A 144,179-nucleotide genomic window follows, 5' to 3' on the forward strand; every position below is an offset into this window, starting at 1 on the left:
ACAAATGAGACCACCTTTAATAAGCTGTGTTCGGGAACTGGAAGTCGTTCGCGTATTTTATTTGCCAGCTGAAGAGAGCGCGAGAGCAAATTTTGACAGTTAGAAAATAGAGAACCTACAAATTACTACTGGGACTTTTTTTTGCCAGCAGAAATTTGCAACTTTGAACAGGTCAGCTGTTTTATGAAAAGCAGCCGTTACATGAAAATACAAAAGTTAACGCCAAAATGGATCAAAAAGACAGAGGTAAGTAAAAAATATAAATATTGTTTATCGGGTATTATTAACTTTATTTAATTTTTATTTCTTTTTAATGAAGATTCATGGCAGAACCTAGTGTTCAGTTACAGAAAACTCGACAAATGAAGTTGTAATTTTACCTCAAGCCGGTTGCTCTACATTAGAAGGTAAGTGCATAATTTGCGAAATTATTTGGGTAAATCTTGAAAAATTAAAAGATTGTATCCTTCCAGACACCAAGAGAAGAGCAATTATCGGCTTCCTAAGTGTTTTGATGGAATCATCCTCATCCTTTAAATTTGTTAAGGAGGGAAGACGTTGCCATGGGATTGAGTGGGTTTGGCTGGGCAGTTAAAAAAGTGACACACACTCTGACGGATTAGAAAAAATTAGTGCAAATTGGTCAGCCACTGATAACAAAGTGTCCATAGCCGCCACATGACCAAATAGAAAGCTTTTATTGCCTCTCATCAGTGATCGTAACAATTTATCTAGCCACAATATCCAAAAGCATTAGATGGTTAGTCCAAGGTATCTTTGTCAGCACAACAAGTTTACTTTTGTATACGGTGATGGCATGTAAAGCAGTTGTAGTCTATGCAGCCTTCGAAATGCATGCTGATGCTTGGCGAATGAAAATTGTCCAACGAGAGGAGCGGAAGGATTAGTCCCTCATGCGTCTTGGCTACTAATGAGAGAAGGGAGGTCGGTCTGTCCAACCCCCCTTACTCGTGTAACTCCATCAGGCCAATGTGGTACGTACAACTGGCTGCCATGGAATTGCACCGTAATTTGTGATGGCTGTCCAGCAACATGGAGATCACGGATATACGAATGGCTCCCCCTCTAGCCTTTTTACTCTCGGGTCAATAAATTTACGTTTATCTAAGGAAAATACCTCACTGTATCGCCAGCATTTTTTATTTAAAAAAATAAAGCAAGCAAATAAAAAAACAACCAAAACAAAAATCAATAGTTTTTCTGCAAATTTTCACTGGAAGTCGTTCGCCTACTTTACACTCACTTACTATTCACATATTAATGAGTGCAGTCCGATTCAAGTTTAAGCTCAATGATAAGGGGGCTCCTTTTTGTAGCCAATTCCGAACGGTGTGCCCCTGTGCGAGATCTCTTTGGAGATCTACCTCACAAATGTTTTCTGATGGTCTCGCCAGGATTCGAACCCAGGAGTTCAGCGTCATTGGCGGACATGCTAACCTCTGCGCTATGGTGGCCTCTGATATACCTGCCATTTAGATCGAACTCCCGATTGAGGGTCATGGTTCCATAAAAGCCGCATTTACTGCCAATTATCGGCGAACAGTGAGCTGTTATGGAATCCTCGTCAATCTTGGCAAACATGGTCTAGATCGGAAAAGTTCAAGGTCGTTTTCAAGGCCAAAAACGCTGTAACTTCTGCATTTTTTCGAATTTCGAAAAATTTCCAGCATTCCGCAATTCGAAATTCGAAGAGGATTCGTACAATAAGCAGACTTACTTAAAATTTCACATTTTAATTTTTTTGAATTTTTTTAGGATTTTTTTTAGCAAATTTTCGAGTTGTGTATACAGTATTGAGGATTATGGAAAAAAATTCGGATTAGTGCAACTCTTATGTTTTTTTATCAAAAAACAAGCTCAAAATCGCATAAAAATATCCGAAAAATGGTAAAAAAATCAAGGTGAGCTTGAAATTGCTGTAAGATCTTTTGTTTTGCGAATTCCAAAATTCTGAGGACACCGTTGGATTCGTTCAGAAAATCACTTTCCGTAATGGTGTTTGACAAAGTAATACCTTTTTCTGTTTCCCTGAAAACCTTAATGCATTGCTACAAAATTGCATAATTCATAAAAAAAATATTCAAAAAACCAACGTGAGTTTGCAATTGCTGTAACTGCCTTCGATTTGAAATCTTCAGAATTTTTCAAACACTGTGAAGTCATCTTTTTAAAAAATTTGCTAAAACCAATTTTTTGGGCCTATGAATTCATAGTCGTTTTCAAGGCCAAAAAAACGCTGTAACTCCTTAATTTTTTCGAATTTCGAAAAATGTCCAGCGTTCCGCAGTTCGAAATTCGAAGACCATTCGTAAAATAAACAGAATCACATAAAATTTCACATTTTATTTTTTTTGCATTTTTTGAGCAAAGGCTAACCCCTTATGAAAATTTGCAATTTTCGATAAGAAAAATTTTTTCGAGTTGAGTATGCAGTATTCAAGATTATGGCACAAAAATTCGGATTAGTGCAACTCCCATGTTTTTTCTTCAAAAAACAAGCTCAAAATCGCATAATAATATGCGAAAAATGGTAAAAAATTAAAATGAGTTTGAAATTGTTGTAACATCTTTTGTTTTGCGAATTTCAAAATCCTGAGGACAGCGTTGGATTCGTTCAGAAAATCACTTTCCGTAATGGTGTTTGACAAAGTAATACCTTTTTCTGTTTCCCTGAAAACCTTAATGCATTGCTACAAAATTGCATAATTCATAAAAAAAATATTCAAAAAAACCAACGTGGGTTTGCAATTGCTGTAACTGCCTTTGATTTGAAATCTTCAGAATTTTTCAAACACCGTTGGTTTCGTGAGGAAATCTACTTTTCGTAGAGGTGCTGGACGAAGCAATACTGTAAAGTCTTCTGAGTAAAAATTTGCTAAAACCAATTTTTTTGGGCCTATGAATTTATAGTCGTTTTCAAGGCCAAAAAACGCTGTAACTCCTTAATTTTTTCGAATTTCGAAAAATGTCCAGCGTTCCGCAGTTCGAAATTCGAAGACCATTCGTAAAATAAACAGAATTACTTAAAATTTCACATTTAATTTTTTTGGATTTTTTTTAGCAAAGGCTAACTAACCCCTTATGAAAATTTGCAATTTTTGATGCGAAAAATTTTTTCGAGTTGAGTATACAGTATTGAGGATTATGGCAAAAAAAATCGCATTAGTGCAACTTCTATATTTTTTCTTCAAAAAATAAGCTCAAAATCGCATAATTAATATACGAAAAATTGTAAAAAAATCAAGGTGAGTTTGAAATTGTTGTAACATCTTTTGTTTTGCGAATTTCAAAATTATGAGGACAGCGTTGGATTCGTGAGAAAATCCACTTTCGGTAGAGGTGCTGGACGAAAGTTTTCTGTGTAAAAAATTTGCTAAAACCAATTTTTTGCGCCTATAAATTCATAGTCGTTTTCAAGCCCAAAAACGCTGTAACTCCTTAATTTTTTCGAATTTCAAAAAATTTTCAGCATTCCGCAGTTCGAAACTCGAAGACCATTCGTAAAATAAACAGAATTACATAAAATTTCACATTTAATTTTTTTGCATTTTTTTTGCAAAGGCTAACTAACCCCTTATGAAAATTTGCAATTTTTGATGCGAAAATTTTTTTCGAGTTGAGTATACAGTATTGAGGATTATGGCAAAAAAATCGCATTAGTGCAACTTCTATATTTTTTCTTCAAAAAATAAGCTCAAAATCGCATAATTAATATACGAAAAATTGTAAAAAAATCAAGGTGAGTTTGAAATTGTTGTAACATCTTTTGTTTTGCGAATTTCAAAATTATGAGGACAGCGTTGGATTCGTGAAGAAAATCTCTTTCCACAATGGTGCTGGTCCCAGCAATACCCTTTCCTGTTTCCCTGAAAACGTTACAGTATTGCTACAAAATCGCATAATTCACATCCAAAAAAATTCAAAAAAAAAAAAAAAAAACAAACGTCAGTTTGCTTTAATTTCCTACGTTTTGAAAACTTCAGAATTTTTCAAACACCGTTGGATTCGTGACGCGACTCTTTTCCGCAAGCAATTCTGCAAAGCTTTCTTTGAAAATCAACGCTAAAACCAATTTTTTTTGGCATAAAAATTTAAATTCGTTTTCAAGGCCAAAAACGCTGTAACTTCTTCATTTTTTCGAATTTCGAAAATTTTCGAGCATTCCGCAATTCGAAATTCGAAGAGGATTCGTACAATAAACAGAATTACTGAATATTTCACATTTTATTTTTTTGCATTTTTTTAGCTAAGGCTAACCCCTTATAAAAATGAGCAATTTTTGATGCGAAAAAATTTTTCGAGTTGAGTATACAGTATTGAGGATTATGGCAAAAAATTCGGATTAGTGCAACTCCTATGTTTTTTTCTTCAAAAAAACAAGCTCAAAATCGCATAATAATAACCGAAAAGAGCTAAAAAAATCAAGGTGAGTTTGAAATTTATTTATTTATTGCTCATGTACGCACACGTATACACACACGCACACAAATTTCTTTGTGTGTGTTGGCAAAACGTCGATCAGTTTGATGGCAAGATGGCGGAATGGACCATATGATTTGTGGTTGTTGTACAAATGAGACCACCTTCAATAGTTTCGCCATGTCTTTGTTGTTTTCTCCTTTCCTTGCCTATGGGAGAATTCTCCCATATTTTCTGCAAACGTCCACACACTTCCTTCACTCGTACACACACGCACAAATTTCTTTATTGGTGTTGACAATAACATCGATTTGGTAAATCAACTTGATGCCAAAATGGCTAATTCAATGGATTTCTGCCTTATGATTCTTTATGTTGTTGTGCAAATTAGACAGCATTTAAATAATTGAGCCTTCCTTACCCAATTTTAATTAAAGTGCTATAAACCCCGTTTACACTGCTCATTAAATCTGTATTTAAGCTCTCGTTAGCTGATTTTATAAAGGGAAAACAGATGATCGAGCTATTAAATCCGGATTTAAAGAGCAGTGTAAATGGGGTTTTATATTTTGAAGTTCATAATTCACGGTATATACATTTAGTCACAATAGAGAACTGAAAAAACACTTCAATCACAATGAGTTGTAAAGCTTTGCTCGTGTTGTGTTGGCATTTCTATGGTGCCATCTTTTGTGTTTCCTATAACACTAACATTCGCTTAGCAAAGACACCAACATCAAGCAGCATGAAGGGGATTCTCATCAGGAGATACGTAGACTGCGCTACACTTTAAACGATAAATTTTCGGATTGCTTTATTGGGTATTTCAATCTGGTTGAAAAAATTGCGATTTGATTAAATATCACAAAAAAGAATAAAAGTACGTTTACATTGGCCACTAAATGCGGATTTATGGCCTTTTCGAGATTTAAATCCTGTGTTTTTTTGCAGGTTTTACCTTACAAAAATACACAGGATTTAAATTTAAGTCTCACTTTTGCTGGATTTATTTTTAAATCTCAAATAAAACCGATTTTTTGGCTTAATTATCGAAGTACCAAAGTATGCAACTGTTTTCAAGAATTGTGTATGGTTTCATATTCATGGATACGTATGTACGATCGTGTTGGTCACTTAAATCCCCAAAAACACAGTGTAAACGTACAGGATTTGTGTTTGGATTTAGTTAAATCCAGATCATAAACATTTCAATGTAAACGTGCTATAACTTAAGACTAGGTTTGACCCCAGTGGGTCAAAATTAAAAGAAGTTTATATTTGGATATAGCCATAAAACACATTACAGGCTCATTTATTGCATGATTTCGGTGTAATTTTATACACAGAGTTGTATGGAAAATCTTCATATCTATGCCGTGTTCGATCGAGATCGAAACATATTTTGATATATCTGTCATTTAGATCGAACTTTCGATTGAGGGTCATGGGTCCATAAAAGCCGCATTTACTGCCGAAGAGTGAGCTGTTTTGGAATCCTCGTCAACCTTGGCATATATGGTCTAGATCGGACCATTTTTGGATATAGTTGCCACATAGACCGCATTTTGGGCTCATAAAAAAGTCATTCTTCATTTGATTTGAAAGAAATTTGTCTGAAATATATATCAATGGATATATATTTTATGTTTTCTTTTTATCATTTTATATATATTTTTAATATTTTTTTTTACTTTTCCTGTTATTTTCCCCAAGTAATAGTAGCCTCGTTTTTTGTTATTTAATATTAAATATCTTTTAATTATTTATTAATTGTTTTTGTTTATAAATGTTATTTACAATTTTACATACATAATATAACATACATATGTATGCATACACGCACACATAGAAATCCACATATACATATATGTATATATATAAAATCAATACACTCCATATAGAAATATTACAATATTAAAATTATTTTTTATAATTATAATAACTAAATTAAAAATTAATTCATAAAATTCCTTATACAATTTCACTGGGAGTTTCTTCTTCTCGAGGGTTCCCAAAGAGAAAAATGTTGAATATAAAGAAGTTGTTGGTCATCGGTTTGGTAAGGTGAGTAATTAGTGTGGTAATTAATAGGATTATATAATACATTGTTGTTGCAGTTGCTATTGACTATTTGGGGGCATTTTTGGGATGGATGGTGAGGGAAGGTAGTCAGAGTTGATGTTGCACATCATTGTATTCGCTTTATTATTTTTTGTTTGAGTTAATGTAGTAGACATTTATTTATGGCATTCTTACGAAACGATTAAATTAATTAATCGTTTTCAAATAATAAAAAAAAACAAGTTTATAATCAATTTAAAATTAGTTAATAACTATTAAACTTTAAATGTTTGTTTTTAGGTATATATATATATAAGTATTATTTTTATTGTTTTATTTATTCTTGTTTTTGTTCCTCTTCTGTTGTTGTTCTGTTGGATAAACAAACATACGAACTAGCAAGTCACTTGCAGCAGGTACGTTACAATACGTTTCGTTTAGTGGTTGCGTTGCATTCGTTGAGTTATTCGAGTAATTGGTTTTTTTTTACTTCAGTGTTTGTGTGTGTGTGTGTTGGTCTGAGTGGTTATTTATTTAGTAACGATTGCTTTCTCTATCCGAATATTTGCCACTCATTTTGCCAACCGAATAACGATCGGAATAGGCATCGTATTTATCCGCTTTGTAATTGATCTCCTGCGGCGTATAGCCTATGTTCTTTTGCCAATGTCGCGTCCAATAAAGATCCTCATTGCGCACCTGTGACGGTGTCTTGGCATCCCTGCATACATACACGCAATAGACCATGCATCCAATGAGGGTTAAGAAACCAAAGATCAAAAAGATAATACCAAGAATCCTGCAAAGAAACAAAAAAGACAACAAAAATTAGGGAGCTACATCTAAATCTGAACCGATTTCGAGCAAATTTCACAGATATTGTGGTAGGCATCGAGATAAAGAGTTGAGCAAAATTTTGGCAAGATTGGTCAATAAATGCGCTTGCAGTGGCTCTAGAAGTGAAAATCGGGCGATTTAGATATATATGGCAGCTATATCTAAATCTGAACCGATTTCTATAAAATTCACCAGCAGTATTAAGAGTCATAAGAAAGCCCTTGCTGCTAAATTTCGAGAGAATCGGTTAACAAATGACCACTATATTGCAATATTTCTCAAAATCTGATGAACATATATATGGGAGCTACATCTAAATCTGAACCGATTTCGTGCAAACTTTATAGATATTGTGATAGTTGACGAAGAAAGCGTTGTACAAAATTTTGGGAATAAATGCGCTTGCAGTGGCTCTAGGAGTGAAAATCGGGCGATATATATATATATATATATATATATGATGCGATTTTGAAGCAATACTCTAACAATTTCATGGAAACAGAAAAGATCATTGTTTCGTCCAGCACTATTGCGGAAAGATATTTTCTTCCCGAATCCAAGGGTGTCCTCAGAATTTGAAATTCGCAAAACAAAAGATGTTGCAGCAATTTCAAGCTCACCTTGATTTTTTTTTGCATTTTTCGCATATTATTATGCGATTTTGAGCTTGTTTTTTGAAGAAAAAACATGGGAGTTGCACTAATCCGAATTTTTGTGCCATAATCTTGAATACTGCATACTCAACTCGAAAAATTTTTTCGCATCAAAAATTGCAAATTTTCACAAGGGGTTAGCCTTTGCTAAAAAAATGCAAAAAAAATAAAATGTGAAATTTTAAGAAATTCGGTTTATTTTACGAATGGTCTTCGAATTTCGAGCTACGGAATGCTGGAAATTTTTCGAAATTCGAAAAAATGAAGGAGTTACAGCGTTTTTGACCTTGAAAATGACTATGAATTCATAGGCCCAAAAAAAATTGGTTTTAGCGGTGTTTTTCACAGAAAACTTTACAGTATTGCTTCATCCAGCATATCTAGGGAAAGAGGTTTTCCTCACGAAACCAACGGTGTTTGAAAAATTCTGAAGATTTCAAATCAAAGGGAGTTACAGCAATTGCAAACTCACGTTGGTTTTTTTGAATATTTTTTATGAATTATGCAATTTACTAGCAATGCTTTAAGGTTTTCAGGGAAACAGAAAAGGATATTACTTTGTCAAGCACCATTACGGAAAGAGATTTTCTTAACGAATCCAACGCTGTCCTCAGAATTTTGAAATTCGCAAAACAAAAGATGTTACAGCAATTTCAAGCTCAGCTTGATGTTTTTTGCATTTTTCGGATATTTTATGCGATTTTAAGCTTGTTTTTTGAAGAGAAGTTGCACTAATCCCAATTTTTTTTCATAATCTTTAATACTGTATACTCAACTCGAAAATCTTTTTCGCATCAAAAATTGCAAATTTTCATAAGGGGTTAGCCTTTGCTAAAAAAATGCAAAAAAATAAAATGTGAAATATTCTGTTTATTGTACGAATCCTCTTCGAATTTCGAACTGCGGAATGCTGGAAATTTTTCGAAATTCGAAAAAATTAAGAAGTTACAGCGTTTTGGCCTTGAGAACGACTTTGAACTTTTACGCCCAAGAAAAATAGGTTTTAGCGAAGTTTTTCACAGAAAACTTTACAGTATTGCTTCATCCAGCATATCTAGGGAAAGAGGTTTTCCTCACGAAACCAACGGTGTTTGAAAAATTCTGAAGTTTTCAAATCAAAGGAAGTTATAGCAATTGCAAACTCACGTTGGTTTTTTTGAATATTTTTTATATGAATTATGCAATTTTGTAGCAATGCATTAAGGTTTTCAGGGAAACAGAAAAGGGTATTACTTTGTCAAGCACCTTTACGGAAAGTGATTTTCTTAACGAATCCAACGCTGTCCTCAGAATTTTGAAATTCGCAAAACAAAAGATGTTACAGCAATTTCAAACACAACTTGATTTTTTTGCCATTTTTCGAACATTATTATGCGATTTTTAGCTTGTTTTTTGAAGAAAAATCATAGGAGTTGCACTAATCCGAATTTTTTTCCATAATTCTTAATACCGTATACTCAACTCGAAAAATTTTTTCGCATCAAAAATTGCAAATTTTCATAAGGGGTTAGCCTTTGCCAAAAAAATGCAAAAAAAATTAAATGTGAAATTTTATGTAATTCTGTTTATTTTACGAATGGTCTTCGAATTTCGAACTGCGGAATGCTGGAAATTTTTAGAAATTCGAAAAAATGAAGGAGTTGTAGCGTTTTTGGCCTTGAGAACGACTTTGAGTTTTTATGCTCGAAAAAAATCGGTTTTAGTGATGTTTTTCACAGAAAACTTTACGGTATTGCTTCATCCAGCACCTCAACGGGAAGAGGTCTTCCTCACGAAACCAACGGTGTTTGAAAAATTCGGAAGTTTGCAAAACTATACTTGCCGCAAAGGAACAGCAGATGCCATAAATATTTTTCCGTCCCATATTCTTTCATTAGAAGATATCCGTTGATAATAATTGCTTTGCCCTGATGATCCATCGCAACTCCATTTTCTGATTAATGTACGTTTTTTTGGGAACAGTCGCCACCTCATTTTCAGGAAGACTCTGCAGCAGCCGTTTTGAAGTAGTATGATCCATAAGATTCTGCAGGCTGGTTTTCACAGAGAATCCCGTAAATTCTGTATTCAGTGGTCGTGAATCCAATTTGGTTTGCGTAGTATGCCTATAGGTGGGTGAAATGTCAACCCCGTTTTGGATTAACGATGTTCTTAGTATGTCAAATTTGTCTTTGGAAATTTCTAGGTTCATAAACAAGGCCAAAGCTTCTTCTAGACTATACTTTTTAATGGGTGTGTTTGTAGGCGTGGGGATGCCTTCTCTAACACTTTTTAAACGCTTAGGGCTTGCATCAGCAACAAATTTTGTAATCTGCGATCAAACTTTTTGTTTGTCCTTTGTATATTTGGTAGACTGCGCTTCCGATAATAGCGGCGTGGTCAATTGATTGATGTCATCTGTAAGTCTCCTCTCTCCTGTGTAAACTGAACAATTCTCCATACATATATATATATATATATATATATATATATATATATATATATATATATATATATATATATATATATATATATATATATATATATATATATATATATATATATATATATATATATATATATATATATATATATATACCATTTTATTGCATTATTACTGCAAATCGGACGAACATATATAAGGGAGCTATATGTAAATCTGACCCGGTTTCTATGAAATTCACATGTAATGTCGGGAGTCATAAGAAAATCCTTCCTGCCAAATTTCAAGAGAATTGGTTTACCATTTTATTGCATTATTACTGCAAATCGGACGAACATATATATGGGAGCTATATCTAAATCTGAACTGATTTCTATGAAATTCACCTGTAATGTCGAGAGTCATCGGAAAATTCTTTCTGTCAAATTTCGAGAAAATCGGTTAACAAATTATCATTTTATTGCAGTATTACTGCAAATCGGAAGAACATATATATGGGAGCTATATCTAACCGAACCGATTTCTATGAAATTCACCTGTAATGTCGGGAGTTACAAGAAAATGCTTCCTACCAAATTTCAAGAGAATCCGTTATCAAATGACCATTTTATTGCAGTATTACTGCAAATCGGACGAAGATATATATGGGAGCTATATCTAAATCTGAACCGATTTTTTCCAGTTTCAATTGGCTTCGTTTCTAGGCCGAAATACATGTCTGTACCAAATTTGAAGACGATCGGATGAAAATTGCGAGCTGTAGTTAACTTGGAGAGACCGAAGGATAGACAAACAGACGGGCATGGCTAAATCAAATCAGAAAGTGATTCTAAATCGATCGGTATACTTATCTATGGGTCTATCTCTCTTCCTTCTGGGTGTTACAAACAAATGTACTAAGTTATAATACTCAGTACCACAGTTGTTTTTATTGTTGTAACCACATTTTCATGTGAAGGTGGCGATCCTCGTCAAGCTCCTGTAGGTGAGCAGGCTCGTTTCGGTCCAAAGGACCGATCGCCGCGGGAACAGGGTGGCCATTGGTTTTTTAAAGGCGTCAATAACTCGCCTTGTCATATCGAGCATCATAGGCAATCAGTATTTGTGCAAGAGCCGGTGCCACCCGACCTCTCACAGAGACTCTCCGCTTGATACCGCTGATTGTCCGCGAGTGCAGTTACAGCTATTCCGGATGGAGCATTCCACTATCCGCAGCCCGCCCGCCACTATCCGGACGTGCCCGGTAGTTCGCAGCTAAGCTTCTCGTAACAGCAATGAACACCACACAGATCGTACCACAGTATTCGAGCTTGTGTGGTGCTCACAGTTATCCCGTGCCGAGCTGTACCACAGAAGTGGCGTAGGGTATAATTGAAAGAAAATGGATCAAATCTAATCGAACCAATGAAAGATTCAACGCAAACTATCAGAACTGGCTTAAGGAGGACACCATCTTGGATAGATTGGTAGAAGAGATACCCACTAAATCAACGGGAAAAGCAAAAGGAAGACCAAAAACGAGTATGGAGGATTGTTCAGTTTACACAGGAGAGAGGAGACTTACAGATGACATCAATCAATTGACCACGCCGCTATTATCGGAAGCGCAGTCTATCAAATATACAAAGGACAAACAAAAAGTTAGATCGCAGATTACAAAATTTGTTTAAAAAGGATTAGTAAGCGTTTGAAAAGGATTAGTGAAGGCATCCCCACGCCTCCAACAAACCCATTAAAAAGTATAGTCTAGAAGAAGCTTTGGCCTTGTTTATGAACCTAGAACTTTCCAAAGACAAATTTGGCATACTAAGAACATCGTTAATCCACAACGGGGTTGACATTTCACCCACATATAGGCATACTACGCAAACCAAATTGGATTCACGACCACTGAATACGGAATTTATGGGAGTCTCTGCGAAAACCAGCCTGCAGAACCTTGTGGACCATATTACTTCAAAACGGCTGCTGCAGAGTCTTTCTGAAAATGAGGTGGTGGCTGTTCCCAAAAAAACTTACATTGGTTAGAAAATGGGGTTGCGATGGATATCTTCTAATGAAAGATGGCATTTATAAGCAAAGGATATCTTCTAATGAAAGAATATGGAACGGAAAAATATTTATGGCATCTGTTGTTCCTTTGCGGCTAGTATAGTTTTGCAAACTTCCGAATTTTTCAAACACCGTTGGTTTCGTGAGGAAAACCTCTTCCCGTAGAGGTGCTGGATGAAGCAATACCGTAAAGTTTTCTGTGAAAAACATCGCTAAAACCGATTTTTTTCGAGCATAAAAACTCAAAGTCGTTCTCAAGGCCAAAAACGCTGTAACTTCTTCATTTTTTCGAATTTCGAAAATTTTCCAACATTCTGCAATTCGAAATTCGAAGACCATTCGTAAAATAAACAGAATTACATAAAATTTCACATTTTATTTTTTTTGCATTTTTTTGGCAAAGGCTAACCCCTTATGAAAATTTGCAATTTTTGATGCGAAAAAAATTTTCGAGTTGAGTATACAGTATTAAAGATTATGAAAAAAAATTCGGATTAGTGCAACTCCTAGGTTTTTTCTTCAAAAAACAAGCTCAAAATCGCATAAAAATATCCGAAAAATGCAAAAAACATCAAGGAGAGTTTGAAATTGCTGTAACATCTTTTGTTTTGCGAATTTCAAAATTCTGAGGACAGCGTTGGATTCGTTAAGAAAATCACTTTCCGTAAAGTTGCTTGACAAAGTAATACCCTTTTCTGTTTCCATGAAATTGTTAGAGTATTGCTAGAAAATTGCATAATTCATAAAAAATATTCAAAAAAAAAACCAACGTGAGTTTGCAATTGCTGTAACTTCCTTTGATTTGAAAACTTCAGAATTTTTCAAACACCGTTGGTTTCGTGAGGAAAACCTCTTTCCCTAGATATGCTGGATGAAGCAATACTGTAAAGTTTTCTGTGAAAAACTCCGCTAAAACCTATTTTTCTTGGACGTAAAAGTTCAAAGTCGTTCTCAAGGCCAAAAACGCTGTAACTTCTTCATTTTTTCGAATTTCTAAAAATTTCCAGCATTCCGCAGTTCGAAATTTGAAGACCATTCGTAAAATAAACAGAATTACATAAAATTTCACATTTAATTTTTTTTGCATTTTTTTGGCAAAGGCTAACCCCTTATGAAAATTTGCAATTTTTGATGCGAAAAAATTTTTCGAGTTGAGTGTACAGTATTAAAGATTATGGAAAAAAATTCGGATCAGTGCAAATCCTAGGTTTTTTCTTCAAAAAACAAGCTCAAAATCGCATAAAAATATCCGAAAAATGCAAAAAACATCAAGGAGAGTTTGAAATTGCTGTAACATCTTTTGTTTTGCGAATTTCAAAATTCTGAAGAGACCCTTGGATTCGTGAAGGAAATCTCTTTTCCCTTTTCTGTTTCCCTGAAAACCTTATTGCATTGCTACAAATAATTCATAAAAAATATTCAAAAAAACCAACGTGGGTTTGCAATTGCTGTAACTTCCTTTGATTTGAAAACTTCAGAATTTTTCAAACACCGTTGGTTTCGTGAGGAAATCCACTTTCCGTAGAGGTGCTGGACGAAACAATACTGTAAAGTTTTCTGTGTGAAAATTTGCTAAAACCTTTTTTTTTTGGGCCTACAAATTCATAGGCCAAAAAACGCTGTAACTCCTTCATTTTTTCGAATTTCGAAAAATGTTCAGCGTTCCGCAGTTCGAAATTCGAAGAAGATTCGTACAATAAACCAAATTTCTTAAAATTTCACATTTTATTTTTTTTTAATTTTTTTAGCAAAGGCTAACCCCTTATGAAAATTTGCAATTTTCGATGCGAAAAAATTTTTCGATTTGAGTATACAGTATTGAGGATTATGGAAAAAAATTCGGATTAGTGCAACTCCCATGTTTTTTCTTCAAAAAACAAGCTCAAAATCGCATAATAATATGCGAAAAATGCAAAAAAAATCAAGGTGAGCTTGAAATTGCTGCAACATCTTTTGTTTTGCGAATTTCAAAATTCTGAGGACAGCGTTGGATTCGTTAAGAAAATCAATTTCCGTAATGGTGCTGGACGAAGAAGCAATGCTCTTTTCTGTTTTCATGAAATTGTAAGAAAATAAATGCTCAAGCGTGGAAATATGTTCAAACTATAATAAATCCGGTTGACAAATGACAAGATTATCGCAAATTAGCCAAAATCTGACGAACATATTGGGTTGCCCAAAAAGTAATTGCGGATTTTTCATATAGTCGGCGTTGTCAAATTTTTTCACAGCTTGTGACTCTGTAATTGCATTCTTTCTTCTGTCAGTTATCAGCTGTTACTTTTAGCTTGCTTTAGAAAAAAAGTGTAAAAAAAGTATATTTGATTAAAGTTCATTCTACGTTTTATTAAAAATGCATTTACTTTCTTTTAAAAAATCCGCAATTACTTTTTGGGCAACCCAATGTATATGAGAGCTTCATCTAAATCTGAACCGATTTTCACCAAACTTTTTAGACATTGTGGTAAGCATCGAGGAAAGAGTTGTGTACAATTTTAGGCAATCTTGATCAATAATGCGCTTCAGTGACCCTAGAAGTGATAAAAGGGCGAAATACATATATGACAGCTATATATAAATCTGAACCGATATCTATGAAATTTACCAGTAATATTAAAAGACATAAGAAAGTCTTTCCTGCCAAATTTCGGTTAAAAAATGAGCACTTTATTGCAATATTAGTCCAAAATACATCAACTTAAGATATGGAAAATATCAGAAATAAGCAAATACAACATGATTTTTTCAAACAACTTGGACTTAAAGTAGACTATCCCCAGTACGGATGGGGAAACTCAAACGATGGAAACACTTCTACGAGATTTTTTGAAAATCACTGGAATTGACAATCAAATCGTAAAAAGATTAGAAACTATTTTAAATGTCTTAAACTGCAAGGAAGGCATCAATTCTACAAAATATGGAGAATATGCATCAAAACTGCAACACTTTTAGCGGCGAAGTATCCACAGAAGAAATTCACTTCAACAGCCCATAAAATATTGGCACATGGCGAAGATTCAATTGACTATCAGTCGCTAGCTACACCAAAAAATATTGATTACAGAATACCTTTAAAGCATCACGAGTGAGGCAGAAAGAGGATTGATACAACATTTTGGCAGCATCTTCGGATCAACTTATATCTTCAAGGCGTTAAGTTCGGCTGGGCCAAAACTTTGGATACGCACCACCTCGAGTACATATGTAAACCACCTTTCGTCAATGTCTGGTTAAAAATGCGTAATTTATGCCCCCATAGCAGCTACATCAAAATATGGTCCGATTTTGACAAAATTCGGCACGGACATTGAGTCCATGTCTGTCTAATAAGTACAAGTCATGGTTCAATTTTGTAGAACAAAATATTGGTCCTTTTGGCAGCTATATCCAAATAAAGACCCACCTGAATCACAAACGAGACGGATGTCGAAGGCCTTACATAAGTCACTGTGTCAAATGTCAGCGAAATCGGATTATAAATGCGCTTTTTATGGGGGCCAAGACTTTAAATCGAGAGATCCGTCTATATGATAGTTATATCCAAATCTGAACCGATGTGGGCCAAATTGAAGAAGGCTGTTGAAGGGCCCAACGCAACTCATTGTCCCAAATTTCGGCGAAATCGGACAATAAATGCGCCTTTTGTGCGACCAAAACTTTAAATCGAAAAATCGGTCTATATGGCAGCTATATCCAAATCCAGACCGATCGGAGCCAAATTGAAGAAAGATGTAGAGGGGCCTAACACAACTCACTTTCCCGAATTTCGGCGAAATCGAACAATAAATGCGCCTTTTGTGGGACCAAAACCTTAAATCGAATGATCGGTCTATGGATCTGACTCAAATTGAAGAAAAATGTCGAGGGGCCTAACACAACTCACTGTCCCGAATTTCGGCAAAATCGGAGAATAAATGCGTCGTTTATGAACCCAAAATTTTATATCGATAGATCGGTCTATATGGCAGATATATCCAAATCTGGTCCTATCTGGGCCAAATTGGAGATATACGTCGAGGGGCCTAACAAAAGTCACTTTCCCAAATTTCGGCGAAATCGAACAATGAGTCCGCCTTTTATCAGCCCAAAACCTTAAATCGAGAGATCGGTCTATATGGCAGCTATATCCAAATCCAGACCGATCTGACCCAAATTAAAGTAGGATGTCGAGGGCCCTAACACAACTCACTGTCCCAAATTTCGGAGAAATCGGACAATAAATGCGTCTGTTATGGGCTTTAAATCAAGAGATCGGTCTATATGGCAGCTATATCCCAATCTGGACCGATTTGTGCCAAATTAAAGAAGAATGTCGATGGGCCTAATACAATTTACTGACTCAAATTTCAGCGACATCAGACAATAAATGCGTCTTTTACTTGCCCAAGAGCTTAAATCGGGTGATTGGTCTATATGGCAGCTATATCCAAATCTGGACCGATCTGGGCCAAATTGAAGAAAGATGTCAAAGGACCTAACATAACTCACTATTCCAAATTTCATTAAAATAGAATAATAAATGTGGATTTTATGGGCCTAAGACCCTAAATCGGCGGATCGGTCTATAGGGGGCTGTATGAAGATATAGCCCATCTTCGAACCTAACCTACTTATGGACAAAAAAAGAATCTGTGCAAAGTTGCAGCTCAATATCTCTATGTTTTTTAAAGACTGTAGCGTGATTTCAACAGGCAGACGGACGGACAGACGGACATGGCTAGATCGTCTTAGATTTTTACCACGATCAAGAATATATATATACTTCATAGGATCAGAAATGGATATTTCGATGTGTTGCAAACGGAATATCAAAATGTATATACCCCCATGCTTCGATGGTGGGTATAAAAAATTCAAAACAAGTAAAAGCGTGCTAAGTTCGGCCGGGCCGAATCTCGGAAACCCACCACCATGGATTCTGCTAAAATATGGGAGTCATATCTGGTTATAGACCGATTTGGACCGTACTTAGCACAGTTGTTCAGAGTCATAACAGAATATTATGTGCAAAATTTCAGCCAAATCGGATGAAAATTGCGGCTTCTAGAGGCTCACGAAATCAAATCGGGAGAACGGTTTATATAGCGGCTATATCAGGTTCTTGACCGATTTGGACCGTACTTGGCACAGTTGTTGGAAGTCATAACAGAACAACACCTGCAAGATTTCAGCCAAATCGCCTAAAATGCGGCTTCCAGGGGCTCCAGAAGTTAAATCGGGAGATAGTTTTATATGGGAGCTATATCCAAATCTGAACCGATTTTGTAATCCCCAATGACCTACATCAATTTTAAGTATCTGTGCAAAGTTTCAAGTGGATAGCTTTACGCGTTCAACCGCTATCGTGATTTCGACAAACGGACGGCCAGACGGACATGGCTACATCGAATCAGAATGTCGAGACGATCCAGAATATATATGCTTTATGGGGTCTCAGATCAATATTTCGAGTTATCTTTCATATGCCTTTTAAATCATTCAGTTATCTTAATTGGTTCAAAAAGATGTGATTTTTGCCACGAAATAACTGAAATTGCGCCACTGTGCGACGTTACAGAAACGACTTTAACCTAGATGACATAAATCGAAGTATTACTGTAGTGCCATTGAAAACTAATCGAGTATTGCAAGGTTGACTCTCTTTTCCTCAGATATATTTAGTAGGAGAATGACACTTAGGGTCGCCCCGGTAGCCGAGTTGGTAGCGTGCTTGGATTACCAGTGCAGGGGTTGGGGGTTCGATTCCCGCCAGAAGCCTTGATCTATCGCTACTGTGATATCACAATGGACTTAAAATTGTCTAAGTGAGTCTATAAAAAGACTGCTACTCTCACCTAACCTAACCTAATGACACTTAATGGAGGCGTGACTACACGCTGGTTGTTGCTGTGCCGACGCGACTAAGTGAATGAATTTGAACCTGCCAAGAAGGTTTGTTCGTAGACTTAACCAAAAAAAGGTTTTTATTACCTTGCTTCATGGCTCAGTCTTTTCAAAATGATGGCTATTTCTTCTGGAGGCCCCTGTAGCGCAGAGGTTAGCATGCCCGCCTTGAAGCTGAACGCCTGGGTTCGAATCCTGGCGAGACCATCAGAAAAAAATTTCAGCGGTGGTTTTCCCCTCCTAATGCTGGCAACATTTGTGAGGTACTATGCCATGTAAAAACTTCTCTCCAAAGAGATGTTGTACTGCGGCATGACGTTCGGACTCGGCTATAAAAAGGAGGCCCCTTATCATTGATCTTAAACTTGAATCGGACTGCACTCATTGATGTGTGAGAAATTTGCTCCTGTTTCTTAGTAGAATGTTCTAGGCAAAAATTTGAAAAAAAAAAAAAAAATTATTTGGCTATTTTATACCCTCCACCTTCTGGGTATAACACAACTCGAAATATTGGTCTGAGACCCCATAAAGTATATATATTCTTGATCGTCGTGACATTTTATGTCGATCTAGCCATGTTCGTCCGTCTGTCTGTCGAAAGCACGCTAATTTTCGAAGGAGTAAAGTTAGCCGCTTGAAATTTTGCACAAATACTTCCTATTAGTGTATGTCGGTTGGGGTTGTAAATGGGACATCTCGGTAAATGTTTTGATATAGCTGCCATATAAATCGATCTTGGGTCTTGACTTCTTGAGCCTTCAAAGGGGGCAGTTCTTATCCGTTTGGAATGAAATTTTGCAAGACGTGTTTTGTTATGATATCCAACAACTCTGCCAAGTATGGTTCAACTCGGTCCATGTTTTGATATAGCTGCCATATAAACCGATCTTGGGTCTTGATTTCTTGGGCCTCTAGAGGGCGCAATTCTTATCCGATTGGAATGAAATTTTACAAGACGTGTTTCGATATGATTTCCAATAGCTGTGCTAAGTTAGGTTCAAATCGGTGCATAACCTGATATAGCTGCCATATAAACCGATCTTGGGTCTTGACGTCTTGAGCCTTCAAAGGGGGCAATACTTATCCGATTGGAATGAAATTTTGCACGACATGTTTTGTTATCATATCCAACAATCGTGCCAAGTATGGTTTAAATCGGTTCATAACCTGATATAGCTGTCATATAAACCGATCTGGGGACTTGATTTCTGGAGCTTCTAGAGGGCGCAATTCCTATCCGATTTGGCTGAAATTTTGCATGACGTATTTTATAATGACTTTCAACAACTGTGCCAAATATGTTTCAAATCGGTTTATAACCTGATATAGATGCCGTATAAACCGATCTGGGGACTTGACTTCTTGAGCTTCTAGAGGGCGCAATTCCTATCCGATTTGGCTGAAATTTTGCATGACGTATTTTATTATGACTTTCAACAACTGTGCCACATAAGGTTCAAATCGGTTTATAACCTGATATAGCTGCCATATAAACCGATTTGGGATCTTGACTTCTTGAGCCTCTAGAGGTCGCAATTATTATCCGATTTCGCTGAAATTTTGCATGACGTATTTTATAATGACTTTCAACAACTGTGCCAAATATGTTTCAAATCGGTTTATAACCTGATATAGATGCCGTATAAACTGATCTGGGATCTTGACTTCTTGAGCCTCTAGAGGTCGCAATTATTATCCGATTTGTCTGAAATTTTGCATGACGTCTTTTATAACGACTTTCAATAACTGTGCCAAATATGCTTCAAATCGGTTTATAACCTGATATAGCTGCCATATAAACCGATCTTGGGTCTTGACTTCTTGAGCCTCTAGAGGTTGCAATTATTATCCGATTTGTCTGAAATTTTGTACAGCGCATCCTCGCATGACCATTAACATACGTGTTTATTACGGTCTGAATCGGTCTATAGCCTGCTACAGCTCCCATATAAATCAATCTCTCTATTTTACTTTTGGAGCCCTCAAAGTTCACAATTCTTATACGAATTGGCTGACATTTTACACAGGTCTCCAACATATAATTTAATTGTGGCCCGAACCGGACCATATCTTGATATCGCTCTAATAGCAGAACAAATCTCTTCGTTTATCCTTTTATGCCCAAGAAGAGATGCCGGGAAAAGAACTCGACAAAATGCGATCCATGGTGGAGGGTATATAAGATTCGGCCCGGCCGAACTTAGCACCCTTTTACTTTTTTCGAACTAATACTTACCACACATAGACTGGTTCATGGAATTGCACCACAATAACAAAGCCCAGAGTAACCAAAATTAGACCCAGATTCAACAATAACATTAGACAACAAACACCCTTGACATTGGGACAGAAAGGATTTGGAGCTGACATGGTCTCAATTTTGGCTCCTCTCTTTGTTGTGCTTCTGGCACTGCGACCGGTTTTGGCTGTACTGGCAACGGAATATACACTTCGTGGCGCTCTAGAGGCAGGGCGATGACTGTAGCGACTAAAAGAAATCAATGAAATGAGAAAAAGAAGAGTAAGAATAACTACACATTTTTCCTCTAAAGTAGAAGTACCTTATTTCCGAAGGCGCCTTATAGGCAGCACTGGTCACATATATATCACTGCCTGTATCACCGCCTCCATGATCATAACTCAAAGCCGATGGCGCTCGTGGCGGCAAACGTGAAGGTGGGGGACCGCTTAGCGAACGTGGTCCTCCGCTATCAACCACCGACTGCGAATAGTGGCCATTTGAGTGACCGTTCGTATGGCCATTGTTAATGCGCGTTTTTCGCGATGAATGATAATGACCCTGAGGTGAGGTACGCTCGTGTGCTATCGTATATTCGGACATGGTGCGTTCCGAGGGTGCCCTATGAGATTCTTCGCCATCCGTGGAATAGCCACGATTCGAGTGGACATAGGGAGGATCGGGTGTGGAACGGCCATGGGTGGCAACATAGTGGCCACCTTTGATTCTGTGAAAAGGAAAATTGGGAAAATTACTTTTAATGAGCAGAAATTTATGTGTAACTCACTTTTTTACGCGTCTCTCATGCATGGTGATTTAAGTTCTTTTTTTTTGGCGTGAAGCGGTTGAGCAGGTTTTTGGAGAGTTTCTCAGGGATAAGTATTTCAATGAATGGTGTTGATTTGTATTTTCGTAACTCGAAAATGCTTTGGTTGGTTCCTTAATTTCTTAATTCATACGACCATGATATTGAAAATCTGAAAAGAGGAAAGAAAATCATTGTAGCAATGAGATTTGGCAGATTTCCAGTCAAGGATTGTAAATAAAACGTGTCAATGATTTTAAGATTTTAAAGTTATGCATCTTTAAAAATACTTAAAATCCATTTTTGAGCCTGAATTCTAAAGAGTGGACCCACTAAGCACACTTGCACAATTCTATTTGTAAGTAAAACAATAACTTTTCAGTCAAGTAAAGCTAGCTAAGTTCGGCCGGGTCGAATCTTATATACCCTCCCTCAGAGATCGCATTTGTCGAGTTCTTGTCCCGATATCTCTGTTTAGGCAAACAAAGGATAAAAGAAAAGAATTGCCATAATATTGGAGCTATATCAAGTCATGGTCCGATTCGGACCATAAATGAATTGAATGTTGGAGACCATAGTAAAAGTCTTTGGGTAAAATTTCAGAGAATACGAGTAAGAATTGCGCCCTTTAGGCGCTCAAGAAGTAAAATAGAGAGATCGGTTTATTTGGGAGCTATATCAAGCTATAGACCCATTCGGACCATATTTAACACGCATCTTGAAGGTCATGGTATTAGCCGTTGTACAAAATTTCAGCCAAATCGGATAATAATCGCTCCCTCTAGAGGCTCAAGAAGTCACGATCCCAGATCGGTTTATATGGCAGCTATATCAGGCTATGGATCGAATTGAACCATATTTGGCACAGTTGTTAGAAGTCACAACAAAACACGTCATGCCAAATTTCAACCAAATCGGATAAAAATTACTAAGCACAGTTGTTGAAAGTGACACCAAAACACCTCAAAAAACTTCTTTCAAATCAGAAGAGAATTGCGCCCTCTAGCGGCACAAGAAGTCAAGATTCAAGATCGGTTTATATGGCAGCTATATCAGGTTATGAACCGATTTAAAGCATACTTAGCACAGTTGTTGGAAGTCATAACCTAACACGTCGTGCAAAATTTCAGCCAAATCGGATAGGAATTGCGCCCTCCATAGGCTCAAGAAGTCAAGACCCCAGATAGGTTTATATGACAGCTATATCAGGTTATGGACCGATTTTAACCATACTCAACACAGTTATTGGAAGTCATAATAAAACTTCTCATGCAAAATGTCAGGCAAATCGGATTAGAATTGTGCCCTCTAGTGGCTTAAAAAAGTCAAGATAGAAGATCGGTTTATATGGCAGCTATATCAAAATATGGACCGATAAGACCTATTTACAATCCCAACCGACCTACACTAATAAGAAGAATTTGTGCAAAGTTTCAAGCGGCTAGCTTTACTCCTTCTAAAGTAAACGTGAGTTCGACAGAAAGACGGACGGACGGACGGACATGGCTAGATCGACTTAAAATGATTCTATTGTAAATGAGTTAAATCGGTCCATGTTTTGATACAGCTGCCTTACAAACCGATCTTGGATCTTGATTTCTTGAGCCTCTAGAGGGCACTATTCTTATCCGATTTGGCTGAAATTTTGCATGAGAAGTTTTAGTATGTCTTCCAAAAACTGTTCTGAGCATGGTTGAAATCGGTCCATAACCTGATATAGCTGTCATAAAAACCTGTCTGGGGTCTTGACTTTTTCAGAGTCTAGAAAGCGTAATTCCTATCCGATTTAGCTGAAATTTCGCACCAGGTGTTGAGTTATGACTTCCAACAACTGTGCTAAGTATGGTTTAAATTGGTCCATAACCTGATATGGCTGCCATACAAACCGATCTTGGGACTTGACTTCTTGAGACTCTAGAGGGCGCAATTCTCTTCTGATTTGAAAGAAGTTTTGCGCGAGGTGTTCTGGTGTCACTTCCAACAACTGTGATTAGTATGGTTCAAATCGGTTCATAACCTGATATGGCTGCCATACAAACCGATCTTGGGTCTTGACTTCTTCAGCTTTTAGAGGTCGCAATTCATTGGCGGTAATTTTGCACGTGATGTTTTGATGTCACTTCCAACCACTGTGCTTAGTGTGGTTTAAATCGGTTCATAACCTGGTATAGCAGCCATATAAACCGATATAGGATCTTAACTTCATGAGCAGCTAGAGGGCGCAATTCTCATTCGATTTAGCTGAAATTTTGTATGAGCTGTTTTGTTATGACTTCCAATAACAGTGCTAAGTATGGCGCAAATCGGTACATAACCTGATATGACTACCATATAAACCTATCTGGGATTTTGACATCTTGAGCCTCTAGAGGGCGCAGTTATTATCCAATATGGCTGAAATTTTGTATGTTCTGAATCGATCTATAGCTTGATATAGCTCCCATGTAAACCGATACCGGATTTTGCTTCTTGAGCCACCATATTACACAATGACTTCTATTGGGTTGCCCAAAAAGTAATTGCGGATTTTTCATATAGTCGGCGATGAAAAATTTTTTCACAGCTTGTGTAGTTGCATTCTTTCTTCTGTCAGTTATCAGCTGTTACTTTTAGCTTGCTTTAGAAAAAAAGTGTAAAAAAAGTATATTTGATTAAAGTTCATTCTAAGTTTTATTAAAAATGCATTTACTTTCTTTTAAAAAATCCGCAATTACTTTTTGGGCAACACAATACAATGTTCAGCATTCAACTAATTTATGGTTCGAATCGGACTATAACTTGATATAGCTCCAATAGCATAACAGTTTTTATCCATTATTCTTTGTTTGCCTAACAAGAGATACCGCGCAAAGAACTCGACAAATGCGATCCAGGGTGGAAGGTATATAAGCTGCGGCCCGGCCGATCTTAGCACGCTCTTATTTGTTATGATCATGATAGTGACGATCCTGAAGTCCAGGCCAATCTTAGTCCCTTCCTATTTGTAACCTTGATATCTAACCTCCTCGTGATGTGATCTGAGATAGCTAACTTTAATATCCATTAATACTGGTGAGCTAAGAAGTGCCGCGGTTGACGCGTCAGACCAGTAACAAGACTGGCAAATTATCGATAATCGCATCATATGATATTTTCGATTTTTCTAATAACAAATATCGATGTATCGATATTATACTTAATTTGCCATCGCCTATATTTCAAACGAAAATAAGAAGTAACAATCTGGAGATCGATTTATATAGAATCAATATCAATGCACCGACCGAATAAAAACAAATTTAATAAAGTCTGTTGGAAGTCATGATAGAAATCTGTATACATAAAAAAGTTGCGTGACTGACTGACTGATCATCGCCCAGCCCAAACGGCTAAAGCTAGAATCATGAAATTTTGCATGAATATTGGTTTTGGATCGTAGGCACGGTATAAGGCTGAATTTGGTGATATTAGTACGTTTAGGTACCAAAAGTACGAAATGGTCTAGTGCAAACGGAAGCAGCTAGAATTATGTTCTTTGGCTCAAATTAAAGAGAATCTCGAAAAAATAAGGAAAAAAAACAAGTAAGAAGGCGTTAAGTTCGGCCGGGCCGAACTTTGGATACCCACCACCTCGGGTATATATGTGAATCACATTTCGTCAAAATCCAGTGAAAAATGCATACCTTATGCCCCATAGCAGCTCTATAGATATCATCCGATTTAGACCAAATGCTTATAAGTACAAGTCATTGTTCAACCGAGAGATCGGTCTATATGGCAGCTATATCCAAATCTGGACCGATCTGAGCCAAATTGAAGACAAATATCGAAGGGCCCAATACAAGTCATTGTCCCAAATTTCGACGACATCGGACAATAAATGCGCTTTTTATGGGCCCAAAACCTTGAATCGAGAGATCGGTCTATATGGCAGCTATATCCAAATCTGAACCGATCAGGGCCAAATAGCAGAAAGATGTCGAAGGGCCTAAGGCAAATCACTGTCCCAAATTTCAGCAAAATCGGACAATAAATGTGGCTTTTATGGGCCTAAGACCATAAATCGGAGGATCGGTCTATATGGCAGCTATATCCAAATTTGGACCGATCTGAGTCAAATTGACGAAGGATGTCGAAGGGCTCAACGAAACTCACTGTCCCAAATTTCAGCAAAATCGGATAATAAATGTGGCTTTTATGGGCCTAAGACCATAAATCGGAGGATCGGTCTATATGACAGCTATATCCAAATTTAGACCGATCTGGACCAAATTAACGAAGGATGTCGAAGGGCTCAACGCAACTCACTGTCCCAAATTTCAGCAAAATCGGATAATAAATTTGGGTTTTATGGGCCTAAGACCATAAATCGGAGGATCGGTCTATATGGCAGCTATATCCAAATTTGGACCGATCTGGGCCAAATTGACAAAGGATGTCGAAGGGCTCAACGCAACTCACTGTCCCAAATTTCAGCAAAATCGGATAATAAATGTGGCTTTTATGGGCCTAAGACCATAAATCGGAGGATCGGTCTATATGACAGCTATATCCAAATTTAGACCGATCTGGACCAAATTAACGAAGGATGTCGAAGGGCTCAACGCAACTCACTGTCCCAAATTTCAGCAAAATCGGATAATAAATGTGGCTTTTATGGGCCTAAGACCATAAATCGGAGGATCGGTCTATATGGCAGCTATATCCAAATCTGGACCGATCTGGGCCAAATTGACGAAAAATGTTGAAGGGCCTAACACAACTCACTGTGCCAAATTTCATCCAAATCGGATATAAAATGTGGCTTTTATGGGCCTAAGCCCCTAAATCTGAGGATCGGTCTATATGGCAGCTATACCAAAATTTGGACGGATCTGAGCCAAATTGACAAAGGATGTCGAAGGGCTCAACGCAACTCACTGTCCCAAATTTCAGCAAAATCGGATAATAAATGTGGCTTTTATGGGCCTAAGACCCTAAATCGGCGGATCGGTCTATATGGGGGCTATATCAAGATATAGTCCGATATAGCCCATCTTCGAACTTAACCTGCTTATGAACAAAAAAAGAATCTGTGCAAAATTTCAGCTCCATATCTCAATTTTTAAAGACTGTAGCGTGATTTCAACAGACAGACGGACAGACGGACGGACATGTCTAGATCGTCTTAGATTTTTACGCTGATCAAGAATATATATACTTTATAGGGTCGGAAATGGATATTTCGATGTGTTGCAAACGGAATGACAAAATGAATATACCCCCATCCTTCGGTGGTGGGTATAATAATAATGGAAAATCGTACCGGAAATGGGAGAAATAGTACGTTTAGTACCGCAATTGGTACTATTTGGTACTTTCTTTGTAATTTGAACTAGAGCTCTAAATTTGGGAACTTAGGTAATCTATGGCAACCTTAATCAGGTGCCTTTAAGAGTTTTTGGAAATTTTTACATTTGGGTACCATAAAAAAGTATCAAAATCTACGAAATGGGTGAACTTGATACAGGGCGGATGAATAGAGATAGAATTTAGAAATTTGACTTAAAAAACATCTGGTGCAAAAGGATGAGGGTGAAAAAAAAAACAAGTAAAAGAATGCTAAGCTCGGCTGGGAAGAATCTTGGGAACCCACCACCACGCATTCTGCTAAAATATGGCAGCTATATCTGGTTATAGACCGATTTGGACCGTACTTGGCACAGTTGTTAAGAGTCATAACAGAACACTATATGTAAAATTTCAGCTAAATCGGGTAAAAGTCGCGGCTTACAGGGGCTCAAGAAGTCAAATCGGGAGATCGGTTTATATGGGAGCTAGATCAGATTCTTGGCCGGAAGCCTCAATTTTCATACGATTTGGCCGAAATTTTGCACATAATGTTCTGTTATGACTACTAACAACTGTGGCAAGTACTCCCATATAAACCGATCTCCCGATTTCACTTCTTGAGCCCCTGGAAGTCTCAATTTTTATACGATTTGGCTGCACATAATGTTCTGTTACGACTTCCAACAACTGTACCAAGTACGGTCCGAATCGGTGTATAACCTGCAATAGCTCCAATGTGAACCGATTTCTTACTTTGACTTCCTGAGCCCCTGGAAGCCGCAATTTTTATCCGATTTGGCTGAAATTTTGTATGTTGTGTTCTGTTATAGTTTTTAACAACTGTACCAAGTAAGCTCCAAATCGGATAAGCTCCCATATAAACCAATTTCCCGATTTGACTTCTTGAGCTCTTGCAAGCCATAATTTTTGTCCGATTTGAATGAAAGCTTGAATGTAGTGTTTTGTAATGACTTCCAACAATTGTGCCAAATACGTTTCAAATCGGTCTATAACCTGATATAGCTCCTATGTAAACAGATCGCTCAATCATCCTAGTTCGGATCCTAGAAGCTTTAATTTTTGCTGGCCTGGTAGAAGTTTGGTATGTAGAATAATGCCCTTCAAATAAATTTATTTTGTATAAATTTTTAGCAGAATCCATGATGGAGGGTTCCCAAGATTCGGCCCACCCGAATGTAGCACATGTTTACTTATTTGTATACCCACCGCCAAAGGATGGGGGTATATTCATTTTGTCATTCCGTTTGCAACGCATCGAAATATCCATTTCTAACCCCATAAAGTATATATATTCTTGATCAGCGTACAAATCGAAGACGATCTAGCCATGTCCGTCCGTCTGTCCGTCCGTCTGTCCGGCAGTCTGTCCGTCCGTCCGTCTGTCTGTTGAAATCACGCTACAGTCTTTAAAACTAGAGATAGTGAGCTGAAACTTTGCAGAAATTCTCCTTTGGTCCATAAGCAGGTTAAGTTCGAAGATGGGCTATATTGGACTTTATCTAGCCCCCATATAGACCGATCCGCAGATTTAGGGTCTTAGGCCAATAAAAGCCACATTTATTATCCGATTTTGCTGAAATTTGGAACAGTGAGTTGTGTAAGGCCCTTCGACATTCTTCGTCAATTTGGCCCACATCGGTCCAGATTTGGATATAGCTGCCATATAGACCGTTCCGCCGATTTAGGGTCTTAGGCCCATAAAAGCCACATTTATTATCCGATTTTGCTGAAATTTCAGAGAGTGAGTTGTGTTAGGCCCTTCGACGTCTTTCTTTAACAGACCGATCTCTCGATTTAAGGTCTTGCGCCCATAAAAGGTACATTTATTGCCCGATTTTGCCAAAATTTGGGACAATGAGTTGTGTTAGGCCTTTAAACATCTTTCTTAAACTTGGCCCAGATCGGTCCAGATTTGGATATAGCTGCCATATAGACCGATCTTCAGATTTAGGGTCTTAGGCCCATAAAAGTCGCATTTATTATCCGATTTTGCTGAAATTTGGGACAGTGAGTTGTCTTAGCCCCTTCAACATCTTTCTTCAATTTGGCCCTGATCGGTTCAGATTTGGATATAGCTGCCATATAGACCGATCTCTCGAATTTAGGTTTTGGGCCCATAAAAGGCCCATTTATTGTCCGATGTCGCCGAAATTTGGGACAGTGAGTAAGGTTAAGGAACTCGACATATTTCTGCAATATGGCACAGATCAGTCCAGATTTGGATATATTGGGTTGCCCAAAAAGTAATTGCGGATTTTTCATATAGTCGGCGTTGACAAATTTTTTCACAGCTTGTGACTCTGTAATTGCAATCTTTCTTCTGTCAGTTATCAGCTGTTACTTTTAGCTTGCTTTAGAAAAAAAGTGTAAAAAAGTATATTTGATAAAAGTTCATTCTAAGTTTTATTAAAAATGCATTTACTTTCTTTTAAAAAATCCGCAATTACTTTTTGGGCAACAATAGCTGCCATACACCCCGATCTCTCGATTTAAGGTTTTGGGGCCATAAAAGGTAGCCGACATTTGGGACAGTAAGTTGTGTTAGGCTCTTCGACATCATTCGTCAATTTGGCCCAGATCGGTCCAGATTTGGATATAGCTGCCATATAGACCGATCTCTCGATTTAAGGTTTTGGGTCCATAAAAGGCGCATTTATTGTCCGATTTCGCCGATATTTGGGACAGTGAGTTTTGTTAGGCTCTTCGACATGTTTCTGCAACTTGGCTCAAATCGGTTCAGATTTGGATATAGCTGCCATATGGACCGATATCTCGACTAAAGTCGTGGCCCCATAAAAGGCGCATTTATAATCCACAATTGAACAATGACCTGTACTTATCAGGATTTGGTCCAAATCGGAACATATTTAGATGTAGCTGCTATGACGAAAGGTGGTTTACATATATACCCGAGGTGGTGGGTGCCCAAAGTTCGGCTCGCCCGAATGTAGCAGGTTCTTACTTGTTTTTTTTCTCAAGCATATATTCATTGTTTTTTGTTTCATTCGTAATCGTTTGAACTTTTTCTGCAATTTTGTGTTTGTCTGACTATAGATTTTTAAATAAGAAAACGTCACACATACATACACTACGTATGTATGTCAATTTGTTTTTATTTTAATTGTCTGCACATGCATGCATGAAGGTTATTTTAGATGGTCTATTTTTAATTGGGACTACATACTGTAGTGCCATGTACTGCAACATGGAATTCAAAATACAGGTTAAATGCAAACAATCTGCAGCAGAGGGGCAAGGCCATGGGAATGTTTCAATTGGATTTTAATTGAATTGTTCAGAATTCTCTCCCTGACTCTTCTCCTCCGCTGTGTATTAAACAATGAGCATAAAAAGGATTATTCTGCAAGGATTTGAGTAGCAAAAAAGTTCAATAGAAAGTTGTCAATATTTTATAATTTTGTTTCATTTAAAACAAACTTCTGATAACAATTCAAGAAGCCGTTGTAACAAATTTCTGCCAAATCGGATGAGAATTGCGCCCTCTAGAGGCTCAAAAAGTCAAGACCCAAGATCGGTTTATATGGCAGCTATATCAGGTTATGTACCGATTTGCGTCGTACTAAGCACAGTTATTGGAAGTCATAACAAAACACCTCATGCAAAATTTCAGCCAAATCGGATGAGAATTGCGCCCTCTAGCGGGTCAAGAAGTCAAGATCCAAGATCGGTTTATATGGCAGCTATACTAGATTATGAACCGATTTGAATCATATCTGACACAATTGTTGAAAGTGATACTAAAACACCACGTGCAAAATTTCAATCAAATCGGATGAGAATTGCGCCCTCTAGAGGCTCAAGAAGTCAAGACCCAAGATCGGTTTATATGGAAGCTACTAGCTGACCCGGGCCCGCTCCGCTGCGCCTTCATTTACTTTATATAGAACAAAAATTTTCCTTGGAATATTCGTTTTCGACAATTAAAGAGCTTTTAGTGAGATACTATGCTACGAAAATATTGGGCTGCCCAAAAAGTAATTGCGGATTTTTCATATAGTCGGCGTTGACAAATTTTTTCACAGCTTGTGACTCTGTAATTGCATTCTTTCTTCTGTCAATTATCAGATGTTACTTTTAGCTTGCTTTAGAAAAAAAGTGTAAAAAAAGTATATTTAAGGTTCATTCTAAGTTTTATTAAAAATGCATTCACTTTCTTTTAAAAAATCCGCAATTATTTTTGGGCAACCCAATAGTATATCGCTTGACTAACAGTGTAAAAATATAAGTGCCTTTATCTGAATGCCATATGAGCTTTGTTGGTCTACGAATTTAAGTTTGGATGTAAGGTGTACTCCATTCTCCATTCACTGTATTTCAGCCCGATATTCTGATTTAGGGGTGTTTTCGGGGGTGCGGTGGTCCCCCAGACACTTGGCCCTGAAAAAATATCAGCATCGTGTTCTTCTCTCAAATACCATTTATTTTAATCCCATATTGCCATTGGTTTTGAGAGGAGTTTACAGGATGAGGCGTCCCCCAAACACATGGCCCTTTCATTTGAGCCACATTTTGGCATGATCGAAAAATGTTTACCCTTTGGGGGGTGTTTTGGGGAAGGGGTGATGCCCTAAATACATGGTCCTACATTTGGATATCAAATTCGTGGTCTACTCCCAAATACCTTTATTTGAACCCCATATATGGCGATGATCAGTAAAAAATTGCTGTTTGTGGGGTATTTTGGGAAAGGGGTAGACCCCCAGAAAACTGGTCCTGAAAATGGGTATCAATTCTTGCTCTACCCCCCCAATTCATTTCATTTAAGCTCCACATTGACATGGTCGGTAAATATGCCTGATTTAGGGGTGTTTTGGGGTTTGGGGTGGTCCCCCAAACACTAAGCCCGGAAAATATTGGGTTGCCCAAAAAGTAATTGCGGATTTTTTAAAAGAAAGTAAATGCATTTTTAATAAAGCTTAGAATGAACTTTAATCAAATAAACTTTTTTTACACTTTTTTTCTAAAGCAATCCGCAATTACTTTTTGGGCAACCCAATATATCAGCAACGTGCTCTATCCTCATATATCTATATATCATTTATTTGAACCCCTCAAAATTGGATATCAAATTCGTTTTCTAATCTCATTTAAACTCCTTATTGCAAATATGTCCAGTTTGGGGTATTGGCCCTAAAAACTATGAAAATTTAGTTCCACTCTCTTTAATACCCAAATTGTCTTGTCGTGAGCAAATAAGTCCTACTTGGGGGTTGCTATGGTGGTGGCACGTCCCCTAGAGAGTTGGTCCCTAATGTTGATATCAGATATGTGATCTACTTCCAAATACCATTAATTTGAGCCCCATATTTCCATAGTCGGCAAACGTGACCGGCTTGGGGGGTGTTTTGGGGGATGGGCGGCCACTCAGTGAGTTGGCCTTGAAAATATATATCGGATTCGTGTTCTACTCTAAAAACCCCTTTATTTGAGCCTCATATTGCAATAGTCAGCAAATACGTCCTATTTGGGTGGTGTTGTGGGGGTGGCGTGACCCCCTAGACACTTTTCCCGAATATTGATATCAGATTCGTGCTTTACTCCCAAAGACCTTTCATTTGAGCCCCATATTGCTATGGTCGTAAATTTGTCCCCTTGGGGGGATGTTTTTGGGGAGAGGCGGCCTCCTAAACTTTTGGTTCCATATTTGGATATCAGATTCGAATTCTACACTCAAATACCTTTTATTTGAGCCCCATATTCCCATGGTCAGTCAGTAAATAAGATCTGTTTGGGGGGTGTTTTGGGTAAGGGGTGGACCCCCAGAAACGTGGTCCCACATTTGGATATCAGATTCATATTCTACTCGCAAATACCTTTCATTTGAGTCCCATATTGCCATGGTCGATAAATATGTTCGATTTAGGGGTGTTTTGGGGGTTGGGGTGGTCCCCCTAGCACTTGGTCCGACAATTGGATATCAGATACGTTTTCTTATCCTAAATACCTTCCATTTGAGTCCCATATTGTCGTGATTGGTCTAAATATATGTTCTGTAGGTTTTAGGGTGGGGCGGCCCCCCTAGGTACCCCATCCGAAATTTGGGCACCAAATTTTTAATTTTAGGTTACTATATGAGAGCACACAAAATTTTGCTTAAATCGCACCACCAATCTCTGAGATTTGCCGTTTCTGAAAATTAGGGTAAGGGGGAGGGTCCGCCCCCCTTCAGATATCAAAAAATTTAGTACCCTATTTTCACCACGCGATCATTATGCACCATTTGTGAAAATTTCAAGAAAATCGGTTCAGCCGTTAATGAGTCTATAAGGAACACACAAACAAACAAGCAAACCTACCTTTTATATATAAGATATCAAAATATGGACCGATTTGGTCCATTTACAATCCCAACCGACCTACCCTAATAAAAAGTATTTGTGCAAAATTTCAAGCGGCTAACTGTACTCCTTCGAAAGTTAGCGTGCTTTCGACAGACAGACGGGCGGACATGACTAGATCGACTTAAAATGTCATGAAGATCAAGAATATATATACTTGATGGGGTCTCAGACGCGTATTTCGAGGTGGTACAGACAGAATGACGAAATTAGTATGCCCCCATCCTATGGTGGAGGGTATAATAAAAGTTGATGACAAATCAGCGATTGTATGGCACCTAGAAGCTCATAAAGTCAAATCTGAGGCTCGTTTTATCCATTATCTATCCATTATACAAATATTTCAAGACTTTTAAAAATTGCTCAAATTGATTAATCGATCTCATAGGATTTTTTCTTAGTTCGCTGAAATACAAAAAAAAAACACGGACTTGCAATGTTCCTTAAAATTCGTTTCCTTTTACTTTTGGGATTTCCTTTTTTGTTATCGAACTTTTTGTCACACATTCTCAAAGGACATATAAATTTGTAAACTGCAATAAAAATGGAAAACTTTATACACCTTAAAGCGGAACAACTACTGCGGAAATGTTGAAACGGCGAAAATCGCCAATAAAGTTGTCCAAAACAAAAATAAAGAAGAAACAAAAAATACCAACTTCAATGGGCGAGTATAACGAGCGAAAATATGTCACACCATAAAAGTGAACAACTTTTGTATGCCGAATGTCATGAAATTAACGCCGCTTCCGAATGGCTAAGCCTTTCAGGGAGTTTAAAGTTTTTTCTTTCACTTTTTTCTACTTTGGCAAAGTTTCTTGTTTCAGGTATAAGAAGAGCAAAAAAACAGAAATTTTTTCAAGAATTTGTGGGGGAGATGATAAAAAGACGACAAGTTGAAGCACATTGTTTGAGAAGGGGTTTTAAAAAATTTGGCGAATTTAAGGAATTTGTTGTACACTTTGTCGGAATGGATTGACATCTAAGGAGCCGAAAAACTTATCCAATCCTTAAACCAATACCGGGTGCATAGAGACTGGACAAACTTTATTCTAAGAAATAGATGGATAGACGAAATAGCACAGAAAACGTCACAGTGGAGTGGCATTTCATATTCACTCCTATGGGCCATCACCATAAATGTTGTCCTACGGATCCTGACTGAAAGGGGTTTTAAACCAGTGAACAAATCCAAAGCAACTTCGTCGGCGGCTGCTAGACCAAAATGTTGATGTTTTGTTGCAGCAGTGTGTTTGTTGTACACTGAGGCGGCAGTCCTCGCCGATGAAGGACTTCATCGGGTGAATCCGGTACGTAAAACCGGCTGGCATGGGATTGACCAAAATGTTGGTTTGCGGCGGCGGTTCGTCCGCTGCGCCCATTTACAAAATTTAAGGTGATGGCTATAGAAATTAGCATTTTTTGGTGATTTATCGTTCAATTTTGTTGGTCGAAAAATATTCAAAAAAAGAGGCATAGACAAGTAAGAAAAATTTGTTGATTTAATGATTATTATGGCGGCCTGGTCTATTTTATACCCTCCACCAAAGGATGGGTTATACTTATTTCGTCATTCTGTTTGTAACTCCTCGAAATATTCGTTTAAGACACCATAAAGTATATATGTTATTGATCGTCATGACGGACGGATAGCCATGTCCGTCCGTCTGTCTGCCAAAAACACCCTAACTTTCGAAGGAGTAAAGCTATCCACTTGAAATTTTGCACAAATACTTCTTATAAGTGCAGGTCGGTTGGGATTGTAAATGGGCTATATCGGTCCATGTTTTGATATAGCTGCCATATAAACCGATCTGGGATCTTAACTTTTTGGTCCACTAGAGGACGCAATTCTTATCCGATTTGGCTGAAATTTTGCATGAGATGTTTTGTTATTGTTTCTAACATTTGTGTCAATTATGGTTCAAATCGGTCCATGTTTTGATATAGCTGCCATGTAAACCGATCTGGGGTCTTGACTTATTAAGCCTCTAGAGGACGCAATTCCTATCCGATTTGGCTGAAATTTTGCATGCTGTGTTTCGTTATGACGTCCATCAACTGGGCCAAGTACGGTGTAAATCGGTCCATAACCTGATATAGCTGCCATATAAACCGATTTTGGATCTTGACTTCTTGACTCATTAGAGGGCGCAATTTCTATCCGATTTGGCTGAAATTTTGTATGAGATGTTTTGTTATGACTTCCAACAATTGTGCCAAATATAGTTCAAATCGGTCCATAATCTGATATAGCTGCCATACAAACCGATCTTGACTTCTTGAGCCTCAAGAGGGCGTAATTAATATCCGATTTGTCTGAAATTGGTCTGAATCGGTCTTCAGCCTGATACAGCTCCCCTATAAACCGATCTCCCTATTTTATATTTTTAGCCCCTAAAAGGCCCAATTCTTATTCGATTTCGCTGAAATTTTACACGTAGACTTCTACTATGGTCTCCAACACTCAATTCAATTAGCATAGCAATTTTCTTCTTTTATCCTTTGTTTGTCTAAAAAGAGATACCGGGAAAGAACTCGACAAATGGGATCAATGGTGGAGGGTATATAAGATTCGGCCCGGGCGAACTTAGCACGCTTTTACTTTTTTGCAGAAATTGACGGAACGATTTAAACCGCAAGAGCCATTGAAAACGACGGAGGCGTGGCTAAAGCAAAATTGATCAGCGGCGGCACACTGTCGGCAGACGTCGGCACGGTTTCATTCATTCACATTCTCTAAGGAGTAGTAATCTGAATAAGCTGTGCAGAATAGCCGAAAGGATGGCATACAACTGGACTTCCTTAGGCGTCTGATTGTAAATCCCGAGGAAACAGTGATCAGTCTGTTAACGAGTAAGACGCAGGTGGGCCAATGCGAGGCGCCACGTTTCCTTAACAGAATGGTTTCAATATCGGACAAGGTCAAATAGTAGGTAGTGATCTTGGAAAAGAAATTGAACTGGAAGTGTCACACCCAGGAGCGTACTGAAGAGGTCACAAATGTTGGAAAAGGTCAAATAGTGGGGAGGGATCTTGGAAAAGAAATTGAACTGGAAGTGTCACACCCAGGAGCGTACTGAGGAGGTCACAAATGTTGGACATTATGTAGATGGGCCATAGGCTCGAAACGGAACCTGAACCCGAGAAAAGTCCACTGGTTCTACAGCAGCGTGATTAGACCATTACTGAACGCCTCCGTTGTTTGGTGAACGGCGTTGGAGAGAAAGAGCAGCATTGGTACATTACAACAACTTCTGAGAAAATGTTGTCTAAGCGTAGGGCGGGCATATCGGGCTCTGGAGACTATTCAAGATATCAGGCCCATATACATACACACATAGATTAAGTATGAGACAGCCACTGTGGCTATGAGACTTAAGGCGATGGGAGAGTGAATAACAGATAGGGGTAGGTCTTATCATGGCAACATTCTCAAGGCGACGATAGGAAACATGGATGGATCGAATTTCTGATCGGTTGTCTGAGACTCCACTTGAGATTGAGTGTAAAAGCTGTCTTGGGTTGGCGGAATACTGATATTGTGATAGAATGGTTCTGGTTGCCTACTTTGAAGACCCAGAGACTGATATATATTTCCGACAAGCTGATCATAGTATGGTGCTGCAGGAGGAAGTCTGGGCGATCTTTGAATGCGTGAGGTGGTGCGCTATTAACGCAAAGATGACGAGTGAAAAAATCTTTACAGACACTAAGATGGACATTGGAGGCCACCGCAGCGCATAGGTTAGAATGTACGTCTATGACGCCCAACAACTGGGTTCAAATCCTGGCGAGAATATCAGAAAAAATTTTCAGAAGTGGTTTTACCCTCTTATGCAGGTGACATTTGTGTGACACTATGTCATTTAAAAACAAGTAAAAGCTTACTCGGCCGGGCCGAATCTTATATACCCTCCACGATGGATTGCAATTGTCAAGTTCTTTGCCCGATATCTCTTTATAGGGAAACAAAAGATTATGGATGATAATTGCTATGCTATTGAAGCTATACCAAGTTATAAACGGATTGGGGTCATTGGCTTGGTTGTTGGAGACTAAAGTGGAAGACATTGTGCAAAATTTCAGACAAATCGAATAAGAATTGCACCCTCTATAGGCTTAAGAAGTATAATAGGGAGATTGGGTTTTATGGCAGCTATATCAGGTTATGAACCGATTTAGATCATATTTGGCACAGTTGTTAGAAGATAAAGCAAAACACCTAATGCAAAATTTCAGCCAAATTGGATAACAATTGCGCCCTCTAGAGGCTCAAGAGGTCAGGATCCGAAATCGGTTTATATGGCAGCTATATCAGGTTATAAACCGATTTGTGTAATACTTGGCACAGTTGTTGGAAGCTATAACAAAACACTTCATGCTAAATTTCCAAATCGAATAAGAATGGCGCCCTCTAGAGGCTCAAAAAGTCAGGATCCGAAACCGGTTTATTGGCAGCTATATCAGGTTATAAACAGATTTGATCCATACTTAGCACAGTTGTTGGAAGTCATAACAAAACTCCTCATGTAAAAAATGAAAAATTCAGCTGAATTGGACAATAATTGCGCCCTCTAGTGGATCAAAAAGTCAAGATCCAAGATAGGTTATATGGCAGCTATATGAAAACATGGACTGATATGGCCCATTTACAATCCCAACCGACCTACACTAATAGGAAGTATTTGTGCAAAATTTCAAGCGCCTAGCTTTACTCCTTCGAAAGTTTGTGCGTCTTCGACAGACAGATGGTCGGGCAGACGGACGGACATGACATTTTAAGTCGATCTAGCCATGTCCGTCCGTCTGTTTGTGGAAAGCACGCAATGTTTTGTAGGAGTAAATCTTGAAATTTTGCACAAATACTTCTTATTAGTGCAGGTCGGTTGGGATTGTAAATTGGTCATATCGGTCCATGTTTTGATATAGCTGCCATATAAATCGATCTTGGATCTTAACTTCTTGAGACACTAGAGGGCGGAATTCTTATCCGATATGGCTGAAATTTTACATGAGGTGTTTCCAACAACTGTGACATTTATGGTTGAAATCGGTCTACAACCTGATATAGCTGCCATATAAGCTGATCTTGAATCTTGATTTCTTGAGCTTCTAGAGGGCGCAATTCCTATCCGATTTGGCTGAAATTTTGATGACGTATTTTATTATGACATTCAACAATTGTGCCAAATAAGGTTCAAATCGTTTCATAACCTAATATAGCTGCCATATAAACCGATCTGGAATCTTGACTTCTTGAGCCTCTAGAGGGCGCAATTATTATCCGATTTGGCATAAATTTTGTACAACGGCTTCTCCCATGACCTTCAACATATGTGTCAAATATGGTTTGAATCGGTGTATAGCCTGATACAGCTCTACTATAAACTGAACTCCCTATTTTACTTCTTGAGCAATGACTTCTACTATGGTCTCCAAGATAAAATTCAATTATGGTTCAAATCGGGCCATAACTTGATATAGCTCCAATATCGAAGCAACTCTTTTCTTTTATAGTTTGTTTGCCTAAAAAAAGATAACGGGAAATGCACTTGACAAATGTGAGTATATAAAAGATCGGCCCGGTCGAACTTAGCACGTTTTAACTTGTTTTTGCTGAGAACGGCGGATCGATTTAAGTCGCAAGAGCCGATGAAAACGACAGCGGTGCGGCTGAAGCAAAATAAGTCAGCGATGTTAATATCTCTAAAGGATCTAAGAGAGGGCATGACACTGGGCAAGACCTACACCTAGAGAAATTTGTAAGTAAAAACAGCTAACATGTTTGCTGTAACAGCAGAAAGTCTGCTGAAAATGGGACAGCAGAAATTTCTGCTTAAACAGCAAACATTTTCTGCGGCTTTCAAATGGTGGAAAGTAAAAAAAAATGATTACATATTTTATAAATATTTCAAATATTATACCCACCACCGAAGGAATGGGGGTACATTCATTTTGTCGTTCGAAATATCCATTTCCGACCCTATAAAGTATATATATTCTTGATCAGTGTAAAAATCTAAGACGATCTAGCCATGTCCGTCCGTCCGTCTGTTTTTTGAAATCTCACTACAGTCTTTAAAAAATAGAGATATTGAGCTGAAACTTTGCACTGATTCTTTCTTTGTCCATAAGCAGGTTAAGTCCGAAGATGGGCTATATGGGACTATATCTTGATATAGCCCCCATATAGACCGATCCTCCGATTTGGGGTCTTAGGCCCATGAAAGCCACATTTATTATCCGATTTTTCTGAAATTTGGGACAGTGAGTTGTGCTAGGCCCTTCGGCATTCTTCTTCAATTTGGCCCAGATCGGATCAGATTTGAATATAGCTGCCATATAGATCGATCTCTCGATTTAAGGTTTTGGGGCCATATCATACTCATTTATTGCCCGATTTCACCGAAATTTGGGACAGTGCGTTGTGTTAAGCCCTTCGACATCCCTATTCAATTTGGCCCAGATCAGACCAGATTTGAATATAATCACCGTATAGATCGATCTCTCGATTTAAGGTCTTAGGCCCATAAAAGGCGCATTTATTGTCCGATGTCGCCGAAATTTGGGACAGTGAGTTGTGTTGGGCCACTCGACATCCTTCTTCAATTTGGACTAGACCGATCTCTCGATTTAAGGTTTTGAGCCCATAAAACGCACATTTATTGTCCGATGTCGACGAAATTTGGTACTCACTGACCTAAATGTTAGGCCCTTCGACACCCCTCTTCAATTTTGGGGCCATAAAGTACGCATTTATTGTCCGATTTCACCGAAACTTGGGACAGTGAGTTGTGTTAGGCCCTTCGACATCCCTGTTCAATTTGGTCGAGACCGATCTCTCGATTTAAGGTTTTTGGCCCATAAAAGGCACATTTATTGTCCGATGTCGCCGAAATTTGGGAAAGTGAGTTAAGTTAGGCCCTCCGACATCCCTCTTCAATTTGGTCCAGATCGGATCAGATTTTAATATATCGGCCATATCGGTCGATCTCTCGATTGAAGGTCTTGGGACCATAAGAGGAGCTTTTGTTGTCCGATTTCGCTGAAGTTTTGGGCAGTAAGTTGTGTTAAACCCTTCGAAATCCTTTTTTAATATGGTCCAGATTTGGATATAGCTGCCATATTGTCCGATCTCGCGATTTTAAGTCTTGGCCCCTTAAAAGGGGCAGTTATAATCCGATTTCGCTGAAATTTGACTCAGTGACAGTAAGTTGTGTTAAACCCTTCGAAATCCTTTTTTAATATGGCCCAGATTTGTACAGATTTGGATATAGCTGCCGATCTCTCGATTTAAAGTCTTGGCCCCTTAAAAGGCGCAGTTATAATTCGATTTCGCTGAAATTTGACATAGAGACTAATGTTAGGCTTTTCGACATCCATGTCGTATATGATTCAGATCGGTCTATGTTTGGATATATCTACTAAAAAGGCCAATATTTTGTTCTACAAAATTTAACAATGACTCCTACTTATTAGACCACTAGATGTCCATGCAGAATTTGGTCGAAATGGGATCATATTTCGATATAGCCGCTATAGGGGCATAAATTGTGAATTTTTCTCCGGATTATGACGAAAAGTGGTTTACATATATACTCGAGTTTGTGGGTATCCAAAGTTCGGTCCGGTCGAACTTTACGCCTTTTTACTTGTTCGTTAATTTTTTACACTTTAGCCGTGATTTTCTCGTGAGTCGTGAGCGTTTCGTGAGTAGTGAGTGTCTCGTGGGTGTTTCGTTAGTCGTGATTTGTGTCGTGAGCATGATTTCATTCGCTCACGAATGAGGAGTATTAACTCTATCACGGTCACGCGCGATCACGTCATCGGATTTGGATCTCACTCACGTATTACGTGGCACACGAGTGATTCACGCGTGACAGGACAACTCACGTGCACATCTGTAGTGTACAGATTACGTCAGGGTCAAAACTTTGGCTGTGTTGGATAGTATACCTCTTTACGAGTGGCGGGTCGCAGTAGTAGGAGAGAATTTACCATGGCTTGCCAGTTGTGTAACCCAAAGGTTTTTCTTTGAAGGTGGGACTGATTAGGAAAAACAACAAAAAAGCTATGCAGAGATTGACTTGACTTTAAGTTCACTAGTCTTTCTTCTGACTATTCACTGAAAGCCCTAAGGCCAGTATAGCAAATTTCACTTATACAAACACTTACACCTACTCACACACACACAGTAACATGAAAGCAAACATGTTAAACTAATGGTTCTTAAACTTTAGTATAACTTGAGCGTTATGGGCTCAAAGGATTTTTGCCTAACAAAACCGTACACAAGCCTAATAGTGGCAAAGGTGAAATGCATATAACCGCAAAAATTAAGTCGTTACAATTTTCAAGTTTATGAAAGTGGACTTGTAGCAAACATCCCACTTTGATACACACGTGCTGGCAAAAGGATACACTGTGGTCACACGTATGCTACACATACCAGAACACACTGTTGGTTAAATATCCTTTGGCGAAATTGTGGGATGTTGCCATAAGAAATTACTTGAAAGGTGATTACAAAGCGTCAAGTTTTAATTTTTTTTTTTTGGATTTCGATTGAGGGTAGGGGTAGGAGGGTGATATTAAGATCACCTTCCTGTACTTTTCCTTTACGGCAAACGGGGAAAAGAATAATGACCTGGCTATATATGTGTGCTTGTATGTATGTTTTCGCACACACACACACACACACATAAATACAAGCATGGTCTTTACAAATTATTGCACCTAGGGGATATATAAAGAAAATGATACAACCTGGAATTAGATTGAATTTCGTAATAAAACCCCACATATAAAAATGGAGCAATTCGCCTGGAATAACCCCTTAAACTCGAAATAACATTTAAGCTAAAATATTTCAAAGCCCTTAAGGAAGGAGGAACATTTTGTTATGATATGTGTGATGGGTTCAACAGGCAAATATCAATTAACAAATTGCACTTCAAGGGTCCTAATGTGGACTACTTTCGGTGGAAGCAGAGAGTGGTAATGGATTGGATTGAAATCAAGTCCTAAGTAAACAGAATATCTTATTTAATTAACCCTAATTTTATTTTGGTCTACAGCAATTTCCAGGCAGGCAAGGATTGAGTCATGGCCTGAGTGTTTTTATTTAAAATTCTCTTAGATATCAGTTTTCAGAGCATATTGTTGGTTTTGGCGAAAACATATGGTGACTACACCACATCACTCTGTAGAGAAATTTAGGTTTAGGAGAAATAAGGTTTAAGAAAAACTTTCACAGAAACCTAGATTTTTTGAGAAAATTTAGTGAAATTTTGTCTTGAGAGAAAATTTAATTGAAAATTTATCTTTAGCGAAAATTTTATTGAATTGTAGAGAAGATTTTATTTCAGACCAGTGGAAGAAAAGTAAAAGTTGGGGAAAGCCGATTAAATAATACCCTACAGCACCTAGATATATATCGGAGCTATATTTAAGTCCGAACCGACTTTGCACACCTATTGGGACGTCAAATAAAACAACTAGAAAGGCGTTAAGTTCGGCCGGCATAGGACAATAAATGCGTCTTTTATGGGCCCAAAATCTTAAATCTAGAGATCGGCCTATACGGCAGCTATATCCAAATCTGGGCCGATCGGTGCCATATTGCAGATGTGTATCGAGGTGCTTACTTTAGCTCACTGTCTCAAATTTCGGCGACATCGGATTATAAATGCGCATTTTATGGCCCCAAGACCTTAAATCGAAAGAGCGGACTATATGGCAGCTATATCCAAATATGGACAGATCTGGGCCTAATTGAAGAAAGATGTCCAAAGGCCTAACACAACTTACCGTCCTAAATTTCAGCAAAATCGGATAATAAATGTGGCTTTTATGGGCGCAAGACCTTAAATCGAGGGATCGGCCTATATGGCAGCTATATCCAAATCTGGGCCGATCTTTGCCATATTGCAGAAGTGTGTCGAGGGGCTTAACTTAACTCACTGTCCCAAATTTCGGTGACATCCGACAATATATGCGTCTTTTACGGGCCCAAGACCTTAAATCGACAGATCGGTCTATATGGCAACTATATCCAAATCTGGACCGATCTGGGCCAAATTAAAGAAGGATGTCGAGTGGTCTAATGCAACTCACTGTCCAAATTTCAGCAAAATCGGATAATAAATGTGGCTTTTATGGGTCTAAGACCCTAAATCGGCGGATCGGTCTATATGGCAGCTATATCCAAATCTGGACCGATCTGGGACAAATTAAAGAAGGATGTCGAAGGGGTTAACACACCTCACTGTCCCAAATTTCGGTGACATGGGACAATAAATGCGCCTTTTATGGGCCCAAGACCTTAAATCAAAGCTACAATATATCCAAATTAGAACCGATCTGTGCCATGTTGCAGAAGTATGTCGAAGGGCCTAACACAACTCACTGTCCCAAATTTTTATGGGCGCAAGACTTAAATCGATAGATCGGTCTATATGGCAGCCATATCCATATCTGGACCGATCCAAATTGAAGAAAGATGTCGAGTGGTCTAATGCAACTCACTGTCCTAAATTTCAGCAAAATCGGATAATAAATGTGGCTTTTATGGGCCTAAGACCCTAAATCGGCGAATCGGTCTAATAGAGGCTATATCCAAATCTGGATCGATCTTGACCAAATTGAAAACGCATGTCAAGTGACCTAACACAACTCACTGTCCTAAATTTTGGCAATATCGCATAGAAATTTGGCTTTTATGGGTCTAAGACCCTAAATCGGCGGATCGGTTTATATGGGGGCTATATCAAGATATAGTCCGATATAGCCCATTTTCGAACTTAATCTGCTTATGAACAAAAGTAATCTGTGCAAAGTTTCAGCTTAATATCTCTAGTTTTAAAGACTGCAGCGTGATTTCTACAGACAAACGGACGGACATGGCTAGATCGTCTTAGATTTTTACACTGATCAAAAATATATATACCTTATAGGGTCGGAGATGGATATTTTGATGTGTTGCAAACGGAATGACAAAACGAATATACCCCCATCCTACGGTGGTGGGTATAAAGAACCAAACATGTGAGAATGGCCATAATTTGGGGAGAGCAAAACTTTGGTGTTACCACCGCCATAAATCTCAACGAAACTTTTGCTGGTAAAAAATACCCTCCACCATAGGAAAAGTAAAGATAGCCGCATGAAATTTTGCACAAATACTTCTTATTAGTGTAGGTCGGTTGGTATTGTAAATGGGCCATATCAGTCCATGTTTTGATATAGCTGCCATATAAACCGATTTTGGGTCTTGACTTCTTGAACCTCTAGAAAGCGCAATTCTTATCCGATTGGAATGAAATTTTGCACGAAGTATTTTGTTATGATATCCAACAACTGTGCCAAGTATGGTTCAAATCCGTTCATAACCTGATATAGCTGTCATATAAACCGATCTGGGATCTTGACTTCTTGAGCCTCTAGAGGGCGCAATTCTTATCCGATTTGAATGAAATTTTGTGTGACGGATCCTCTCATGACCATCAACATACGTGTTTATTATGGTCTGAGTTGGTCTTTAGCCCGATACAGCTCCCATATAAATCGATCTCTATATTTTACTTCTTGAGCCCCCAAAGGGCGCAATTCGAATTGGCTGACATTTTACACAGGTCTCCAACATATAATTTAATTGTGGTCCGCACCAGACCACATCTTGATATCGCTCTAATAGCAGAGCAAATCTTTTCTTATATCCTTTTTTGCCTAAGAAGAGATGCCGGGAAAAGAACTCGACAAATGCGATCCATGGTGGAGGGTATACAAGATTCGGTCCGGCCGAACTTAGCACGCTTTCACTTGTTTAAGTGTCCTTTAAGTAATCCCCGATATTCAAATTGAATAATAATTGCAATAATTTAAAGCACAAAAAAAAAACAAAGGCAAACAAATACGCGCTTATTTTAATGGTCATATTTGTGCTGCCATAAAAGATGTTGGGAATTACTTCTGTTTAGCGCTATAGCCGTCGTCATTGTCGCGCCATCGCCATAATCGTCATCATCATCATCATCATCATAAGGGGCTTTGGGTGATTTGTGGTTATACTCACGTGTCTTGTGAGAATATTCAAAGTCCCAAAGCCAATATAAGTTGGAGTATGGATGTGTCTTTTCGCTAAGGCAAGCGACACACCTTTGTTCAATAAATTTTTAATGCAATTTTGTTGTTTTTTTGTTACTTTTTTTTTTGCTGTTTGTCTGCAAAACAAATAAAACTGATACAGGTTGCCGACTGCCAGGGTCCGCATCAGCTTCTACACCATTACCAGTCAATATGGCCCTACACAATTCACAATCGTATGCGATGGGAGTGTATCCCATCGATGGAGTAATATAGTGCGGTGAGAATGTGGTCATTAAACTTTATTTTCCATTGCAATGTTTTTTTTTTGGAATTTGGTTTTTTATCTGGTCTTATTATTGAGGTGGTGGCGTCTGGGACAGGTTTTTATATGCAGTACTTATGGTTGACAAGAATTTGGTTCTTTGGGTATTACTAATCTTTTTTATTAGTTGGCGGGGTATTTGTTTTGTTATTTCGATCAATTTTTGGCATAAAGGTTTGTGTGTTTGTTTTTCTTTTTTTTTTTTTTGATTTCATGGCGCACTTTACACATATTTTCAATAATTTTTCAATTGTATTGTTGTGGCCATAAATCAATGAACTTTGGGGAGGATTTCATTAAAAGGATTTCAAGTAATTGGAAATTTTCTAGGTGACTTGGTTGGAGAGAGACCTTCTAACAGTTTTAACACAGCAAAGTCCTGGTGAAATGTATTAAAGATAAGTTGGAAAGGACTGGAAGGATAAAATGGGGACTTCTCCTGTAATTAGTTTAACCAAAGTGTTTATTATATATATACCCTACACCACTACTGTGGTATAGGGTATTATAACTTAGGGCATTTGTTTGTAACACCCAAAAGGAAGAGAGATAGACCCATTGATAACTATACCGATTGACTCAGAATCACTTTCTGATTCGATTTAGCTATGTCCGTCTGTCTGTCTGTCCGTCTGTCTGTACGTCTGTCTGGTTGTCTGTTTGTCCGTCTGTCTGTTTGTCCGTCTGTCTGTTTGTCCGTCTGACTGTCCGTTTGTCTGTCTGTCCGTCTGTCTGTCTGTCTGTCCGTCTGTCTGTCCGTCTGTCCGTCTGTCCGTCTGTCCGTCTGTCCGTCTGTCTGTCCGTCTGTCTGTCCGTCTGTCTGTCCGTCTGTCTGTCCGTCTGTTTGTCCGTCTGTCTGTCCGTCTGTCTGTCCGTGTGTCTATCCGTCTGTCTGTCTGTCCGTCTGTCCGTCCGTCTGTCTGTCCGTCTGTCTGTCCGTCTGTCTGTCCATCTGTCTGTCTGTCCATCCGTCTGTCTGTCCGTCCGTTTGTCTGTCCGTCTGTCCATGTTAATTTGTGTACAAACTACAGGTCGCAATTTTCATCCGATCGTCTTCAAATTTGGTAGAGGCATATTTTTCGGCCTAGAGACAAAGCCTATTGAAATTGGAAAAAAATCGGATCAGATTTGGATATAGCTCTCATATATATTGGTTCGATTTGCAGTAATAATGCAATAAAAAGGTCATTTGATAACCGATTCTCTCGAAATTTAGCAGGAAGGATTTTTTTATGACTCTCGACATTATTAGTGAATTTCATAGAAATCAGTTCAGATTTAGATATAGCTCTCATGTATATATATCGCCCGATTTTTACTCCTAGAGCCACTGCAAGTGCATGTATTGATCAATCTTTCCAAAATTTTGTACAACGCCTTCCTCGATGACCCCCACAATATATGAAAAGTTTGCTTGAAATCGGATCAGATTTGGATATAGCTCCCATATATATGATCGTCCGATTTGCATAAATAATGCAATAAAATGGTCATTTGTTAAACGATTCTCTAGAAATTTGAGAGGAACGATTTTCTTATGACTCTCGACATTATTAGTGAATTTCATAGAAATCAGTTCAGATTTAGATATAGCTCTCATGTATATATATCACCCGATTTTCACTCCTAGAGCCACTGCAAGCGCATGTATTAATCAATCTTTCCAAAATTTTGTACAACGCCTTCCTCAATGACCCCCACAATATATGAAGAGTTTGCTCGAAATCGGTTCATATTTGGATATAGCTCCCATATATATGATCGTCCGATTTGCATAAATAATGCAATAAAATGGTTATTTATTAAGCAATTCTCTCGAAATTTGGCAGGAAGGATTTTTTTATGACTCTCGACATTATTAGTGAATTTCATAGAAATCCGTTCAGATTTAGATATAGCTCTCATATATATTTATCGGCCGATTTTTACTTCTAGAGCCACTGCAAGCGCATTCATTGACCAATTTTCCAAAAACTTCGTACAACGCCTTCCTCAATGACTACCACAATATCTGAGGAGTTTGCTCGAAATCGGTTCAGATTTGGATATAGCTCCCATATATATGTTCGTCCGATTTGCAGAAATAATGCAATAAAAAGGTCATTTGTTAACCGATTCTCTCGAAATTTGGCAGGAAGGATTTTTTTATGACTCTCGACATTACTGGTGAATTTCATAGAAATCAGTTCAGATTTAGATATAGCTCTCATGTATATATATCGCCCGATTTCTACTCCTAGAGCCACTGCAAGTGCATGTATTGATCAATCTTTCCAAAATGTTGTACAACGCCTTCCTCGATGACTGTCACAATATCTGAGGAGTTTGTTCGAAATCGGTTCAGATTTGGATATAGCTCCCATATATATGATCGTCCGATTTGCATAAATAATGCAACAAAATGATCTTTTGTTAACCGATTGTCTCGAAATTTGAGAGGAACGATTTTCTTATGACTCTCGACATTATTGGTGAATTTCATAGAAATCGGTTCAGATTTAGATATATCTCTCATATATATATATAGCCCGAATTTCACTCCTAGAGCCATTGCAAGCGCATTTATTGACCAATCTTCCCTAAACTTCGTACAACGCCTTCCTCGATGACTACCATAATATCTGAGAAGTTTGCTTGAAATCGGTTTAGATTTGGATATAGCTCCAATATATATGTTCGTTTGATTTGAATAAATAATGAAATAAAATGGTCATTTGTTAAGCAATTCTCTCGAAATTTGGCAGGAAGGATTTTTTATGACTCCCGACATTACTGGTAAATTTCATAGAAATCCGTTCAGATTTAGATATAGCTCTCATGTATATATATCGCCCGATTTTCACTCTTAGAGCCACTGCAAGCACATGTATTAGTCAATCTTCCCAAAATTTTGTACAACGCCTTCCTCGATGACTACCACAATATCTGAGGAGTTTGCTCGAAATCGGTTCAGATTTGGATATAGCTCCCATATATATGATCGTCCGATTTGCATAAATAATGCAACAAAATGATCTTTTGTTAACCGATTGTCTCGAAATTTGAGAGGAACGATTTTCTTATGACTCTCGACATTATTGGTGAATTTCATAGAAATCGGTTCAGATTTAGATATAGCTCTCATATATATATATCGCCCGATTTTCACTCCTAGAGCCACTGCAAGCGCATTTGTTGACCAATCTTCCCAAAGTTTAATACAACGCCTTCCTCGATGACTACCACAATATATGAGAAGTTTGCTTGAAATCGGTTCAGATTTAGCTATAGCTCCCATATATATGTTCCTCCCAATTTGGGAAATATTGTAAGAAAGTACTCATTTTTTAACCGACTCTCTCGAAATTTTGCAAGGAAGGATTTTCTTATGACTCTCGATATTACTGGCGAATTTCATAGAAATCGGCCCAGATTTAGATATAGCTGTAATATATGTATATCACCAGATTTTCACCCCAAGAGCCACTGCAAGCTCATTGTCTGACCAATCTTGCTAAAATTTTCCATAATGCTTTCCTCGAGGACTGCCATATTATCTGAGAAGTTTCCTCGAAATCGGTTCGGAATTACGTAGTTATTACAGTTTGGCAATATTTGCTCGCCGAGGTCCATCGAAATTGGTTCAGAATTGGATATAGCTTCCACATTGTACTTATTTTACTTTACTAATTTGCTTTTCATGTATTTTAATTCTTCCTACCATACATAATAAATCAGTTTGATTTTTTTTTATTTTCGATCTAAAGCAATTAGATTTTAATCCATGTCAATTCAAAGTTTAAAGTTTTTCATATTCAAATTTCCTATATTCATACTTCTCTTAGCAATGGTCTAATGGTAAAGGTGTGTCCTTTTTCAGTTGTCTCTCCAAAGTATTTCGTTGCATTAAACTACATTCAAGGGCTTTGGTTCGCTCCACTGGCAAAGCGAAACAAAACAGACTCTGCTATGTTGCAATGTCTCCTTTCTAGTACTGTGTAAATGTGGTGGCTTCAACTTGAACACGTACCAGCACCTTAACGAAGTTTTAGTTGCAACAACCAAATAACTTTTCTTGTCGGCCATTTGTTAGTCACATACTCGTACAAGAAGAGTCACACCCACACACCCACCCACCCATTAAAGTCATTTTGCTTGAGCACCTGACAAAAGTACGTTGCCAGTGGGGGAATATGATTTGTAAATGTAGAACATTTTTAAAGACTCATATCAAATATTCTTGCGTTTTATATTCGCCTTTTTGTTAATGACCGTTGTATCTGCTAACAAGTAAGAGCGTGCTAAATTCGGTTTGGCCGAATCTTATATACCATGATCGATTTAGACCATCTTAGATACGTATGTTGAAGGTCATGAAAGAAGCCATTGTACAAAATTTCTGCCAATTTGGATGAGAATTGCGCCCTCTAGAGGCTTAAGAAGTCAAGATTCCAGATCGGTTTATATGGCAGCTATATCAGGTTATGTAGCGATTTGTGCCATACTTAACATAGTTATTGGAAGTCATTAAAAACAACTCATGCAAAATTTCAGCCAAATCGGACGAGAATTGCGCGCTCTATTGGCTCAAGAAGTCAAGATCCAAGATCGGTTTATATGGCAGCTATATCAAAACATGGATCGATTTAAATCAAACTTAACACAGTTGTTGGAAGTGATACCAAAACACTATGTGCAAAATTGCAGTCAAATCGAACGAGAATTGCGCCCTCTAGAGGCTCAAGAAGTCAAGACCCAAGATCGGTTTATATGGCAGCTATATCAAAACATGAACCGATTTGAACTATACTTAGCGCAGTGGATGCAAGTGATACCAAAACACGTTGTGCAACATTTCAATCAAATCGGACGAGAATTGCGCCCCCTAGAGGCTCAAGAAGTCAAGACCCAAGATCGGTTTATATGGCAGCTATATGAAAACATGGACAGATTTGAACCATACTTAGCGCAGTTATTGAAAGAGATACCAAATCACCACGTGCAAAATTTCAGTCAAATCGGACGAGAATTGCATCCTCTAGAGGCTCAAGAAGTCAAGACCCAAGATCGGTTTATATGGCAGCTATATCCAAACATGGACAGATTTGAACCATACTTAGCGCAGTTGTTGGAAGTGATACCAAAACACCACGTGTAAAATTTCAGTCAAATCGGACCAGAATTGCATCCTCAAGAGGCTCAAAAAGTCAAGACCCAAGATCGGTTTATATGGCAGCTATATCAGGTTATGTACCGATTTACACCATACTTAGCGCAGTTGTTGGAAGAGATACCAAATCACCACGTGTAAAATTTCAGTAAAATAGGACGAGAATTGCGCCCTCTAGAAGCTCAAGAAGTCAAGACCCAAGATCGGTTTATATGGCAGCTATATCAAAACATGGACCGATTTGAACCATACTTAGCGCAGTTGGTGGAAGTGATACCGAAACACCACGTGCAAAATTTCAGTCAAATCGGAAGAGAATTGCGCCCTCTAGAGGCTCAAGAAGTCAAGACCCAAGATCGGTTTATATGGCAGCTATATCAAAACATGAACCGATTTGAACTATACTTAGCGCAGTGGATGCAAGTGATACCAAAACACGTCGTGCAACATTTCAATCAAATCGGACGAGAATTGCGCCCCCTAGAGGCTCAAGAAGTCAAGACCCAACATCGGTTTATATGGTCTCTATATGAAAACATGGACAGATTTGAACCATACTTAGCGCAGTTGGTGGAAGTAATACCGAAACACCACGTGCACCACGAGTAAAATTTCAGTAAAATCGGACGAGAATTGCGCCCTCTAGAAACTCAAGAAGTCAAGACCCAAGATCGGTTTATATGGCAGCTATATAAACCCATGGACCGATTTGAACTATACTTAGCGCAGTGGATGCAAGTGATACCAAAACACGTCGTGCAACATTTCAATCAAATCGGACGAGAATTGCGCCCCCTAGAGGCTCAAGAAGTCAAGACCCAACATCGGTTTATATGGTCTCTATATGAAAACATGGACAGATTTGAACCATACTTAGCGCAGTTGGTGGAAGTGATACCGAAACACCACGTGCACCACGAGTAAAATTTCAGTCAAATTGGATGAGAATTGCGCCCTCTAGAGGCTCAAGAAGTCAAGACCAAGATCGGTTTATATGGCAGCTATATCAAAATATGGACCGATTTGAATCATACTTGACACAGTTGTTGGAAGAGATACCAAATCACTTTATGGCGTCTCAGACTCATATTTCGAGGAGTTACAAACAGAATGATGAAATTAGTATACCCCCATCCTATGGTGGAGGGTATAAAAAGGCGAATGTGCAATAAAGGATTAAAAGTTTAAAATTTTGTTAAGAATTTATGAAATTTTACAAATAAAATAAATAATGGCATTAAACTGTTTCAATTGCTTGCTGCATCCATAATTTGCAATTTTTCTTAAACTCTTTTATTGCTACTAAATACGTTATTAAAGCATAAATACTTGAGATATGTTTTTAATAGTCTCAAGGACGATTTACAGTGTATTAGCCGCCCAGCTATGGCATCAACAAGAAAAGATAAACCAAAACATTTAATATTTATACCCTTAAGGGGCTTTTATGGCTACGTTTGTCTTTTTTTTTTATTGCTCGCATCTAAGGTGGAGAACTCCAATAAAAAAATATATTGCAAATTAAAGTGTACTAAAATAGAAAACCTCATAAAGCCTCAAGAGAAATCTTCAAACTTCGTCGAACTCAAAAAGGGATTAAAATCAGCCCTTTTTGTGTTGGTTTTCAACATTTTATAGATAGCTATTGCATTGTGGCATACAAAACAAAAGAGGACTACCACTAAGAAACAAACGAAAAATGGGAGTAGAAGAAAAGCTGAATATGGGAATATGATCAACAAACTCATAAACACACATATTTCGATTCATCTGGCCCATGTTGCGTGTGGTATCTTTTGGGTATTCATTATGTATTTGAACTTTTGCCCAGGGAAATAACTCCTTATGCCTATCTTCATTGATGTCCACCAAGAGTTGTAGAAGCATTTGAGTTTATGAATTTTTAAAGGTCAATTAGCAAAGGTCAATTTGGAGTGATTTAAAATGAAATTCGAATAGGCTTTTGACGCGGGTAGGAAGTTTTGAGAAAAATATTTTTTACCAAAATAGATTTTTAATATGAAGTTTCGACAAATGTGCTTAGTAATGCAGGCGGAGGAGTAGGCCACCGTAGCGCAGAGGTTAGCATGGGTTCGAATGCTGGCAAGACCATCAGGAAAAATGTTCAGCGATGGTTCTCCCCCTCCTAATGACTTCAAACAACTGTGTCACGTACTGTCTAATTCGGTCTATAACCTGATATAGCTTCCACGTAAACCGATCTCCCAAATTGACTTCTTCAGTCCTTATAAGCCCCAATTTTGTCGTATTTGGCTAAAATTTTGCATATTCTGTTCTGTTATGACCATGCAGGTCACCATAGCGCAGAGGTTAGCATGTCTGCCTATGACGCTGAACGCCTGGGTTCGAATCCTGGCGAGACCATCAGAAAAAATGTTCAGCGGTGGTTTTCCCCTCCTAATGCTGGCAACATTTGTGAGGTACTATGCTATGTGAAACTTCTCTCCAAAGGGGTGTCGCACTGTGGCACGCCTTTCGCATTGGACTATAGAAACGAGGCCCCTCATCATTGAGATTCAATTTGAATCGAACTGCACTCATTGATATGTGAGAAGTTTGCCCCTGTTTTTTAGTGGAAATTTTTAATTAGTAATGTTAAATCCTATTTTGGCTTCTTATGAAAATCAATTTGGAGGACGATTTTTATGTCCACCACCCTAGGATAATGGGTATATTCATTAAGTCATTCCGTTTGCAACACATCGAAATATCAATTTCGGACCCTACAAAGTATATATATCGGATCGTCGTAAAATTCTAAGACGATTTAACGATGTCCGTTTATCTGTCCGTCTATCCGTCTGTCCGTCAATTCGTCCGTCTGTTGTAATCACTCTACAGGCTTCAAAACTTGAGATATTGAGCTGAAATTTGGCACAGATACGTCTTTTTGATGCACGCTGGTTAAGTTCTTGAACGGGCCAAATCGGACCATATTTGGATATAGCTGCTATATAGACCGATTTTTCGATAAAGGGTCTAATGCCCATAAAAACTTAATTTTTTCATCCAATTTTGTTGAAATTTTAAACAGTGACTAGTTTTAGGCCTCCCGACATCTGACATAAGTATAGTTCAGATCGGACAATGTTTAGATATAGCTGTCATATAGACCTATCTCCCGATAAACGGTCTGAAGCCCACAAAAGCTATATTTATCACCCAATCTCGCTGAAATTTGGAACAGTGGGCCGATTTCGCTGAAATTTTAAAGGGTGGGTTGTCTTAAGCCTCCCGACATCTGACCTAAATATGGTTCAGATCGGACTATATTTAGATATAGCTTCTATATAGACCGATTTTCCGATAAAGGGTTTAATGCCCATAAAAACTTAATTTTTTTATCCGATTTCGCTGAAATTTAAAACAGTGACTAGTTTTAAGGCTCCCGACATCTGACCTAAATATGTTTCGGATCGGACTATATTTCGATATAGCTGCCATATAGACCGATCTGCCGATAATGGGTCTGAAGCCCATAAAAGCTTTATTTTTTAACCGATTTCGCTGAAATTTGAAACATTGAGTAGTTTAAGGCCTCCTAACATAGGACCCAAATATGGTTCGGATCGGACTATATTTAGATATAGTTGCCATATAGACCGATCCCCCGATAAAGGGTCTGAAGCCCATAAAAGCTTTATTAATCGCCCAATTTCGCTGAAATTTGGAACAGTGGGTTGTTTTAAGCCTCCCAACATCCGACCTAAATATGGTTCGGATCGGACTATATTTCGATATAGCTGCCATATAGACCGATCTGGCGATAAAGGGTCTGAAGCCCATAAAAGCTTTATTTTTTAACCGATTTCGCTGAAATTTGAAACATTGAGTAGTTTAAGGCCTCCTAACATAGGACCCAAATATGGTTCGGATCGGACTATATTTAGATATAGCTGTCGTTTAGACCGCCGATTTAAGGCTTTAGGGCCATAAAAGCCACATTTATTATCCGATTTGGCTGTAATTTGGGACAGTGATTTGTGTTGGGCCACTCGACATCTTTCTGCAATTTGGCCCAGATCGGTCCAGATTTGAATATAGCTTCCATATAGACCGATCTCTCGATTTACGCTCTTGGCGCCATAAAAGGCATATTTGTAATCCGATTTCGCTGACATTTGAAACAGTGTTTCATGCTAGACTTTGTGTCGTTGATGGTTCAGATTGGTCTATATTGGATATAGCTACCAAACAGATCAATATTTTCTTCTACAAAATTGAACACAGTAGGGGCATTAATTATTCATTTTTCACCGGATTACGACGAAAGGTGATTAATATAGATACACAAGTGATGGGTATAGAAAGTTCGGCCCGGGCGATGTTAACGCCTTTTTACTTGTTTTAAAATCAAATATCGACAAATTTACTTAGCAATGTGAAATCCTGTGTTGGTTTCTTATGAAAATAAATATTGAGGACATTTTGTTTTTTTTTTGTTTGGAAGGAATAATTGGAAGACAGAGAATTGAAGATTAGATGAAGAAACAAAAAAGTTAAAGTATAAAATATTTTTTTACCAAAAATACTACATTGAACGCCAGGGTTCGAACAGCGGAACAAGTTTCATCGACGGTTATCCTATTCCAATGCTGGCGAGATTTGTGAGGTTACAGTTACTTGAGAGTATAATGTAGAGGAGACGGCCGCATCATGGCCCCAGTCGGTTCATATCGTGATTAGATTTCATATGAACCACGATTTGGCTTCTAAAGGTTTTTGAAGTTTGTTATGTGTACTTCGGTAATAAAATTGGTAATAAGTGTATGATATGCTTACCAACTTATTTGTAATAGAGTTTAAAATTACCTAAAAAAAAAAAAAAAATAAAAAAAAAAAAAAATTTAAAAATTGCAAAGAAAATATTCTTTTCTATGATAAAGAAGCGATAATCTTAAGTAAAGAAAGCACTAAAAACTATATCGTGTTTTTAGTATTTTACATTATGCCTCAAAAAAACAAAAATCTATCACACCATTGCGTTTACCCTTCACATACATACCTTTACGCCCCCTAACAGCCTCACGGAATGATCAGAAATCAGAAAAACCGATTTCCAGAAGTCTTCTTTGCAATTTTATTGGAAGCTCTTTTTCGGCTTTTATATCGAATGCAATAGCCTTTAATACCCCAATACCCCAACCAACTGACCGCAGTTAAAATGCAAATCTGAAGAAGAAATAATGCCATGCAATGCAAGCGATTCACTCACTTCAAAGTGATGGCGCCACATTTATTCACTCAAGTCAGTCACTAAGCCAGTCAGTCAGTCAATTTTCATTGAATTTCGCCTCCTCCATGCAATGGATAAAAACCAAAAATCGAAAGAAAAAAATCACAATATTGCTAAAAATGGAAATTCGACGTAAAAAAGAATAGTAAATGAAAATAAAATGGCACACACATGTAGATGAAGAAGTGAATGTTCAAATGCAAAGTTGACTGTCTGCTGATGCTTGTTGTCCACTCGTTGTTATTCCCAGAGGATAATCCGATAATAACTTTTGATAGTCGATATTTGTCGTTTTTTCGTACTCCAGCCAGTCATTTAGATTGAGGGAATGGCAGTCTGCATATGTTTATCAAAGTTTATCTCAAAGGAATGCTCCTCCTATTCCTCCTAAACATTGGAAGGTATACCATGCAAGTTGGCGAAATTCTGGGAATCTGGGTACAAAAGAAAGGAATCAAATAATGCATGTGTGTATTCAGTTGATGCTTGGGGAATTAAGACAAAAAAGGGATTATAGTTATTTTTGGCATCGTTTGGAGTATGTTTTTGTGTATTTTGTGTTCGTCTTTCCCTTAATCTATTCTTTCACTTTCTTGTTTCCTTTTTTAACCTGGTGCATCCTTTGAACATCCTTTCTTGCTTGCATCAGTCCTTTTATCCACACTTTCATGCATACTGCCATTTGTCCTTTTGCCCGTCTTCCTTCTTTCTGCCAGACTGTCCTTCATTTTGTCTGTCTTTGAGGGAAAACCGCACTGTGTAGGGCGCAACTCAGATTTTTAACATATTTTTGCATCTTCTCTAATTTTGACCACCGGAACACGAATCTGAAGTCTCTTTTTGGCGCATAGGCCCCCTAGGGGCCAAAAACCCCTTTGGCTGGGTCAAAAACCGCCCCTTTTAGGGGGAAATTGTCCAACCTAAACAATATGGTTATCAAATGAAAGGTATTGTCCAGCAGATTACGAATATGCCTAAAAATTGGACCCGGGAAGGACCTAAGGGGTCTTGGGAATTTTTTACTCAGGTAACATAGGCAATATGGGTATCAAATGAAAGGCACTCCTTCGATAGATATGCAACAAATTAAGCTCTAAAAGAAAGACACATGTTTCAAAAAAATGCGCGATTTTTTTAGAGCTTAATTTACTTTTTTGCATATCTATCGTAATCTACTCCTTCGTACCTTTCATTTGATAGCCATATTGCCTATGTCGACAAGGTAAAAAATTCTCAAGGTCCTGTGGGTCCTTCCTGGGTCCAATTTTTAAGGCATGTTTTCGTAATATACTCGACAATACCTTTCAATATTGCGACAATACCCATATTGGTTTTTGACTATTAGGAGGCCCAAAGGCCATTGCCCCCAAAAACGGACTTCGGATTTGTGTTGCTGGGGTCAACACACATCTACACACCAAGTAAAATCAGTAAAATCGGAGGTAAGCCCTATCAAGTGCATTTTTGCCGTTGTCTTCCGCCTTTATTCTCGCCGTCCTTCATATTATCCTCATGTCCGTCCTTCCTTTTATCTAGCATTATTGAAGTTTTTTTCTACTGTTCTTCCTTTTGTCCGTCCATCATTCTATTCGTTTTTGCCAATGACCGTCCTACTTTTTTTTCCATCCGTCCTTGTTTCTGTCCATCCCTCATTCTGTTCGTTTTTCTTTGTGATCGTCCTTCCTCATGTCAGTCCTTTCCTTTGTCCGTCCTTCCTCATGTGAGGCCTTTTCTTTGTCCGTCCTTCCTCATGTCGGTCCTTCTTTCTGTTTGCGCTTTCTTATGTTCGCCTAGATTACAGGGCCCTTTCGTCCGTCTTACTGTTTGTCCTTCCATATGTCCTTCCTTTCATGTGGTTGTCTATTCTTATGTCCGGCCAGATTAAAGGACCGTCCCTCCTTCTGCCTATCCTGCATTTTGAGCGTCCTTCATTTGTACATTTTCTATTCAGTTTCTCCTTCCTTCCGTCTATCTTTCGTTCTGTTGGTACTTCTTTTAGTTTGCCCTCTCTTCTCTCCGTTCTTCCTTGTTTTCCGCAATCATTTTATCCATTCTTTTACTCGTGCTTCTTTTTTTTTGTCCGTCTTTTACTTTGTTATTCCTCCCTTATGCTCGCGCTTCTTTTTGTACGCCCTTTATTTTCTCAGTCTTTGATTTTGTCTGTCCTTCATTTTGTCTGGCCTACATTTTGTCTGTCCTTCATTTTGTTAGTCCTTTATTCAATCAGTGCGTCATTCTGTCCGCCTTTTTTACCGTCTCTATTTCCTTCTGTCCGTCTGTCCATCCTCTCTAATGTCGCTCCCTTCTTCAGTCCTTTGTCCGTCTTTTACTTCGTTAGTCCTTCACTATGGTCGCGCTTCTTTTTGTACGCGCTTTATTTTCTCAGTCTTTTATTTTGTCTGTCCTTCATATTGTCTCTCCTTCATTTTGTTAGTCCTTTATTTTATCAGTGCGTCATTCTGTCCGCCTTTCTTACCGTCTCTACTTCTTTCTGTCCGTCTGTCAATCTTCTCTTATGTCGCTCTCTCCTTCAGTCCATCTTTCATTCTGCTCGTAATTCTGCGCATCCTTCCTTACATACGCCCTTACATACGCCCTTACATACGTCCTTACATACGTCCTTACATACGTCCTTACATACGTCCTTCCTTTCGTCCACCTTTCCTTCTGTCTGTAGTTCATTCTGTCTGACCCTCTTTCTGTCCGTTTTTAACGAATGCATTACGAACAGAATGAAAGATGGTCAGTTTCATTCTGTCCGTAATGCAATCGTGCCCGCAAATCTGTATGTTCCTCCTTCTGTCCGTCCTTCTTTCTGTACATTCTTACATCTGAGTGCCCATCATTCCTTCAGTCTTTTCTTTCGTATTTCCTTATGTCCATACTTCTGTAATTATGTCTACTATTTTTTACGTATGCCCGTCCATTCTATGTCCATCCTTCTTTATGCCATTCCTTCTGTCAAACTTCCTTCTGTCCGTCCTACTTATTTTACCGCATCCATCCACTTTCCCACCCCTCCAGGCATCCCTTTCCCTTCCTTCCTTCCGTCTTTCTTTCCTCCCTTCCTCCCTTCCTTTCTTCCGTCTTTCCTTCTATTCTTCCTTACGCCCGTTCTTCATTTTGTGCGATTTTCTTATGTCCGCCCTTCCTCATTTCTGTCCTTCTTTCTGTTTGGCTTTTCTTTGTACATCCTTTCTTAAGTCCGACTAATAGTCGTCCTTGTTTATGTCCGTTTTTCTTTATGTCCGTCCTTCTTCTTTGTGTCTTCTGACCTTTTTCATCCTATTCGTTTTTACTTACTTCCGTCTGCCAGTCTTCGCTCCGCCAGTCTTCCGTCCGACAGTCTTTCTTCTGTTCATCCTTCCTTCTTTCCGTTCTTCATTCTGTTTTTTTTCTTACTTCCTTCCTTTCTCTTATTTCAGTCCGTCAGTCTTCTGTCTGCCAGTGTTCTGTCTGATAGTCTTTCCTCTTTCAGTTCTTTATTCTGTTCGCCTTCTTTCCGTTCTTTGTTTTTCCTTATTTCTTCCCTTATGTCCATTTTTCATTATGCCAATTTCTCCTCCCCCCCGTTGTTCATTCACCTTCCTTCTGCACGAACTTCATTCCTTCATTCCCTCCGTACTTCTTTCTGTCCTTATGTTTTGCTAAGATGTCTATCCTTCTTGAGGTTTGCCATTCTTTTTGCCCATCATCCATCCATCCGCTTTTCCTTCTTTTGTTGCCCATCCTTTTTCCCACCTTCTCATGCGTCCATTGCCTTTCCTTCTGCCCACCTTCCTAATATTCGTCCTTTCATTTGTCCGCTCTTTTTTCTGTCCGCGGTTTTTTCTGTCCGCCTTCCCTCATGTCACTCCTTACTTATGTCTGTCCTTACTTATATCTGTCCTTAATTATGTCTGTCTTTACTTATGTCAGTCCTTAATTATATCTGTCCTTACTTATGCCTGTCCTTACATATGTCTGTCCTTACTTATATCTGTCCTTCCTTATGTCCGCCCTTCTCGATGTTTGCGATTCCTTCTGCCAGTCTTCCTTCTGTCTGTTCTTCCTTCCTTTACAGCAAATGCTATTACCCACCTCTCCATGCATCGTTTGCCTTTCCTTCTGTCCGTATGGAAGGTCCTTCATTCTGTCCATTCTTACTCTGCCTTTCTTTTGTCCGTCCTTCATTCTATACGCTCTTCATTATGTCTGCTATTCTTTTTGTCAGCCTTTCTTTATGTGCTACCTTCTTTATGTTTGCATTCCTTCGGCCAGTCTTCCTTATACCCGGTCTTCCATCGTTTACGGTCCATCCTTCTTTGACTCCGTCCTTCATTTTGTTGGTCTCACCTTATGTCCGTCATTCATCCTGTCCGTTCTTGCTTCTTTTTCATGCGTCCATTGCTCTTCCTTCTGTCCGTTTTCCTTCCATTCATCCTAAATTATCTCCGTTCGTCCTCATGGCCGTCCTTTTTTTGTCCGTCCTTCATTCTATTCGTTTTTCATTATGCCCGTTATTCCTTATGTCAGTCATTCTTTGTCTTCGTCCTTTTTTATGTTTGCATTACCTTCGGCCAGTCTTCCTTCTCTCTTCCTTCGTTTACGGCCCATCATTTTGCATACCCCTCCATGGAACCTGTATCTTTCCTTCTGTCCGTCTTCTCTCTGTACGTTTTTCAATCTGCTCGGCCTACCTCATGGCTGCGCTTTGATCTACCCGTCTTTTCTTATGTCCGCCCTTCATTCTGTCCATTCTTGCATCTTTTTCATGCATTACTTGCCTTTAGTCCTTTCATCCTCATGTCCGTCCCTTCCTTCTTCCTTTTGTCCTTTCCGTTTTACCTTTTGTCCGTCCTTTCTTCTGTCCGTCTTTCTTCCTGTTTGGCTTGCCATCTTTCCGTCCCACTATTTTCCGTTCTTCCATGCGTTTGTCGCCCTTCCTTTCGTCAGTCTTTCCTCTATCAACCAAGTCCGCCATTCTATGTGTTCTTCCTTCTGCCCGTCTTTCTTTATGTCTGTCCATCATAATGTTTGGCATCTCTTCTATCTGTTTTTCCTTCTGTCCGTTTTTCCTTCTTTTACTACGTAACCTCTTAATTACACCTCCAAGAGACATTTGCCCTTCCTTCTGTCCGTTCTTACTCATTTCCGTCCCACTCACTTTCGTCCTACCTCACTTCCGTCCTACCACACTTCCGTCCTACCTCACTTCCGTCCTACCTCACTTCCGTCCTACCTCACTTCCGTCCTACCACACTTCCGCCCTACCTCACTTCCGTCCTACCTCACTTCCGTCCTACTTCACTTCCGTCCTACCTCACTTCCGTCCTACCTCACTTCCGTCCTACCTCACTTCCGTCCTACCTCACTTCCGTCCTACCTCACTTCCGTCCTACCTCACTTCCGTCCTACCTCACTTCCGTCCTACCTCACTTCCGTCCTACCTCACTTCCGTCCTACCTCACTTCCGTCCTACCTCACTTCCGTCCTACCTCACTTCCGTCCTACCTCACTTCCGTCCTACCTCACTTCCGTCCTACCTCACTTCCGTCCTACCTCACTTCCGTCCTACCTCACTTCCGTCCTACCTCACTTCCGTCCTACCTCACTTCCGTCCTACCTCACTTCCGTCCTACCTCACTTCCGTCCTACCTCACTTCCGTCCTACCTCACTTTGTTAGTCTTGCCTTATGTCCGTCCTACCTCACTTCCGTCCTACCTCACTTCCGTCCTACCTCACTTTGTTAGTCTTGCCTTATGTCCGTCCTTCCTCCTGTCCTTTCTTGTTTCTTTTTCATGCGTCTTTTGCCCTTCCTTCTGTTTGTCTTCCTTTTAAATTTCCTTAATTCTGTAAATTTTTCCTCGCGTCCGTGTTTCCTTCTATTGGGCTTTCCATCTGTCCTTCCATCCTTATGTCCGTTCTTCCTTTTATCCGCCCTTTCTTCTGTCCGTCTTTCTTCCAGTTTAGCCTGCCATCTTTCTGTCCCACTTTTTTTCCCGTCCTTCCGTGCGTTTTTCGCCCTTCCTTTCGTCAATCTTTTCTCTGCCAGCCAAGTCCGCCTTTACTTTCCTTCGTTCCATCCATCCTTATGTCTGTCCTTCTTAATGTTTGTCATTGCTTCTAACTGTCTTTTCTTCCGCCCATATTTCCTTCTTTTACCACCCATCCTCTTAATCACACCTGCAAGAGACATTTGTACTTGCCTCTGTCCGTCCTTATTCATGTTGATCCTACCTCATATCTGTCCTTATTTGTATGCGCCCTTCATTTTGTTAGTCTTGACTTATGTCCGTCCTTCCTACTGTCCTCTCTTGCTTCTTTTTCCTTTTGTATTTCCTTACTCTTCCTTATGTCCGTACGTCTATTTGTTGGGCCTTCCATCTGTCCTTTTATTCCTATGTCCGTCCTTCCTTTTATCCGTTCTTCCTTTTATCCCCCCTCTTTTCTGTCCGTCCTTCTTCCTGTTTGGCCTGCCATCTCTCCGTCCCACCTTTTTTACGTTCTTCGCCCTTCCTTTCATCAATCTTTCCCCTGTCAGCCAAGTCCGTCATTATGTGCGTGCTTCCTTCATCCGTCCTTCCTTATGTCTGTCCTTCGTAATGTTTGCCATTCCTTCTTTCTCTCTTTCCTTCTGTCCGTTTTTCCTTCTTTTACCACCCAACCTCTTAACCACACCTTCAAGAGACATTTGCCCTTCCTTCTGTCCGTCCTTCTTTGCGTCCGCCCTTAATTTTATTAGTCTTGCCTTATGTCCATCCTTCCCCTTGTCCGTTCTAGCTTTTTTATCATGCGCCTTTTGCCCTTCCTTCTGTCCGTCTTCCTTTTGTATAACCTTAATTCTGTCCATTCTTCCTCACGTCCGTACTTCTTTCTGTTGGGCCTTACATCTGACCGTTCTTCCTTCTGTCCGTTCTTCTTTCTGTCCGCTCTTCCTTCTGTCCGTTCTTCTTTCTGTCCGCTCTTCCTTCTGCCCGTTCTTCCTTCTGTCCGTTCTTCCTTCTGTCCGTTCTTCCTTCTGTCCGTTCTTCCTCACGTCTTTTGGGCCTTTCATCTTTCCATTCTTCCTTCTGTCCACCCTATTTTTGTCCGTTTAGTGCTCTATTTTTCGTTCGCCTTTTTTTTGCCAGTCCTCCGTCGTTTTTTCTGTCTACTCTTAATTTTGTCCCTCTTTTTTTTATCCGTCCTTTCTTCCGGCCGTCCTTCCATGCGTTTTGTGCTCTTTTTTTAGTTCGCCTTTTTGTTTGCCAGTCCTCCGTCGTTTTTTCTGTCTACTCTTAATTTTGTCCCCCCTTTTTTCTATCCGTTTTTTCTTTCGGCCGTTCGTCCTTGTTTAACTTTCATGGTAACTGTGCTTCCTTCCGCCCGTCTTTCATTTCGTGTGTCCTTCATTAAGTCCGTCTTTCCGTTTTCTCTGTCTCTCTTAATTTCGTCCCTGTTTTTTTTATCCGTCCTTTCTTCCGGCCGTCCTTCCATGCGCTTTGTGCTCTTTTTTTCATTCACCTTTTTGTTTGCCAGTCCTCCGTCGTTTTTTCTATCTACTCTTAATTTTGTCCCTCCTTTTTTCTATCCGTTCTTTCTTCCGGCCGTTCGTTCTTGTTTAACTTTCATTGTAACTGTCCTTCCTTCCGCCCGTCTTTCATTTTGTCTGTCCTCCGTTAAGTCCGTCTTTCCTCTCGTTTTGTTTTAAATCGATTTGCCCTTACTTCTGGCCTTCTTTCGTTTCTCGGTTCTTCCATCTTCTGTCCCACTTTTCATTTGCCCCTGCATCCTTCTGTCTCACCATTCTTCTTACTAATCATAGTCCCATCCATTACCTCTTCCATCCCATTTTTCATTAGACCCCTGCATCCTTCTGTTTCACCTTTCTTTTTTCTAACCATGCACCATTTACACTTCCACCCGTTTCTCTGCGAATCGTTTTTTCCGCCCACCATTTCGTCCGCTACACCATTCCTGCTTTAGCTCAAGTCCGTCATTGCTTTCGTTTTTCTTAGAATTGGTTCGCCCCTAACCTCTGGCCTTCTTTCGATTTTCGATTCTTCCATTTTCTATCCCACTTTTCATTTGCCCCTGCATCCTTCGGTCTCACCATTCTTCTTACTAATCGTAGTCCCATCCATTAACTCTTCCATCTGTTGGTGGGCGGATTTCGTCCTCATTTTTTACATGAATTATCTATGCATACTGAAATTTGTTAAAATAAACTTAGCCGAAAATTTTATTTTCTCATAAACTTGAATACCCAGCAAACCTTTTGTTATGATTTTTCCGGCAAAAAAATTGCAAATTGATGCGAATGTGATTTTGTGTGGCATTTGCAACATTAACTGCAGTCCAACCAATTGCTCCAATTCCGATGTTCCATTGTTGTGGAACGAAGTGGATGAATAAAAAGGTATGAAGCCCATTTGTGCCAATAATAGCAACCACACCATACCATCAATGCCACGAAATAGGCCAAAAATGAAAGTCAGCAATTAAGGCCGCCGCACCGCACGCGGGCCACCAAAAATAAAGGCACTGAAGCAAGAACACCAGCTACGTTGCATGCAACTTCAATAACACCAAACGAATCGGCCATTTGGAGGCCCATAAAAGTGCGATTGTCTACCAACGGGGCAACAACAGACGCCCACAGTCATAAAAAGTGATTTTTTTTTTCCTTTTTCTTATTTTTGTGATGGAAATGAAGAAAAAACGCTTTTAAACAAATTAAAAAGTTTAAAAAAAGACAGCAGCAGCAGTGGAAAAAATTAAAACGAACAACCAAGAGAATTGTAACATTCGCTTAACCAATGAAATGGAAATTCGGCGAAAAATAAGTGCCCACCAAATTTTTTGACCACCTTTTGCAGAAGCCAACGAGTGAAGTTGATGATCAGGAGGAGGCCAAATGATTTTTTGGAACAGCGCTTTCACTGCAGCCAATGAATTTCTGTATTCAGCTCAAAATACAAAAATCACAAGACACAAATGGTATCTTGAAAGTCATCCATGCGTGAAACAAGGCTTGGAGGCTATTTCTGTTTGGATTTTTTTTTACCAGGTGACAAAAAGCTGGATGGTCAGAAATTTGTTCGTGTGAGTCTGGCAACAAGTAAAAGCCGGCTAAGTTCGGCCGGGCCGAATCTTGGGAAGCCCCCACCATGGATTCTGCTAAAATATGGGAGCCATATCTGCGAATAGACCGATTTGGACCGTACTTAGCACAGTTACTCGGAGTCATAACAGAACACTATGTGGAAAATTGCAGCCAAATCGGACAAAAATTGCGCCTTCCAGGGGCTCAAGCAATCAAATCGGGAGATCGGTTTATATGGGAGCTATATCAGATTATAGACCGATTCGGACCGTACTTGGCACAGATGTTGGAGGTCATAACGGAACACCACATGCAAAATTTCACCCCAATCGGACAAAAATTGCGGCTTCCAGGGGCTAAAGAAGTCAAATCGGGAGATTGGTTTATATGGGGGCTATATCAAGTTATAGACCGATTCGGACTGTACTTGGCACATATGTTGGAAGTCATAACGGAACACCACATGCAAAATTTCAGCCAAATCGGACAAAAAACCCGGCTTCCAAGGGCTCAAGAAATCAAATCGGGAGATCGGTTTATATGGGGGCTATATCAAGTTATAGACCGATTCGGACCGTACTTGGCACAGATGTTGGAAGTCATAACGGAACACTATTCTCAAAATTTCGGCTAAATCGGACTAAAAACCCGGCTTCTAGGGGCTCAAGAAGTTAAATCGGGAGATCGGCTTACATGGGAGCTATATCAAGTTATAGACCGATTTTAACCTTACTTGGCACAGTTGTTGGAAGTCATAACGGAACACCATATGCAAAATTTCAGCCAAATCGGACAAAAATTGCGGCTTCCAGGGGCTCAAGAAGTCAAATCGGGAGTTCGGTTTATATGGGAGCTATATCAGGTTATAAACCGATTCGCGCCGTACTTGACACAGTTATTGAAGGTCATAACAGAACACTATGTGGAAAATTGCAGCCAAACCGGACAAAAATTGCGCCTTCCAGGGGCTCAAGAAGTCAAATCGGGAGATCGGTTTATATGGGAGCTATAGCCAAATCTGAACCGATATGGCTCATTTGCAATCCCCAATGACCTACATCAATCAACCCCATGGTAGCCGGTTATACGCACCGGATTGACCCGATGGAACCCTCATCGACAAGGGCTGCCGCCTTAGTGTACGAGTTCGTCTTTTTTCGTCATGGGAGAGGTACATCCCGGAGTGCCTTCTCCTCACGCTTCTGGTCCGTGCCGGGATTGAGGGATTAACCTTCGTGATACACCATCCCGTATAATATAGACCTATCTAGCCTGCGTCTGGCGCTAGTGACTCCTACATGATGGAGTGCATGGGGATAGCAGACCGGTCCGGTACTGCCGAGATAGAGCTATACAATGTGTACATACCGCCGGTTGGTAGCTGTGGCCCGATTAATGGCCAAGCTTACAACTCCGACATAAGTGGGTTACTATCTGGCCATAATCGTGTGGTTCCAGGGGACTTAAATGTGCATCACACTTCATGGCATTCTCCCCTAGGTAACGACCAGCGTGACATAGCTATGGCAGAGCAGATTGAAAGCTCCGCATTTTGCACGGTGAATGAGGATGTCCCCACTAGGATTACGAGAGCAGCTCGCCAAACATTTCCATTGCACCCCCTGATCTCCTGAGTGACGTATCCTGGCAAGCCGTCATCTCTTTGGGATCAGACCACCTCCCCATAATTCTCACCATCGACCGACCACCCGATTTCATAAACTCCGAGTGCCGGACGTTTATCAATCAGAAGAAGGCTTATGGGGCTGGCTTCAGAGAGTATACCAATTGCCGCTTCAGTGAACAGCCACCTCCCTCAGATGTGCCAGTGGCCGAGAGGAAAGTCCGAGACATCATTAAGGCAGCAGCCGCTCGCGTGGCATAGCTTTGGCAGAGCAGATTGAAAGTTCCACATTTTGCACGGTGAATGAGGAAGCCCCCACTAGGATTACAAGAGCAGCTCGCCAGACATTTCCATTGCATCCCCTGATCTCCTGAGTGACGTATTCTGGCAAGCCGTCATATCTTTGGGATCAGACCAACTCCCCATAATCCTCACCATCGACCGACCACCCGACTTCATAAACTCCGAGTGCCGGACGTTTATCAATCAGAAGAAGGCCTATGGGGCTGGCTTCAGAGAGTATACCAATCGCCGCTTCAGTGAACAGCCAACTCCCTCAGATGTGCTAGTGGCCGAGAGGAAATTCCGAGACATCATTAAGGCAGCAGCCGCTCGCTTTATTCCAGCCGGTCGAATATATCAAGTGCGGCCCAATTTTCCGGCGCAAGCAGTGATACTCGCAGATGAGCGTGATGGGATTCGTGGTATGGACCCCACTCAGCCCAGAATCAGCGAGCTGAATCTGGAAATAAACAGGGTAGTCAACGAACATAAGCGGTATTTGTGGCTGGAACACTTGGAGCAATGTAACGTAGGTAACGGTATAGACAAGCTGCGGTCTACTGTTAAATCACTCTCGAACTTCGGTAGACGGGATGACAGGACCTCAATCACTTTTGGCAACCTAACTGCGACTGATCCGAAGGACCATTCGCCGTATTCGTGGTCTCCGAGCCGATGAACAGCCATCACAATTTACCGTGGGCGAAGTTACGAATATCATCCGTGGCGCCAAATCTTCTAAGGCGTTGGGCCCTAACGGAATGCCTACTTTGATGTTGAAGAATCAGGATTCACCTGGAGTTGAGTACCTTACTACTGTCCTCAATCTGTCTTTAAACACTCTTTTAGTTCCCGATGTCTGGAAAATGGGCAGAGTGATCCCGCTACTGAAGCCTGGAAAGGATCCGAGTTTGGGGGAGTCGTGGGGACCGATCTCCCTTTTCTCACCAGTGGCAAAGACGCTTGAGGCATTACTCCTCCCGAGCCTCGTAGGAGAATTTCCATTCGCAGAGCATCAGCATGGATTTCAAAGACTGCATAGCACAACAACAGCTTTGCATGCCATCACCGCACACATTTGCGGTGGCCTTAATCAGCGCAGGCCATGTGATAGGACGGTCCTCGTGGCACTGGACCTATCGAAGGCATTCGACACGGTCAGCATTGACAAACTATTTGAGGACATCGCCAGCTAGGCTTGAAATGCTGGATTGCGAATTATCTGTGTGGTCGCCAGTCATTTGTGGAATTTAGGGATTAGGGATTCGAAGTACCGTAGGGTGAAAAAGGCACTGTTAAACCGCTTCATTTCACCCCCTCCAGACGGCCCCATTCTATGGTGGAGGGTATAAAAAGCCTTTACCAGTATTGCCTTTGGGTGGGGGGAAATGTTTGTTATACCCTTCACCATGAGACCTGAAGTATTCTACTTCAGTCATATGGTTTATTGGACTTGAAATATGGTGGAAACTGAAGGGGACATTGACAGTCTGCCATAGTTTCTGGAGAAAACTCTTAATTTCCAAAGAAATCCATTTCATTTCAATAGATGGGTGCTGAAGCTAACTTTCAATCTTTCATTACCGAGAAACAATGTCTCACAAATATGCCAACAAAACAAATAAAATGGCCACACTGCCCACAACCGCAAATGGCTCCCATGCTGTCGACGTTTGAGAATCTTTCAATTTCGCTTTCATCTCCCATCTCCATAATTTATGCTAGACTCTTTTCTTGCTGAGGCGCCGCCAAAGAGCTGCCGGCGGTTTTTTGTCACGGTCAAGGTAGCACGCTTGACCACCGTTTGCGGTGTGTTGGGATTTTAATGAAGCACCTAAAACTGCTTTTTTTCGTCAGCTAGCTGCCAAATGCCTAAAGGTGGCAGTAGAAACAACGTTAACAACGCATTGCCATTCTAGTTAGTCAGGTGGTTACTTATTTCGATTCAAAAATCACTTGGCCCAGTTTTCAGGCACCAATGGTTGTTGCTGCACTGGGAATGAACTTCTTCTCGTTTCCGCATTTCTAGTTGGTGGTGTTTTTTCCTTTTTTTTTTTTTTGTTTTTTCAGATATTAACTTAACTCGAAAATGTTGGCTTTGTTTCTACTTTTACTTGGCAGCTGTTGTGGGTACTTTTCCTTCTTTTTCTTGTTTTTGGTCTTCCTCGATTTTGCAACTTCTCCCAATTGTTGGTTTTGAAGTTGAAGTGCCATTATTCTTTGCTTTTCTCAGTTTTTCCACTTGAAAGTATAACAAATGAAGTTTTTCTTAGCCCCTTCAGCGCCAACACCACCGCCACCGCCACCATCATTTCTATTGTTGTGGGCTAATTGGTTTCCGGTTTTCTATGACATTTAAAGCACACTCCGCCTGGCTACTCTTGGACCACGAGTTGAATGGCGCTTACAGAAGCGATGAATGAACAGAACTTTAATAGAGTGGTTAATGTCAAGAGCTTTCCCAAATACTCTACACTTGTTTGAACACTCACTGTTGTTGGGGCTATTTGAAAATATTCTCGCATTCAAGTGGGTTATGATCATAAATTAAAACAACAAAAAATGGGAGCAAAATTTGTCATACTTTGTGAAAAATTTCGAAACTAAAACAAAAGTGTAACAGGGAAAACGGTTGATTGTCATGGAAAACTGGAAACACTAGGAAGATTTTATTACCATTTGAGGTACATAGAAAATATGATTGAAATTTAGGGCTATAGGGGGAACTAGAGGCCCCGACAACCGACCCTAATATGGTGTATATGGGGCCATATTTTCATATAGTTGCCGAATTTCAGCGAAATCGGACAGTAAATGCGCCTTTTATGGGTCCAAAATCTTAAATCTAGATATCGGTCTATATGGCAGCTCAATCAAAATCTAGACCGATTTGTGCCATATTGCAAAAGTATATCGGCGATATCGGACAATAAATGCGCCTTTGGTGGGCCCAAAACCTTAAATCGATAGATCGGTCCATATGCCAGCTATATCCAAATCTGGATCGATCTGAGCAAAATTAAAGAAGAATGTCGAAGGACATAACACAACTCACTGTTCCAAATTTCAGCGAAATCGGACAGTAAATGCGCCTTTTATGGGCCCAAGACTTTAAATCGAGATATCGGTCTACTGGCAGCCATATCCAAATCTGAACCGATTTGGGTCAAGTTGTAAAAAAATGTCTAAGAGCCTTACACAACTCACTGTCCGAAATTTTGGCGAAATCGGACAATAAATGCGCCTTTTATGGGTGCAAGACCTTAAATTGAGAGATCGGTCCATATGGCAGCTATATCCAAATCTGGACCGAACTGAGCCAAATTGAAGAAGGATATCGGATAACACAACTCACTATCACAAATTTCAGCGAAATCGGACAATAAATGCGCCCTTTATGGGTGCAAGACTTTAAACCGAGAGATCGGTCTATATGGCAGCTATATCCAAATCTGGACCGACCTGGACCAAGTTTAAGAAAGATGTTTAAAGGCCAAAAACAACTCACTACCACAAATTTCAGCGAAATCGGACAATAAATGAGCCTTTTATGGGCGAAAGACCTTAAATCGAGAGATCGGTCTATATGGCAGCTATATTCAAATATGGACCTATCTAGACCAAATTGAAGAGGAATGTCGAAGGGCCTAACCCAACTCACTGTCCTAAATTTCAGCGAAATCGGACAATAAATGCGCCTTTTATGGCCGCAAGACCTTAAATTGAGAGATCGGTTCATATGGCAGCTATATCCAAACCTGGACCGATCTGAGCCAAATTGAAGAAGGATATCGAGGGGCCTAACACAACTCACTATCACAAATTTCAGTGAAATCGGACAATAAATGCGCCTTTTATGGGTGCAAGACTTTAAACCGAGAGATTGGTCTATATGGCAGCTATATCCAAATCTGGACCGATCTGGACCAAGTTTAAGAAAGATCTTTAAAGGCCTAAAACAACTCATTGTCCCAAATTTCAGCGAAATCGGACAATAAATGGGCCTTTTATGGGCGAAAGACCTTAAATCGAGAGATCGGTCTATATGGCAGCTATATTCAAATCTGGATCGATCTGAGCCAAATTGAAGAAGAATGTCGAAGGGCCTAACCCAACTCACTGTCCCAAATTTCAGCAAAATCGGATAATAAATGTGGCTTTTATGGGTCTAAGACCCGAAATCGTTGGATTGGTCTATATGGGGGCTATTTTAAGATATAGTCCAAAATAGCCCATCTTCGAACTTAACCTGCGTAGGGACAAAAAAAGTCTGTGCAAAGTTTCATGTCAATATCTCTATTTTTAAAGTCTGTAGCGTGATTTCAACAGACAGATGGACATACGGACGGACATTGAATGTTATAATCACAACTAGCTGGACAGGGCCCGCTCCGCTAAGCCTTCTTTCGCTCTCTTATTTTATCTGAGCCCTATACTGGCACGGTCCGGAAAAAAATCCTGTTTGGGGGTGCTGGTACGGCCTATCAGATGTTCCGCCCCAATGTTGAGCCTTATTGCTGTGATCGATAAATATATCCGGTAGGGGGGGTGTTTTTGAGGGTAAGGGCGACGCACATATAGCAGATTCGAGACCTAGTCTCAAATACCTTTCATTTGAGCCCAATATTGTCAATATTGGTTAATATTACCATTTGGCGGGTTTTGGAGGTGGCGAACTCCCCCGACACCCCTAGATATCCCATCCTAAATAAGGATCTCCAATATCTGTTCTTGAGTTACTATAAACAAACAAAATTTCGCTTAAATTGCTCCACCCATCTCTGAGATCTGACGTTTTTGAAAATAGGGTAAGGGAAGGGTTCGCCCATTAAAGTTTGGATGTTTGATCTACTTCATTCCCTTGGTTTTGGTGGTGGATTGGAGTAGACTAACCCTTTGCCCAGAAAGTGGATATCAGATTCATACTCTGCTTCCAAAAATCATATTTAAGCTTCATATTGCTATAGTCGGTATATATGTATGGTTTAGGGGGAGTTTATGAGGTGCGCCATCCCTGAGAAACACTTGGCCATAAAACAGATATCAGATTTGAGTCACTTTTTTCTATAACCCACAAATATAGATCCGTAGGATCTGTGTCTACCCCAATTTGAGGGTTAACAGTGTACAGTGTACGGCCCCCCAAACACTTGGTCCCATATTTGGATATTAGATTCGTATTCTACACTCAAATACCTTTTATTTAAGCCCCATATCCCCATGGTCAGTAAGTAAGTCCTGTTTGGGGGTTGTTTTAGGAAAGGGGTGGACCCCCAAAAACGTGGTCCCACATTTGGATATCAGATTCGTATTCTACTCGCAAATACCTTTCATTTGAGTCCCATATTGCCATGGTCGGTAAATATGTCCGATTTGGGAGTGTTTTGGGGGTTTGGGTGCTCCCCCGAACACGTGGTCCCACAATTGGATATTAGATACGTTTTCTTATCCTAAATACCTTTCATTTGAGTCTCATTGTGTCGTGATTGGTCTTAATATGTGTTTGGTAGGTTTCAGGGTGGGGCAGCCCCCCTAGGTACCCCATCCGAAATTTCGATACCAAATTTTTATTTTTAGGGTACTATATGAGAGCACACAAAATTTCGCTTAAATCGCACCACCCATTTCCGAAATCTGGCGTTTCTGAAAACTAGGGTAAGGGGGAGGGTCCGCCCCCCCTTCAGATATCAAAAAATGTAGTACCCTATTTTCACCACGGGGTCATTATGCGCCATCTGTGAAAATTTCAAGAAAATCGGTTCAGCCGTTTCTGAGTCTATAAGGAACACACAAACATACAAACAAATCTAAGAAGATTCCTTTTTTCTTAGGGTAGGATAGGGGGAGGGGGATTGCACTCTCACACATCCTTTTATTTGAGTACAATATGTTCTCGGCCGACCTACATGACAGTTTGGTGTCGTTTTTATTGGGAGTAGAGCGTCGCTCCCCCCGACGCTAAGACCCAAAAGACAATTTATTTCAGTCTTTTTTGTCGCAATATAAATGTCCTGCTGAGTGGTAGGACGGATGGACGTGGCCCAGATTCTTGAGTCCTTATATCAACATTAGATTCGAACTTTACTGACATAGACCTTTCTTTTAATTCACATATTATCCCGCTCGAACTACGCGTGGTATAATACCAAAAAAATGACGGCTTGCCAGGATTAGGGGATGCAATGGAAATGTTTGGCAAGCTGCTGCACCTCCTCGTAATCCTAGTGGGGGCATCCTCATTCACCCTGCAGAACGAGGAGACTTCAATCTGCTCTGTCAAAGCTAAGCCCCAATGGTCGTTACCTAAGGAAGAATGCCATGTAACGTTCTGGTTCTGCTAGAACCAAAGTCGGTGCAGATTTAGATATAGCTTCCATACATATCATTCATCCGAAATGGCCCTTAGGGGTGTAGTAGCCACAATTTAGTTCCCATCGAGAGAAAATCTTACAAGGTTCTATTCCATACCAATAGGTATGCAAAATTAAAGTCTGACTATATTTCAACATATACGCTGATATAGCTGCGAAATAAACCAATCTCTAATGTAGACTTCTTGAGCCGCTAGATGGCGTTATTATTTATTATCCGATTTTATTGAAACTTTGCATGAGATGCAATTATTATCCGATTTGTTTGAAATTTTGCATGAGGTGTTTTGTTTCGACTTCCAGTTACTGTGCTCAGTATGGTCGAAATCGGTTTGTAACCTGATATAGCTCCTATATAAACCGATCTCAGATCTTGACTTCTTTAGCCGCTAGAGGGCGCAATTATTATGCGATTTGTCTAAAATTTTTTCGACTGCCAATTACTGTGCTCAGTATGGTCGAAATCGGTTTGTAACCTGATATGGCTCCTATATAAACCGATCTCAGATCTTGACTTCTTTAGCCGCTAGATGGCGCAATTATTATGTGATTTGTCTAAAATTTTGCATGTGGCGTTTTGTTTCCACTTGCAACAACTGTGTCGTGTATGGTCAAAATTTCATAATCGGTTCATAATCTGATGTAGCTGTCATATACACCAATCTCGGATCTTCAGTTCTTGAGCCGCTAGATGGTTCAATTATTAACCGATTTGGTTGAAGTGTTTCGTTTTGACTTCCTACAACTATGCCAAGTATGGTTGAAATGGGTTTATAACCTGATATAGCTCTTTAGCTTTTCAGCCGCTAGAGGGCGTAATCATCATCCGATTTGTCTGAAATTTTGCATGAAGTGTTTTGTTTTGCTTTCCAACCACTGTGCCAAGTACGATCGAAATCGGTTTATAAGCTGATATAGCTCCCGTATAAACTGGTCTCCCGGTTTGACTTCTTAAGCCCCTATAGGCCGCAATTCTTATCCGAATTGGGTGAAAATATGCAAAATGACTTCTACTATGGTCTCCAACATCCAAGTTAGGTATGGTCCGAATCGGTCCATAACTTGATATAACTCCATTATCCTTTGTTTGCCTATAAAGATCTAACGGGCAAAGACCTTGACAAATGGTATACATGGTGAAGGGTTTAAAAGATTCGGCCCGGCCAAACTTATGACATTTCTAGTTGTCGAAGGTATGCTACTATTTAATTCAGATCATTAAATATTAACCATATGTGCAACACTTGTCAAGGAACATTTCCTCGTCTTTCATTCCTATCACTTTTCATTGACTTCGAAAAACATAAAAACTGATGCTGATAATATGGAAATGGAAGCCTTGAACCAAAAAAAAAAAAATCAGATTTTTTTTTTTATTTTTCCCTCAAGGGACAACATGGCCTTCGCATCTTCATTACGTGTGAGCTATGGGTTGTCTACTATCCTATGGGGTCTCTTTCTGCTTTCAGCATCCTCTTTTTTTTGTGTCTTGGTTGAGTGTCCAAAGATGTCGTTACACTATCGATGATATCAATAATTTATGGCCACTTTGATGGGAGTTGAATGGAAAAAAAGGATAGAGTTCAGATAGGGGATTTCCAACAAGTGGTTACTTATTTGGTAGGACTCCTGCTGCTGCTTTTATAGCTGCTGCTGCTGCTGCTGCAGTATCCCTTGATAGAGAGGCTCATGTGTCGGCAAATAAATAATGCCGATAGCTTTGATTTCTATAGAAAATTCTGCAACTAATTGGGTGTAACTCACACAGCGAATGAAGATAGAAAATTTTAGAGATGGATAACATTGAAGAAGTTATTATTATTGGGTTGCCCAAAAAGTAATTGCGGATTTTTTAAAAGAAAGTAAATGCATTTTTAATAAAACTTAGAATGAATTTTAATCAAATATACTTTTTTTACACTTTTTTTCTAAAGCAAGCTAAAAGTAACAGCTGATAACTGACAGAAGAAAGAATGCAATTACAGAGTCACAAGCTGTGAACAAATTTATCAACGCCGACAATATGAAAAATCCGCAGTTACTTTTTGGGCAACCCAATATTTTGCTTTGGGAAAGGTCAGCTAGAAAGCCCTAAGATTGGGTAAAGGCTAAGGCTGTTGTTGAATTGTTGGCTGACGAAAAGTTCCAAAAGGGCTTCAATAAAAAAATCTTAAAACTTTGGTTACTAAATCGAGGAGCTCATTATGAAATTTGAATAAAATATGGTTTTAATTTTCCAAAATTTTTTACATAATTTACTACGCAAAGTTTGTGTGAAAAATCATTTTGATATACGCTCCACTATAGGATGGGGGTATACTTACTTCGCTGTTTAATTTGTACAACCTCGAAATATTGATCTAAGACCCCATATTCTTGATCGTCTTGACATTTAAGTCGATGTAGCCATGTCCGTCCGTCTGTCTGTGGAAAGCATGCTAAATTTTGAAGGAGTAAAGCTAGGCCCTTGAAATTTTGCACAAATACTTCCTTTTAGTGTAGGTCAGTCGGGCTTGTAAATGGGCCATATCGGTCCATATTTAGATATAACTCCCATATAAACCGATCTCTAGATATTACTTTGTGAGCCTATAGAGGGCGTAATTCTTATTCGATTTTGCTGAAATTTTGCACCATGACTTCTCTAATGACCTCCAACTTACGTGTTAAGTATCGTTCAAATCGGTCAAAAACCTGATGTAGCTCGCATATAAACCGTTCCCCCCGATTTGACTTCTTGAGCCTCTAGAGGGCGCAGTTCTCATCGGATTTGGCTGAAATTTTGTACCATGACGTATTCTATCAGAATCGGTCTAAGACCTGATATAGCTCCCATATCCCGATTTGACTGTTTGAGCCTCTAGAGGGCGTAATTCTTATCCGATTTTGCTGGCCTCTTGCACCATGACTTCTCTAATGACCTCCAACTTAAGTGCCAAGTATGTTTCAAACCTGATATAGCTCCCATATAAACCTACCTCCCGATTTGACTTATTGAGTCCTAGAGAGCGCAGTTCTTATTGGATTTTGCTGAAATTTTGTACCATGATGTATTCTATGACATTCAATAGATGTATCAAGTTTGGCTTGAATCGGTCTAAAACCTGATATAGCTCCCATATCCCGATTTGACTGTTTGAGCCCCTAGAGGGCGTAATTCTTATCCGATTTTGCTGGAATTCGGCTTAGTCACTGAACCTATGATCTCTGACAAACGTGCCAAATATGGTCTGAATCAGTCCATAACCTGATGTAGCTCCCATATAAACAGATCTCCCGATTTGACTTCTTGGGCCTCTAGAGGGCGCAGTTCGGATTTGGCTGAAATTGTGTACCATTGCGTATTCTATGATTTTCAATAGATGTACCAAATATGGTTCAAATCGGCCTAAATCCTGATATAGCTTCCATATAAACCGATCTTCCGATTTTGCTTCTTGTGCCTCTAGAGGGCGCAGTTCTTATCGGATTTGGATGAAATTTTGTATCATGACGTATTCTATGAAATTTTATAGGTGTACCATTAATGGTTTGAATCGGTCTATAATCGGATATAGCTCCCATATAAACCTATCTCCTGGTTTTACTTCTTGAGCCTATAGAGGGCGTAATTCTTATCCGAATTTGCTGGAATTCGGCAGAGTCATTTTATCTTTGACCTCTAAAAAACTTGCCAAATATGGTCTAAATCGGTTCATAACCTGATATAGCTCCCATATATACCGATTTCCCGATTTTACTTCTTGAGCCTATAGATGGCGTAATTTTTATTTATTATTTTGCAGAGTCACTTTATCTTTGACCTCTAACAAACTTGCCAAATATGGTCTGAATCGGTTCATAACCCGATATAGCTCCCATATATACCGATTTTCCGATTTTACTTCTTGAGCCTCTAGAGGGCGCATATAAACCGATCTGCCGATTTTAGTTTTTGAGCCTCTAGAGGGCGTAGGCTAAATTGGGCTAAAATTTTTGCACAGTGACTTCTTCTATACTCTCCAATGTAGGTGCCAAATATGGTCTGAATCGATCCATAACCTGATGTAGCCCCCTGTAAACCGATCTTTCCATTTTACTTCACCGTCCCTCTAGGGCGTAATTCTTAACCGATTTGGTTGAAATTTTGCACAATGGGATCTGCTGTTGTCTTCAATATCCAAGCCAAGTATGATCCGAATCGGTTTATAACCTGACCTAGTATAGCAATTCTTATCCATTATCCTTTGTTTGCCTTTAAAAAGATACCGGGCAGAGATCTTGACAATTTCGATCTTCTTAGTTCTTACGCATGCGCACCTCTTGCTATGTGTCATAAATCTGATATTGTCAGCTTTTCCATTATATTTGAGTGGTGTTGTGTAACGAATCATAACTGTAAAATTGTTGACATAAGAAAAAGGCTTTTCACTCTTCCGGTTTGCAAGAAAATTAGTGGGCAAATATAAGTTGGCAACGGAACGTGATCGTATCACGTGCCTTGTTCAACTGCATTGACAAAACACAACCAAGAGTAGTGCTGTGAACATATTCTCATAGTTTCAAACTAAGTTCGCCATTGTCATCATCATCATCATGGCAGTGTCTCTCTATTGCAGTTGGATGCTTGACATCTTGGTGTCAAATTACTTGGCAGCAGGCAGTGAAGCATGGCCCTTCTAGACAAGCCACCTCGATGGCGATGAGGAAGTAGGCACTGAAATTACTCAGACTAGAACTTTAAATATGCAAACTTGAAGCGATCATCTAAAACTACAGAGATGAAAGGAAGACAGTGGGGAGGGGAAAACAAAAGCTGAACACAAAAAAACGCCAACATTACGTGAAATGTGACAATGACATGCAAAAGCAACATAAAGTGAAAGAGACACGAATGGACCAAACGAACCACAAGATGACTGCGACATGGTGGGGCTGATAGATAGACAGACAGATGGATGGCTGGCTGAAAAGTTGCATGGGAGAATACACCGACGGATGCTTATAAAATGGCTTAGAACTTTTGCTCGCTTACAAGATCATATTTAAGGTGTTTGAAACCTACTCAAGCATGTGTCATGCATAAATCGTTGCTTGGTTGTCTGCGAATCTTTTCGCTTAGGTTGGCTTAGGTTTTGACGACTTTGCCAGTTTATGGCATTTTAACAAGACTTGTAAAGCTGCTTGGCAGGAACACTGAAAGACATTGCAAATTTACTGGACACAAAATGACCAAACGATTCGTTTCATTCATGCTAGGGTAGCTGACACGAAGTATTATCAAATTCACACAGGCATGGTGTCTATCAAACTAGACATGACAGCTACATGATATTTGTTTTATTGACAGCTCATTATATTGTTTGCAAGCTGCCAAAAGCATTTGGGTCTATGTTTATTTAAAAAGAAAGTTATTCCCGATGGAGTTCAAGAGGCATAGCACGATTGCGTTATATTTATTTGAATGGAAAACCGGTTATAGTTGGCGTAAAACTCATGGCAGCCGGTTGTATGTACCGAATTGGCACAATGGAATTTTTTATCGGCTAGGGTTGCCATCTTGACCCGATGGAGTCTTTCGTCAGCAAGGGTTGCCGTCTCAGTGTATGTGTTCGTTCTTTTTTCGCCTTGGGAGAGGCACATCCTTCAGTATCTTGACCCGATGGATTAACCCGACGAAGTCCTTTATCGGCAAGGGTTGCCGCCTCAGTGTACATGTTCGTTCTTTTTTCGTCATGGGAAAGGCACATCCCCGAGTATCTTGACCCGATGGAGTCTTTCATCGGCTAGGGTTGCCGCCTCAGTGTACGTGTTCGTTCTTATTTCGTCATGGGAGAGGTACATCCCCCAGTATCTTGACCCGATGGATTAACCCCACGAAGTCTTTTATCGGCAAGGGTTGCCGCCTCAGTGTACATGTTCGTTCTTTTTTCGCCATGGGAAGGGCACATCCCCGAGTGTCTTGACCCGATGGAGTCTTTCATCGGCTAGGGTTGCCATCTTGACCCGATGGAGTCTCTCATCAGCAAGGGTATCCGCCTCAGTGTATGTGTTCGTTCTTTTTTCGTCATGGAAAGGGCACATCCCCGAGTATCTTGACCCGATGGATTAACCCGACGAACCCGTCATGGGAAGGGCACATCCCCGAGAGTCTTGACCCGATGGAGTCTTTCATCGGCTAGGGTTGCCATCTTGACCCGATGGAGTCTGTCATCAGCAAGGGTATCCGCTTCAGTGTATGTGTTCGTTCTTTTTTCGTCATGGGAAGGGCACATCCCCGAGTATCTTGACCCGATGGATTAACCCGACGAAGTCTTTCATCGGCAAGGGTTGCCGCCGCAGTGTATGTGTTCGTCCTTTTTTCAATATGGGAAGGGCACAGCTCCGAGTGTCTTGACCTGATGGAGTCTTTCATCGGCTAGGGTTGCCGCCTCAGTGTACGTGTTCGATCTTTTTTCATCATGGGCACATGATTTTCCGCAAGCTTCTTATCCGTGCCAGGAATAAAAAAAACCCGGACCCTCGTTCTGCTCGATTGCCAGAACCGCCACCCTTATCGGTCGGTAAGGTGTAACCGGTGCATTGTCAGAAGTCCGTCCCTGTTCCATTAAGGAGCAGGGGCAAACTTCTCGCATATCAAGGAAAGCTGTCCGGAAGCCGCCGAGGCGTCGGCATGTCCGCCTATGACATCGAACGCTTGGTTTAAAAAATCGGCTGCCATGAGTGAACATCAGAAACATTTTTAACGACGTTTATCCCCTTACTAATGCCGGATACGTTTGTGAGGTATTCTGCCATGTTAAACTTCTCTAACAAGCGGTGTCGCCATGTGATACTTCGTTCGGACTCGGCTGTAAAAGGAAGCTTCTTATCATTGACCTTAAACTATAATCGGACTGCACTCATTGATATGAGAGAAGTATCCCCTGTTCCTTTATGCAAGGTTCATGGGAAATTTAGTATTAGTATGAGTGCTGTTCGGTTCAAGTTTATACACCCCATATAAACCGACCCCTGGATCTGACTTCTTGAGCCCCTAGAATCCTCAATTTAGATTTCGCTGGAATTTGGAACAAAGAATTGAGGTATGAGTTCCAATACCCATGCCAAGAATGATCCGAATAGGTCTAAAAACAGATATAGCCCCCATAAAAACCGATCCCCGGATATGAATTCTTGAGCCCCTAGAATCCTCAATTTTCATCCGATTTGGCTGAAATTTGGAACAAAGAATTGGGTTATGATTTCCAGCACCCATGCCAATTATGATCTAAATCGGTCTATAGACAGATATAGCCCCTATATAAATCGATCCCCGGATTTGACTTCTTGAGGCCTTAGAAGCTTAAATTTTCATCCGATTTGGCTGAAATTTGGAACAAAGACTTTTGTTATGACTTTCAACATCCATGCCAAGTATCATCCGTATCGGTCTATAAACAGATATGGCCCCCTTATAACCGTCCCCCGGATTTGAAGGGATAAACAAAGCTTACCTTTTTTTTTGATGTTCTCGCCAGGGTTCGAACCCAGGCGGATATGCAAACCTCTGAGTTTAGAAGTAAAGTCGCATTGAATATGTTGCAAGGCAGCATTAGTTTGCAAGACAGCAGTTGGTCACAAGCTTCGTTGTCGGACTCCGTGACCACCTTCGACCTCTCCCATGCGGCCATATATGCAAGAGAAACACCCCACTCACAATATTGCCGGACGGGAAGTGTATCATTCTTGCAATTGAATTGCAAGGGACTTTAAGGCAGGATCGACGATATAGTCGATTTTATTAGTCGGAAGAACAGTGGTTGCTGCGATCCAGGAGACAAAGCTGGCCTGCAGCCTGCACAGTTGTCAGGGATACAATGTGCTACGAAAGGATGGCTTAAGGGGTGGAGGTGGAAGACTGGCCTTCGTGATACACCTTACCATCGCCTGAGTCTGGTGCCAGTGACCCCTACATGGAATATATGGGAATAGCGGTCAAGTCCGGACTGCCGAGATAGAGCTGTATAAGGTGTACATATCGCCGGCTGGTTGTTGTGTCCCAATTAATGGAAAAGTTTACCGGCTAGACATTTCTAGCCTACCGTCGTCTGGCCATAATCGCCTGGTTCTAGGAGACTTTAATGCGCGTCACACTTCATGGCATTCTCCTCCGGCTGGTTGTTGTGTCCCAATTAATGACCAAATTTACAGGCTCCACATTAGTGGCCTACCGTCTGGCCATAATCGCCTGGTTCTAGGAGACTTTGATGCGCATCATACATCATGGCATTCTCCTCCTCCTCCTAGGTAAAGACCAGCGGGTCATAGCTTTGGCAGAACCGATTGAAAGATCCACGTTTTGCATGGAGATTGAGGACGCCCCTCCCCCCAAGGATCACGAGGAGATGAAGCAGCTCGTAAGATATTTCCACTGCATTCCTTGATCTCCTGAGTGACGTAGCAAGCAGCAATTTCTTCGGCATCAGATCACCTACCCATAATTCTCACCATCGACCGACCACCCGATTATTAACCTCTGAGCGCCGGATGTTTTTTAATCAGTAGAAGGCCTATTGGGTCGGCTTCAGGGAGTTCGCAGCTTATTCCAGCCGGTCGAAAACCCCAAGTGCGGCCCATTTTTCCGGCGCAGGCAGTGTTATTTGCAGTTTCGGGTTTCGATGCACGGTCCTCACTAATCCCAAAATCAGCGAGCTGAAACTGGAAATAAACAGAAAAGTCAACTAATATAAGCGGAATAAGTGGCTGAAACACTTGGAGCAATGTATCTAAGGTACCAGTTTAGCCAAGCTGTGGTCTACTGTTAAGCCACTATTCATGGCATTCTCCTCTAGGTAAAGAGCAGCGGATGCCCCCACGAGGATTACGAGGAGACATAGCAGTCCGCCAGGCATTTCCATGTCCTGAGAGACGTATCATGGCAAGCCTTCAATTCTTTGGAATCAGACCACCTCTCCATAATACTCAGCATCGACCGATCAATCGACTTTCTATAACCTCTGGGCGCCGGAAGAAGTCACTTTTGGCGACGTAACTGTGACTGACCCGAAGAGATGCGCCATGTTCTTCAACCGTCAATTTATTGCGCATTCTGAGAGTGACGCTTAAGAGCCATTCGTCGTATCCGTGGTCTCCAAGCCAAAGGACAGCCAAACAATTTACAATGGACGAAGTTATGGATGTCATTCGTGGCCCCAAGTCATCCAAGGACCAACGGAATCTCTATACTGATGCTGAAGAAACAGAATATACCTGGAGTCTATTCGACTCCAACAAATGTCCTCAACCTGTCTTTGAACACTCTTATCCGATATCTGGAAGATGGGTCGAATGAAGCCTCTACTGAAGCTTGGGAAGCACCCGGGTAAGGGGGAGACATACGGGCCAATCTCCCAATTTTTCCTCTTGAGCCCCTATAGGACACGTCTTTTAGACGATTTGGCTGAAATTTTTCACAATGACTTGCTATCCAACATCCAAACCAAGTATGGCCTCAATCAGTCCATAACCTTATGTAGCTCCAATAGCATGAACATTTGTTTGCATTATCATTTGCTTGGGCCGAGTGAACCTGCTGCTGAAGCCTGGGAAGGACCCGAGTAAGGGAGAGACGTACGGACCGAATTTCCCGTTTTTACTTCTAGAAAAACTATAGGACGTAATCTTTAGCCGATTTGGCTGAAATTTTGCCCAATAAGTTCCACTATGGTATCCAACATCCAAACCAAGTATGGTATCAATCGGTTCATAACTTTATATAGCTCCAATAGCATGACAATTTTTTTCCATTATCATTTGCTATATAGAGACACCGGGCAAAAAACTTGACCATTGTGATCCATAGCCATTGTGAGGCTATATAAGATTCGGCCCAGCCGATCTTAGCACGCTTTGACTTGCTTTTTATTACTCTTAGAACATTTTCATATATCAAATAAATATGAAAATAAAAAACCTTTTCCCAATCTTTCTACCACTGTGCCCTCCTTGTTCTTCTGCTAAAGATGACAACGTCTAAGACTATGATGAAGTTGATCATTGTTGTGTTGATGAAATCGGAGATAATGTTGATAATGAAAACCATTCTGCAGCAATAAAATGATGCACGCGATTTGATAGCGATGACGGATGCCTTCCATGGTTTGTTCCATAGTTGCATGTCAAGTGGTTGGGCTGCTTAAGAATAAATCTGCACTAATGTTGTGGGCTTTGAGTGAAGTGTAGGAATGCTTCAGTGGATCCGTTAGACTTTACATACCAAAAAGGAAAGGGATCTTGTTATTCTTTTTTCCGTGAGGAGACTTGAGACAGTCTGTTAAACATGTAGAGGAAATTATTTGGAATTTAACATTTAGACATGGGGAAGAATGATTAAATGAATAATGAAGAATGTTGAAATAATAAATGGATTACATATTTGTATGAGCGGGAAAATAAGAATTTGTAAGTTCCGCTGGGCTGAATCTTATATAACCTCCACCATGGATCGCATTTGTCAAGTGGTTTAAATTACTTTTTCAAATAAATACGAGCTATATCAAGTTATTGAGCGATATGAACCGCACCTGTCATGCCGTACAAGTCATAGAAAAATATCACCACGAAAATTTCAGGCAAATTGAATAATAAATGCGCCGTCAAGAGGCTCCGAAAGTAAAATTGGGAGATTGGTTTATATGTCAGCTATATAAGGTTATATATCGGTTTAGACCATACTTGACACAGTTGTTGAAAGTCTCACCAAAACAACATATGCAAAAATCCAGCCGAATTGGATAAGAATTGCGCCCTCTAGAGGCTCAAGAAGTCTAATCGGGAGATCGTTTTATATGGCAGCTATATCAGAATATGGGCTAATATAGACCGTACCTGACACTGTTGTTGGAAGTCACAGCAAAACTCTATGTGCAAAACTTCAACCAAATTGGATAACAATGACGCCCTCTAGAGGCTCAAAAAGTCTAATCGGTAGATCGGTTTATATGACAGCTATATCAGGTTATAGACCGATTTAGCACAGTTATTGGAAGTCATAACGGAACACTATATGCAAAGTTTCAGCCAAAATGGACAAAAAGTTGCAGCTTATAAGGGATCGAAAAGTCAAATCGGGAGATCGGACAAAAGTTGCGGCTCGTAATGGATTGAGAAGTCAAATCGGGAGATCGGACAAAAGTTGCGGCTCGTAATAGATTGAGAAGTCAAATCGGGAGATCGGACAAAAGTTGCGGCTCGTAATGGATTGAGAAGTCAAATCGGGAGATCGGTTTATATGGAAGCTATATCAGGTTATAGATCAATTTGGACTGTACTTGGCAGTTATTGGAAGTCATAACAGAACACTGCCTGCAAAATGTCATTCAAATCGGACATAGATTGCGGCTTGTAAGGGTTCAAGCAATCAATCGTTAGATCGGTTTGTATGGGGCTATATCAGGCTATAGACCGTACTAGGTACAGTTATTGGAAGTCATAACAGAACACCACATGCGAAGTTTCAGCCAAATTGGATGAAAATTGAGGCTTCCAGGCGCTCAAGAAGTCAAATCGGGAGATCGGTTTATATGGGAGCTATATCAGGCTATAGACCGATTCGGACTGTACTTGGAACAGTTGTTGGAAGTCCTAACAAGACAGTACATGCCAAATTTCAGCAAATTTCATTACACATTCAAATCATTGTTTTGCATTGTAGAACAAAATATTGGTCTTTTTGGTAGCCAAATCCTAATATAGACCGATCTGAACCATATACGAAACGGATGTCGAAAAGAATAACATAAGTCACTTTGTCACATTTCAGCGAAATCGGGCAATATATGCGCCTTTTATGGGCCCAAGACCTTAAATCGAGAGATCGGTCTATATGGCAGCTATATCTAAATCTAGACCGATCTGGGCCATGTTGCAGAAAGATGTCAACGGGCCGAACTTAACTCACTTAATTTCGGCGAAATCGGATAATAAATGCGCCTTTTATGGGTCCAAAACCCTAGATCAAGAGATCGGTCTATATGGCAGCTATATCCAAATCTGAACCGATCTGGGCAAAATTTAAGAGGAATGTCGAAGGCCCTATCAGAATTCGCTGTCCCAAATTTACCCTACAAACAAAACCCTAGATCAAGAGATCGGTCTATATGGCAGCTATATCCAAATCTAGCCCGATCTAAGCTAAATTGAAGGAGGATATCTAATATAACTCACTGTCCCAAATTTCGGCGAAATAGGGAAATAAATGCGCCTTTTATGGGCGCAGGACCTCAAATCGAGAGATTGGTTTATATAGCAGCTATATCCAAATCAGGACCGATCTGGGTCAAAATGAAGAAGGACATCGACTGGCCTAACACAACTCACTGTCCCAAATTTCGGCGAAATCGGACAATAAATGCGGCTTTTATGGGCCCAAAACCTTAAATCGAGAGATCGGTCTACATGACAGCTATACTCAAATCTGGACCGATATGAGCCAAATTGACTAAGGATGTCGAAGGGCCTAACATAACTCACGGTCCCAACTTTTAGTAAAATCGGACAATAAATGTTCCTTTTATGGTACCAAGACCATAAAGCGAGATATTGGTCTTTATGACAACTGTATCCAAATCTGGACCTATCTGAGCCAAATTGAAGAAGCATGTCGAGTGGCCTAAAATAGCTCACGGTCCCAGATTTTAGTAAAATTGGACAATAAATGCTCCTTTTATGGGCCCAAGACCATAAATCGAGACATAGGTCTATATGGCAGCTATATCCAAATCCAGAGCGATCGGGGCCACATTGAACAAGTAAAAAGGCATTAAGTTCGGCCGGGTCGAACTTTGGATACCCATCACCTCGGGTATATATGTAAACACTCCGGTGAAAATTGGATAACTTATGCACCCAAATTCGGCACGGACATTGAGTGGTCTAATAAATATAAGTCCCTGTTGAATTTTGTGTGTAAAATTTCAACAAAATCGGGTAATAAATAAAGTTTTTATGGGCTTCAGACCCTTTATCTGGAGATCGGTATATACAGCAGCTATATCTAAATATAGTCCGAGTTGATCCATATTTAGATCAGATGTCGAGAGGCTTAAAATTACCAACTGTTTTAAATTTCAGCAAAATCGGGTAATAAATACAGCTTTACTGGGCTTCAGACCCTTTATCGGCAGATCGGTTTATATGGCAGCTATATCCAAATATATTCCGATCTGAAACATACTTGGGTCGGATGTTGGGGGGCCTAGATCTACTGACTGTTTCAAATTTCAGCGAAATATGTTAAAAAATAAAGCTTTTATGGCTTTTAGATCCTTAATCGGGGAGATCGGTCTATATGGCAGCTATATCTAAATATAGTCTGATCTGAATCATATTTAGATCGGATGTCAGGAGGCTTGAAATAAGCCACTGTTTCAAATTTCAGCAAAATCGGATAAAAAATAAAGCTTTTATGGGCTTCAGACCCTTTATCTGGAGATCGGTATATACAGCAGCTATATCTAAATATAGTCCGAGTTGATCCATATTTACATCAGATGTCGAGAGGCTTAAAATTACCAACTGTTTCAAATTTCAGCAAAATCGGATAAAAAATAAAGCTTTTATAAGCTTCAGACCCTTTATCTGGAGATCGGTCTATACAGCAGCTATATCTAAATAAAGTCCGATCTGAACCATATTTAGGTTATATGTCAAAAGGCTTAAAATTACCAACTGTTTTAAATTTCAGCGAAATCGGGTAATATATAAAGCTTTACTGGGCTTCAGACCCTTTATCTGGAGATCGGTCTATATGGCAGCTATATCTAAATATAGTCCGATCTGAATCATATTTAGATCGGATGTCAGAAGGCTTGAAATAAGCCACTGTTCCAAATTTCAGCAAAATCGGTGGAAAAATAAAGCTGTTATGGTCTTCAGACCCTTTATCTGGAGATCGGTCTATATGGCAGCTATATCTAAATATAGTCCGATCTGAACAATATTTGAGTCAGTTGTGGGGAAGCCTTAAACTACTCTCAGTTTCAAATGTCAGCGAAATCGGTTAAAAAATAAAGCTTTTATGGGCTTCAGACCCTTTATCGGCAGATCGGTCTATATAGCAGCTATATCCAAATATGGTCCAATTTTGCCAGTTCAAGAATTTAACCAGCGTGCATTAAAAAGACGTATGTGTGCCAGATTTCAGCTCAATATCTCAATTTTTAAAGGCTGTAGAGTGATTATATCAGACGGACACACGGACATCGTTAAATCGTCTTACGAATTTTACGACGATCCGAAATATATATACTTTGTAGGATCGGAAGTTGATATTTCAATGTGTTGCAAACAGAATGACTAAATGAATATACTCCCTATCCTACGGTGGCGGGTATAAAAGGGATGTCTACTGGCCCAACACAACTCACTGTGATAAATTTCAACAAAATCGGATAATAAATGTGGCTTTAATGGGCCTAAGACTCTAATTCGGCGGATCGGTCTATATGGGGGCTATATCAAGATATAGTCCGATATAGCCCATCTTCGAACTTAACCTGCTTATGGACAAAAAAAGAATCTTTGCAAGGTTTGAGTTCAATAGCTCTATTTTTAAAGACTGTAGCGTGATTTCGACTGGCGGACAGACGGACGGACGGACATGGCTAGATCGTCTAATACTTTATAGTGTCGGAAATGGATATTTCGGAATGACAAAATGAATCTACCCCCATCCTTCGGTGGTGGGTGTAAAAACCTTCAACCTTTATCGATATCGTAATATGAACCCTGTGTAAAGATCTAATCTGATTTTGATGGACTTCGGCAGGGGTTTGCAAATTTCATGAAAATCCTTGCAAAATTGTTCTGACTACGCCCTCATACCCACCCTAATAAACTGGTAACACATTTAATATTCATTCTGCTGATGTATTTCCAACCAAAAGAGACATGCCGTAATCATATAATATTTGATGTTGGCATATTTAAACCTAAAATGACAACTAATTAGGTCTGTTTATTATTTAAACACGTTTATTAACTAGCAGTAGTCGTATAAAGTCAATTTCAGTATGCAAATTTTGTTATTTAATTGAAATTTTGATCCCTTCTTTCTATGACAAATATTTACATACATCAACATGTGCATGTTTATATAAATCAAAGGACTAAAAAGTCCTATCCTTGTGAGGGTTCTCCATCGAAATACCTATACGAAGAGTTTTGCCATAGCCAAGAGAAAAGCCATATAAATGTTAGCTAATATTCTAATCAATTTAAGTAAATTTTGAACATTAGAAATGTAAAACGAAGGCAAGCCTTTGCATATGAATAAAACATATGCACATATGGCAAGAAACCAGGAGCCATCAATTCATGCCCTCATACCTCCTGCAATGTGCTTGGTTGGTGGAAATCGAAAACAAAGGTTTAATCGACAACCCTTTTTTCTATCCTTCTTCCTCTCTTTCACGCTGTCTCTCTGGGCTGAAGCTATGTGTGTCAATATGGATGGAACTACAGGCCTGGTAAATTAACAAATGCTGATAGACACTCAACATCTCTCAACTCAATGACAATGACATTGTCATAGAGTTGGGTACAATGCCTTCATCATAGTCATTCTCAAGATTGCTGCCATTTGCATATGTATACACCTCCATGTGGGCATATAAAACAACACCACTCAGCTCAGCTCATCTCAACTCAACTCAACTCAACTCAAAAGAAGAAGACATTAACAAATGTCTGCTAATATAGGAGTAATTCATTTGTACCTCTATTCAAAAAACTTAATAGAAGGGCCTAGGATTTGTCGCCTACTTTCTTCAAACATATCTATCTGCCCTTCGTCCTTCGTCGGTCTCGTCAGACTCTTCTCTATTCAGGATTCCTTACATGTCACAGTTATTGACAGTTAAGTAGAGATGAATAGATTTGTATGTCATTCCTCAATGTCCTTCCCTGTCTATGTGCATGAGTGTGTGTGAGGGAGCAAGTGGTTGTATTGCTAGAAGGCAACAAGCAACATAAATTGAATAAACTTTTTGAATATTCAGGGCACGTTAATGTTGTTTTAAACATTTCAATGATCCTTTGTAAATATGCGCATATGATTGTTTTGTCTGCAGATGGATGGGGAGAGAGAGAGCGATAGAGAGTGGGGGTGCAGGGAGTTAAGGATGAGTTATGTTTAAAAACGCACGTTTCCTGCTGAGAATGTGACTGGCTGACTAACTGAATGACTTACACTGGGGTCTGTGAGAATTTCCAAATAAATCTACGAATGATGGAATGTTTGCGATTTGGGCTTTAAGATTAAGGGGGTTCAAGTAAGGAGAAAGGAAGTCTTTATAACCATCATTAGCAGAACCTTCTTTTTCGAAGTTACTTTTGGGTTTCTGGAGCGCACAACAAGCCTATTACTGGCCTAGGTGTATGTCTATAGTGGCATGGGGCAGATTAATATCTACACCCTCTTTTCAACCTAACCTAAGCTAAGCCGAACCGGGCCCTCTCCTCTTTCACTCTCTAATACTTTTTATTTGAGTCCTAGTCCTGTTTCGGGGTTTTTTTTAGAGTTGGATGGTCCCTCAGACATTTCTTCCCGATGGTGGTTATCAAATTCGTGCTCTAATCCCAAATACATTCCATTTGATCCTCATATTGGCATGGTTGGGACTTATGTTTAGTTCGGAGGGTTTTTGGGTGTGGGGTGGCGACCCAGATACAGGGTCTTGAATGGATTCGTGATCTACTCTTAATTACCTTTAATTTGAGCTCCATATTGTTGTCAATAGATTAGGTTAGGTAAGGTTCGGTAAGGTAAGGTAAGGTAAGGTAAGGTAAGGTAAGGTAATGTAAGGTAAGGTAAGGGAAGGTAAGGTAAGGTAAGGTAAGGTAAGGTAAGGTAAGGTAAGGTAAGGTAAGGTAAGGTAAGGTAAGGTAAGGTAAGGTAAGGTAAGGTAAGGTAAGGTAAGGTAAGGTAAGGTAAGGTAAGGTAAGGTAAGGTAAGGTAAAGTAAAGTAAGGTAAGGTAAGGTTTGGTAAGGTCAGGTAAGGTAAGGTTCGGTAAGGTAAGGTAAAGTAAGGTCAGGTTAGGTGAGGTAAGGTAAGGTTGGGTTAGGTAAGGTAAGGTTTGGTAAATGAATATACCCTCATCCTCCGGTGGTGCGTATAAAAATGTTATGGCAGCCAAGTAAAATCTTCTCCCCAAAGAGGTGTCGCACTGGGGAACGCCGTTCGGAGTCGGCTATAAAAAGGAGGCCCCTTATCATTGAGCTTAAACTTGAATCGGTCAGCCCTCATTGATATGTGAGAAGCTTCGAATGCTCATGGGGAAATTTGCATTTACTTCACCCAACAGCTAAAACACACCCCAAACGGGAAATTTTTACCGACTATGGCAATATGGGGCTCAAATGATTAGAGCGCGAATCCCCAAATTTGGACTTATGTATTGACCACGCCTCTTCAGAGGATGCACGATCCGCATCGTTTGGATGCCGGGCCATAGTGCAGTAAGGGGGAATAAAAAAGCTGACGAAATGGCTGTAAAGGCCAGATCTCGAATGGATTCGTGATCTACTCTTAATTACCTTTTATTTGAGCCCCATATTGTTGTGGTCAATAGGTTAGGTTAGTGAAGGTTAGGTAAGGTCAGAAAAGGTAAGCTTAGGTAAGGTAAGGTTAGGTAAGGTAAGGTAAGGTAAGGTTAGGTAAGGTAAGGTAAGGTAAGGTAAGGTAAGGTAAGGTAAGGTAAGGTAAGGTAAGGTAAGGTAAGGTAAGGTAAGGTAAGGTAAGGTAAGGTAAGGTAAGGTAAGGTAAGGTAAGGTCAGGTCAGGTAAGGTAAGGTAAGGTAAGGTAAGGTAAGGTAAGGTAAGGTAAAGTAAGGTCAGGTAAGGTAAGGTAAAGTAAGGTAAGGTTAGGATAGGTAAGGAAAGGTTAGGTAAGGTAAGGTTGGGTGCATATAAAAATGTTATGGCAGCCAAGTAAAATCTTCTCCACAAAGAGGTGTCGCACTGTGGAATGCCGTTCGGAATCGGCTATAAAAAGGAGGCCCCTTATCATTGAGCTTAAACTTGAATCGGTCAGCACTCATTGATATGTGAGAAGCTTGAAATGTTCATGGGCAAATTTGCATTTACTTCACCCAACAGCTAAAACACACCCCAAACGGGAAATATTTACCGACTATGAGAATATGGGTCTCAAATAATTAGAGCGCGAATCCCCAAATTTCGACTTATATATTGACCACACCTTTTCAGAGGATGCACGATCCGCATCGTTTGGATGGCGGGCCATAGTGCAGTAAGGGGGAATAAAAAAGCTGACGAAATGGCAGTAAAGGCCAGATCTCGAATGGATTCGTGATCTACTCTTAATTACCTTTTAATTGAGCCCCATATTGTTGTGGTCAATAGGTTAGGTTAGGTTAGGTAAGGTAAGGTTAGATAAGGTAAGGTTAGGTAATGTTAGGTAATGTTCGGTAAGGTTAGGTAAGGTTAGGTAAAGTAAGGTAAGGTTGGGTTAGGTAAGGTAAGGTAGGGCAAGGCTAGGTAAGGTAAGGTTAGGTAAGATAAGGTTAGGTAAGGTAAGGTAAGGTTGGTAAGGTAAGGTAAAGAAGTTAGATAAGGTTAAGTAAGATTAGGTAAGATAACGTTAGGTAAGGTAAGGTAAGGTTGGTAAGGTAAGGTAAAGAAGTTAGATAAGGTTAAGTAAGGTTAGGTAAGGTTAGGTAATGTAAGGTAAGGTTAGGTAAGGTAAGGTAAGGTAAGAATACATAAGGTAAGGTAGGGCAAGGCTAGGTAAGGTAAGGTTAGGTAAGATAAGGTTAGGTAAGATAAGGTTAGGTAAGATAAGGTATGGTTGGTAAGGTAAGGTAAAGAAGTTAGATAAGGTTATGTAAGGTTAGGTAAGATAAGGTAAGGTAAGGTAAGGTAAGGAAAGGTAAGGTTAGGTAAGGTAAGGTTTGGTAAGGTAAGGTAAGGTAAGGTTATATAAGGTAAGGTAAGGTTAGGTAAGGTTAGGTAAGGTTAGGTAAGGTAAGGTAAGGTTAGGTTAGGTAAGGTAAGGTTAGGTAAACTAAGGTAAACTAAGGTAAGGTAAGATAAGGTTAGATAAGGTTAGATAAGGTAAGGTAAGGTTTGGTAAGGTAAGGTTGGGTAAGGTAAGGTAAGGTTAGGTAAGGTAAGGTAAAGTTTGGTAAGGTAAGGTAAGGTAAGGTTAGGTTAGGTTAGGTAAGGTAAGGTTAGGTTAGGTTAGGTAAGGTAAGGTTAGGTTAGGTAAGGTATGGTTAGGTTATGTTGAAAAGAGGGTGTGGATATTAATACGCCCCTTGCCACTATGGGCATACACCTAATCGAGCAATCGGCTTGTTGTGAGCTCTAAATACTAAAAAGTAACCTCGAAAAAGAAACGTTGAGTCAGGAATTCCGTGCTACTTGCAAAAACCCCAATTGTTTTCCATACCACGCCACTATGTTGGTTCATGTCTGGTATTGTTTCTCCACCTAAGTACCGATGTCTGGTAGCCGCGAAGGCCGGGCAATGGCATAGCAAATCCTCCAACGTCTCATGGTATTCCCCACATGCCCCACACGTGCCATCATTTGCCGCACCGATTTTGTTTAAGTGAGCTCGTAGTCCTGGAGGTTAGCATGTCCGCCTATGACGCTGAACGGCTGGGTTCGAATCCTGGTGAGACCATCAGAAAAAATTTTCAACGATGGTTTCCCCCTTCTAATGCTGGCAACATTTGCGAGGTACTATGCCATGTAACGGTGTCGCACTGCGGCACGCCATTCGGACTCTGCTATAAAAAGGAGGCCCCATATCATTGAGCTTAAAACTCGAATCGGACTGCACTCATTGATATGGATATAGCTGCCTTATAGACCGATCTCTCGATTTAAAGTCTTGGCCCATAAAAGGCACATTTGTAAGCCAATTTCGCTGAAATTTGACACAGTGACTTATGTTAGGCTTTTCGACATACGTGTCGTATGTGGTTCAAATCGGTCTATGTTTGGATATTGCTACCAAAAAGGCCAATATTTTGTTGTACAGAATTTAACAATGACTTGTACTTATTAGACCACTCAATGTCCGTGCCCAATTTGGTCGAAATCGGACCATATTTCGATATAGCTGCTTTTGGGGCATATGTTATGAATTCTTCATAGGATTATGAAGAAAGGTGTTTTGAGGTGGCTTAGTCCCGCATCAATTTCACCAGCTTTAGAAGGGGATACCCCCTGCTGAAGAATTTATCTGATAGGTGGACTTGAAATCAGATGACGAGGTAATACTGGGAGTGTTTGAGAGAGAAATTCTTTGTACAAATTATGAACTAATCTGCGTTAAAAAGCAATAAAGCCATTGCAGGAACCACGAGCAGTATAATGTTGTCACATAGTAAACACATGTCGTATGATAGCACCTAAAGTCACAACTTGAAATAATCTGTCTTTTGTGAGGCTCCCTAATGTGAAAATTTCAAATTGTTTTTCATTTAGGCATAAATTAAGATTTTCCATTTTAACGAGACAGCACAATGAACGAAAATATGAATGTAATGTGGAAACACAAGCGTTGATTGAATAACATTTTCCACAAAGTTCGTAGGTTAGCGAACAATTGCAGCCTATTTTCTTAAGTTCTGGAAAGCATGGGAATCAACAACTATTATTGTCTTTTATACCAAGGGGGAAAAATTTAAAGAAATTATGACGAATTTTTTTTTGAGGAGAAAAATATTAATTCCTGGGTAGAAAATATTCTCTAATGACAAAATTTCAATAAAACTCACTCTAAAAATGAAATTAAAATAACGTAAAACGTGCTAAATTCGTATCTTGGGTACCCTCCACCGCTAAAAATTTGCCTATATTAACTCAGTTCGTATATGACTTACTTACACGTCGAGTGAGAACATCTTCACGGACAGTAAAATTGCCATAAGGGCAATAACAACCAGGACGATAAGGTCACGAATATTCTTGCAGTGTATAAAATAGATTAACGCCTTCTCTGAGGATGGCAAAATCCGCATCGTTTGGGTGCCGGGCCATAACGGAGTAAGAGGGAATGAAAGGGCAGATGATTTGGCGGTGAAGGCCAGAGGAGTGCCGTCAATAAACTAGGCTAATCCGAAGCCTTTCGGGTCGAGGCAGTCCTAGTGAAGGGCGTGGGCGGCGAATGCACATGCAACACTGTGGAACAGCGAAATGGTCGGTAGGACGTTGAAAATCCTATGGGGGATCCAGATCGTGAGGAGACGAGGCTATTACTGAAAGGAAGTAAGGAGGAGGTCAGTATAGCTATTAGTATCATAACGGGACACACAGGACTACGAGCTCACTTAGGTAAAATCGGTGCGGCACAAGCTTCATTATGTGTAGGGCATGCGGGAAAGATGATGAGACGTTGGAGCATTACCTTTGTCATCGCCCGGCTTTTGCGTCTAACAGACCCCGGCACTTAGGTGGGGACACTATACCAGACATGAACCAAATTAGGGGAAAACAATGAAAGCATTTAGTTCGGCCGGGCCGAACTTGGGATACCCACCACCTCGGGTGTATATGTAAACCCCCTTTCACCACAATCTGGTGAAAATTGGATAACTTATGCACTCGAAGTCGGCACGGACATTGAGTGGTCGAATAAATATAAGTCACTGTTGAATTTTGTATTTCAAATTTCAACGAAATCGGGTGATAAATAAAGCTTTTAGGGGCTTCAGACTCTTTATCGGCAACTCAGTCTATATGGCAGCTATATCTAAATATAGTCCGATCTAAACCATATTTGGGCCATATGTTGGGTGGCCTAAAGCTGCTCATCGTTTCAAATTTCAGCGAAATCGGTTAAAAAATAAAGCTTTTATGGTCTTCAGACCCTTTATTTGGAGATCGGTCTATATGGAAGCTATATCCAAATATTGTCGGATCTGAACCATATTTGGGTCCTATGGTGGGAAGCTTAAAATAACCTATTACTTTAAATTTCATCGAAGTCGCGTTATAAATTAAGCTTTAATGGGCTTCAGACCCTTTCTCTGGATATCGGTCTATATGGAAGCTATATCCAAATATGGACCGATCTAATCCATATTTAGGTAAGATATCGGGAGGCTTAAAGTAACTCACTGTTTCAAATTTCAACGAAATCGGGTAATAAATAAAGCTTTTATGGGCTTTAGACCCTTGATCGGGAGATCGGTCAATATGGTAGCTATATCTAAATATGGACCGATCTGAACCATATTTGGGTCAGATGTTGGGAGACTTAAAGTAACTCACTGTTGGAAATTTCAACGAAATCGGGTAATAAATAAAGCTTTTATGGGCTTCAGACCCTTTATCTGGAGATCGGTCTATATGGCAGCTATATCTAAATATAGTTCGATCTGTACCATATTTACGTCAGATGTCGGGAGGCTTAAAACTGCGCACTATTCCAAATTTCAGCGGAATCGGTTAAAATATAAAGCTTTTATGGGCTTAAGACCCTTTATCTGGATATCGGTCGATATGGAAGCTATATCCAAATATGGACTGATCTAATCCATATTTAGGTAAGATATCGGGAGGCTTAAAATAACTCACTGTTGCAAATTTCAGCGAAATCGGATAATAAATAAAGCTTTTATAGTCTTCCGACCATTTATCGGGGGATCGGTCTATATGGTAGCTATATCTATATATAGACCGATCTGAACCATATTTGGTTCATTTCGGATTTTTTAGCAAAATCGGATGAAAAATAAAGTTTTTATGGTCATAAGGCCCATTACCGAAAAATCGGTCTGTATAGCAGCTATATCCAAATATGGTCCGATTCGACCCATTCAAGAACTTAACCAACGTGCATCAAAAAGACGTATCTGTGCCAAATTTCATCTCAATATTTAAATTTTTGAAGGCTCTAGAGTGATTACAAGAGACGGACGGACAGACGGATAGACACACGGACATCGTTAAATCGTCCTAGAATATTACGACGATCCGAAATATATATACTTTGTAGGATCGGAAAGTGATATTTCGATGGGTTGCAAACGGAATGACTTAATGAATATACCCCCTATCTTACGGTGGTGGGTATAACAATAAAGGATTTTCTAAGTACCACGGAATTCCTAACATAGATTTTCTCTTTCGAGGTTACTTTTTGTTGTATTTAGAGCGCACAATTAGCCGATTACTGGCCTAGCTGTATGTCCTTAGTGGCATAGGGCGGACTAATATCTGCACCCTCTTTTCAACCTAACCTAATCTACTGTAAACAACACAAATAGCGCTCGTATGTCAAAACATGCTGAATACGCATAACCTCAAAAATGTCAAGCTTTACGATAGAGCTGTCAGTTGGCCCATTGCAACACAAGGGTTGTCCAATCCCGAAATATAAAAGGCAACCCTCGTATATACATTTTCTAGGCCTGTTGTTCATGATGGTCGGTAAATAACGATGACCATACACTTTCACAAAATCATCTCCACAAGTTGTCAATATTTTCAACAACGCAAATGCAAACGCAAATTTTGCCCATGAACATTCCACTAAGGAACAGGGCAAACTTCTCACATATCAACGAGTGCAGTCCAAATCAAGTTTAAGCTCAATGATAAGGGGCCTCCTTTTTATAGCCGAGTCCGAACGGCGTGCCACAGTGCGACACCTCTTTGGAGAGAAGTTTTACATGGCATAGTACCTCACAAATGTTGCCAGCATTAGGAGGTGAAAACCACCACTGAAAATTTTATCTGATGGTCTGGCCAGGATTCGAACCCAGACGTTCAACGTCATAGGCGGACGCTGCGCTACGGTGGCCTCCAACGCCTATTTACGATAATAACACCATTGTTTCACGATTTGATGACATCATTGCTTGGTTTTTAGTTGTATAGGCCATTGGAGCGGTATAATTTGCCTTGCCAGGTTTAAATACGAACAATGTCCTTGCCTTCTGCCTGACCTTTGGAGTTTATTTCTACAGATCCCGTTCATTTATACGATTGGAAGCTTCTCACATTAGTGTCTGTAATGATAAGCTCTGGATTAATCGCATTGCTTCTCAAGGGGAAGGTTAGGTAAGGTTGAAATGAGGGTGCAGATATTAATCCGCCCCATGCCACTATGGACCTATAGACCTAAGCCAGTTCTCAAGGCGTAAGGGGATGCTATTGCTGAACATGGAGGCCACCGTAGCGAGGAGGTTAGCATGTCCGTCTATGACGCTGAACGCCAGGGTTCGAATCCCGGAAAAATATCAGCTTTGGTTTTCCCCTTACTAATGCTGGAGACATTTGTGAGGTATCCTGCCATGTTGAAACTCCTCTACCAAGTGGTGTCGCTATGCGGCACGCCGTTCGGACTGGGCATATAAAAGGAGGCCCCTTATCATTGAGCATTAACTTGAACCCAACTGCACTCATTGATATGTGAGAAGTTTACCTCTGTTCCTTAATGGAATGTTCATGGCCAAATTTGCATTGCTGAACTTATTTCCTTGATTTTCTGGTCAAGGGTTTTCTCTTTTTAAACGTTTTCAAATCTAGAACCACATTCAATGTAATCTCCTTCCAAGGTAATTACTTTTGAGCTTATAAGTATTATCATGGAATATTGTTTTCGACATTTCCCTTGATACTTTCCACAAACAATGTGGCCAATCAATTTCCTTAAGGCCAGGCAAATCCTCAGAACACTTACATATAAGTGAAGGATTTTACAAATCCTTGTTTTTGTAAACACCATGAAACTTTCCAGGATATAAATGCTGTGGGTTGGATTGTATGTGTGATTGGGTGTATGCGGGCATAGATCTTTGTAAAATGTTTTTATTTTATTAACAAATCAAATGAAACAATAAATTTCAATTTTGAATTCAAATAAATACAACACAGAAGAAAAAAAAAACAACGGTTACCAAACAAATCCTTCATTCTCTAAAAACACCAACACCAATACCAAACAGTTAGACATACATGCATGTAAACATATGGATTCATAGGGACTTTCATACAAGTTCTCTTAGGTTTGTATGGCTTTCTGTGTGGGAGTGTTGTATGGTATCATTTGTGTGTTATGCTGAACTAAAACTTTTCACTTTTTCATGTCGAATCAACTTAAGTTCAATTGAGTGGAATTGGAATTCGGAGAGACTCAGTCAAGTGTGTGTGTGTGTGTGTGTATGTTATGTGTGTCAAAAGGTAGATTCATAATAAGTGAAAACCAGTATAGGTTCGGTTGGGCCGAACCTTGCGCATCCTCCAATATGGATACATTTTTGATGCGGTATAATTGTAAAGTGTAACAGTAATTATATCCACACTATGCCCGACCCGGGCCCGCTCCGCTGCGCCTTCTTTTACTTCATATGGAACAAAAGTTTCCTTGGAATATTTGTTTTCGAAGATCTTTTAGTGAAATACCATGCTCACTTGACTAAGAGTTTAACAATATAAGTGCCTTTATCTGAATCCCAAATGATCTCTATTGGTCTACGAATTTAAGTTTGGATGTAAGGTGTACTCCATTCTTAAAATACTTCATTTCAGCACCAATATTCTCATGATGTCTGATTTAGTGGTGTTTTCGGGGGAGAGATGGTCCCCACAGGCACTTGGCCCTGAAAAAATATCAGCATCGTGTTCTTCTTTCAAATACCATTTATTTAAACCCCAGTTTACAGGATGAGGCGTCCACCCAAACACATGGCCACAAAATAGGTTATCAAATTCGTTTTCTAATCTCAAATACCTTTAATTTGAGCCACATATTGGCATGGTCGAAAAATTGTTACCCTCTGGGGGGGTGTTTTGGGAAAGGGTTGATGCCCTAAATACATGTTCCTACATTTGGATATCAAATTCGTATTCTACTCCCAAATACTTTTATTTGAGCCCCATATTGCGATGGTCAGTAAAAAATTGCTCTTTGTGGGGTATTTTGGGAAAGGGGTAGACCCCTAAAAAATTGCTCCAGAAAATGGGTATCAATTCTTGCTCTACCCCCCAATACCTTTCATTTAAGCTCCACATTGACATGGTCGGTAAATAAGCCAGATTTAGGGGTGTTTTGGGGATTGGGGTGGTCCCCCAAACACTAAGCCCCGAAAATATATCAGCAACGTGCTCTATTCTCATATATTACTTATTTGAACCCCATATTGCCATTGCCCTCAAAATTGGATATCAAATTCGATTTCAAATCTCATTTAAACTACTTATTGCAAAAGTCAGCAAATATATCCGGTTTGGGGTATGGGTCTAAAAACTTTGAATATTTAGTTCCACTCTCTTTAGGACCCAAATTGTCTTTGTGAGCAAATATTGGGTTGCCCAAAAAGTAATTGCGGATTTTTCATATAGTCGGCGTTGACAAATTTTTTCACAGCTTGTGACTCTGTAATTGCATTCTTTCTTCTGTCAGTTATCATCTGTTACTTTTAGCTTGCTTTAGAAAAAAATTGTAAAAAAAGTATATATGATTAAAGTTCATTCTAAGTTTTATAAAAAAATGCATTTACTTTCTTTTAAAAAATCCGCAATTACTTTTTGGGCAACCCAATACGTCCTATTTGGGGGTTGTTATGGTGGTGGGACATCCGCTAGACAGTTGACCCCTAATGTTGATATCAGATACGTGGTCTACTCCCACATACCCTTAATTTGAGCCCCATATTTTCATAGTCGGCAAACATGACTGGCTTGGGGATGTTTTGGGGGGGTTAGCCCTCCTAGGTACCCCATCTGAAATTTGGATACCAATTTTATTTTTAGGGTACTATATGAGAGCACACAAAATTTCGCTTAAATCGCACCACCCATCTCTGAGATCTTGCGTTTCTGAAAACTAGGGTAAGGGGGAGGGTCCGTCCCCCCTTCAAATATCAAAAAATGTAGTACCCTATTTTCACCACGGGGTCATTATGCACTTAAGCCTGATTCTGTAGCACTTAATTTAAGGGCCTATTCTCGAAACTAAAGGCTGTTAAAGCGAATATAACTAGAGATGGGCGATGGGGAAATACCCAAAAGGTATTTACCCGGTAAATTTGCTAAATGCCAGGGTATTTACTGAATAAATTGGGAATTTTTCATCCTATTTTGACGAAATTTGGCACAGTGAGTTCTGGTAGACCCCTACCTATTTCTGTGATGTGTGGTCTAGATCGGACTATATTTGGATATATTGGGTAGCCCAAAAAGTAATTGCGGATTTTTTAAAAGAAAGTAAAAATGATTAAAAATGATTGCATTGTCACAGGTGTAAAGCAAATAAAAGATCTATCGGCTGCTGAGACTATAATCAAGCTATCTACAGATGTTGGGATAGCAATTGAAAAGAATTCAATTTCGGATGCCTATTTTCTTAAAATCAATAAAGAAAGTGAAGAAAAAACCATTGTGGTCAAATTCAATTCAAGACAATCAAAAGAAACTCTTACAGCGGTCAAAAAAAGTATTCATCATTAGCAAAATTGATAATAAATTCACTTATTTCGGGTAATTGAAGAAAATTTAAAGTAAACAAATAATGCAGTTTTATGCAATAGTTTATTTTTCGTAATATGTTTTAAAATAAATTCAAAAAATAAATTTAATTAGCGCAAAAAATGCAATTTTATATAATAACACCAAAAACAGAACAAAAAAAGTATTCATCATTGATGTGCTATCATCAAAGTCAAATTCAAATATTATTTGGGAATCCCCCTTTTCTGTTTTATTTAGTAAAGGAGGCTTTGCCCTTGACAGCAAATATTTAATTTCATTGAAAATATAGTTTTTGTCAAAATGGGTCGTAAGCAAAACGAGGTTTCTGATGAGGTAAAAGTTTTGATAATAAAACACCACAGGAATGGTTTAACTCAAAAAACTATCAGTGAAATATTAAATAGACCACGATCTACTATACAATCCATCATCAGAAAGTGGACAGAAACGAAAACTGTTGACAATAAACCAAGATCTGGTCGACCAAAAGCACTTTCAGTTGGAGATGTGCGTTGGCTAGTGCGGCAAGTTCAGAAAACTCCGAAGACAAATGCGACCATTCTTCGTAAAAACACTATGGAATATTTAGGGAAGGAAGTTACTACACAAACAATTCGAAATACACTCAAAAGGCATAGTTACAGAGGAAGAACTGCACGTAAGAAGCCCTTTATAAATAAAATAAACCGAGTGAAAAGGCTAAACTTCGCAAAAATGTATGTAAAACAGCCAGAATCATTTTGGAAAACAGTCATTTTTGCAGACGAGAGCAAGTTTTATCTTTTTGGGTGCGATGGAAAGGTCATAGTGTACAGAAAACCAAATACAGAGCTTGAAGAACGAAACACAGTTGCTACTGTAAAACATGGTGGAGGTGGTTTAATGGTTTGGGGGTGTATGGCGGCTTCAGGGGCGGGAAATCTTGAAATTATTAATGGAGTAATGGATCATAAGTATTACATTGACATTTTAAAGAGGAATTTAAAAGATAGTGCTGTAAAACTTGGGCTTGGTAATAACTTTCAATATTATCAAGATAATGACCCCAAACATTCTGCTTTAAATATCAAGATGTGGATGCTGTATAACTGCCCCAAAGTCATTAAAACTCCTCCTCAAAGTCCCGACTTGAACCCAATTGAACATCTTTGGGAACATCTCGAACGCAAATTGAGAACGCGCAATTTTTCGAGCAAGAGTCAAATGCAACAGGTGATAATGGAGGAATGGACTAATATAGACCAAAATATAACCGCTAAATTAGTCCAATCGATGTCAAACCGTTTAAAAGAAGTTATAAGACGCGGTGGTCGAATAACAAAGTATTAATTTTTTTAAATTATGTTATTTATTTTTTTGTTTTTTTGCAATGATGAATACTTTTTTTGTTTAATTTTTTGTGTTCAGCTGTAAAATGGCCCTTTTTGTTCCAATAAATACTATTTTTTTTTTCTTTAAAAACAATGAAATTGTGTACATATATATCACACAAGCACTACTGCATCATTAGTTTAATATGTTTTTATTCCAATTGTCTTTTGTAGACTTATTAAAAAAAAAACATTGAATGATGAATACTTTTTTTGACCGCTGTATGTCAATCATGCCTAAATTAAAAGAAATGGAAGGTACTAAAAAGGTGTATGTCAATGAATTTCTCAGCCGCGAAACTATGGACTTATTGAATTATGCCAAGATACTAAAGAAAATGGGATATAGATCAGTTTATGCAGCTTCTGGTCGAGTCTTCGTCAAAAGAGGTGAACTATCTAAGGCAAAGTTAGTGCGAGATAAAGATGACGTAGACAAATTGCTGGCTGAAGTTGCAACGTACCAAGAGAAAAGGAGATCAAGGCATGTACCTACCGCTGATGATTCAGATAACAACCACTTTGAATCACCGTTATAAATTTATATATGTTAATTTTTTTTCAATTTTTTTTCCTTTTTTTTATGATGATTAATCAATATTTTAACAATTTTGAAGAATTTAATATTAAACTAAAAAATTTACATGGATGTTTCAGTATTATTTCTGTTAATGCCAGAAGTATCTCATCAATTACAAAGTTCAATATGTTCAAAGGTATTATTGCTAAAAGTTCGGTGCTTCCTGCGGTTATTGCTGTGCAGGAAACATGGTTTTTTGCTAATATTGTTCAAGTTTACAATGTACCAGGGTACAAATCTGTTCATTGTTGTAGATCAGATGGATATGGCGGAACGTCTTTATATGTTCGTGATAATTTAAAATTCACACAGTGCATAAGTAGAAACTATGTTGAGTCAACTTTTTGATTTTGAACTGAACAACAAGCCATTAAAATTATGTTCATTTTATAGATCCCCAAAGTGTGGTGAAAGTATATTTTTTACAATTCTTGAGAGTTTACTTCAAGACATAGGACGTCATTCAAGTATTATTGTTGGGGATGCCAACATTGATGCGCTGGAGCAAGATTCAGCCGTGGATTTAAATAATTTGCTTTCGTTGTTTGATTTTACAAATACGCATACTTTGGTCACTAGACCTCTGAGCAACAAATCTATAGACCATGTCCATGTTAATGTGCCAAACAATGTTTGTGTAAATTCGGTAGTGAATGAAATTTCCGATCATAATATGCTTTCCATTTCCGTTAATCTTAATATTGTCCAGCAGGAAACAATAATCACTGAGCATACTCGTTGCGATTACTCTCAATTGAGGTCATACTTGCAAGATAATATAAGGACTATATCGTGGACAGAAAATCCATCATCTGATACATTTAACATAGTTTCTTGTATTCAAAATGCTATAGACTTTGGTACTTTTAAAATTCGAAGGAAACAAAATTTAAGGAGACGAATATCTTCCTGGATCAATGGCAATTAGGGAAAACTTTTCGACTTAAAAGAACAATTGTTAAGGAAAAGGCGTAAAAGTCCTGGCGACAGAGCAATTGCTGAAGATCTTAGAAGAGTTAGCAAAGTAATTAAAAGGGCTTATAAGGATTCGATGAATGTTTATTATGAGGCGAATTTGAGCAAAATTCAGACTGACCCTAAGAAGACATGGCGCTTTTTGAATGAATCTCTTGGAAGAAACCCTGTCAATCACATAAAGCTAAAAGACCCAGACACTAATATGGATTTAAGTGATGCGGATATTGCCAATAGGATGAACCTGTTTTTCTTGAATTCGGTTGAGACACTAAGAGAACAAATTTTATCAGATCCGTCAGATCATTGCAATTCCTTGCAAACTATGAACTACTTTCATACCCAGTTTCAACTTCATTCGACTTCTGATGATGTAATTCATAATATTTTATTGAATATGAAAAAGGGAAAAAGTTGTGGCCATGATGGAATTTCTCAGAAAGTTTTTGAAACTTGTTCCGATCTTTTGGTTCCGTATATTGTGAAAATATTTAATAGGATGATCAGTTGCTCCATCTACCCTGACATATTAAAAATTCACAAGGTAGTTCCGATACCAAAAGAAAAAAATTGTTGTGTAATTGAGAAATTTCGCCCTATTTCAGTTTTACCCCTAATAGACAATATTTTTGAAAGAATTATTTATGATAAGCTCTCTAAGTTTTGTAATGATAACTGTTTGCTCTATGATTATCAATTTGGTTTTAGGAAAGGTTGTGGTACAGAAGAAGCCACAGTAAATATAATTAATTCTATATGTGATGGGTTGGATCAAGGAAACAGTGGTGTTGCAGGCATATTCTATGACCTTAGCAAAGCATTTGATCTTATTGATCACGAAATATTAATTCGGAAATTACGATATTATGGGATATGTGGAACAGAGCTTTCTTAATTTGAAAGTTATTTGTATAACCGAAGACAGTTTGTTCAAATCAATGCACGTAGAAGTAGTGTTGAGTATGTGAAATATGGAGTCCCTCAAGGTAGCGTACTTGGTCCACTCTTGTTCACAATTTATATTAACGATATGAAAAACTTTTTTTAAACGCCGATGATATATGTTTGTTGTATCCATACAAACACGAAAACGGAGTGAGGGTGTATATGGAACGGGATTCATCTTTGATATTTGAATATGCTCGCATTAATAAACTTTTCGTAAATCCCCTCAAGACACAACTTATAAGATTTAAACCACACTCTCGTTTTCAGGACAACTTCAGTATCCATGTTGATGGAAATGAAATACGTGAGGTCAATGTTATTAAGCACCTAGGACTTTTTTTGCAGAGTAATCTAGTATGGGATAAACATATTGCTCATATAAAATCGGAAATTGCACCTGCGATTGGACTATTATACAAGTTTAAAAACAAATTCAACCACAAATCTAAATTTCTTATCTTTAACGCCCTAACTCAGAGTCACTGCAATTATTTGGCAATAATTTATGGACACAACAAAACAACGCAACTGAAAAGTCTTCATAGGTTACAAAATAAAGGGTTGAAGGCGGTTGCTAATTTGCCCATGAGATTTTCAACGTTATTATTATATAAAGAAATTTTTCCAACAGTTTTGCCTATTCATTGTGCTTACATTTTTCAATTATTAATCTATATGTTTAAATATTTACATAATATTGGTCATCATACAATATCATTTTTGCGTAGACAGCACCAGTTTAATACTCGAAATTGTAATCAACTTAATATGCCATTTTGTCGAACTGAAACAACAAAACAGAGGATTGAATATTCTGGTAGTCAAGCTTTAAATAATTTGTCCTTAGATCTCATGTCATTAACAAGCTTATCAAATTTAAAAAAAAAATTAAAGGAGTATTTGCAGCAAAATATTGATGGACTTCTGGCATGATTTGCGTTAAAAAGAACTTTACAATAATAAAATATAATGTTAAAGATAATTATATATGATTTAATATTTGCCAACTTGCCTCTAAAATGCCTTATGGCGCTGAGGCCACATATATTGTAATTATATAAATAATGGTTTTATTGAAATAATAAAAACAAAAAAAAAGTAAATGCATTTTTAATAAAACTTAGAATGAACTTTAATCAAATATACTTTTTTTACACTTTTTTTCTAAAGCAAGCTAAAAGTAACAGCTGATAACTGACAGAAGAAAGAATGCAATTACAGAGTCACAAACTGTGAAAAAATTTGTCAAAGCCGACTATATGAAAAATCCGCAATTACTTTTTGGGCAACCCAATAGCTGCCCTATAAACCCAGCGCCCGATCTCCCGATACAGGGTATTAAGGCCATAAAAGATCCATTTACTACCCCAATTCGATAAAATTTGGTACAGCGAGGTCCGGTAGACCCCTACCCATTCCTGTCAAATGTGTTTCAGATCGGACCATATTCGGATATAACTGCCATATAGACCTATCACCTGATATAGTGTATTGAGACTAAAAAAAGGAGCATTTTTCATCCGACATCGATAAAATTGGGCACAGCGAGTTCTAGAAGATCCATCCACCTATTTGTTGAATACCGTTCAGATCGGACCATATTTGAATATAGCTGCAATATAGACCAATCTCCCGATATAGAGTATTTAGCCCATAAAAGGTGAATTTTTCCACCCGATTTTGATGAAATTTGAAACAGTGAGTTTTGACAAACCTCTACATCGTCCAGAGCGGACAATATATGGATATAGCTGCCATTCAGACCGATCTCCAGATATGGGTTATTGAGCCCATAATAGGTCTGTCAAAGCTCACAGTTTAAAATTTCATCAAAATCGAATGAAAAAGGCTCCTTTTAGGGCTCAATACTTAATATCTGGAGATCGGTCTATATGTGCGATCTTAACGTTAGTGGGTATTTACCCAATAAATACTCAAGGGTACCGGGTGTTTACCCGGTAGAAACCCATCTCTAAATATAACTGACCCAAATAAATTTCCGTGACTGACTCTGCCCCCGGCGAGCTTCAGCTCAGCAACCAGAGGTAAATTCGTCGTTACAGTATTGAGCTTCATGTATTGGATTCGAACCTAAATGATGCGTTTTATCCAGATTATGAGTTATGTTCACCCTTATAAACCCATGTACCAAGTTATAATACCCCGTGTCCTTTGTATTGATGTAGTGTGCCTAATCAAAAAATACACATATCAAATATTTGATCCTTCATCATCCTCGCCATGGATGGGAATGAGGGATTCATCATTCTTTTAATGATTACCTAGAAATGTGCATAGAAGGTTAGTCATGCTTACGAAGTGCTTACCTTTTCTTCTCTGTTTCACAATTACAATTAAATTGAATTTTCCATTAAATTCCCCAAACTTTATTTAATCAATGGCAGCTTGTGCTATCGCCTGTCTCCTCAACGTTCCGTTTATCTCTGATGTGTGTTTTGCGACGAATGAGTTTTTCAAGTTTCTAAATTTCTTTTCAAGGATCTTCTTCGTGTTATCTTTGTGAGGATATGCTTCTGCTGCTACAATACTTACTACCTGTAATGAAGACCAAAGGGAGAAAGGAAGAATGAGTGAGTGAATGCGCAGCAAGCAGGCAAAGTGTTGTTGAGAAAAATGGGAAATGGGAAATTTGAAATCTCGTTATTAAGTTTATTTTCCAAAATGAAAATATTTGCCGATTTATTGGTTTCAATACATAATTCAGATTCATTCGAATCTGTTTGCTTACGCTTCATTAGTTTTTTGATTTATTGATGGCTGATGGATGATGATGATGATGATGATGACGATGATGATAATAACAATAACAATCATAATGATGATGATGATGATTAATGCATTGTTCATAGAAATTGGGGAAATCAGGTTTAATATCTTGAATATGTTGGCAATTATTTAGGAGAAATTGATTAAAGATGGTTGCAGATTGTAAAGATGGATGGATTTAAGGCATGGCAAGGTATGGCTGTCCACGTGCCTTACAATTTAAGTTAAGAGTAGATGTGAAACCAAACTGCGGGTTGCCAATTTTGTTGTATTTCTTATTACAAAGAGCAAAAAGTGAAATTAATTTCTTTGTATTGTCTATAATGCCTGTAACGATTCTCATAAATTAGGGCCAATGGGTTGGTCTTACAATTTATGCATTAATTAAATATGCATATGAGGATAATTAGAGGTATTTTTAAGGAAGAGAAGAAAGTTGAAAAAAACAATGAACTAAAAAAACACAATGTAAACAAATATTTAATCTATAATCCGTTTAACATATTTATGGAAATAAGCCGGTAATATGCAAATTGTAAATTTTGTCCATGAACACTCCATTAAGGAACAGGGGCAAACTTCTCACATATCAAGGAGTGTAGTCCGATTCAAGTTTTAAGCTCAATAATAAGGGGCCTCCTTTTTATAGCAGAGTTCGAATGGCGTGCCGCAGTGCGACACCTCTTTGCAGAGAGAAGTTTTTATATGGCATAGTACCTCCCTAATGTTGCCAGCAGTAGAGACTCATGAAATATAATCACGAGATCGGTTTATATTGGAGCTTTATCAGGCTGTGAACCGATTTGTGCCATACTTGGTGCAGTTTTTGGTGGTCAAACCAAGACACTTCATGCAAAATGTCAGTCAAATCCGATAAAAATTGCGCCCTCTAGCGGCTCAAGAAGTCAAGATCCAAGATCGGCTTATATAGGAGCTATATCAGGTTATGAACCGATTTGGGCCATACTTGGTGCAGTTTTTGGTGGTCAAACCAAGACACTTCATGCAAAATTTCAGCCAAATCGGCTAAAAATTGCGCCCTCTAGCGGCTCAAGAAGTCAAAATCCGAGATCGGTTTATATGGGAGCTATATCAGGTTATGAACCGATCGAAACCATGCTTGACAAAGTTGTTCGAAATCATAACAAAGCACTTCATGCTAAATTTCGGCCGAATTGGATAATGATTGCGCCCTCTATCGGGCCAAATCAGATAAGAATTTCTTCCTCTAGAGGCTCAAGAACTCAAGATCCGAGATCGGTTTATATGGGAGCTATATCAGGTTATGAACCGATCGAAACCATGCTTGACAAAGTTGTTCGAAATCATAACAAAACACTTCGTGCTAAATTTCGGCCGAATTGGATAATGATTGAGCCCTCTATCGGGCCAAAACGGATAAGAATTCCTTCCTCTAGAGGCTCACGAAGTCACGATCCAGGATCGGTTTATGTGAGAGCTACTGCAGGTTATGAAGCGATTTGAACCACACTTAACGCAGTTGTTAGAAGTTAGAAAAAAAAAACATCAGGGAAAATTTCAGCCAAATCCGATAAGAAATGCGCCCTCTAGCGGCTGAAGAAGTCAAGATCCCTGATCGGTTTATATGGGAGCTATATTAGGTCATGAACCGATTTGGGCGCAGTTGTTAGTAGTTAAAAAAAAAACTCTTAATGTAAAGTTCCAGCCAAATCCTAAAAGAAATGCGCTCTCTAGCGGCTAAAAAAGTTAAGATTCGGAATCGGATTACATGGGAGCTACTTTAGGTTATAAAACGGTTTGAATCACACTTGACGCAGTTGTTGGAAGTTAAACAAAATACATCATGCAAAATTTCAGCTAAATCAGATAATGATTGCGCCCTCTATCGGCTCAAGAAGTTAAGATCCAAAATTCGTTTATAAGCTATATCAGGGTATAAACCGATTTTAGCCATACTCGGTACAGTTATTGGCGGTCAAACCAAAACACTTTATGCAAATTTCAGCCAAATCGGATAAGAATTGCGCCCTCTAGCGGTTTATATGGGAGCTATATCGGGTTATAAACCGATCTAAACCATACTTGGCGCGTTTGTTTGAAGTCGTAACAAAACACTTCATGCAAAATTTCAGCCAAATTGGATAAGAATTGCTCTTTCTAGCGGCTCAAGGAGTCAAGATCCGAGATCGGTTTATATGGGAGCTATATCGGGTTATGAACCTAAATAAACCATTCTTAGCGGAGTAGTTAGAAGTCAAAATAAAACACTTTTTGTAAAATTTCAGCCAAATCGGGTAATAATTGCGCCCTCTAGTGGCTCAAGAAGTCAAGATCCGAGATCGGTTTATATGGGAGCTATATCAGGTTATGAACCGATCGAAACCATACTTGACACAGTTGTTCGAAGACATAACAAAAGACTTCATGCTGAATTTCATCCAAATCGATAATTGCGGATAATAATTGCGCCCTCTAGCGGCTAAAGAAGTCAAGATCCGAGATCGGTTTTTATGGGAGCTATATCAGGTTATGAACTGATTGAAATCATACTTGTCACAGCTGTTCGAAATCATAATAAAACACTTCGTGCTTAATTTCGCCCAAATCGGGTAATGATTGCGCCGTTTATTGGGGCAAATCGGATAAGAACTTTTTTCCTCTAGAGGCTCATGAAGTCAAGATCCGTGATCGGTTTATATGTGAGCTATATCTGGTTATAAACCGATTTGAGCCACACTTGGCATAGTTGTTGATGGTCAAACCAAAACACTTCAATCGAAATCGGATAATAATTGCGCCCTCTAGCGGCATAAGAAGTCAAGATACGAAATCGGTTTACAGGGGAGCTATATCAGGTTATGAACCGATCTAAACCATTCTTAGCAAAGTCGTTGGAAGTCAAAATAAAAAACTTTTTGCAAAATTTCAGCCAAATCGGATAAGAATTACGCCTTCTAGCTCAAGAAGTGGATTTATATGGGTGCTATACCAAGACATAAACCGATTTGGCCCATTTACAATCCTAACCGAAGTAAGAAGTATTTTTGCATAATTTGAAGCACCTAGCTCTACTCCTTCGAATGTTAGAGTGTTTTCGACAAACAGACAGATAGACAAACGGAAGGACATGGCTAAATCGACTAAGAAAGTCAAGGCGATCAAGACTATATATAAAAGGTGATTTTTTAGCTATTATATTTCTGACAACAATGGTTTAAACAATTCTCGCACGTTTCGTGTTTTGTTTCACTGTCAAACATCTTCAGTCTGGTCTATAATTAAACCATTGATGGTCCTACAAACGAGCAACGCTTGCAAATTATTGAATTTTATTATCAAAATGCGTGCTCTGTTAAGAAAGTTCATCGTGAACTTCTTCCATTTTACGATGAAGCTCATTTTGGCTCAATGGGTACGTAAATAAGCAGAATTGTCGATTTTGAAGTGAAGATCAGCCAGAAGTATTGCAAGAGCTACCAATGCTAGCAGAAAAAGTCACAGTTTGGTGCGGTTTATGGGCTGGTGGCATCATTGGACCGTACTTCTTCAACGATGATGCGATTTGTAATGCAAGTGTGGTGATATCCAACTTTTTATACCCACCATCGTAGGAAAGGGGGTATATTCACTTAGTCATTCCGTTTGCAACACATCGAAATATCAATTTCGGACCTTACAAAGTATATATATATCGGATAGTCGTAAAATTCGAGGACGATTTAACGATGCCCGTGTGTCCGTCCGTCTGTCTGTTGTAATCACTCTAGAGCCTTCAAAAATTGAGATATTGAGCTGAAATTTGGCACAGATAGGTATTTTTGATGCACGCTGGTTAAGTTCTTGAATGGGTCAAATCGAACCATATTTCGATATAGTTGCTATATAGACCGATCTGCCGATAAAGGGTCTGAAGCCCATAAAAGCATTATTTTTTAACCGATTTCGCTAAAATTTGAAACAGTGAGTAGTTTAAGGCTTCCCGATAACTGACCAAAATATGGTTCAGATCGGACTATATTTAGATATAGCCGCCATATATACCGATCCGTCGATAAAGGGTCTGAAGTCCATAAAAGCTTTATTTATTACCCAATTTTGCTGAAATTTGCAACAGTGGGTTATTTTAAGCCTCCCTACATATCAACTAAATATGGATTTGATCGGTTTATATTTAGATATAGCTGCCATATAGACCGATCTGTCGCAAAAGGGTCTGAAGCCCATAGAAGATTTATTTTTTAAGCGATTTCGCTAAAATTTGAAAGACTCACCAGCCTCCTGACACCCGACCTAAATATGGTTCACATCGGACTATATTTAGATATAGCTGCCATATAGACCGATCTGCCGATAAAGGGTCTGAAGCCCGTAAAAGCTTTATTTATTACCCAATTATGTTGAAATTTGCAACAGTGGGTTATTTTAAGCCTCCCTACATCTCAACGAAATATGGATTTGATCGGTCCATATTTAGATATAGCTGCCATATAGATCGATCTCCCGATAAAGGGTCTGAAGCCCATAAAAGCTTTATTTTTTAACCGATTTCGCTGAAATTTTAAACAGTGAGTAGTTTAAGGCTTCCCGATAACTGACCCAATTATGGTTCAGATCGGACTATATTTAGATATAGCCGCCATATATACCGATCCGTCGATAAAGGGTCTGAAGCCCATAAAAGCTTTATTTATTACCCGATTTCGCTGAAATTTGCAAATCTGACACTCGACCTAAATATGGTCGAAATTGGACTAAATTTAGATATAGCTGCCATATAGACCGATCTCCCGATAAAGGGTCTGAAGCCCATAAAAGCTTTATTTATTACCCGATTTCGCTGAAATTTAAAACAGTAAGTTATTTTAAGCTTCCCAACATGCGACCCAAATATGGCACAGATTGGACTATATTTAGATGTAGCCGCCATATATACCGATCTGCCGATAAAGGGTCTGAAGCCCATAAAAGCTTTATTTTTTAACCGATTTTGCTAAAATTTGAAAAAGTGAGTAGTTTAAGGCTTCCCGACAACTGACCCAAATATGGTTCAGATCGGACTATATTTAGATATAGCTACCATATAGACCGATATCCCGATCAAGGGTCTGAAGCCCATAAAAGGTTTATATTTTAACCGATTTCGCTGAAACTTGTAACAGTGAGTAGCTTAAGGCTTCCCAACGTGCGACCCAAATATGGCACAGATCAGACTATATTTAGATATAGCTGCCATATAGACCGATCTCCCGATAAAGGGTCGGAAGCCCATAAAAGTTTTATTTATTAACCAATTTCACTGATATTTGCAACAGTGGGTTATTTTAAGCCTCCCTACATCTCAACCAAATATGGATTTGATCGGTCCATATTAAGATATAGCTACCATATAGACCGATCTCCCGATCAAGGGTCTGAAGCCCATAAAAGCTTTATTTATTACCCGATTTCGCTGAAATTTGAAACAGTGAGTTTTTCTGAGCCCTACGATATCCGACCTTAATATGGTCCAGATCGGTTTATAATTGGATATATCTGCCAAAAAGACCAAGATTGTATGTATAGACCACTCAATGTCCGTGCCGAATTTGGGTGCTTAAGTTAGTAAATTTTCACCGAAGTGTGACGAAATGGGATTTACGTATATACCCGAGGTGGTGGGTATCCAAAGTTCGGCCCGGTTTGTTTGTTTTTTTTTTTTCAAAGTACCATTAATACCATCTCTGTTTATATTGCTTGTCACAATAATTGACTTCATCTTTTAATAAAGTGTAATTATATAATTAAACGCTGTAGCTAATTAGCAGATAAGATTTGGTCATTAAAGAATAAAAGACTAAGCAATTCAATGAAAGAGTAATTAATTTAACTTAAAGGCAAAATAATCACACTCTAGTAGGCCATGGTGTGCCAAGAGTATTAAGCTGCTGGAAAGTTGGTCTTCTTTGACGTTCTAAGGCAAAAAGTCTCCATTTATAAATTGCGTTTTAATTCAATGTTGGAAAAGGCCCTCCCTCCATGCAAACTACCTACGTACGTTCATTGCCAGTTTCGAATATTTTTTTTTTATTACAACAAAATATTACAGAAATTGATTCTTTTGTTCGTCATAGACCAACCAACCAGCCAACCAACCATTCATTCAGTCGCGGCCACCCCAAGGCAATTTCCATGCCGGCGTTTTTTGTTTTGTTTTTAGAGCTAAAAAAAATATTTAAAAAAATTAACTCCGGTTTGTTTTTTTTTGCAACTGATTGGAATTTGAACATGAAACTCGTGTCATGTTCATGTTTAATGAATTTTTAACATTATCTGTGGATTTTTTTTCTTCTTGCTAAAAAAAAATTGTGTTTTTTGCTCCGAAAAGCCTGATTTCTGAAAAACGTGAACTATGTTGCCTTAATTGAATTCCTTTAAAGTGGGAGGGAAAAAAAGTAACAAAACAAATATATTAATTAATGTTGAATGGCTTAGAGACATTGTTTTGACAGACAAAGTTAATCATCATCCAATTTACAGGGTTGATTGATTTGCAGATAGGTAGGAGATTTATTTATTTACCAGCCGAACCCGGCTCGCTCAGCTGAGCCTTCTATAACTCTCCCTTCTTCGCCCTGGATGTGGATATCGAATTCATGCCACAGTAGCCTACGCTGAACGCCTGGGTTCGAATCCTGGCGAATCCATCAGAAATATTTTCAGCGGTGGTTTTCCCCTCCTAATGCTAGCAGCATTTGTGAGGTACTATGCCATGTAAAACTTCTCTCCAAAGAGGTGTCGCTCTGCGGCACGCCATTCGGACTCGGCTATAAAACGGAGGCCCCTTATCATTGAGCTTAAACTTGAATCGGTCTGCACTCATTGATATGTGAGAAGCTTGGCCCTGCTCCTTAATGGTATTCAGTGGTGGTTTTCCCCTCCTAATGCTGACAACATTTGTGAGGTACTATGCCATGTAAAACTTCTCTCCAAAAGAGGTGTCGCACTGCGGCACGACGTTCGGACTCGGCTATAAAACGGAGGTCCCTTATCATTGAGCTTAAACTTGAATCGGACGGCACTCATTGATATGTGAGAAGTTTGCCCCTGCTCCTTAATGGTATTCAGTGGTGGTTTTCCCTTCCTAATGCTGGCAACATTTGTGAGATACTATGCCATGTAAAACTTCTCTCCAAAAGAGGTGTCGCACTGCGGCACGCCGTTCGAACCCGGATATAAAAAGAAGGCCCCTTATCATTGAATCGGACTGCACTCATTGATATGTGAGAAGTTTGCCTCTGTTCTGTAGTGGAATGTTCATGGGCAAAATTTGCATTTGGTTATCACCCCTTAATGCTGCCTACATTTCCTAGTTACCATGCCATGCATGGTCATTTTAAAAATTCTCCCCAAAGAGGTTTCGCACTGCGGCACGCCGTTCGGCCTGGGCCATAAGAAAGGTCTCTTATCATTGATAAACTCAAATTGAATCGGAAGACACTTATTGCCCCTACTCGGTTCCTGGGAAAAATTTTTACTCTACTACCAAATGTCTTTCTTTTGAGTCCTATATTACCGTATTGGTAAAAATTTCCGGTTTAAGGGGTATTTCGGGGGTGGTCTTTAGGCCATTCAAGTAAATATAATAATCGTGCTCTATTTTCAAAAACATTTCCTATGAGCCCCATAATGGCATGATCGGTAAATAAGTTGTGTTTGAAGGTGGGGTGGACCCCAGGGTCTATGTCCCGAAAATGAATATCAATTTCCCGAAAATCAATCAATTTCCACACCAAATAGCTTTTATATAATAGGGAGGTATTTTGGGGTGGGGCGGCTCCCCAAATACATGGCTTTATATTGTAGTGATTGGTCTGTATATCCATTTGGCGAGCTTTGGGCGGCACCCGACCCTAACAATAGAAACCTTGTTTTGTTTTAGATGGCTGTGAGAGTGCAAAACAAGTAAAAGCGTGCAAAGTTCGGCCGGGCCGAATCTTATAAACCCTCCACCATGGATCGCATTTGTCGAGCTCTTTTCCCGGTATCTCTTTTTAGGCAACCAAAGGATAAAAGCAAAGAATTGCTATGATACTGGAGCTATAATATCAAGTTATCGTCTGATCGGACCATAAAGAACTGAATGTTGGAGACCATAGTAGAAATTTCAGCCAATTCGAAAAAAAATTACGCCCTTAAGGAGCTCAAGAAGTAAAACAGGGAGATCGGTTTATATGGGAGCTGTATCAGGCTATAGACCGATTCAGACCATAATTGTCACGTATGTTGAAGTTCATGAGAGAAGACGTTGTAGAAAATTTCAGCCAAATCTGATAATAATTACGCCCTCTAGAGGCTCAAGAAGTCAAGACCCCAGATCGGTTTATATGGCAGCTATATAAAGTTATGGACCAATTAAAACCATATTCAGCACAGTTGTTGAAAGTCATAACAAAACCTTTCTTGCAAAATTTCAGCCAAATCGGATAATAATTGCAACCTCTAGATGCTCAAGGAGTCAAGACCCCAGATCGGTTTATATGGCAGCTATATAAAGTTATGGACCAATTAAAACCATATTTAGCACAGTTGTTGGAAGTCATAACAAAACACCCCATGAAAAATTTCAGCCAAATCGGATTACATTAGCGCCCTATGGAGGCTGAAGAAGTCAAGACCCCAGATCGGTTTATATGGCAGCTATATAAAGTTATGGACCAATTAAAACCGTAATCTGCACAGTTGTTGGAAGTCATAACAAAACCCTTCTTGCAAAATTTCAGCCAAATCGGATTACATTAGCGACCTATGGAGGCTGAAGAAGTCAAGACCCCAGATCGGTTTATATGGTAGCTATATCAGGTTATGGACCGATTTGAACCGTACTTAGCACAGATGTTGGAAATCATAACAAAACACCCCATGAAAAATTTCAGCCAAATCGGATTACTTTAGCGCCCTATGGAGGCTGAAGAAGTCAAGACCCCACATCGGTTTATATGGCAGCTATATCAGGTTATGGACCGATTTGAACCGTACTCAGCATAGTTGTTGGAAATTATAACAAAACACCCCATGAAAAATTTCAGCCAAATCGGATTACAATTGCGCCCTATAGAGGCTCAAGGAGTCAAGACCCAAGATCGGTTTATATGGCAGCTATATAAAGTTATGGACTAATTAAAACCATATTCAGCACAGTTGTTGGAAGTCATAATAAAACACCCCATGAAAAATTTCAGCCAAATCGAATAACATTAGCGCCCTACGGAGGCTGAAGAAGTCAAGACCCAAGATCGGTTTATATGGCAGCTATATAAAGTTATGGACCAATTAAAACCATATTCAGCACAGTTGTTGGAAGTCATAATAAAACACCCCATGAAAAATTTCAGCCAAACCGAATAACATTAGCGCCCTACGGAGGCTGAAGAAGTCAAGACCCCAGATCGGTTTATATGGCAGCTATTTCAGGTCTTGGACCGATTTGAACCGTACTTAGTATAGTTGTTGGAAATCATAACAAAACACCCCATGAACAATTTTAGCTAAATCGGATTAGAATTGCGCCCTATAGAGGCTGAAGAAGTCAAGACACCAGATCGGTTTATATAGCAGTTATATCCCGTTATGGACCGATTTGAACCGTACTCAGCACAGTTTTTGGAAATCATAACAAAACACCTCATGCAAGATTTCAGCCAAATCAGATAAGAATTGTGTCCTCTAGTGACTCAAAAAGTCAAGATCCAAGATCGGTTTATAGGGCAGCTATACCAAAACATGGACCGATATGGCCCAATTACAATCCCAACCAACCTACACTAATAAAAAGAGTATTCGAGCAAACTTTCAAGCTCCTGCTCCGGATGGACAGACGGACGGACATCTAGATCAACTTAAAATGATATGACGATCAAGAATACATATACTTTATGGGGTCTCAGAGGAATATTTCGAGGAGTTACAAACCAGAATGACGAAATTAGAATACGCCCATCCTATGGTTGAGGGTATAGAAATTTCGAATGAAACACATTACCAGTGTCCGAGATCTCATATTTTTATACGCACCACCGAAGGATGGGGTGATATCCAATGATCCTATTTTCGACTCAATAAAGTATATATACTCTTGATCAGCGTTAACATCTAAGACGATCTAGCCATGTAATAAATAAAGTTTTTATGGTCTTTAGACCATATGTCGTCCGATGCGAACCATATTTGTGACAGATGTCGGGAGACCCAAAACTATTTACTGTTTCAAATTTCAGCGAAATCGAGTAATAAATAGAGCTTTTATAGGCGTCAGACCCTTTACCCGCATATCGGTCTATATGAGAGCTATTATAATCCGATTTGATCCATGTTTAGGTCAGATGTCGGTGGGCTTAAAATAACTCACTGTTTTAAATTTAAGCGAAATCGGGTAATAAATAGAGCTTTTATGGGCTTCCGACCCTTTAACGGCTGATTGGTCTATATGACAGCTATATCTGAATATAGACCGATCTAATCCATATTTGGGTCAGATATCGGGAAGCCTTAAAATACTCACTGTTTTTCAGCGAAATCGGGTAAAAAGTAAGGCATTACTGGGTATTAGACCCTTTATCGGCAGATCGGTCTATATAGCAGCTATATCCAAATATGGTCCGATGTGGTAAGTTCAAGAACTTAACCAGCGTGCATCTGTTGCAAATTTCAGCTCAATATCTCATTTTTGAAGGATGTAGAGTGATTACGACAGAAGGATAGAGGATAGAGCGGCAGACGGACAGACACACGGGCATCGTTAAATCGTCTAAGAATTTTACGACGATCCGAAATATATATATTGGGTTGCCCAAAAAGTAATTGCGGATTTTTTAAAAGAAAGTAAATGCATTTTTAATAAAACTTAGAATGAACTTTAATCAAATATACTTTTTTTACACGTTTTTTCTAAAGCAAGCTAAAAGTAACAGCTGATAACTGACAGAAGAAAGAATGCAATTACAGAGTTACAAGCTGTGAAAAAATTTGTCAACGCCGACTATATGAAAAATCCGCAATTACTTTTTGGGCAACCCAATACTTTGTAGGGTCGGAAATTGACATTTCGATATGTTGCGAACGGAATGGTTGAATGAATATACCCCCTATCCTATGGTGGCGGGTATAAAAATTGAGGACATTGAGCTGAAACTTGGTACAGATATATTTTGCGCATAAGCGGCATAAGTTCAAAAGTTGGATGCAGTTAACTATTCCGCCCAATTCAAATTCCATTTTGTAAAGTTTGCATTTAAGTATTAAATTTTCTTATAACACTGCATAAAATCCTTTAAAAACATATTTCACATTTACGCATCAATAATTCTCCTAGAAAAAAAAATCTATTCCTTATTTGTTCTATATTTCTTTTCTCTCATCCTCCACATATATGCCCATCAAACCACAACCACATTCCGGTGGGAATCATTTCCTAGAAACGAAAACATTCAAGCCGCATGCCCACAATGGTTGTTTAAACTGTAAAGATTTGTGATTTACATATTTCTCATTTTATAGTCAAGATTATGTTTTATTGTCCATCTATGCCAAGGGGGCAGGGGAATGCAAGTAGCATGTTAAAGCGAATATGAGAAGCTTGTACAAGAAATTCATAAAACCAAAATTTCTATATGAAATTTTTATATGAATCTAAATCCAATGACATATACAGATATATATTGGGTTGCCCAAAAAGTAATTGCGGATTTTTTAAAAGAAAGTAAATGCATTTTTAATAAAACTTAGAATGAACTTTAATCAAATATACTTTTTTTACAATTTTTTTTGTAAAGCAAGCTAAAAGTAACAGCTGATAACCGACAGAAGAAGGAATGCAATTACAGAGTCACAAGCTGTGAAAAAATTTGTCAACGCCGACTATATGAAAAATCCGCAATTACTTTTTGGGCAACCCAATATTTACATTTTCATGTGATGTCTGAGTTGGAAGAAAGGTGGAGGAAACAGCTGTTGTTGTTCTTCTTCTTCTTATTCTTCTTGATGCCATTTCCGTTTTTATTGCAAATATTTTATTTTGGTTTGGTCTGCATGTGATAAGAACAATGGTCTTTGCTTGGATTTGCCTACGAATTCCAGGAATTTACAAACGTGGGTAGTTTGAACAAAATAAAACAGGGTTTTTTTTGGTACACTCAGAGAAAAGAGGAGGGGGATTGCTGGAACTTTGCTCTTTAAGACATTTTAAAGAAATTTTGTTTTTAGAGAATACTAGCTGGACCGAGTTGGTTTTGAGGGGAGTTTACAGGATGAGGTGTCCTCCAAACACATGGCCCCAAGATTGGTTATCAAATTCGTTTTCTAATCTCAATTGGCGTGGTCGCCAAATGTTTACCCTTTGGGGGGTGTTTTGGGGAGTGGGGTGATGCCTGAAATACATGGTCCTACATTTGGATATCAAATTCGTATTCTACTCCCAAATACTTTTATTTGAGCCCCATATTGCGATGGTCAGTAAACAATTGCCGTTTGTGCTTTATTCTCAAATATTTAAACTCCATGTTGCCATTGGCCTCAAAATTGGATATCAAATTCGTTTTCTAATCTAAAATACCATACACTTAAACCTCTTATTGAAAAAGCCAGCAAATATGTCCGATTGGGGGTGTGGGCCCAAAAAAACTATGAATATCGAGCTCCACTGTCTTGAAGACCCAAATTGACGTGGTGAGCAAATACGTTCTACTTGGGGGTTGTTATGGTGGTCGGACGTACCCTAGACAGTTGGTCCCGAATGTTGATGCCAGACTCATGGTCTACTTTCAAATATCCTTCATTTGAGCTCCATTTTTCCATAGTCGGCAAACATGACCGGTTTGGGGGGGTGTTTTGTAGGATAGGGCCGCCTCTCAGTGATTATATCGGATTCATGTTCTACTCTAAAATACCTCTTATTTGAGCCTCATATTGCAATGGTCAGCAAACCTTTTATTTGAGTCCCATATTGCCATGGTCGGTAAATATGCCCGAGTTAGGAGTGTTTTGGGGGTTGGAGTGGTCGCCCAAAACCCTTGGTCCGACAATTCGATATCAGATACGTTTTCTAATCTTTAATATCTTTCATTTGAGTCCCATATTGTCGTGATTGGTGTACATATATATTTGGTAGGTTTGGGGGTGGGGCGTCCCCCCCCCCCCCTAGGTATCCCATCCGAAATTTGGATACCACATTTTTGTTTGTAGGTTACTATAAGAGAGCACATAAAATTTCGCTTAAATCGCATCACCCATCTCCGAGATATGGCGTGTCTGAAAATTAGGGTAAGGGGGAGGGTCCGCTCCCCTTTCAGATACCAAAAAAATGTAGTACCCTATTTTCACTACGGGATTATTATGCATCATCAGTGAAAATTTCAAGAAAATCAGTTCAGCCGTTTCTGAGTCAAACAAACACAAATTGATTTTTATATATACGAAGATAGCTGCTATATAAACCGATCTGCCGATAAAGGGTCTGAGGCCCATAAAAGCTTTATTTATTACCCGACTTCGCTGAAATTTGAAACAGTGAGTTATTTTATGTTGCATGACATTTGATCTAAAAATGGTTGAGATCGGTCTTTATTAGATATAGCTGACATATAGACCGATCTGCCGATAAAGGGTCTGAAGCCCATTAAAGTCTTATTTTTTATCCGATTTCGTCGAAATTGGAAACAGTGAATGGTTTAAGGTATCTCAACATCAGGCCCAAATATGGTTCAGATAGGACTATATATAGATATAGCTGTCATATAAACCGATCTGCTGATAAAGGGTCTGAAGCCCATAAAAACTTTATTTTTTACCCGATTTTACCGAAATTTGAAACAGTGAACTATTTTAAGCCTTCCGACATCCGACACAAATATGGTTCAGATCTGATTATATTTAGAAATAGCTGCCATATTGACCGATCTGACGATAAAGGGTCTTAAGCGCATAAAAGCTTCATTTAATACCCGATTTCACTGAAATTTGAAGCAGTGAATTGTTTCAAGCCTCCCGACAGCCGATCCGAATATGTTTCAAATCGAACTATATTTAGATATAGCTGCCATATAGACCGATCTGCTGTTTGAAGAGTCTGGAACCCATAAAAGCTGAATTTCTTACCCAATTTCGTTGAAAATTAAATCGGAGACTTGTTTTAAGCCACCCGCTCAAATATGGTTCAGATCGGCCTGTATTTAGATATAGCTGTCATATAGACCGATATGCCGATGTAGGCTCTAAAGCTTATAAAAGCTTTATTTACTACCCGATTTCGTCGAAATTTAGAGTCTCGTAGTATAAAGAATGGCTATCGAAGCAAAAAGGTGGAGGCTAACCCACTTTTCAGGACGTCAGCATGGTTACATCAACGGAGGATCCGTGGGCACGGTATTTCATAGCGTCATCAATATGACTTTCCAGTACAAGAAGTTAACTTTATGTTGGCGTTGGCGCTAGATGCGTCGTATCGCAGCTTTGAAGTACGAGCAAATAGCGCATGCAGCGCAAAATCGGATAATGAACATATTTTTGAAAAGTAGGATCATGACGAACACAAGCGGCACATCAGTAGGGATATCTGACACAAGTGGAGTTATTTTTGCGTTCTTGTGGATAGAGGTAGTTGACCTAGTTCATATGGAACTTGGAACAAAGAGAGTCAATGAGTTATTCATGGCGAGCACAGGGGGCACATCAGTAGGAATACCTGGCACGAGTGGAGTAATTTTTGAGGCCTTGTGGATACAGGTAGTATACCTAGTTTATATGGAACTTGGAACAAAGAGATTCAATGAGTTAATCATGGCGAGCACAGCTAATTGACCTAGTTCATATGGAACTTGGAACAAAGAGAGTCAATGAGTCAATCATGGCGTGCACAGGGGGCACATCAGTAGGGATACCTGGCACGAGTGGAGTAATTTTTGAGGCCTTGTGGATACAGGTAGTATACCTAGTTTACATGGAACTTGCGACAAAGAGAGTCAATGAGTTAATCATGGCGGGCACAGCTAGTTGACCTAGTTCATATGGAACTTGAAGCAAAGAGAGTCAGTGAGTTAATCATGGCGTGCACATTGGGCACATCAATAGGAATACCTGGCACGAGTAGAGTAATTTTTGAGGGCTTGTGGATACAGGTAGTATACCTAGTTTACATGGAACTTGGGACAAAGAGAGTCAATGAGTTAATTATGGCGAGCACAGCTAGTTGACCTAGTTCATATGGAACTTGCAATAAAGATTTTCGCAGAAAAGCACAAAATTGACCAAAGTTTGTCGAATACAACGCTGTTCTTAAAAATCAGAGGAGGAGGAGTAGAGGGGGGGGGGGGTGCTAATACTCTTCTTGCGGGTGTTAAGCCCATCTCCAAAGGCCTTTCTACGCTTTTAGTCATCGTAGAATTATTGTACACTTTGTGATGCTCTTTATTACGGGAAAATATTGGCATTGGTACAAAATATGTCGTAAGTTGTTCCAGCTGACATTCAATTTTTTTCCCTAGTGTAAAGAGCGAGAGCTTAAGAGAGACCGCGAGCAGAGTTGTCTTGAGTAGGAATATTATGCGAGGGCGTTGTATATCATTTGTTACCTTATTAAAATAACTACACCGACGATGGTTAAACAAACACAGAATTGGCAACAAATAAAACACCATAGATGTCTTGCTACAACCAAATGCAGCAGCCCAAGCCGTAGCGTCAAAGCATTGTAGCAGTAGTCGATGCTGGGAAAATAAATCATTATTAGCATAACATTTTTATGTAGATTTCCATAAAAAAATAATAATGGCCAAATACTAAGTGGGCTTGGCATAAAACAGGGTGTCCAAGAGAGAGGGAGAGCGAGAGAGGGACAAAGAAAATAATGCCATTCACCCAATTACGATTGTTCGAATTGTTTATGGCAGCTCTAAAATTTTCACAATCATTTCCACTAAAAAAAAAGAAAAGCATAAATTTTTCCCCCCATAAAAGCACGTGCCACAACATTGCCAAACAAATGATGTGATGAATAATGGTGCACATGTGGCAAGAGAGACAATCGTCATTTTATAATTTGTTGACATCGTCAGACAGCGCGATATTCCCTTTCAAAGTATTCATCTCAAGAGAATGAAATTTTTGTATAAATTGAATGCTTAAAATGATTAACATAAATAAAAATGCATAAGAAAAAGAAAATGAATATAAAATGTCATCTCCTAAACCGCCCACAAGAATGATGACTGGTTTTGTTTTTGAAACACTTTCAAATGATTATGCATTCAATTACTACTAAGAAAGCAAACGAATATGAAGATGACATAATTAATATGAAGTAAATGTTGATTCGATTTCAATTACAATGCTAAAAAGATTTTTCAATGCCTTGGGGGATACCTCCCAGCCCTAGAGAGGTAAGCAAGCGTCAAATCTTAGCATTGTGGCACATCACTAAGCAGATTTTTGTACCCATAGGATGGGGCTAAACTAATCTAGTCATTCCGTTTGTAACACCTCGAAATATTGATCTAGGACCCCATCAAAAGTATTGGGTTGCACAAAATGTAATTGCGGATTTTTTAAAAGAAAGTAAATGCATTTTTAATAAAACTTAGAATGAACTTTAATCAAATATACTTTTTTTACACTTTTTTTTCTAAAGCAAGCTAAAAGTAACAGCTGATAACTGACAGAAGAAAGAATGCAATTACAGAGTCACAAGCTGTGAAAAAATTTGCCAACGCCGACTATATGAAAAATCTGCAATTACTTTTTTGGCAACCCAATATATATTCTGGATCATCTCGACATTCTGTGTCGAACTAGCAATGTCCGTCCGTCCATCTGTCGATATCACGATAGCGGTAGAACGCGTAAGGATGACCGTTTGAAATTTTGCACAGATACTTAATATTGATGTAGGTCATTGGAGATTGCATATGGGCCATATCGGTTCATATTTGGATACAGCTCCCATATAAACCAATCTCCTGATTTGACTTCTTGAGCCCCTGGAAACCAAAATTTTTCTCCGATTTGGCTGAAATTTTGCATGTGGTGTTTTGTTATGACTTCTAACAAGTACGGTCCAAATCGGTCTATGACCTGGTATTTGACTTCTTGAGCCCTGAGAGCTGTAATTTTTGTCCGATTTGGCTGAAATTTTAAACAAAGCATTCTGCTATGGCTTCTAACGACTATGCCAAGTGGAGTCCAAATCGGTCTATAACTTGACATAGCTCCCATATAAACAAATCTCCCGATTTGATTTCTTGAGCTTCTGGAAGCCTCATTTTTTGTCCGATTTAGCTAAAATTTTGCAAAAAAAGTTCCGTTATGACTTTCAACAACTGTGCGAAGTACAGTCTAAATCGGTCTATAATCTGATATAGCTCCCATATAAACGAATCTCCCGATTTGACTTCTTGAGCCCCTGGAAGCCACAATTTTTGTCCGATTTAGCTAAAATTTCGCAAAAAAAGTTCCGTTATGACTTTCAACAACTGTGCCAAGTACAGTCCAAATTGGTCAATAACCTGATATAGCTCCCATATAAACCGATCTCCCGATTTGAATTCTTCAGCCCCTGGAAGCCGCAATTTTCATCCGATTTGGTTAAAATCTTGCACATAGTGTTCTGTTCATCAGGAGATCGGTTTTGGAGCTATATCAGGTTATAGACCGATTTGGACCGTACTTAGCACAGTTGTTGGGAGGCATAACATAACATTATGTGCAAAATTTCAGCCAAATCGAACAAAAATTGCGGCTTTCAGGTGCTCAATAAATCAAATCGGGAGATCGGTTTATATGGGAGCTATATCAGGTTATAGACCGATTTGGACCGTGCTTAGCACAGCTGTTGGAAGTCATAACGGAATGCTAAGTGCAAAGTTTTGGCAAAATTGGACACAAATTGCGGCTTCCAGTGAATAAAGAAGTCAAATCAGGAGATCAGTTTATATGGGAGCTATATCCAAATCTGAACCAATATGCCCCGTTTGCAATCGCCAACGACCTATATCAATACTAACTATCTGTGCCAAATTTCAAGCTGCTAGCTTTACGGGTTCGAAAGTGATTTCGACAGACGGTCGGACATGGCTAGATCGACTCAGAACGTCGAGACGATCCAGAATATATATACTTTATGGAGTCATAGAGCAATATTTCGAGGTGTTAGTATACCCCAATTCTATGGGGATATACTAATCTAGTCGCTTGGATGACTTAATCAGTGTATGCGCATTGGGGTTCGCTATTTACCCGATGTCATTTTCTAGATTGGATGAAAAACAAGTAAAAGAGGGTTAAGTTCGGCCGTGCCGATCTTTGGGTACCCCTCGGGCATATTTGTAAACCACTTTTCGTCATAATCCGTTGAGAAACGCATAATTTGTATCCCCATAGCAGCTATATCAAAATGTGGATCATTTTGGACCAAATTCCGCACGGACATTAAGTGGTCTTATAAGTCATTGTTCAATTTTGTAGAATAAAATATTCATCTTTTTGGTAGCCATATCCAAATATAGACCGATCTGAAGCATATACGACACGGATGTCGAAAAGCCTAACATAAGGCACTGTGTCAAATTACATCGAAATAAATGTGCCATTTATGGGCCCAAGACCGTAAATCGGCAGATAGGTCTGATCTGTGCCATATTGCAGAAGTATGTCGAGGGGCTTAACATAACTCACTTTCCCAAATTTCGGCGATATTGGACAATAAATGCGCCTTTTATGGCCCCAAAGGCTTAAATCGAGATATCGGTCTATATGGCAGCTATATTAAAATCAGGACCGATGTAGACCAAATTGCAGAAATATACCGAGTCGCTTAACTTATAAATGCGCCTTTTATGAGCCCAAAACCTTTAATCGAGAGATCGGTCTACATGGCAGCTATATTCAAATCTGGACCGATCTGAGCCAAATTGAAGAAGAATGTCGAAGAGCCTAACACAACTCAATTTCCTAAATTTAAGCAAAATTGGACAATAAATGGACATTTTTTGGGCCCAAGAATTTAAATCGGCGGATCGATCCATATGGGAGCTATACCCAAATCTGAATCGATCTAGGCCAAATTGAAAAAGAATGTCGAAGAGCCTAACACAACTCACAGTCCCAAATTTCAGCAAAATCCGGTAATAAATGGTTCTTTTATGGGCCCAAGACCTTAAATCGGGAAATCGGTCCATATGGCAACTATATCCAAATCTGGACCTATCTGAACCAAATTGAGGGAGGATGTCGAGTAGCCTATCCCAGCTCATTGTCTCAAATTTTTGCAAAATCGGACGACAAATGCGTCTTTTACACGCTCAAGACCTTAAACGAGAGATCGGTCTATATAGCATCTATATCTAAATATGAACCGATTTGGGCCAAATTGTAAAAAGGTGTCGAGGAGCCTTACATAACTCATTGTCCCAAATTTTGGCAAAATCGGACGACAAATGCGTCTTTTTTACGCTCAAGACTTTAAATCGAGAGATCGGTTCATATGGCAACTATATCCAAATCTGGACCGATTTGGACCAAATTGAGGGAGGATGTCGAGTAGCCTATCCCAGCTCATTGTCCAAAATTTCGTCGAAATCGGACAATAAATGCGTCTTTTATGGGTTCAAGACCTTAAATCGAGACATCGGTCTATATGGCAGCTATATCCATATCTGAACCAACCTGGGCCAAATTGCAGATAGATGTCGGAGGGCCTAACACAACTCACAATCCCAAATTTCAGCAAAATAGGATAATAAATGTGGCTTTTATGGGCCTAAGACCCTAAATCGGAGAATCGGTCTATATGGGGCTATATCAAGATATAGTCCGATGCAGCCCATCTTCGAACTTAACCTCACTATGGGCAAAAAAATGAGTACATGTAAAGTTGCAGCTCAAAATTTCTATTTTTAAAGAATATAGCGTGATTTCAACAGGCAGACGGTCATGGCAAGGTTAGGTTTAAGTGGCAGACTGTCTTCATACTCATTTAGACGTTTTCGTCCATTGTGGTACCACAGGAACAGAGGAAGGAAGATGCCTTCTAGTTCCTACCGCTTTAAAAAGCCCAATAACTTCACATCCGCTAAATCAGACAGGTTCTCAAAGAAATGAGTACCTAGAGTGGAACACCTTCTAACTGCTAGTACGGGGCACACACACAAAAGGTGTTCTTTAGTCTCTTCTTCCTCGATGTCCCTACAGCTTCTGCAAAAGTCGTTGCTGGCAACCTTCAGTCTGTCAGCATGTTTTCCGATTAGACAGTGAGTGACCTCTCATGACGGACACAATGACTGAAACGTCTGTTCTAGCCAATGGCAGCAAAGCAGTACTTCAAGTCTAGAAGAGGCCACATAGTTTTGGAATGGTCATAGCCCCCTCTTTGTAACCATCTATCATTCGTTGTCCTTCGGGCCTGGTCCTGAAAACTTAGCCTACATGTCGCTAGAGGCATACCCATAGATTCCAGTGTCGCTGGAGTGTGTAAAGTAGCTCCTAGTCTCGCAAGCTCGTCTGCATTAGAATTCCCTGGGATATCTCTGTGGCCCGCCACCCAGAACAGGTGAATTTTGAACTGTTCAGCCATTTCGTTGAGAGATCTGCAACAGTCGAGGGCGGTTTTTGTGTTCGGTAAAACGTTCTCCTGGAATTAAATGGCTATCTGAGAAGATATTTATGCCAATGGTCGTAATGACATTATATCTTAGCCATTCCATCACTTCCTTAATTGCAAGGATCTCTGCTTGTGGTCGGGCAACCTCTTCGATATGACCAGTTCTAGATCTTTAGAGTACATCCCAAATTTTACTTGGTCGTTTAGTTTGGAGCCATCCGTATAGAAGACTATGTTACTTCTGATACCAGGGATATCGTAGTTCCAATCGGTTCTATCAGGAATAGTGGTACGGTTATCGTCTGTACCACTAGATCGTCTTAAATTAGTCTTGTTTTCATTGACCTTTCAAATAAGCAAGTTTCCCTGTATAAAGTTGACTATATAGAATTTTCATAAAAATATCCGCGTTGTTAAAAAATTAAAGAGTTTAATTATTAATTATTTTTTTAAAACAAAATTTCTGACAATGACATTGCTTTACTTCACTGCCAAATATACTGCCAACGACCCATAGATATCGAAATAAAACACCAAAAACCCATTCAAGAAAAACCGCAACAACCAAATGGCTACGTATGTTCACTGGATTACGATGCGTTGTCCTGCATATATTTCGACCATAAAATAACAAAACAATTGCCAAAATGCCACTTAAACGGTAACAGCCAGCATTCATTTTGAAATAACGCATAAATAACTGCAAAACAGGCATGCGGATGGCAAACATTTGTTACGCACATAATTTCATGCAGATATTAAGTAAATAATGTTTCAGTTCTACGCAATGCACCCTACACAAGGCATTAAACAACTATGAAAATATTTTAATGTTGGTAGTGTTTCTCTGCTTAATCCTTGGTATTTTGTAGAGACTCATATAGATTCGTTATGATAGCTTCGCTTTGGCCTCCCTTCTTGTTTGCCGTTTTCGTTTTGTCGGTGTAATAAAAATCCAAATAAAAGGTCTTTATCAAACACATAAAGTAGCGACAACAACAAGAATTGAACGTGTGCGTGTGTGTGTGTGTGTGTATGCATGAGGATGTGGGCGAGCTCATATACGCCCACGCAACATACTTGGGCCTGAGGCTCTCAAACGCGCTTGCTGCTCTCTCTCTCTCTTTCTCTCTCTCTATGTCTATGTATGTCACTTACTACAACAAATAACAAAACAACAGTGACAAACAACTTAATTAAGTTGTAAATTTTATTGAGAGTGGCACGTAAATACTACACCAACAACCACAATAACAAGAGTAGAATTCTCCTTAGCAAGTGCTTGGTTTTGTAGGTGAGCAGATGTGTGGTTGACTTGTAGTGGTAGTGGCATAGCGACTATATCGACCTGTGGTTTTAAGTGTTGATGGGTGGCAACACTGGTTGGCTTAAAGCATCACCTCCTATGACACAACATTAAATCTGATCTCTGTGATAAAATATTGAAAGGTTTTTAAGAGGTGGGGGAAATGAAACGCATAAAATTCAATGTTATGGCTAAGAATTAAGATTTAGACAAAGGTATGATTAAAAATAGATTTTGGGCATGAGTCCCAAATGTTGAGCAATTTTTGTACAGCATTTGGGACCGCAAAGCATAAATCAAGTGACAGCTGTCCAGAGAGATCAACTGCGAAAAAAAGTGTGGCCAGATTGACAACCAGGCCTCTACTAAAAAAAACCATTCACATTCTCTATTTCCTTTTGATAAACATTTTCTTGTGGCAACTCTATACATCACTTGCCTTAGTATATCCTCCATTGGTGCTGGAGAGTATGTTTAACAAATTCTTGCTTTAATTGCAGGTGTTCTGTAGAGGCTCAAGGCACAATTTATGGTGTTTATAGTCACCGAAATATGAAATGCCTGCTTGGCGTTGTGAGTGTTCAAGTGTGGGTGCGTTATACTTCAAGGAAATTTACTTTATGTTTAAATGAACACATTTTGAACATTTGTCCTCCAGCCACAAATGTTACCAATAGGCAAACAATTAATAAACTGTTGTGGTGTCACGCAAAAATTGTTACTTGCCTGCTCACATCCAACTCAGATCTCTCTCTTTCTCTGTGTCTCTCTTTTGCAAATAGGCACTTTTGACTTTGTTAAACTTTAGTGGGCTAACAAGGAAAGCGTGGGAAGTTGCTTATCTGGCGTTTAAACTGTCTCGTGTATTATGACATCTGTCAAGGAAATTACATGCACCCCAAACTACAGAACTTAATGAATGTGAACATTTAACATCATAATCATCCGTACGATTACCATTGCTTCGAAAAGTATTTCGAGTCCCCTAAGGCCATTTGCATGGAAATATGCGTTAAGCGATGTTAACTACTGGGGAGTGCTAAAATTTCCATTTAAAAGTTGTTTATAGATTTGTTGTATATGGAAATTAATTGCGTTTAGTGTTAAATGATAGAATTTTATTTTACGCTGAATAGGAAGGCGCAACAATGTTAGCTGCCACAGGCTACTTTGCTCTTAAGATGTTGCATGTCTTGGGTGTGAGGCATTTGGCATCTTTTGTAGTCTTGGAAGTAATTTCTTTAAATTTGTGGGCCATCTATTTAAAAAAAATGTTGAGACAAGCATCATGGAAATCTAATTTAAAACAAAACGTGCTAAGTTGGGCTGGACCGAATCTTGGGAACCCACCACCATGAATTCTGCTTACAAGTAAGAGCATGCTAAGTTCGGCCGGGCCGAATCTTATATACCCTCCACCATGGCTCGCATTTGTCGAGTTCTATGCGCGGTATCGCTTTTTAGACTAACAAGAATATTGAATAAGAAGTGTTGTGCTATTGGAGCCATATCCGATCTGTTGGAAGCACGCCAACTTTCGAAGGAGTAAAGTTAGCCGCTTGAAATTTTGCAAAAATACTTCTTATTAGTGTAGGTCGGTTGGGATTATAAATGGAAAATATTGGTCCATGCTTTGACATAGCTGCCATATAAACGGATCTTGGACCTTGACTTCTTGATCCTCTAGAGGGCTCAACTCCGATTTGACGTGACGTGTTTTGTTATGACTTCCAACAACTGTGCTAAGTATGGTGGAAATCGTTCCATAAGCCGATATAGCTGTCATATAAATTGATCGGGAGTCTTGAATTCTTGAGCCTCTAGAGGGCGCTATTCCTATCCGATTTGGCTGAAATTTGGCACGATGTGTTTTATTATGATTTCCAACAACTATGCTGAGTATGGTGGAAATTGGTTAATAACCTGATATAGGTGTCATATAAACCGATCTGGGATCTTGACTTCTTGGGCCTATAGAGGGCGCTATTCCTATCCGATTTGGCTGAAATTTGATACGATGTGTTTTATTATGACTTCCAACAACTGTGCTAAGTATGGTTCAAATTGGTCAATAACCTGATATAGCTGTCATATAAACCGATCTGGGATCTTGACTTCTTGAGCCTCTAGAGGGCGCTATTCCTATCCGATTTGGCTAAAATTTGATACGATGTGTTTTGTTATGACTTCCAACAACTGTGCTAAGTATGGTTCAAATCGGTCAATAACCTGATATAGCTGTCATATAAACCGATCTGGGATCTTGACTTCTTGAGCCTCTAGAGGACGTAATTATTATCCAATTTGGCTTAAATTTTGTACAACGGCTTCTCCTATATCCTTCAACAAAAGTGTCGAATATGGTCAGAATCGGTCTATAGCCTGATACAGCTTCCATATAAACCGATCTCCCTATTTTACTTCTTGAGCCTCTAGAGGGCGCAATTCGGATTTGTCTGAAATTTTGCATGATGTGTTTTTCGTTATGACTTCTTACAACTGTACTAAGTATGGTTCAAATCGGTCCATCTGATATAGCTGTCACAAAAAAAAAAATATTGGCTCGGCGGATTTGTCAGTAATGAAGAGGTGGAAGTTGCGATTGATATTTGAGCAGCTACACAGTTCTTACTACAAATAGGGTATCGAAGCTACTTAAAATCGCTGAAAAAAGAGCATAGAGCAACAGTGACGCTTGATTTGGCAGTAATTTGGTACTTGCTAATGCAAATGCAAATTTTTCCCATTCCACTAAGGAACAGGGGAAAACTTCTCACACATCAATGACTGCAGTCCGATTTTAGTTTTAGGCTCAATGATAAGGGACCTCCTGCGACACCACTTTGGAGAGAAGGTTTACATGCCGTAGTACCTCACAAATGTTGCCAGCATTAGGAGGCGAAAACCACCGCTGAAAATTTTTTCCGATGGTCTCCCCAGGATTCTGTGGACTCCTCCGTGGATATTTGTATACATTTTTAGTAGAATCCAGTATGGTGGGTAATTAAGATTCGGCCCGGACGAAATTAGGGTATTTTTACCTGTTTGTACATCACAGAGCCCTGAGGCTTACGGAGAAAATAAAGATAAACGGCATGCTAATGATTTGTTGACCCTGAATCGCTTGGGGTGCGGGTGTATTGTTATGTTATTTCGCTTGATTCGCTCTTGCTTTGATAGAATACTATTTTCGCCGACAACCTTACCCCTTACTTTACTTTAATGGGCTCTGACTGAACATTTGTTCCACTAGGCGAACTAGGAATGGCATTCCAAGCGCCTCGATCCACTGTGCTCATTCTAAAATCTCTGACACCAAGTTTCGAGGTGTCTCCCACCCCTTGATCTCTCCATTAGGCTTTTGGTCGTCCTGATTTGCATGTACCACCGTGTTTGCCTTCAGAAGACTTCTTTGCTGGAGCTTCTTCATCCATTCTGATAACATGACCTAGCCAATGCAGCCGTTGTATTTTGAAACGTATAACAATGCTATAGTCCTCATACAGCTCGTGGTTCATATGACGCCTATTTTCTCCATTAACGCAAACTGGTCCATATATTTTACGAAGAATCTTTCTCTCAAATACTGCAAGAACTGCCTCGTCTGCTCTCGCATGTTCACGAAAATTTTCAACTAACCTGATGCAATCAGTCTCAAATGAATATAAAAATTTCCACAACTATGGCATGTCATAACGCCAATTTATTATCGACCTCTAGCTAAGCTACTGTGACAAACTTAAAATTGGTAATTTTCAAAGCTCAAACAATGGAATTAAATAAAAATTCTTCATGTCTGACATCATCGAATGCCTTATTTATCATTTTGCAAAACTAAAAGCAAAAACAATTAAAATTTTTTTTTGTCATGAGCGAGAGATGCAGTCTTTGCTTGCGTAATTATTAGAGTTGAATTATGGCCATAATTCCAAATGACGAAAGCTGCCATGGGAGCCTCAATTAAAAATGAGATCCCAAAAAAAAAAATGCAACAGAAAATTGACAAGTAAAGCATTAAATGCATGACAAAGTATGTGCGAGTACCAAGCTATCAGAATTCAATTAAAAATTTGTCTCTTTTTTTCCATTAAATTTTTACCATCACACAACTCTTGGTTGAGTATATAATTTTTTTTTTTTGGATTCTTCATATAGTTTGCAATTTGTCTGCGGCGGTAATTGTATGAGGATTTTGCAACAGCGGTAGTTATGACGGTAACAGAATTGAAAGCTCTTTTGTGAAAAAAAAAAAATCCACATAGACAGACTTAAAAGAATGTTTAGAGAAATAATTGCAAATGACAATTTAAGTTTGTGTGATTTGGCCTTTGTTGCATAAACGGATGTGTGCACAGTGTTCTGCTGGTAGATGGGAGTTATTAAGGAAATACGTAAATGGGGTTTTTTATGGCTTGCATTAAGACCCACTTAGGTAGGAAGTCACGTCCAAATTTAAGTAAAAGCCAACGGTTATCAAAAAATAAAATAATTAAGACGTTTAACATTGAATACCGAACAGACTAGGAATGAGGCCAAAAGCAAGTACCAGGTGAACATTTAAGTTGGAGTCCAATATGCTGGAAAGCTTGAAGTCAAATCACAATAACTCTAAAGAATAGATGGACAGCATAAACAACCGCACATAAATTCCTATACGCGCATAGGAATCCGCACGAACAGAAGCACTCGTACTGTGTAACCCACATCGTGTGGCTTTAAAAAACACCCCAATATTACATGCCCACTGTCTCAACATCTTTGAAATCTACTGGCACTTGCAATTGCGAACCCTTAAAGAGCTGTGAGAAAATGCTTCACTTAACTTGTAATGACTAGGGGGGGACATTCTTCGGTGTCTGTAACAACTCAAACAAAAAGTGAGCGTGTGACTGACTCACTGTCCGTCGATCGTTTTAGTTTGTGTACCTGTCAGCGGCCGTCATACTAGGAAACAATTAGCAATGAAATGTGACTCAATTACTTTTAAAGGTTTGCGAAAAACGCAATACCAACCGAATGAAATCCATTTGTCAAGTTTTTTTTTTTTGCTTGCAATGACAGACGCAGCATCTGCCTGTTACACTCCAAAGCACAGCAGGCAAAGAAATGCAACGTCTTGTAAGATGCGAACAATTTTATGGTCACCGAAGTTTGGTTATAGATGGATGATATTGGTGGAGATTTTATGCATTTCATATGTGTGAGAATAACACCTTTGTGAAGATATTAAGTTTAAAAAAAGATTTAGTTTATTTTTATTAAAAACAAGTACAAGCGCGCTAATTTTGGCCGGGCCGAATCTTGGGAGACCACCACTATGGATTCTGCTAAAATATGGGAGCTATATCTGATTATAGACCGAGCTGGAAAGTACTTGGCAAAGTTATTAAGAGTCACGACAAAATACTGCATGCAAAATTTCAGGCAAATCGTACAAAAATTGCGGCTTTCAGGGGCTCAAGAAGTCAAATCGTGAGATCGGTTTATATGGGAGCTATACCAGGTTATAGACCGATTTGGACCGTACTTAACACAGTTGTTGAAAGTCATAACAGAACACCACAAGCAAAATTTCAGCGAAATCGGATAAAAATTGCGGCTTCCAGGTGCTCAAGAAGTCAAATCGTGAGATCGGTTTATATGGGAGCTATATCAGGATATAGACCGATTTGAACCGTAGTTAACAAAGTTGTTGGAAGTCATAACGAAACACCACATGCAAAATTTCAGCCTAATCGGACAAAAATTGCGGCTTTCAGGGGCTCAAGAAGTCAAATTGGAGATCGGTTTATATGGGAGCTATATCAGGTTATAGACCGATTTGGACCGTACTTAACACAGTTGTTGAAAGTCATAACAGAACACCACAAGCAAAATTTCTGCGAAATCGGATAAAAATTGCGGCTTCCAGGTGCTCAAGAAGTCAAATCGTGAGATCGGTTTATATGGGAGCTACATCATGTTTTAGACCGATTTGGACCGTACTTAACACAGTTGTTGAAAGTCATAACGGAACACTACATGCAAAATTTCAGCCTAATCGGACAAAAACTGCGTCTTTCAGGTGCTCAAGATTTCAAATCAGGGGACCGTTTTGTATGGGAGCTATACCCAAATCAGAACATACAAGGCCCATTTGCAATCCCTAACGATCTACATCAACAAAAAATATGAGCGCTATCGTGATTTCGACAGACGGACATGTGGATAGATCTACTCAGAGATCAAAATAATTCAAATACAAACTCAGTTAAAAAGGGTACATTTTCAGCGGAATCCATAGTGGTGGGTACACAAGATTCGGCCCGGCCAAACTTACCACGCTTTTACTTTTTTCATTTATTTCTCTTTCGAGAACTGCTCCATGATTAAAGAATTGTTTGCAATAAAAAAGTAAAGCCATAATATCTTCTATCCACAGCATCAATATCAGTATGACGCGTTTCGATTTCTTGGTTAGGGAGGTCATCGTGGGATACGCCTAGATGTGATGGCTTCAAGCGCTTTACATTGCTAAGTGGTACTGTAACGTACGGCCCTTGAAGCGTTCACATCTCAAAGTATCCGATGATAACCTCATTAACCAAAAGATCGAGACTCTCGATTCGTATGTTTTAGTAGAGCTGAATGACCAATCGAATGTTACACAAGGAGGGGAGATTATTTAAATGAGTTTTGCCAGTTTTTCGGACAAATCAATACAAAGTTACCACACTACTGGTGGACGCGTTTCGATTATTGGTTAGATAATCATTTTCAACACAACATCATCGATCACATCCATCCTGTAGGCCAGACAGACGAACCGATAGCATCCACGATGGTGTTGGAAATCATTATCTAAACAATAATCGAAACGCGTCCACCAGTGATGTGGTAACTTTGTATTGATTTTTTCGGAAAACTGGCAATTTATTTTCTTCGAAACTGATTTAAATAACCATTCCCTTATGTGTCCCTTAAGTTCGAAGATGGGCTATATCGGACTTTATCTTGATAAAGCCCCCATATAGACCGATCAGCCGATTTGGGATCTTAGGCCCATAAAAGCCACATTTTTTATCAGATTTTGGTGAAATTTGGGCCCATAAAAGGTGCATTTATTATCCGATTTTGCTGAAATTTGGGACAGTGAGTTGTGTTAGGCCCTTCAACTTTCTTCTTCAATTTGGTTCAGATCGGCCCAGATTTGGTTATAGCTGCCATATAGACCGATATCTCGTTTTAAGGTTTTGCGCCCAGAAAAGGTGCATTCATTGTCCGATTTCGCCGAAATTTGGGACAGCGAGTTGTGTTAGGCCCTTCGACGTCCTTCTTCAATTTTGCCTTGATCGGTTCAGATTTGGATATAGCTGCCATATAGACCGATATCTCGTTTTAAGATTTTTCGCCTATAAAAAGCGCATTTATTGTCCGATTTTGCTGAAATTTAGGATAGTGAGTTGTGTTAGGCCCTTCGACACCTTTCTTCAAATTGGCCCAGATCGATTCAGATTTGGATATAGCTGCCATATAGACCGATCTATCGATTTAAGGTTTTGGGCCCATAAAAGGCGCATTTATTGTCCGATGTCGCCGAAATTTGCGACAGCGAGTTGTGTTAGGCCCTTCGACACCTTTCTTCAAATTAGCCCAGATCGATTCAGATTTGGATATAGCTGCCATATAGACCGATCTATCGATTTAAGGTTTTGGGCCCATTAAAGGCGCATTTATTGTCCGATGTCGCCGAAATTTGCGACAGCGAGTTGTGTTAGGCCCTTCGACATGTTTCTTCAATTTGGCCCTGATCGGTCTAGATTTGGATATAGCTGCCATATAGATCGATCTATCGATTTAAGGTTTTGGGCCAATAAAAGGCGCATTTATTGTCCGATGTCGCCGAAATTTGGGACAGCGAGTTGTGTTAGGCCCTTCGACGTCCTTCTTCAATTTGGCCTTGATCGGTTCAGATTTGGATATAGCTGCCATATAGACCGATCGCTCGATTTAACGTCTAGCGCCCATAAAAGGCGCATTTATTGTCCGATTATGCCAAAATTTGGTGCAGTGAGTTGTGTTAGGCCTTTCGACTGCCTTCTTCAATTTGGCTCAGATCGGTCCAGATTTGGATATAGCTGCCATGTAGACCGATCTCTCGTTTTAAGGTTTTGGGCCCATAAAAAGCGCATTAATTGCCCAATGTCGCCAAAATTTGGATCAGTGAGTTGTGTTAGGCCCTTCGACTGCCTTCTTCAATTTGGCTCAGATCGGTCCAGATTTGGATATAGCTGCCATATAGACCGATCTTTCGATTTAACGTCTAGCGCCCATAAAAGGCGCATTTACTGTCCGATTATGCGAAAATTTGGTGCAGTGAGTTGTGTTAGGCCCTTCGACTGCCTTCTTCAATTTGGCTCAGATCGGACCAGATTTGGTTATAGCTGCCATATAGACCAATCCGCCGATTTAAGGTCTTAGGTCCATAAAAGGCGCATTTATTATCCGATTTTGCAAAAATTTGGAACAGTGAGTTGTGTTAGGCCCTCCGACTGCCTTCTTCAATTTGGGTCAGATCGGTCCAGATTTGGATATAGCTGCCATTAAGACCGATCTCTCGTTTTGATGTTTTGCGCCCATAAAAAGCGCATTTATTGTCCAATGTCGCCAAAATTTGGAACAGTGAGTTAGGTTAGGCCCTTCGTCTGCCTTCTTCAATTTGGCTCAGATCCGTCCAGATTTGAATATAGCTGCCATATAGACCGATCTCTCGGTTTAGGGTCTTAGGCCCTTAAAAGCCACATTTATTATCCAATTTTGCTGAAATTTGGGACAGTGAGTTGTGTTAGGCCCTTCAACTTTCTTCTTCAATTTTGCCCAGATCGGTTCAGATTTGGATATAGCTGCCATGTAGACCGGTCTATCGACTTAAGGTCTTGCGCCCATAAAAATTTGGGACAGTGTGTTCGGTCCACATTTGGATATAGCTGCCATATAGACCGTTATGTCGATTTTAAGTCTTGGCCCCATAAAGGGCGCATTTATAATCCGATTTCACTGAAATTTGTCTCAGTGACTTATGTTAGGCTTTTCGACATCCGTGTCCTATATGATTCAGATCGGTTTATTTTTCGATATAGCTACTAAAAAGATCAATATTTAGTTACACCCAATTGAACAATGACTTGTACTTATTAGTGTTTGGTCCAAATCGGAACATATTTCGATATAGCTGCTATGGGGCATAAGGTGTAAATTTTTCACCGGATTTTGACGAAAGGTGGTTTACACATATACCCGAGGTGGTGGGTATCCAAAGTTCAGCCCGGCCAAGCTTAACGCCTTTATACTTGTTTTTGTATAAATTTTTAGCAGAATCCATGGTGGTGGGTTGCCAAGATTCGGCCCGGCCGAACTTAGCACACGTTTACTTGTCAAATTTGGCGTGGTTATGGACGGACAGACATGTAGAGAGATGGACGAACAAACATATAGAGAGACGGATAGACGGACAGACGGATGGGCTGACAAACTGATGGGCAGACAGACGGATGGGCAGACAGACGGATGGGCAAACAGACGGATGGGAGACAGACGGATGGGCAGACAGACGGATGGGCAGACAGACGGACAAATGGATGGACAGATGGAAAGACAGGCAGACCTACGGTCACGGCTTGGTCAAAGATCCATATTTCATGGTGTTAAAACGGAAATACGAAGTTAGAATACCCTACATCTCATGCTGCTGAGTAGAAAAACATTGCTTTCAGTGCCAATATTACCAGAAGTCATACCGTTACCTAAGCTATTAGTTGCAAATATTATATTTTTATAAAAATTATCGATTTTATAGGCCAACACCAGCACAATAAGATCCCCTTCATCCATCTCCTCTTCGAACAACTGAGAAACCTCATAAATGTATATTCATATAATTGAAGTTTATTCGCCTTTCCTTAAGTGGTATCAAAGAAATTGCAAACCTAATTGTTAAGGACTCTCACAGAGCGCCCATATAGAGAGGATATAACCTTACTTTTTATTATTGAAAAAAAAAAAATATATAAATATAATAAAAAAAAGCAATTCTATGTATGCTATAAACGATTCGAAATGATTGTTTCCAAATGACCTCAAACTGAAGTGCCATTAAGGATAATAAAGAAATCAAATAAACATTACAATTCACAGACCATGAAAATCCTTAATTTGTGACATTTCCTATGACATGGCCATCACTTTGGGTATGTTGATGGGGATGAGTTTTTTTTTGTTGGCTTTTTTGACCAGACATTGTTGTATGGAAACCCCATTCTGCAGTGAGGCACATCCACCTTTTTTGCAATATTAATGCCCTCCACCAACACTGCCCGCCTTTTAGAACCCTTTGTTGCCTAGGTTAACCACATGTCTTGTATTTAATATTTTTGAGGCTTCATTTCATGTTTGTGGTCAGAGGAAATCCCGGAGGTTTCATGGCTTTAAGGGGGAAGCATGACCATTAGTAATACTCCTCTTGCAAAGTCTTTAGCCAGCGTGTTTTATGACCCCAAAGGTCAAGAACATTCTCTCCACCCAACCAACAACAAGTTTAATGGCGTAGCTTTCCTATTAACTCACTCGTCTGATGGCCCTCTCTATGAAGCTCATGAATCCTTTCATTTTTTTTTGTTGCCCTTCTTTTCCTTCTTTTCCTTCTTTTGTCTTTGTTGTTCTTTTTTTGGTGCTTTTAAAATATTTTTAAGTAGTTTTTTGTGTTTCCTTCTAGCCAAAGACGTATTTGGCTCTATTTTACGATGTGTGGAGACTGATGGGACTTTCCTATTGATGCTGGATACCGTGGAAAGCAGCATTCAATGTCCATGTTTGTTTTGCTTTATAGTGATTTGGAGTATTATCGGATTGTTACTCTGTTGGGAACAACTGGAAATATTGATTTGAGATCAAGGAAAAGAAGTCCCTATTGTTTCCTCTAAGTTACTATTTTGGAGTAGGTAACCAATGTTATTTGGCCTCCATGCTTTGCTGACATTTATTAAGAGAAAATTTCACCTGAAAATTTTTCATTTAAATTAAAACTTAACTAAAAAAAATTTAAAGCATTGCAAATCAATTTCTATGGTTTCATTGAAATTTGGTGTTTTTGATGAAATTTTATCTGTAGAGAAAATTCCAACAAAAAAATCGACTTTTTAGGAAATTTTTGACCAAATTTTTTTGTTTTTTGGAAAAATTGCATTCAAATGTTAACTTTATCACTAGCTTGCCAAATGTGCTTCGTTACATTCCTAAGTTTGTGTGGCCCAAAAGGGCGACCACCCAGGATTTGACCAAATTTTCTTTTTAATTTTCGTATTCTATTCTCAAGCACCTTTCGTTTGACTCCCATATTGTCCCGTTTGGTGAACATGTCCATCAGGGGCATAATTTTGGGGTAGGGCTACCTCCCAGGATTTGACCCAAATTTCTACACAAGTTTCGTATTCTATTCTCAAATACCTTTCATTAGAATCCCATATTGTCCCGTTTTGTGTACATGTCCATTTGGGGCATAATTTTGGGCTGGGACGACCCGCCGGGAATATACCCCAAATTTGTTTATAAGTTTCGTATTTTACACTTAAGTAACTCTCGTTTAAAACTCCAACTGACCCGATTGGCTTAAATGACCGTTTGGGGTGGTTTTTGAGATAAACGCTTAACATGACATATTTGGGCAGATTTTTGAGATGGCATAATTTTGGGCTGGGACGACCCGCCGGGAATATACCCCAAATTTGTTTATAAGTTTCGTATTTTACACTTAAGTAACTCTCGTTTAAAACTCCAACTGACCCGATTGGCCTAAATGACCGTTTGGGGTGGTTTTTGAGATAAACGCTTAACATGACATATTTGGGCAGATTTTTGAGATGGGGCGGGCCCCTCGCTCCGTGAGGTCGAATTGTTATATCAAGTTCGTACTCCACTCTTAAATACCTTTGATTTGATACCCATATTGTCCCAATCAGTAGACAGGTACATTTGGGTGGGTTTTCGGGTAGGGCGTTCCCCTGCCCATACCTGCCTTATTATGGTAACCCAAAAATATGAAATTTGTATAAAACTTTTGGATCAAATATGCGTGGAGGACGCCCTACCCAAAACCCACCCAAACCATCCATCTCCGAGATCTGGCGTTTTTGAAAATTTTGGTGAGGGGAAGGGTCCGCCACCCTCTCGGATATAATGAAACGGATATATCAATCTATATCCTTTAGCATCTTTGAAAATTCCATGAAAAACGGTCCAGCTGATTTTAAGTCTATAGGTAACATACCAACAAACAAAGTCCAACATTTTAATTATACCTACCACCACAATATGGGGGTATACAAATCTAGTCATTCTGTTTGTAACACCTTGAGATATTGATCTACGACCCCAAAAATATATATATTCTGAATCGTCGCGACATTCTAAGCCGGCCCTTATGGAAGATTTTTAATTTAAAAACACATTTTTTCCTATAACTGGAATGTCAAATCACATTTTTGTTATAACTCAGAATATTTTTGAAACTGTTATACTGCCCCATTACAAATTTTCAGACAATTCATAATGTATGAGTTGGTACTTAAGAATTTTTAAGTTGTTTATAGTTTATCATAGTTTTTTTGTAGTAAAATGCGGGAGTATAACAGTTTTCGAAACTGTTATACTGCCATATTGCGTATTTTTGTTGTTGTAAGTCTTACTTGTTGGGTAGCGTGTTCGGTTTGCCAGTGTGGGGGTCGTGGGTTCGTTTCCACCAAAGGCCTTGGTGCGGGAATATAACAGTTTTTTGTTATAACTCAGAAGTATTTTTGAAACTGTTTACAGCCACATTACAAATTTTAAGACAGTGCATAATGTATGAGTTGTTGTTGTTATTTATATCTCATAATAGTTTTTTTGCAGCAAAATGCGGGAGTATAACAGTTTTCGAAACTGTTATACTGGCATATTACGGATTTTTGTTGTTGTAAGTCCTACTTGTAGGCGCCCTGGTAGACGAGTAGGTAGCGTGTTCGGATTGCCAGTGCGGGGGTGGTGGGTTCGTTCCCACCAAAGGCCTTGGTGCATGCATATATATTCTGGATCGTCTCGACATTCTGAGCCGACCGTTTTGGATGATTTTTGATGTCAAAACACATTTTTTGTTATAACTGGAAGGTTTTTGATGTCAAAACACATTTTTTGTTATAACTGGAAGATTTGTAATGTCAAAACACATTTTTTTTCTATAACTCAGAATATTTTCGAAACTGTTATACTGCCACATTATAAATTTTCAGACGATGCATAATGTATGAGTTGTTGTTGTTGTTTATATCTCATACTAGTATTTTTTTCTAGTGAAATGCGGGAGTATAACAGTTTTCGAAACTGTGGAAACATTTGTAAATGAATATAAGCTTTAATATCATAATAAGGGAGTATAAAAGTTTACGAAACTGTAATACAACCCCATTATGAATTTTTTACAAGACGATAAGATATACGGAAAGCATTTGTAAGTGAAAATACTCCTTTGTATCATAAAATACGAGTATAACAGTTTTCAAAACTGTCATACTTCCGCATTGTGAATTTACAAGATGGTTAGCATATAAAGACATCCGGGAAGCATTTGCAAGTGAAACGATTTTTTTTGTATCGTAAAATGGGAGTATAAAAGTTTCCGAAACTGTTATATTACATTATTATTTTTTCAAAAAGCATATACAGACAAACGGGAAACATTTGCCAGTTAAAAGATTTTTGATATCATAAAACGCAAATATAACAGTTTTCAAAACTGTTCTAATAACATGTTATGCATTTACAAAAACAATAAGCAGAAATAGACCTTCGTAACGCATTGTTAAGTGAAAAGGCTTTTTTAATATCTTAATACGGGAGTATAACAGTTTTCGAAACTTCTTAGCATGCTTGAAGTGCCATATCGAGGAAATATTTGCAAATGAATAGAAGCTTTAATATAATAATAAGGAAGTATAACAAATTTTGAAACTGTAATATCACCCCATTTTGCATGTTTCACCAGACGATAAGCATAGATCGATATACGGGAAGCATTTTTAAGTGAAAATACTTTCTTACATCATAATACGGTGGTATAACAGTTTACGAAATTGCCACATTTTGGATTCTTACAAAATGATAAGTATATATTAACACCCGGAAAGCATTTTAAAGTGAAAAGCTTTTTTTGTTTCGTTTCGTTTAAATTTTACAAATGCATATATGGACAAACGGGATGCATTTGTTAGTAAAAAGCATTTTTATATAATAAAATGCAAGTATAACAGTTTTCGAAATTGCTATATAAAATGTTCACAAGACAATAACCATAAATAGACTTCAGGAAAATATTTGTAAGTGATATGGATTTTTTAATATTATACGTGTGTATAGCAGTTTCCGAAACTTCTTAGAATGCTTGAAGTGCCATATCAAGGAAACATTTTTAAGTGAATAGAAGCTTTAATATCATAATTAGGGAGTATAACAGTTTTCGAAACTGTAATATTACCTTATTATGCATTTTTTACAAGACGATTAGTGTAGACAGTCATATAGGAAGCATTTGTCAGTGAAAATACTTTTATTATATTATAATACGGGAGCATGTCAGTTTTAAAAACTATTTTATATCGTAAAATAGCAGTATAACAGTTTCCGAAACTGTTAAATTACCATATTTTTGATTTTTACAAAAGCAAACATAGAAAAACCGGAAGCATTTTTCAGTAAATAGACTTTTTATACTATAAAACGCAAGTAAAACAGTTTTCGAAACTGTTATAATGCTACATTACGCACTAAAAAAGAAAACAATGAGCATAGACAGGCCTCCGGAAAGCATTTGTAAGTGAAGAGGCTTT

At 39.1% G+C, this 144,179-nt stretch overlaps 1 protein-coding gene across 1 annotated transcript; it reads right to left on the minus strand.

Annotated features, from left to right (window-relative positions):
* Positions 1–6,318: 6,318 nt before the first annotated feature.
* LOC106091249 (uncharacterized) lies at positions 6,319–107,149 on the minus strand. Its single transcript, XM_059360898.1, has 5 exons — positions 106,921–107,149; positions 21,378–21,567; positions 20,913–21,317; positions 20,588–20,839; positions 6,319–7,300 (listed from the first exon to the last, which is right to left on the minus strand). Exons 2-5 carry the CDS (start codon positions 21,398–21,400, stop codon positions 7,036–7,038), a joined length of 945 nt encoding a protein of 314 aa, XP_059216881.1. The 5' UTR covers positions 21,401–21,567; positions 106,921–107,149; the 3' UTR covers positions 6,319–7,035.
* Positions 107,150–144,179: the final 37,030 nt, after the last annotated feature.

The sequence above is a fragment of the Stomoxys calcitrans genome, chromosome 1 (assembly GCF_963082655.1).
Source record: "Stomoxys calcitrans chromosome 1, idStoCalc2.1, whole genome shotgun sequence".
NCBI classification, from domain to species: Eukaryota; Metazoa; Arthropoda; class Insecta; order Diptera; family Muscidae; genus Stomoxys; species Stomoxys calcitrans.

Excerpts from the sequence above, each read along its gene's own strand:
- LOC106091249 (XM_059360898.1), bottom strand. The coding sequence starts at position 21,400 with ATGCATGAGAGACGCGTAAAAAA. Across the intron at positions 21,318-21,377 it reads CATGAGAGACGCGTAAAAAA|AATCAAAGGTGGCCACTATG; the intron begins GTGAGTTACACA and ends TCCTTTTCACAG. Across the intron at positions 20,840-20,912 it reads AAGGCGCCTTCGGAAATAAG|TCGCTACAGTCATCGCCCTG; the intron begins GTACTTCTACTT and ends GATTTCTTTTAG.